Source organism: Leuresthes tenuis, unplaced genomic scaffold (genome assembly GCF_036924035.1).
Source record: "Leuresthes tenuis unplaced genomic scaffold, fLeuTen1.0.hap1 SCAF_13, whole genome shotgun sequence".
In the NCBI taxonomy this organism is placed as follows: domain Eukaryota; kingdom Metazoa; phylum Chordata; class Actinopteri; order Atheriniformes; family Atherinopsidae; genus Leuresthes; species Leuresthes tenuis.
Window position 1 is genome coordinate 12,490,703 of NW_027325367.1, and position 113,502 is coordinate 12,604,204.

A 113,502-nucleotide genomic window follows, 5' to 3' on the forward strand; every position below is an offset into this window, starting at 1 on the left:
TTGTGATCTTTATTTTTTTTTGTCATCAAAAGATTTTACAGCATATTGTACAGACCGTATGGTTTATGAGTATAAACAGTCCCCAAACAGAACAAGAGGCATATCTTTTTAATTATATTGGGAGTTTGTGTTCATGAACAAGCTTCTCCCAGAATTCTCATTGGATTTTTTTACTATTAACCTCAGTTAAATTAATTGGTTTCTCACTTTTAAGCACGGCAAAAAACGTCTTCAACTGTGCTGAGGTCATGATGGCCCTTTATCTATTACACAATCCGCCTTGATTTGAGTTTTTCGGTCGTTGTCCTGTCGGAGCAGCAAACTGTGTCAACGTCTCAGCTGTCCAGCTGATGGTTTTCGGGTCCTTAGGAAGAATTTCCATTCTTTAAAAGCTCGAGGGTATGATGCCACTTCTGCTACAATTAAGATGAGTTTCTGCAGACCTTAAAACCTTCCCCCAGAAAACCTTTTCTGGACTTTATTTCACGCTTGAACTTGTTCACTTTTGGTGTTTCAGCAGCTTCCAGTCCATAGTTCTTGTATTGTTCCTTTCCATTCAAACCAAATTTGCCATCTCCAACTGTAAGATATCTAAGAAGGAAGTGGTTGCACCAAAACTTGGGCTTAGATGCAGATGTTTGACCTGCTCACTTTGCAGTTGGTAGTTCTTTAGTAATTGCTCCAAGAAACATTCCCAGCTTGCGTCAGTCCATGATTCTCTTCTGAAATCTGCACTGAAACCCTTTGGACGCCACAGCTGTATTGTGTGTTGCAACAAGCGCTTTCAGGCGATCCCTTCGTTTGCGAGCACAGAAAAACCTACCAGCTCCAATCAGCCATCAACAGGTGAGTTAAATTTTGGAAAATTCAGCCAAGCTGAAATGATTATACCGGTGGATTTATTTATGTTTTAATAACAAAATAAGTTGTATATTAAGACATATGGACCTAGTCATTTTCATATTGAATATATAGATTGTACTGTATAAGTCACAAAAAGCCTAATCTTTTTCCAGCACATTCATCTCAACAATTTGCTGAATTTACACTTCAAACTGTAACTGAATTAGGACCAGAGTGTGCTTAACAATTTCGAATATATTTTAATTATCTTATAACCCAACTTAAACACCCACATTTACTTTTTTATACTCAGTTAAGTTACTGGATACGCTTCAAAAGAATTAAACTGATAAAAGAATAATAAAAATGCATAAACACATGAGCTGTGTGTTCACAAGAGTCTGCGGTGATGCAGTAACCTTCTCTGGGGCGCTCCCAGAAACTGGACTGCGTTACTCTGGCAACACTTGATGAAGGTGCCTGTTCTTGGCTGGGTTGTAAAAGGTGATAAATAGTATCAAACTAACGTACAAAAGTGGAGTATAAAATGAAGAATGAACTTCCCGTGATTGAGCGAGGGGAAAAAAAATTTCTTTGAAAACTACAACATAAAGTTTGTGTTTCAGAAAATCTTTGCTGATCATGAGTCATTTGCGTGTTCACATAGTTTGAAAAAAAACAAAAAAACTTCCATTTCCACTCGCTGAGAAAAGAACGATTGCTGTTGATCATCCGCTCTGTGACGCTCATGTTATCAGGTAGTGTCATCCTGTCTGCTGTGGGAGGTTCTGCTTCCTGTGTCTACACCGGTGACAATAGTTCAGGGTGACAAACGTGTTTGGAAGCTGCGTGGTCGGATCATCATGCTGACTTTGCGCAGGGAGTAATTGTCAGAGTCCTTCCAGGAGTACCAAACAATGCCATCAGGGCCCAGCGGGCCCCGCCCTTTTGGTGTGTAATGACCTCCCTGCGGAATAAAAAAAGAAGTAAACACCTATGTCTTTAAAAGTGTAATATGAGGGGTAATCTGTGTCCTTCCTTACCCTGTAGTAGACTCCATTAAGGTTGGCATAGAAACACTGGTTGTACCACCAGCCACCGTGAGAGATCTCAGCACAGATGTTGCCACTGTCTGGTGTACTGAAGCCTTGCTTGTCATGGTACCAGCTGAAGGAGTCCTGTACTGTGCCACTGAAGCCTGACACATGAAGACGGTACTGATGCTCCTCATCCTCCACACTGCACACACACATTAATGTTTGAAATAATGTAGGAGGGACAGGAGGTTTGCAGTAATCGGCTGTCTTTGTCAGCTGCATGAAACCAACCTAAAGCTCTGGTAGAGGGCATGTTTATGCTGGATGCTCCAGTCCTCCAGGTCGATGCGGAGGCTGTAGTCTCCCTGGGTGCTGAGGTCATGGATGTGGTTGTTGCCCAGCCAGAACTCTGAGTGCAGGTCACCGAATCCATCCCTGTAATCTCTCCAGCTGCGGTCAAAGCTCACAGAGCCGTCTACTCGCCGCTGGATCACGGTCCATCCTCCACCTAATGCAAAAAAAATGAAGGCTTTGTGTGGAGAAGCACATGCATACATAGAGGAATTGTGGCAAATTTGTTCTATTGCTTGGATCAACCCAAGTGTATCTCAAAGATCTGGCAAAGAGTGGTCACACCACACATTGATAACAGTTTATATAGAATTAACTGATTAATACAAACTATTCAGTGCATCCTTGCACTTGCTCGATAACTATGAATTACCATCTGTGTCCATGTCACAGTAAACTTCCACTGGCATGCCTGCCAGTGATGGCACCACCGTGTAGAGACCTGACCTCCTTATTCCATTGTAGTAGATAGAGGCACAGTCAATGGGACAGTTCCCCACATGCTGGATCTCTGAAGGAACAATATGGAAGAACAGACTCAGACAATCATCTGGGGGTGTTTGGCTCCCTCTGCTGACACATCCTGACAAGAGCACCTACCTGGGTGCAGAGCTTCTTGAGTATTTAGAAGAGGATTGGGACGGACGATATTGATTGAACAGCCAGGGCTTCTTTTCACTTTATCCACCAAAAGTGTCAGATTATGTAGTTGGTTCTGGATAGAAGGACAACTGGTTTAACAAATAGAAACTTTATGTTGCTCCCATGGAAAAAAAAAAAACATCAAGAAATTTTCCCCTAAAATAGTAGAAATAAGGAGGAGAGGCAGTGTACCTGCAGATCTAGAATCAGAGTCCCCTGTAGATGGAGCAAGGAGGTGGCTTCAGCATAGTGGATCTCCAACTCATGGAAACGCTGTTCCAAAGAGACGTTTAGGTGGATCTTCTCTTCACTCTGATGGGAAATGTGTAGACACACAAAGGCGCACACATACGAAAAAATGAGCAACAATGAAATGAGATGACGTAATGTAAGCAAAAATATCCCAAATCTCAACATTTTCTTGTGCTCGATTCAAATCAAAACATCTTTTTTCCTAGTGGGGGAATCTTGAATTGTCAAACTCGCTCACATTTGTATATCCAGTTATTTTAGGTTATCTGCATTAATACTTCAAACTCAGACATGAACCGTGCTGACGCTCTCAGGACAAAAATGATGGGTCACCTTCTTCTACAACTTAAATCCAGACACACCAACATCGGGTCTATTCCTTTCATGTACATAGAGGATGACGCTTACTGTCTTTAACACAAATCTAGAGCCCTCGCCCCTGCCCTGTGCTTATGTGCAACACACACGAGTCCCTTATACCATCCACCTGTGGCCACTTACTGGTCCAGCTGAGAGTCTCTTTCTGTATAAGCTCACAGCCTGAGAGGTATGAGGCGGCACGTGGAAGAGTAGAAGGCTAATCCTGTTAGTGACTAAGGTCAAGGACATGCTGGGACGGAAGCCAGCTTGATGACCAAGCACCACATTAGAGTGCAGAGCATTACATGGTATTGTTATGTCTTTCCTGTTCGGGTTAGTTGGAGAATATGATTGTCTTTCTTTCATGTGTATGGATCACGTTCACTTCAGGATTCCAACTAAAATCAAATATCTATTTGCAGTGTGATGCAACCAAAAGGTCCTGGACGGAAAATATATTTTAAAAACAATTAAGCAAATATTGAATAAAAAGTCTGCCTGTGCAAAGGCATATTTAAAGCCACATGAGGTAAGTTGTTCCCAAATTAGCAGAGAAGTGGATTCTGTTAGTCACGTTACCACAACATCCTGTGAGTCACCAGGTAGACTAAAGCAAATACTCAAAGCAGTTGAAAGGATTGCTGCTGATAGTTGATCCACGTCTGCTTAGTCACCTGCAGCTCGAGGACTTTGATACGGTGCCGGTGGTTCCTCAGATCCTCCTGCAACTCAGAGATGGTCTCTTTCAGTGTCACAATCTGGTCCTTCCTCTCCTCGTTCTCATGCAGCCAATAGGAAACCTCGTCCGTGCAGCGAAACATATCCGGGCATCTCCGCTCGTCCAGCTGAGGCAGAGTGGCAACAAGCCGGCACATCCCATTCTCCATCAGCTGTCAGGTAGAGAAGATTCGGTCAAGCCAAACCCTTAACTTCTGGTCAGCCAGAAGAAACAAGATGACAAGTGGTAGTAAAACAATCAATAGTCTCCAAAGAGATGTAAATTGAGTCAAAAGAGTTCAACTAAAGAAGCCTTTGTCCTGACAGTGGGTCATTCTGTGCCTTATTACCAAACCCTCCCCATTCAGGTCACAGAGTACCTTAAGAAAAAATGCATTTGACAAACAATATCAAATGTTTAGTTTTCAGAAATGAATATCCACCAGTTTTCTGTAACTTGCAGTCAAGTATAATGATACTTCTGTCATATCTTGTAATTACAGAAGCCATGAACAACAAAGTCTGCAATAATCAATTGTAATTATTTGATCTTGTATCAACTTTTCTAAAGTTGATTATTTTGTCATCTCAAGATAACAAAGTTTTCAGTCTTGCGGTGAAAGATTACAATCAACTTGAGAAATCAGTCTATTTTTGTTCAGACAAGAAAAGTTAGCCCATCATCTTGAGTAAACGGGCTTTGTTTTTTTGAGATCACATTGCTCCCAGCTCTCATATTCAGCCAGCAGCTGCTCTTTTAAAACAGATTTTCTGGAATGAAATTGAAAAAATAAATGAAGACTTTATTAATTTATTTTGATAAACAATTATCATAAGATTTTATGAAGAGTTATTGGTGCTTTCATGAAGGACCTACTTTTTTCTAATGTATATTTCATTGTTTCCTGGGCATTCAAGGGAAAATTAATCATAAAAGCAATCGTATTGGCTATCAGCCACCGGACTAACTTTTATTCCTAACATCATTATCGACTCAGAATTCCACAATTGACACAGCCCTAATTTTGAATTTATATTTTCCCAAGAAATCATTTGTTTTAAGGGTTTGTTTTCTAATGATAATTAACTCATTTATCTTGTTATTTAGAAATGTGTCATTTATTTACATTTAGAAAAAATGTAAAAAACTTCAGCCTTCTTATGTCATTCTTTTCTCTGGGTGCAATTTTACATTCTACATTTATGTAATTTTTGCACATTTTTGTGCACAGCTTCAAGTTCTCTCATCTCTGTGTGATATCTATACTCACCACCCAGTTTTTCAGGAGCATCTGTGAAACATAGGAGCCCTGTACAACATCAGCGCCATGGATTCTACTTTTATAAAGCCTCTTTTTCTTCTAGATTTTTATATTTCATGAGCCTGTTTATCATTAAGTTCATGAAATTTGCAAGTTACAGCTTGTAGTTTTTATTTTGTTGTCTTACACACATATGTATATATATATATATATCATATATATTATGAAACAGTAAACCGTTTTTTTTTTTAATTCTGTGCACTACAAAACAAAGCAAATCTGGGCTAATTGCACCGAAAAGAGGTTTGGGCGGACGATCGTTCGCCAAACAGAAAGTCAGCACAAGAGATGTAATATTGAACCTCAGGGGTTGAGATACCGCAGTTTACAACTATGGCTTCCTGTCCTGCACCACATTGTTTTGCTTGTTTTGTGGGCTTCTGATGACGTCTTTGAGATCTCTTCAACATGACAACAAATTAATGTGTGCAGGGTCGCATGGAGATTTGTGTTTAGTGTTGGATCCCATAACTGTAGGCAGAGCACAGAAACAAATATATAATGTGTACAAAAATAAAATAAAAAAAATCAGTGAGGAAGTGTGATGTCATGGTTACCTGAAACATCAGATGATTTGTTCACAGCATAACCAGTGAAGAAAAGTAGTCAAGTTTAAAAATAACTACTTAGTAGGCGATTGAACAATGTACCCGACAATCAAAATCCCAGGAAACATTAACCAATCAGATCCCTCAGCTAGACCACACCGAACCAGCTGGTGAACAGGATCTGTCTTTGTTGATTGTCATCACCAGTAAAACCTGCCCTTTACTACAAGTATAAGTCAACACTAACTCTATATGTGGATTTTTATTTTTTATTCTAGTGTTTTAACCACTTACATTATGTTGTACAGCTCTAGCTCTTACATTTTGAGCCTTTTTGTTATGACTTTTAAGATTATATTAAAGAATTTGGCAACAGCAAAAATGTGCTTGGAAGTGAAACTCGACATTACTCGGATGCCGATTACCTTCCAAAACATAAACAATGAGCAGTAATGGTCACCTGGTTGGTGTACTCCCCACACTGGGAACCCCCACCATTTTGTGGCGTGGAATCATCCAGGTTGGCTGCTTTAGCCTCCGGGAGCAACAGGATGAAGATATAGAGAGCAGAGCACACGTTCCAGCTGGTGGGGTTGGTTGAGGTCAGGAAAGCCATTGCTGTTAGTCTGTCCCTGCCTTGTCAGTGAGGGCGGGCATGGGACACAGGAGCATGTGCTTCACCATGTGAGGCTCTGCTGGCTCTCCCTGCCAGGAGCAAAGGGAAAACTGTTGAATAAAGTTCTTATGAGAGCTATTTCAAATCTCATAAAGCAATTAAGACACTCGCTAGTACACGGTCGTGTCCTCTCTCTGACACACAATCACACTTTTTGCTTTTGCTTCACGTCAGCTTATAAAACATTACTGTTGTTTATCATCAGCTGTGTTTAAAGCCAAGCTGTTAAATATTAAAAATCATATAATTTGTAACATTTTTCATCTTTCTTTACATTTTAAAAATCAGACATGGGCAACATAACATACACCTTTTTGAGTTGCAGGTATAAAACAAAACAATTTTCTGTTAACATGGCACACCTGTGGAAAATGTGCTTTACTCACCCCAGCAACACACCATCTTCTACCCCATTCCTGGCTCGCTGTGAGCCAAGGGGTTCCCTCCATTTTCTTCTTCTCCTTTTCTTTCTCCTCCTGTGGCTTCCTCTCACTCCGTCTCGCCCTGTTTCCTTCGCAGTGGGGACATCTTAGTCCAATAATCCACCTCTAAGAGGATTCACAGCGAGTGAGAAAAGGTAGGGAGCAAGACGAATAGGGAAGCAGTGATGATGTTGAGATGAGTAATAAGGAACATGTATAGGATAGAGGATAAAAAAAAAATACTCTTCTACATTCTACATGAAATACATAAAAACACGTGTTCAGTGATTGAACAAATAAATGATTGTGCTGTTTTGGATCACTACTGATTTCATGAAACAATCTGTTCTGAACTGTGTTTCTTGATCATTGCTTTTAATGGGTATTGAGAGGACAAAACTCATCATCTTATAGACACGTAACAAAAGAAGAAAGGGTGTCAGTTGTTAAAAGAATCAGACAACTAAGACAGAACAAGGAGAACGGTTATGGAGTCTTAGTATTGCTGGAGCACCTAATGCATGTAACAGGCAGCAGCAAAAGGCCTACATCAGCACATAGAGAGAATAAACATCACCTACAGACACAGTAATCCTGCTCTAAGCTAGTGGTAATGGTGGCTGATGTGAGTAGGACTATGAGGGAGTGCTGATCCTATTACTGTATTCAAGATGCACATTACATTTTTGTGCCCTTGACTATGTATATATACATATACATTGTCTGACCACATAGATTAAAGATCTCAAGCTCTACTGATCATGATGTGAAATAGTAGGACGGTGAGGTTTGAAAAATACTTTCAGGTCAAACTATATTGCTCATAACAAGAGTGAACACTAAACACACAATGTATGTTATTAAGAGTGTTACTGAATCGCTCTTTTTTTATTATTAATAGCATTAAAATGCATGATAACTATACAACTAACGATAACAAGATAGGATTAAATTTAGTTAAATTGAGTCCAATTAAAATACAATAAGAAAACTCAGTGCTTCCTCCCCCAATTCCAGTAGCTACTTGGTTCAGTCCACTGTAACGACACCTGGTTGAGCACAGGGGCATTTAAATGTCTGTCCTAACGAAGGAATCATCCTCAACCAGGAAGCAGATGTTGGAGAAAACAAAGATTAACAATCAAATGAAATAAAAAGTATAACTACATAACCGCACAGCACCAGAGCTCAAATCCTAAATTCAATCAAACTGTTCTGTAAAGGACTTTATCACTCAATACACTGATGTATCGTCCAAAAACATTCTGAATTACTGCCACTGTGCTGTGTCTCTTTCCAGCACTGGTTCCTCTGTTATGATGAGGAATAATGCAAAGAAACTAAATGCCACATATAAACACTCAGGAATTAATCCCGTCTATGCAGCATGCATGTGAGAGAAACTGTGAGTGTGAAACCACATGGTGGCACTCTGTGACAGTTTACTAATCTGCTGGCTTTGACAGTGATTCTGGACTTTCTCACCATAGTGTCACTGAGAAACAACACAAACAACAAATCGCTCAACAGAAACGCCGAATAAGACACAAACCAGTTTGCTGTTGGTTAAAAATAATATGCTACCAAGGCAGAGAAGAACTTGAACCTTAAATTTGCCAATACAGCATTTTTCATAGCAAACCCTGAGTAATGTTCAAGTTGTTTCATGAATACAATTTCAATTTGCTTCAGCTTTGTGGCATAAAATGTATGAAGTATGAACATGTTTCTGTGTTTTCACAGTTACTGGATTTTTATCTTTACCTCTGTCAGAAAACAAACAAAAAACACTTTGTTAACACAGCAGAAAAGGAGTAGTTGCCACTTTTTGTCCCAAATTTCAGTACGGTAATTTATCAAGAGGCACAGAATCAATATTCTCATCCTTATTCTGCAGTGAATTAGAATAATTTAATACTTTTAAGCTGGGATTGTTCCCGGAATAGATAGGTGCTGATGGTGTAAAAACAACGTTAACAACAGAATACATTGGATGTTTAAATAACTTAAAAAAGAAAAAAGATCTGCTTCAGCTGCATAATTTCAGAGCCATTTTGCCTTAAATTTTTATGTTTCTCTTGAGAAAGTTCAAATTAACATTAGACATTAGGCAAACAGCTTATTTACTCTTTCAGCAGATAATTAACTTTCATTAGGAGGGATATTTCTGATTACTTGTCCAATAAGTCGTATGTTAAGTCTCTGTGAGACTTTTCAATCCTTAACATTGAAAAGCATTGATGCTCGCAGCAAAAACAATGCTGTGAGGGTTTTGACCTGAAACTAAGAAAAACAAGTTGCAGGCAGATCAAAAATCAACAGCAAAGTGCTGCAGATACACCTTTGACCCCATTATTTCATGTATTATTAACGAGAGAGGCTGCTTTGAAGGCTGTGTGCACATTGCTGTCATAACTGCCGATACAGCCTTGTAAATTACTTCATATCACTGACAAAATAATGCAACACTGATTGCCACAGCCTGCTAGAGGATTTATCATAAGAAAAAGGTGGGTTATGATTTGTAATAAAGTAAAGTGGCTGCTTCCAGCGTGTTGACAAGCTGCAGAAAGGAGCTGAGGCTGAGTGATGTGGCAGTTTGACAGGATGCAGGGCAGGTGGTGATGGTTTGAGCGGGAGGTAGAAGGTGAGGGGATGATAGTGAGAAGTATGCCACTGGGTCTGCAGAGCAACGTGAATAAGCTTCAAAAGCAAAACACAACATGAAATCTCTTCCTCTGTCTATAAATACAAGGGCCCTTTGTTGACTTCCTGCAGTGTGCCCGGAGGCTGATATTGTATAACTAAGGATCAGGTTTCCATCTTTCTGCAAATGACAGTTACAATGGGAAAAGCAAACCAGAATCTCGTCAGTAATGGTCTGATGACTTAGACCCAGGTTTTACGACCAATGTTTTGGGGCTTTTTGTATATCTTGACAAGTGACATGCATGCCATGACTGTTTCATGTTTGGATGTACATATGTACCTCTTAGGTCTTAAAAAAACAAGTTTGCAAAGACACTTTTACACTCAAATCTGAGTAGATTGACTTATGCAAAGCCAAAGGTGATAGCTGTATGACATGTGTCTGCACAGTCTCTCCACAAAGCCAGATGTTTGTAGAACGCTGATATTCCAACCGCTTGTGCAGCTGCACAGTCAAAGATTATCCATTTGGTGTTCAGTTTTAATTTAGCTATGTGCTGGCTGGGATCAGACATACTGTTGCTGCAGATGATGCTTTGAATATTCATGATGATGAAATAACATAAATATTGTAGGATTGACGAGGCAGATGAGCATTTTGTAATGACCACCACTGAACATCTTTCAGTTTAATCGCCCCCCCCCACCACACAATCAAGTAGTTCTCAAGTAGTATATAACAATTAGATGAATTTCTTATAAAAACCTTATTTCTCCTTGTCTGACAGCACAGAAATCGTCTCTGGAAGGTACGATTATGGCCGCCACAGTTCCTCCCAGAATTCCTCTGCCAATTACATGTATTCAATAGTTTACATGACTGGGTGCGTTTTTTTAGGACGACCGCTAAAGTTTGGAGCAATTCAACCCTTTTGTGTCCTCATTGTAAGCAAACGAAAACATAAAAAGCAAAAAGAATCATGAACTTTGTGTTTTTCCTTTGGTCAACAGAGATTAGAATCTGTTTTTCTTCGACAAATGCTTAGGGGGGATGCTGTATGGTAGAGTATCAAAATAAATAAAAAAATAAGTTAAATAATGTGAACTTTCTTTTAACATATTTTAGGTGGCTCCAGGATGGCTCCAGGAATACTCCATATAGTCACTGAAAATTGTGCTCTAGCACACAGTGGAGCAGGACATTAAAGGGTTAAGAAATGAACGGAAGTCATAGGAGCTCACAGTGAACCCGTGCCAGTTGCTGCCATGACATCCTGTCTATTTTTGTGGTGCAGTGCAGCTGTCAGTGCTCCCCCATCCACTTTGATGCAGATCGGGTGCCATATCAAGCTAAGCTTTTGCAACATTTAGAGTATGATCTGAATTTCAGAACTCCACTCTAACACCCACCTGGTGGCTGTGAGTCAATCTTTCCCTTAATGGAAACTTACTATTACCTCTCGACCCCTGTTGTACTGAGCTTGAGGTTCACCCTGAAGGGAGTGATGAGGTCAGAGCTTACACACCAGTGCGTTGCATTTATTACTTTCACACACCTCAATATCCCCGTATTGTTTATGTCTCAGAAGATTACATCAGACCGTGTGTATATATACATAATGATGTGATTAATGCACCACACAAGAAAGCAACAAGCAAATAAAGATGGAAAAGCAAAAGACTGCAAATCTATTGATCAAATAGATAAACAACCACAAATTGTCACAGGATAGTTTTAATCCCTTTATGTCTCTTTCAGTCTGAGTGTCTTTGCCTTTGATAGCACAAGAGTGGAGCCACCTCATGTCTGTGCCCAGGGGCCCCTCTTGGTTCATAATCTACCCATCACTCTTTCTAAAATGCTATAATGTGCAGAAATTCAACAGTTAATGAAAATATGATAACTCACACAAAAACTAGCATGTGGACAATCACACCTAAAGAATGAAGATTGTGAATATTATAAATGAATCATGACTCTGCAGGACAGTTTTATTCCGGAAATAAACTGCTGGGTCTCTCCACACTGACGCAGGTGAAAAATGAAGTCTGCCATCAAAGTTGTGCTTTAGAGGCTGACATTTTAGTCATGGCAAGGTACTCATTAGTCACAGGCAGAAAATAAGCTTTTGACAATTAAACGCAATTGCTACTTAAATGTACTTTATACACAGGTCATACTTTTACTGAGCATTTTTGCTTTTAACCTTTGATAAGTGCTTGAGTGGCCTTGAATAAAAACTTTTTTATCTTCTTACATAAAAAGACAACAAGACTTTGTTTTAAAGAGCTGTCCATTTGTTGTGTGGTTTATTTCCTCAGTCCTTCCTCAACATAGATCAGGTTATGAAAGCCTTGAGAAGCACTGAGTATCAATACAAGTCAGTCAGTGCTCTATCAGTCATTAAGCATCACTTGCACCATTTTCAGGATTCATATGTATTTGCAAGTCCCCAGCACTGTAATAAAAGGAAGTCTTAATCTGCTCTATTCATCACTCTGCTCCCTTTGGTGTCATGTGAACCTCATTACCTCAATGCACAGCAGAGATGTGCTTGACTTGAGCATATAACTAAACAGCAGAAAGAGCTAGAAGAGGTGGATCAGGCTGATGCAGATGAGTCCTGTGCTCAACACTTTCCGAACAACACTGATGTGCGCAGATTTATTGTTCACTCTACTGTGGGTGACTTAATAGTTTCCCCAAAGAGTGATCTAATTTGTGTTTACTGTACTGTACTCACTGCTTCTGATCAGCAGACAACTAATTTTACTTTTCTGCCTACAGATGTCTATAATCCAGTGGGTAACACCTGTTGTGTTTTATGTCAAGCTGACATAAAATCCATGCTCTGCCTCATCTCCACCATAACTGTGCTGCATGTGTCTCCAAAGAACGCACCAGACTGACTTCACAGTAAAAAAATACATTTCACACATACAGTCGTGCAGCAGTGTGTGTGTTTGTGTGTGTTTATATGCCTATATGTGTGCGTACAGCACGGAACAGAAATGTGAAAAAAAGACTGGCTTGATAAAATGGGAAATGAGCTGGAAAATTCACAAAAAATATTCTATTTTTAGAATAGACTTCTATTTTTAGAATAGAGTCTATTCATAACATAAAAGTACCAGACAAGGCTAAACCATTCACCACATGACAAATCCTGAAATAAGAAATAGGGTCACAAGATTAATAGTCACCATTGGAATCTTTGTGATGAATTTGAAAATAACACAAGAAATTTGTGAGAGGCAAAGAAAGTAATCAACTCAGATTATGATAAGGGTCTCAAGTCAGACCCCTGATGAAATAGAATTCTCAACTATTCAAAAGTATCAGCTCTGATTGTGTGGATGAAAACTGTCATATGTGATAACAGAAGTTGCAAATTCTTGGGGTTAACAATTCAACAGCATCAATCGTGCAAACATGCAATCTGTCCAATTTCCAACTCAGGGTCACAGGTGGGACTGGAGTCGCCAGTCCATCACAGGGCCACATAGGGACAAACGAGACAAAGAACCATGCACACTCAATCTCATTCCGAGGGTCAATTTTGGTAGAGTTTTCAATTAACCTGACATGCATGTTTTTTGGGTGGTGGGTACCCAGAGATAACCCACACATACACAGGGAGAACATGCAAACTCCACACAGAAAGGCTGGGATTCGAACCAGGAACCCTCTAGCTGTGAGGCACCATGTCAAAGCAAGTGGAATTTATTCTAATTTACTCACAGAAAAGGCTTAATTTTCGTTGAAATACAGTACATAGTCCTCCTCCATCTATTTTTAAAAAATATGCCGGATGTCCATCTTCATATTGTCTCTCTACAGCCTCTTTGTTCTTAAATGTGCCAAAGCATACTGTACAAAGAAAGTAATCTTTAAAAGTGACATGTGATGTTTTGTTCGGTAGATGCGTCGGTGATGAAAACAGCCACAACATATTCTTTTTTGGGAGTCCTCCAGATAAGGCAACAGGAGGTATTACCAGTAAACCTGCAGATCTCAGAAGCAGAGGGAAGATAAGACTGGCATTTGGGCAGCAGGTGGTAATGCGGATGATAACGCTTGTTGGGGCAGAAGACAAAGTAAACATGGAGCTCAACATAGATTCATTTTTGAACAAATGACTGAGGAAGAGGAAAAATAGGTTGCTGAAATGAGCAAGGAGCTTATTTCAAGCAGTTCAGAGGATTCAGTAACCATGGCAAAAATTTGATCACGATGCTCTCAGCACCAAAAAAGTGTGCCCTGCCCCAGTGGTGAAACTACAGTTTTTTTTTAGGCAGTGCATTGATTGGCAAAGGTCACTTCATTCAAATACTGAACAACAGAAAAGAACAACTGCAGGAGACAGTTTGATCAAGCTGGGCTATAAATAAAGATTTACAATACATTTATGTCATATATATAAAATCTATTTCATATTGTATAATTCTAAATGCAGATTAGTTTCTATGAGTATTTAGCTAGGCATGGCTGTAATAACCATGAGCCAATAACCATAAGCCTGCATCCTCATTGACAATATGGCAGCTGTCGAGTAAAGCTGAGTGCTGAATAAATGTTTTATGAATGTGGAATCTGTTCGCTTTCCTCTTCTCTCCCAACTGAAAATGCAAATTAACCACACTGACTCTGTTGTGGCCTGCTCATATTGCTCCTGGTCAGTGGTGTGATCCCTGGCTTACCCAGACCGCATGATGAAGTCTTCTTGGGCAAGACACTGAACCTCACATTGCCTCTAATACATCAGTCAGTGTCTATATGTGTGAGATGGAGAAAAAAATAGTTCAAATTTATATATGAACTATCCAGTTATGTAATTCTTAATTGGCAACAAGAGTTTTAAGGACTTATATGTAATATGTTTATATCAGATATAAGTATGAAAACATGTTTTTACATTTACTGATGCTTGCTGTTTACCTTTGTTCATTTTTATGTACATGTGCTGATAAGAAAATTCAATTAGTTGTTTTAATAAAAAATTTATTTTTCTGGATTTTTGGCTCTATTTCTCATATTTTTCATCATTCTCTCTCATCCTACTAACCTTGTAGTGCTTTGATTACTTGAATTAAATCCTTTGACAGCACGTGGGGTGCTTTGCCCACTTCTCATCAAGTTCCTGGGCTATGCTTGGCCAAAGTAATGACACACACTTGAGAAGGTTTATGTAATCAAATGTCAAGTAATTGTATGCACTGTGGATGGAACAAATCAAGCACACACTGAACACGCATAATCGTACTTCAGTGTTTTTCACACTGAATTTCAGCTGCATAAGTGGCCGTAATTACCTGCAGGGTCTGAAAAACCAGTGAATATCCTGTAAATTAGCACAAAAATGTCAGGGCGAAAACTCATTGTGGTACAATAAGCAGCCTGGCAGATATGAAGACCTGAAAACCTACCCAGAAGTTTTCCAATACACCTTTTGCCAAACACAACATTTTATAAGCTGGAAGATAGAAGGAGCACCTATAGGGAAAACACTTGACCAGCTTAGTGTTAGAAAGAAGGACGCCCAGAGAATAAAATGCAGCAACTTCCCCTTCCTCCCTTCCATACTAGACATCCAAAGCATGTATGAAGAATAGGATATGATCAAAAAGTGAAAAGAATTTCCCTCCGGCTTCTTTTCTGAAACACTTTTCTTTGACCCGGGGAATCATCATCAGGTCAAAGAAAGATGGGAAGGAGAAATCAAAAGGACTTTTGAAAAGACAAGTGTGGTGAATCCAACAGCACCACAAAAGACAAGAGAAAACCTGAGGTGACAAACAGTTCATCAAATACCTTTTCTCCAGTTTTGTTATAATCCTATTATTTCATGCAGGCAACATAGAAGTGTAAAACCTGGTGAAAATATTACTTTATTTCCACGATTTGGACTTTAAAATGTAAATGAATGAAGGAAAAAGCCACAAAAGTAAAATATGTTTTCACAATGTGAACAATTGCTCACACTAAACCTCCAGGTCTCATTTATCTATGAAGATAATCAAGCATCATTTTCCCATGTTTCTGCTTTGCTTTAATACAGGATAGTCCGTGGTGTATTCTAGGAAAGTAAATTAAGGAAATGATTAGATTTAACTGAATTGAACTAAAATGAACATTACTTTATTATTCCCAAAATGGGAATTATTTTGCACAATAAAAAAAATTTAAAAAACAACCGTTATAAGTTTTTAGGCATTAAATGAAAAGTCATTGTGTAGAGATATTTATATAGAACAGATAAAGTGAATAAGTTAATAAAGGAAGCAATAAAATATACCTTCCTTAATATTTTAAAGAATTCAATCAGCTTTTGCCTGTTAGAAACTGAAGGGTCATTTCATTCAATCAGGAACCTTCTTAAGCTGAAAGATTTTAATGAAATGAAGGAATGGTCCCTCACTGGCTTTCACCAGCATACAGTTAGCTTTGTTCATTGCAGTGAGAAACTGAAAACACCGATCAATCTCTGCTACTCAACCCTGACTGGGGACCTGATGGGAATATGGTTCTTGCTGTGCAAGGCCTACATTTGTTGATTAGAAAGCAATTGCTGATTTTGTGCTTCTTGTCAATTCGTGCATCAATGAACTATAGTGCCTGGTAACATGTGGTGTTCGTGTCTGACGTTTTAATGTCACTCTGGGAGGGAATCTGCTTCTCTTGTTTTCACTCGCATTGCACTTCACTATATTCTTTACAACCCTGAACCTCACGTGCTTTAGTTGGATATAGTGAATATATCTTATGTCCCAAGATGAAATGTGTTAAGTGACACAGGAAATAAAAATGTTCAGCATTGGTGTTGTGTTATTTAAACAAAAAAACAGCATAAAGTTGTGGGGAGACAGGAGCTCTCAGGAAATTGGCTGCTGCTTTGTCTTATGAGGCACACCGGGGTCCAGGTGTGTGCAAGTGCTGATTAACCTCTGACAGGTCTGCCACCCGCAGAACTGAGCAACAGAAAGTGAGAGTGAGCCAATGTCCTGTGAGGAGAGAACTAATTCAGTGACAGTGTGTCCCGTTATTCTGTTTTTGCTCCAACGGGCTCTGTTGTAAATCGGTGGCTGTCAAACTGGCAGGGAATATTCATGGAATGAAAAAAAGGTTAATAATAAACAAGAACTATGTACAAAGAAATAAACGAGCAAAGACCTGCTGATGCCACCGTGCCGACATGAACCATTTTGTTTATTCAAAGAAATGGCTCCTATGTTATTTATCTTTGTCACATGAGGTAATGTATCACAACACTTCACATCCTCTCCTATCTTTGATGCTTCTTCTCCATTCATCTTTCCATTTCAAGAACAAGATAATGGACATTTCCCCTGAATGTAACAGTGCAGTTAAGGTAAGAAAGAGGAGACAGTAATGTAGCACCAGCTACTTAGTTTGCATTTATTTCTATAAAACATTTTTCACAGAAGTTTACAGTATGATTTGTTTCTTTTTCTTCATCTTGCAGTAAAGCCATTGGCATTGATATATTGGAGTACATGGGGGAGCTATCGATTGTTGCCATAATGTGGCAAGATTATTTGTAATGTCCATAGCGCACAAAGTGCGTAAAGAGTAAAAATAGACATAAGAACTGATACTACTGCAGGGGTGGTAAATGCATTTGAGGTGCAACCAGACATCAGAGCACTTTATCATTCAGTTTTATTCACTGTACTTTCGGACTCTGTCCCTTCATAAAATAAATTTTTTTTAATTCACACTCAATACACAAGTTGGCTTCTTCTGTTGAAGGCTGCAAAAGCAACATCCTATGACATGTCTTACATGTTATGCTGTTATTTGAAAATATGTTCTTTTGTAGATAAGAAGCAGTGGCCGACATTGTGACACATTGTGACAAGTCCACTAACATAAGAGGCTGTGAAACATTCGACTGAGGAAGATATGCAATGTAAATGCAACATGGAGAATATTACCTTCTGCCTGACATGTCATGGTAACCATGGCAACAACACATGCATTTGTAGAAGAGTTCCCTTCCTGCTCAGATGAAAGTGAGAGGATAAATCAAGAGATGGAATATAGTGGGAGACCAAGAATGGATGTTTCCATCAGGCTGCAGATTCATGGCGTTCTGCCTCTGTGACTGACAGTGAGTGATGTCTTCCTGTAATCCCTCAAGCTGTGTGTGAAAGCATGTCCTCCCACTCTGGCTCTTTAATTTGCTGTTCCCTCAGCCCACTGTCTGTGCTAATCACATCAATGTGCTTTCTTTTTTTATTTGTATAATGTTTCTGAAAGAAAGAATGTGTGCTTCCGTGTGTGTGGGAGTGTTTGTCCATTCAATAGCTTTGTACAGTAATAGCTTTGTACAGTAATAGCTTTGTACAGTAATGTGTAATTAAAGGATTCTGCTGCCTCAAACCATTAGGACTGTGCAGTTTGTACTGGATATCCTCATTCCTCACAGCAAGAGAAATATTGCTTAAAACACATAAATCCCATCAAAATCACATCAAATAAATCTTACTCACAAATATTCTGAGAATGCCCCCAGAGAGCTCAAGAGTTAGCTGACAAATTTCTTGCCTGGAGACTTGGAGTTGATTAAGAACATATCTCAAAACAACTCTGAGCGAGGATGCAGCAATGTTCACCACAAGGTACGGTGATAACAATAAAACTGACGTGACATTGGTATGTTCTATATATGATCTGTATTAATGAACACTATGTCACTGCATGTCCATAATCACCATTAACACCATTCCAGGGGGACACTTATTTAAAAAAAAAAAACAACTTCAATCTTCCATTAATTTATGTTTCAACTGAAATCAAATAAACCGTGCTCCTATATGGACAATTTTTGTGTAACCTAAAATGTTTTGGTGAACTTACTGATATGAGGTTAGTGACATCATGGAACAGCTGATATAAGTATTTTATAAATACTTATATCTTTGCAGTAGACAATGAAGTGACATTCCAGGGATACTATTACATCAATTTCAACAAAAAAGTCAAGCATCAATTTTAAGGCAACTGAACATACTGGTGATGATGTAATTTAGATGTAAAGAAAAATCCTTCATATTAAAAACTGAAAAATAACCAACCTTCTCAGCAGCTGCAGTACCGCCTGGCCTGCGGTCTAAATCTTTTATATCAAACATCATGAATAAGACAGTGATTCACATGGTTTGTTACATGTTAACATTCGGTTAAATTCATGCTCAGTTTGCTTTCCGCAAATGTTATGAGACAGTAAGTCTCCCCTCCTTGTCAGAAGCCCAAATCCTGTGTCACAAGCATGAAACAAAGCTAATAAGAATGGAATGAATTCAGTCAAGCATCTGCACTTAGGCAGATTAATAGTAAAATTTATTATCTCCATATGTGGGGGTCATCTGTGGTCGTGAACAAACAAATGATCGTGACAAATGCATCACAGTAAGTCAGTTATTTGTGGTATATATGAAAATGCAATATATACATCTAAAGGAAGGGCGGCAGATTTGAAGAAAGTTTTTTTTTCAGTATTGCAATGCTGCTCATAAAAACATCGCTTGTATATGGAGAGGATTATGTAACATGGGAAGCTGATTAACGTACTTGTGCATCATAGTATATATTGTAATTCTGGGCACTTAGACTCTTCAGATGATAAATATATTGTCAATATGAGCATCTAATCTTCCTTCAGACTCCATTCTTTTATCAAAGCCCTGTATTTGTTTCACCAAGGAGCTCATCTAATTATAGGCTGCTGCGCGCAAGAATATTACAAAAAGCACTTCCATTCTCAGTGGCTGACAAATTTATGGTGCTGGGAAAAGTAGGAGGGTGATTTGTTTTCCACTGCTTTAATTTTTGGGTATTTTTAAGGTCCACGGAAAATCTTGAGGGTGAGGCTCAATACATGGATGAATAATTGACAAAGTCGATTAATTTTTCATTGGAAAAGTCAAGGTTTTCAAGGTTGATCATCTCAAAATTCCCGTCCATACTATGGGGTGAGCCCTCCAGAGAAACCATAGATTCAGACAGCGGAATCATCGTGATTGAATTTTATATAAGATGACGTTCATAGCAGAATGAGGAACAACAGTAACCTCGAACAGGGATAAAATCCATCTTTCCTCATTAACTCTCTTCTTCCATCAAATTTCAAAATTGTATGGCTCACAGCTGCTGTCGAGTGACATTTTTATCAAATGGTTTTCTGTAAAAACCAAAGACACAAGACATACAGTAGAACATTATTCTTAGCTGCCGATGGCATTCACATCAAACCATAAGAACAATAAAACATTTGTATGCTTAGAATATAGATTAATATAGGGAAGATGTCATCCAAATCTTTCAGATTTTTTATATTAAGTAGAACAACGATCCTATATGTATATTGTTTGTTTGTCTGAAATGATTTCTAATGATTTAATTCTTTCACCATCAAAAGGTTGTTGCTGCAGATGGCTACCATTTGTACATGGATATACAGGTTGGCTATTTGTCTGTCCATTCGCTGTTGAACTGTCAGGTTTGTTTTAATTGTGTCAGGGACTGTGGTGAGGTAGGACCCAGCTGCAACTCTTTGGATTCAACAGGACTTTGATAACAAGACTATGGCTATGAATAACTACTGTGGCTATGAGGCAGGACACCAGACTTATCTTTCACTGGCTGTGGCATGAAGGGTTGGATTCTGCAGTGAATGAAAGGAAACCAGGAGACTAAATACTGTGGAGGGAGTGATTAGTGAACGAGGTGCAGCTGTGAACAATGAAGCAGGTGACGTGAGTGAAACTAGGTGGCAGGGGAAAAACTTGACCAGAACATAACCTGAAAACAAAACATAAACTTTGACATGAACATAAACTGTGACAGAGAAAACCTAGACTGTGACAAATTGTTGAGAGGGACATTTTTGTGATGACAACAGGAGGTGAGTAGACTGCAATATTAGATTACAACTCTGCTTAAAACACTTGATTGCAACCACAATTGCCTGGTAATGGGAACTGATAGCTCCTTATAGCTGCATCATTTGGGATGCAATTTGCATGAATAAATAAACAGATACAAATCAGCTATGATTAGAGGAAATGAATATAGGACTTTGATGTTGTCTGTAATGTCTATTTGTTGTCCTGTTTTACTATTGTACAATTTTAGTGTATTAGCAATCTATCCTATGCCCTCCATTTATCTTTATTTTTGGGTTTATTCTTGTATTCAGATGTACACTGTTCTCTGTGTATTATTAAACGTAATCATGTAAGCTGTCACAATGTATGCTTTTTCTTTGTTTATCCATTTTATGTCGACCGCAGGGATGATAACTCCTACAGTGTTGTTACTAACGCGGCTCCTAATAAACAACAGCAACTGCTGACAGGCAATGGCAAATATATGTAAATTAAAATAATTGTCTTATTAACTAGAGCCGGGAGCCTTTCCGCCGCCTCTCAGTATTGCACCCTGCTCACTTCAATTTATGCCCCCGCTCAGCTTGCTTGAGATGTCAACAGTGCCTGGGTGAGAAACATTTGCACTTCCAGTCCAAACCACTTCTCCAGAAAGTGACTTTGGAAATCAGAAAGACAGCAGTTGTACTCGCAATGCTGTAAGCAACAGCCGAGGCTCACAGTGGAAAAATGTCTTGTCCAACACGTCATTATGCAGCTCTTGAGGTATGCAAAATAGATACTTCTGAGATTTGCCAATTCATCTCTTCCAAAAATATCTGTTGCTGCAACCATATGTTTACAAGTTGCTCCCACACGTTGACAGCTACACAATCTATTCTTCCAAAGGATGAACAATCCACGGCACAGCAGTGTGAATAAATTGTGGGGAAAAACATGGCCCTAAGTACATTCTGCCTGTTTTAAACAACAGTGGCACGAGGAGGGAGGAAGTTGCTTCAGGAGAACATTTTTTCCAGCAGACTTCTTTGCTCAGAGCAGAGAGTGGGAGACAAGCTTTCTCTGGAACTGCCTGAAACTGGTCATCATGGATGAACAGAGTTACTGTGTGTGTAAACACTTGACTTCCTCAACATTTCTCATGCACCGAGAGTGTAAATGTGAAAAGCTTTTGTCACGTGACAGATCTTCTGAAACCTCATTTTGAAAAAAGCAGCAGGGCCAGTGCATGTCTCCTCTTGGGCAGATTGTTGTAAGTACCAAGTGTCAAGGAGAGGGCATCCCTTTTGAAAAGTGCATAGCAGATGAACTATGGAGAGCTCATCTACAATAAGTTTCAATTCCTGGTGTTTGTGTGCCATACAAGATCAAAGGGGATTTACAGCCCGGTTGCTCAGCAACACAGACTGCAGTTATCAAGGTCTTTTTGCCATAATGCTTGTGTCTCGGACATTTAAGGTGCAAACACAGGTCAGTGAATTCCATTCACTTTGAATCAGACTCAAACTTGAAAGCAATTAAGAAAATGATATGATACTGTTGAAGTCAAGCACACTCAGGATTGGAAAAAAAAAACTACAAAACAAATTGAAATGATTTTTTATGCAACTACAGCGTCACGCCTTTAATTAGGTTCTACACTTTACAATCTTATCTGTTCTCTCAGATAGCATGAGCTGACTGTTCTGACAGATGCAGCATCATGGCATCACAGGATATGATGCTGCTCAATACAGGCAGTAGGCTACTTTAAAATAGGCATGAAATCAAATGCGACATTTGTACAGATGGAGAGGGGTTGAATGAACATTTTCTTCATGACGTCAAGCACAACATCCAAATTGATAGAATAAAATTCATTTTGTTACAGCAACACTTACGTCTTTCACAGATGGTCTCAGTCATTTAGAGAAGGAAGGCTTTCAACACAGGGTAGATATCAGGAGAGGGTTTATTTGCAAGGGAATAAGATATTAAGCTACGGGAAAAAAGGGTTACGTTTTCATGTTGTTTGTAAAATTTGGGCAGTCGTTACTTTACAATATTTACAGTTTTAATTTTCTTTACTTAATTAATATATTTTTTGCTAATGCAGGATCTGTATAACTAAGCAAAGCTCTGGAAGTTTCAGGAAAGGTGAAGTTGGCATTATCACAAACAAGTAATGTCTATTTTCCTTTACAATTTTGAGGTGCTTAAAATAACTAAATAGTATGCTAAGATATATATGTGTTCATGAATAACTGCAAAGGTTACAGGTGTATTGTAACAAATAGTGTTAACCTTTGAGGATGACAATTTACCATGTGACTCTCCACCCGGCCCTTAACAAGAAATAAGGAAAAGCAAGAAAGAAGGAAAAGAAAATAGATGGGGACAAGGCTAGTTTTTTTCCCCTTCTGCTGTGTTACACTGTTTTGTAACAATAGTTGCCCGTAAGGAACTAACTAAACTCATATCAGCTTTGATTTCAAGTAGAAATGCAGTCAAAGTTAAAAGAGGTTTAAAAATGTCTGAGTTAACCTGTTTATGCACTGTTTGATTTTATCAATTGCAGGCCTAGTCTTTGCATCATGATGTACAAAGACAATGTGTTGTGAGTTATATTCAATCTAATATTTGTTTGTAATCTTAGAAACTTTATGAGGCTGAGGTGCTCTTGACTCATTATTTCAACAATGCTCTTTTGAATGCTGGCAGAGCTGCAATTTATGACATGCAATGTAAATTCATAATGTAAGCCTCCTGTGCTAATCCAAATGTGAGTATATTTTAGACGTCTATGATGTGTTTTCCAGTTCCATCACTAAAGCAGTTTCATTAGTAATTTCTAATTTATTGATGCCAAAAAAATTAATGAAATCACTTGACTTGCCACTTGACGTGATGGCTCCAAGCGAGATACTGTACCATCGCTGTGGCAACAGCATCAGAACAAATAATCGATTAACAGACTGTTGCGGCTGAACAGCATTTAAATTTGGTATGATATCTGTTTACTGCCAGTTTTATTTCCACATGTACTCCTTTTAGGTGTGGACGCTAGATAGTAGAGACACCTGGGAATGAACCATGAACAAATCTGTTCTCACGATTTCTAATCAGTGTTTGTGTTCCTGTGAGCAACAGAGTAAGCAATATATGCTCTGACCTACATGGCAGGAAACACTGTGAACACCCACGCTCTTCATCTAGCTGAGGTGCAGTCAAATGAGTGTTTGAAAATTAGCACCAGAAACGTCTGGTCTTTGTGGGAGCACAAGTTGAAAGTGAAAAAGCAGTCTCCACTCATTAGATAGTGGCAGACCAAAAAAACAATACACATTGTTCAACACATTAACAGTTTAAATGCATTCATATACATACAAAAGCCAACATCCAAGTACAGTATCCAGTACTGTATGCCTCACAGTCCAACAGATAATTAGTGGTTTGGCTGCTGTGGGTTTAAGCCTCTGAAGAGAAATTGGTAACTATGAAGTCAAGTGATTGGAAGAGAGTGGGGACTTCAGTGGCGGCTTTCTTGTCAGAGCTACACCACATGATAATATCCTTAGGCAACAGCTCATTATACAAAAGCCCAGTCATCCATGTTTCCGCAGACTCGCAATGAAAGGTGTCTCTGATGTCGAAAAACATGAGCATTTCCTAATCTTTGATATTTTTTGTAAGTATGAAGAAAAAAAGGCCGGGCTCAAAGGAGCTTTTGTGTTTTGATGATGTCATTGTTGTTGTTCAGAGGTTGTATCTGCGGGCAAGGATGAGGTGGGAGTTAACTATGTAACTAAGTGTCCAGTTCACTTGTATAGATTTTCTATTCCACTCTCAGGCGAGTATTGATTGGTCTGTTATTGTCTCTGACCACTATTTGTCATTGACATGTGAAGAAGAGGACTGAAAATCTAAGACCAGCAGTGAAATTCAACTGTTACTGACTGTCACTGAATGTCAGTGCTATTAATAGTTTACACAGTTTCACTACTCAGAATTAAATAATTCAAGAAAAGATTGCCTCATGCAGTGTGTGGGCATGTGGGTGGGTGGTTCACATATATATGCTTTGCAGTCTGAAAACTCATCCAGAGGAAAAGCCCCCCACTTTACTCCATGATCATCCCATGATAATCCCGACAGAGGCGTAAAAAAAGTCTGTACATTACTGTTCTGCCATAGGTATTTATTTGTGATGAACAAACAAACATTAATGAACTACTGAACTTGGCTACAACATCATGTTTGATGTATGAAGTCTGTACAATGGTGATACCAGCGAGGTTATAGCAGGGTGTGGTTTTGAAGAGTAACACAAATTCATATTAACAGTAGATTTTATAAACTGACAAACTGAATAATGACACAGTTTACTACGGTTTGCATACCATTATGTTGACTGGTTTGCCACCAGGCTTTCAGAGCTACCCTCCTGTCATTAAAATGGCCTTGTATAATCTATCTATGACACTATAGGGCTACATGTTATTGGCATTTATGTAATATAACCATCTCATCCCCACAATAACCTTTTATCGAGTGGAACTCAGTCATTTCACTGGACTCTCAAGACCTGCGAGAGTTACAGTAACTAACAGGAGTCCATGACAGAGAGCTGAAATTGCTCTCTGCACTAGACAGGATGCTGCATCACAAACAGGGCACATCTCACGTGAGTCTCATTACCAAAGAGAGCAAATTCACAACAATAGAAGAACCAGCCGATTTACTTATACAATTACCAAGCGATGAAAACCTCTGAAATACAAACTTTTGTGTGTTCAGAAACGATATTGGGTGTAATGTGCTAGCTACTTCACCCAGCTAACTGGCTGAAACTCTACACATCTTTTCTGTCACAGTTATGGTCTTGGTTGGAGAACATATCGTGCAGACAAGGCTCTTGCTGGCAAAACACAACCAGATTAGCTTTTCTTTGTTTGTTTGAATTCTATAGTTTGGGTTTTGCTCATATAGCCTTTATCTGCAATGTTCTGGTTAATTTAATCAACACGCCACTCCATTCTACATTCTTATTGGTTGGTACAGACACAGTTCATAGCAGCTCATAATGGTTCATAGTGGTTTTTATCACCACTTGCAGACTTACAACATAAAAAAACACCACTGAAGAAAATATGATAATACCTAATAACAAACATTCCCTTCAGAAGATGTGGATAAAGTGTCTGTTACACTCAAGAGGCTTCATGTGTACAGCATTAATATTTTAGTATTATAGAATAGAATAGAAAAATACTTTATTCATCCCCCAAGGGGGAAATAAAAAAGACTATAGACTTGTTTTCCTACCCTGAATTACACATGGATAAGTATCACTGCATCCTGCCAGGTTTAACAACTCAATGGTTATCTTTTCTCACCAGAATGCAAAGTAAAGTATGTTCCACCTCAGTCAGCAGCGGCCCTTGACAGGCCCCTCATTAATCTTAATTAATCTCCCCACTGCTGAGGTATACATGGTATTGTAGGATGAGTGGCAGTGATATTTTAATAGGCGGTGAGCAACACAGAGACAAAAAAACGACTTTTCTCTTAATCAAGAGCTGAAGTGATGATACAAAAGGAGTACAGAGAATATCTAAAGGTCACTACCAAGCAAGCTCTTAGACATAATTCAGACAAAAGAAAGCAGCTGCACAGATTGAGAATCGTAATATTGGCGGTATTAAGTCCAAGCAATTTTCAGCTGTCACATTGCCAGCTTTGCTTTTTAGCTTAAGAGCCATTTTTATATTCTTATTCTTACATCAGTTTTCCCAGCTGTTGCAAAGGTTTTACTCAGAAACTCGACACAAAACTCGTTGAGCCGACCCACATCCTTAACAAGCATTGTTATGAACCTATTAGGTTGTGAACATTGAAAAAATTTTCCACAGCATCACGGTATCGGGCACGCTTCATTCAATAACTCAGGTCCCCTCCCATGCATGTACTCTGGGACAAGAATGATGGTCCAATTAAACAGCCAGATCAAACTCTAGCTATAACTCGACTCAACAGCATATGTACCGTACTGAATGATGTCTGTCTGTGTGACATAAAGTCAGTGTGAGCATTTTACAAAATTTCAACTTATTGTATTTTCTTTGCATACTACCTGGATCTTTTTTATTTTTTTAAATCCCATTTGGGATGTAAATTATATTTGTTTTTACAGATCTAAACTAAACATTTCTAGTGCAAAAACAAACATGTCATTCAAAATGTACACCAGTAACAGTCTCAGTAGCACTTCTCTGTTGTTGCAGACGTACATGCAAGTAACGATGGACATTAATTCACCTGCTTACGTTTCTCCCGCTTAGATCAGCATCAAGCAAATATGTGGCTCTGCGCCACTGTGGCACAATCAGTTGACATTGTGTACAAATGTGAGAAATTTTATGTTCCTTATGTCATTCTGGACACAGTTAGTAACAGGCAAAGGGCTGAGTAGTAAGTAATGCTTAATTTTGGGCGAAATCATTATTGCTCTTTGTTGAATGCAGTGAAGCAGAATGACAGAAATCCCCATTCCATTTCACAGATTTTTGCTTCAGTGAGAAACTGGCAGCTGTTCACAAACACAAAAATAAAGTTGTGCTGTTTTTACAAAAAAAAAAACAACCCTTATTTCTATTTTGTGGTACTTTATGCTTCATCTTTTCCGCATTTCAAAGGAAAACATTTCGTTCAAAATTCTGCATGAAAAAGGAATCACAAAGTCTTTAAATATCATGGAAATCAAAGCAGTGACTGGAAGTCTTTTTAGTTTTGAGATCCATTAGAAATAAAAAACATCTTTATGGGATCATCAGTTTTCATGTATTTGGGAGGTGAGCCTTATCACATTTTAAGAGCCAAACATTGGCATGCATACTGTTCCTCCTGTTAGTGTGTTGCTTGCTCAATACTCAAGACTACACTCATAAATATCTCAGACTCATCCATGGGGGAAAATCATTTTTGGAAGTCATTTTGTATGTGTACGAATCTGATATCTTTTATATTTTGAGTTTTTGTTTTTCTCACATGCTTATGCTGTTTAAATGGGGTTCTTTTTAATATCTGCAAAAAAGCCCACTCAGGAGGAAAGTCTCATGCTTGTACCTACAGTCACTGACTGTAAATTCTCACTAACAGCAAATCCATCATATTTCAGCCAGACAACTCACATTTAAAATGCTTATAAATCTTTATTACAGAATATCATTAACATATAGCACCTTGTCTTTGATCACATCACATTATACAAACATGTATTTTCATTGAGAGAATTTCTGCCCCCATTTAGCAATGCCAATTAAAATCATAGTGGGACTGAACTTCCTCAAGTACTAATTCAGCCTCCCATTACATGAATCAACCATGTAAAGACAGATCTAACTGTATTCAAATTATAACAGTGTGTCAACTGTCATAGTTGAATTTGAGCAAAGAAATCAACCATAAAGCAGAAAAGCAATTACAGTCTTAGCTATTACTTTTGTTCTGTGCATGTGTTGTCAGGGGACAGTGGGCAAATGGTTCAATCATCTGAACTATGGCAAATACTGTTTATTTTATTCATTTAACTTAGATCACATAACAATGTGCACTTGGCTGCTTAATTTCAAGTTATTGTGACAGAACAAACCATTTGCAGACCACAGATTTTATTTCACTGCTCTCTGGACTTACCAATACCATAAAGTAAGTTCAGTTGTGTGTAAGGTCTAGTCTTTAGATTGAATATGATGTGCACAAACAGTACACGTTGCAAGTGTTCATTTTGAATAGCTGCTCTTGATTGCTATTTTTGTGCGTAGCTCTCTTCGATTTGCAGGAGCCGAACAATTTCTGTGCACTGCAATGGCAGAAAATCTGCTTTAATCTATCTAGAACCAGTGCCTAGATCAACCAGACCTGACAATGACCATCCAACATAGCGTTAACAAGGGAGACGCCTGAGACCAGCCTCTGGAAACTGTTTCCACATGAGTGCAACTTGTGCTTCCCCACAATCAGAGTCACTGATATGAAAACCCTCTGTGGGAAAAGACTGTTATTAGCTGGATTCACTGAAGCCTGACAGATAAGAATGTTTAAGCCTTGCTCAGTGCAACTTGCAAAACTCTCTTTTTCAAGTTGTTTTAGAGAAGCTTTCCAACATTTCACAGAGTACCCATGTACATTAAGCTATATTTAAGACATGTTTCAGGGGATGCACTTGAGTGACTGCATCTTTCATCACAGGTTCCTCAAAGAGATTTTTTTTACTTTTATGTTTCTTCGTAGCACAAAGCCTCATAAGCTGTGTAAACTGAACAACGCTGACCTAATTACAGATAAAACCATGATATAAAACCAGTTATTTTATACTCAGTAAAGGCCCTGCTACTGATAAACTGCTGATGATTTTCTGCAGGACTGAGAAAGTGCAACCTCGGTAGAAATGATTCACTTAGATTCAGCAGGACTGGGTGTAGAAGTGTAACTCATTTTTACACCACTGAATCCCCTGAGTCTTTACAATGCAAGCTTGCAGACAATGTATGATACACAGTAGCCATAATTAAGCATTTTTCTTTGCTGATGTTGTGGATAATCTGCTTCCTGAGTTGTACTGCTCTTGTCAGATTTTGACAAGACATTGTCCAGTGTTTTTGTATGGGTTGCAGAGGTTGAGAATATAAGGCTATCAAAATCCGCCTTGAACCAACTGTTCCTACATTTTACACATACTGTAAGAACTGGAAAATTGATTTACCACAAAATGGTCACTGCTGTAACAATGAGCTAAGCATATTTAAAACATGCCATATAATGCAAGGTAAGCAATAAGAAATATATTCATTCTATGATCAAAGTTAAAGCCATAAACACAAAAAAAAATAATCCAGTTAAGATCCAATCTCTGTGAGGAACCATTCTGTGAGCACCTTGAGTAAAACAGGTCAGGGGTGAACTCTAAATTGGCTCACTATGCCATTATCATTTTGCTGTGCCATTAGCAGAGACAACCACTATAATATGGCCCATTAACGTAACAATGTCACCCATAACAAGATTACGTTCTGATTAGTACCATGAAACAGAAAACCATATGTTCCCATCACAGGTGCTGCTGTGGTTGGGAGAAACAGTCAACAAATTAGAACAAGAGATGATTGTTCTTCATGAGGAGACTCTCGATTAAAGAAAAAATGAGCCAAATAAAACAGCTTTCTGTCTTTCTAACAAATAGGTATACTTTGTATATCTGGATGCTTTTCTTCAGTGAGAAATGTTACTTTGGCTCAAGGCTAAAGAAAAATCAATGTTTATGCATCATTTGGACGGAAAAAATATTAAGACAAAGACAGAGACTTGGGCAGCAGCAGGGCAGGTGGCCCAAGAAAGTCAGGTGAGCAACCTAAAGGCAAAAGAACCGCAGGCAAAGGCAGAACCCTAAATCTCCAGCAGGAGAAAGTTGGGAGGGTGTTTGGAAGAGTCAATACAGGGGCAGCCTAGCTAGCCATGGAGGGAGCTTGGGTTTGGTGTTGGCAGGCACTGGAGGAGGGTTATTCGGCCATCCAAAGGGCTTAGGCTTTGCACCAGCTGACCCTGGAATTGATCCACACTCTGTCTTTCTTTACCCTTAGCGTGTGGACTGCTTTAGTCATAGCAGGGCAACATTCTGATGTTTAAAAGAGTACACATGTCTACTAATTTAATGAATGAAGTAAGAAGTAGCGTAATTCTTCCAGAGACTACCTCTCTCGTTATTGCTATCAGAAGGGTGCTTGAATACTTGTTTCAAGCACTTCAGCATTGGCTTCACTTTTCAGATGTTTAGACTGTGCCTGTTTTTACATACAGTCTAAGATTAAACATAGTCTATGCAATTACAGCATAATCATGACATAGCCATGACAACAACTCTACTTAATCTCCTCAGGGCACCATAGAAATAGAATTTGTGAGACAGGAGCCATGATGTAAGTGGGGAAAACAAAGTAAAAAGACTGAGAATTCATTAAAGCTGCATGAAAAATCGAAATCTGTTATTTTCAACTATGTGTTCACAGAGAAAAGAGAGAATTTGGAAACATGCAAAACTAAGACTTGAAACTGACCTCAGAAATCATTTATTGGTATATAACTAATGCATCAAAATGCAGAACACCTCATCCCAAACATCATTGGATTTTAATGAGGAGCTGGTGGTCAATATCTTAAATAATAAACTGGACTCCTAATGTGCTTAAGCCTGTACATAAGGTTTAGGCTTCCTACAAAACTCACCTGCTATTCTTTGCACATACGACTGTTGACTGAATGCTTCAGATTCAAAGCCATTTGAAAAAATACGGAGACAGACAGCAAAAGAGAGGAAATAGAAAATAAGGAACACAGTTATTATTGTGGGTGAAAGCATTTTAAGAGGGGCAATACAAGCTGTCTTTGTATTCTTTCTTTTTGCTTTTTCATTTTCTCTTTCAAAGGAGGCATTTTTTCTCTCTCAGCAAACTCATGACATTTTGATGACTATTGTCATCAAAAACAGGCCTTAATATTTGTGCCATTTTTGTGGCTTTAGATAAATAATCCTTATTTTGTGCTGCTGTGAATTTGTGCTTGTGTGTTGTAAGCAGCCACGGATGTATAGAATATGAGAGTGACAAATGGAGGCCGAGCAGCAGAACCCAAGAAAAACAGGAAAAATATCCAACAGTTATCAAAGGCACCGGATTCTGACTCCAAAAAAACTCCTTGATAAATAAATTAATTGAATACAGCAGTGAAATCCGGTATGAGAGCAGCTACAGAGAGAGAGAGCATAGCTATACAAGTCCCACCATGTGATTAGTAGTAGTGCTTCATGTGAATGCAACAAGTGATAATTACATTGTGGTCACATGTATGCACACAGTTTCCTTCTGTCTGGTATACTGTACATCCTCAAGGACAGAAAATCTTCTTTTTATATTCATGCAGAAATCACATGGGTATGCCAAGCCAAATGACTGGTAAGATCGTTAACAGTACACACTGTCACATTAATTCAGCTATATTTAATTAACTGTGCTTCAGACTGTGCAGCTCTGTGCCCTGAGGTCTCCTTCCACCTACTGATAAGCTGGCCGTCACCTCAAGGTGAGACAAGTGTCTGTGTTAAGGGGACAAAGTTTAAGTTATTGTCTTAACAAGAACAAAACTCTCTATTTTCTCCCTCAAGAAACTGTCCTTGAGACAAGTGATAAAAGCACAGGAGTAAGCAGGCTTCTGACCAGTTAGGAAATTGTCAGTATGCTCTACAAGGCACTTTTGAGTAAAAAGGATGATATGAAAATGTATTCTTTAGTCTTTTTATGGCAGCATTTGTCAGTGTACATTTGAGCAAAGTGCTTTGTTCCTATATAGCCGCTCAGACCAAAAATGAATGGAAGGCTACAACAGTATGGTGAAGGATTTTCAGGCAATCTTCTCCACAGCATGATATTCTCAAGGAAGGAATGTAGGCCTGGAGGACTTAAGAAAACTTTCTATAAGATCATGTAGCAATGCTAGAACAGTCAATAAAATCTTTCAGGAAAATGGAACTGAATCTAAAGTGGTGCTCTTCCTCTGTGCAGAAACCCCTTCACAAAGAAGATGAAAACCTCCTCTGCATCCTCATCACAAGTTCAGTATCAGAAGTTTGCAAATAAATATCTAAAGAATGCATGGGTTTTTTTTTTTTAAATGAACCCTGCGGAGTGATAAGATTAAAACAGATTTTTTTTCATTGCACCCATAAAGGTCTGTGTTTATAGAAAAAAAATTATGCCACGTTTCATGAAAAGAACACCTCTCCAACCGTTAAAAACGGAGGTGGTTTAATCGTGCTTTGGGCTTGTGTTGAAGCCACCAACACAAGAAACATTTCACCAGCAGAGGGGAGAATGGATTCATTTGTATACCAGGAAATTGTGGAAATAAAAAATATATAGCACCTGCCATAAAGCTAAAGAAGAGGAGAGGATGGCTTCTACAGCAGGATACTCATTCAGTAATCACCTAAAAGATCCACAGTGGGCTGCAAGCTGAATGTTTTGTCACCCTGACCTAAAAGTAATCGAAAATCCGTGGGTAGACCTCAAAAGAGCAGGGCATTCAAGTCAGGCAAATAATCAAGACAATAAGAAGACGTGTAGCTGCTACAAAAAGAATGAACAAGCTCTCCTACTTGCCAGATAAGGTGTTATTATAACTAGGCAAGGTGCGCAAACTTTTACTTCAGACCCTTTTCCTGTTGTTTTTGTGAAACTCTAAAAGATGGGGGAAAGGAAAATATTACTCAGAACAAAGGGCCAAATGTTTCACCTTTAGCTTTATATTCATAATCAAATCATTTTGGGGCTAAAAAATGTTTGCCTCTATTCAACCAGATTTCTGTTCTGACAGTATAGCTGAAATGAGAAGCAATAGTTGTTTGTTTTTGCAATTCATAACCAGGTTGAACAAATACTGATTGTGACAATTTGCCACAATCCACATCTTACTTGCACTGGAAGTAAGCCCTCCAACTTGTATGTCTACATAATGTTCCGTGAAATATCGCTGCGTTAAAAGCCTCGAGAGTGTTGAGCTGCAGCTTCTCTCTCTCCTCCAACACGAGCGCGCTCAGTCCACATCGCCACAAGAGGAGCGCAGTGCCGCGCATCCAGAGCTGTCTCACACTGATGAAGTGCCTCTTCTGCCTCTGCGTCCTTCCGTAGCACCGCGCCGGACACAGTGTATCCAAACACCTGGATGGATTCCATGGATGCGACTTCTTATCCCTGTTCCGTTCACGCTCCGTCTTAGCGCATATTTTCTTTGGAACGCCATGTCCTGGATGTATTTTCTCCGGAGACTTTGAAGCGGAGGGAAGCCCAGCTCGCCGAAACCATGTGGACAGTGGACACGTCCTCTGGTGGGAGCCCAGGAGGCAGAGATTGACTCCAATATAACAGCATTAATGGCGCTTTCTTGTGAAAGAAGAGCCTTTTAGGAAACAGAGAGAGACGAGATGGTAGAGAAGTAAGTACGCAGACAATAAGTTGGTGGTTATATACGCTGCATGACTTGTATTAAACTGCTGTTAAGTTTCCTTTTAAGATTTTGCAGGGTTTAAAGCTACAAACCAGTAAATATTGATCATTCTAATTATAAATTTCAAGTGACATGTGAGTACAATGTTGCCTATTTTTATTACAGCTGCATTGGCTCATTTTTAAAAAAAATATTGTATATTTATTTGAAAAGGTGCAATAATTTAGCTGTCTGTGTGAGGCTTGATTTCAATTCAGTTTAGAAAATTGCATACAGACGTAAAAATAACGGAAAAGCTCAGCTCAGTTATGTAACTCTGCAATTGACATGGTCTCCCAGCCTTTAAAACATAAATTCGTTTTTGAGTGAGTGCTCTCCACAAGTTGTTTCTGTGAAATACTGGCCAGTAAGAGGTCTAACTAAGACCTCTTGGGGTGGTTATGTAATTGCATCATAAGGTAGGAGCAAGCTGTTGGGGGAACAGGGCTGTGACAAATAGAGTTGCATTTTTTATGAGTTTTATCCATTTAGTTTCTTTTGCTACACATTACTGTGGAATCCAAAGCAATGAAAAATCATTGGTTGCAGTCCTGCATGGATATTTTTGCATGTCTATTCACTGCTATCCAAAACAGAATCACACATGTACCTGACTGTGATGCCTTAATTCACCTACTTATTTTCATCATATCCACTGAACAAAGTTAATGCTCTATTTAAACAGCCTAACTGAGTTTAAACGGAGGAGTCTGTATCAGCTGAGAAGATACAGAATAGGGAGATAAAAGCTTGCTGATATTGGGAAATTGTTGCAGATCACTGGAGCTTGAAAGAGCGGTGCTGCTCGACTGGTTTATAAAACCTCATATTCATGTAAATTAAAAATAGTTTAGGCCATAATAAGGGCTGAGTTCATGTTCTCGAAACGCTTCACATTGTTTCCCTTCTTAATCTCACATTCAGTGTGCATCAGTGCAACCAAAACACCTCAAACCTCAGGATCAACTTGTTCCAGAACGCCAATAACATTTCTGCACCTCGTGAAATTCATCAACAGCGTGGTTGGAATACAATATGTATCAATGTTACCTCTGAGAAAAGTAGGATGGTTTAAGTGATGCAATTTAAAAAGAAGTAAGCCTGCAGTCCATTCATTCCTGTGGGAATCTTTGTGATCACCAACTTTTTGGTGGATTTCAAAGGGGACACACAGTGTGCCAGGAAGCTCAATTCAGTTTATTTATATATCGCCACATCACAACAAACATCATCTCAAGGTACTTCAGTGATACAGTCCAGGAAATTAGGAAACAACCTGGCAAAAAGGCTAACAAGGTATTCGCGTGGCTATTACTTACTGATCATAACTGTCTGAATTACATTCGTAAGTGAAAAGTTGCAACTGCATTGGATGCTGACACTGATATTGAACTGCTAGGTAGTTAGATGTGTAAGGCTGAGACTGCATGCGGTTCATAAGTTTTTTAACTCAGCCTGGTCTCAAAGAAAAAAGATGAAATAGTCATTCATTTATGCCCCACAACACGAGTTTCAAAGTTATGTACTTCAGTAGGACTTCTGGTTTGTGCAGCATGTGTGTTTGGCTAGGTAGACCGGACTTAGCAACCGGTAATCCAGTTAATGAATATTTTGAGGCAGTACTTTACATTTATTACAGTGTCTGTTTTAACACAGGCCAGGATATTCTCCAAACACTAACCAAGTACTTTTTGATGCCTAACTTCAACCGAGTAGTTTATAATGCATAAACAATGGTTGAATGCACAGCGAGGCAGAGATTGTCAATCAGAGTAAAATTCATTTGAAATATCTGTTGACTGGGAGAAAGTCAGACTCAGCTGTTTGGTTTGACAGTCATATGTGTGAAGCTCCATCCCCCAACCCCTCCAAATTTGTTACTTCTTAACTTGGATACTATAGTTGTTTTGTCTATTTCATGTGACAGTGTGCTCTACATGGATTTAATTTCTTGTGCATTAGCAGGAAAACACAGACCATCGTGTCAAATTTCATTACTATTTCACATTTAGTTGTGAGGCTCGCTGGTTTATAAAAACTGGCAACTCATTTGGTTCGCCAACCTCCTCATATTCTAGCCATCCATCAACTGTCCTTATTTAAAGTTGAGGTTCTTTGGTAATCTTTCATAAAAGTGGACAAAAGATTTGCTAAAGCTAGCCTCTCTCCCATAGCTGTGGTCAAGGTTTCATCCCTTTGTATGGAAAGACACTTTCTTATGTTAAACACTAGGGGTTTAGTCAGATAGCTTACAAAGATGAGTGGAAATGAAGCATAATTTCCTCTCTTCAAAGCAAACTTTTAGTAAGGTCACCAGAAAAAAATTGCCATGTTCTCTTTTCATTCATTTTTTTTTATTGTAACCCAAAGGGATGTGTGGGTTTGCTGTCTGGCAATGTTAAACTTTCCACCTCCAGAAGGAAATAAACTCCTCTCTGGAACGCAGAGGAAGGTGGTGGAAGCAGTGACTCCATCATGGGAAGGGCTGTAAACCATGTTGTAAATGAGAGATGTGGTGAAAGCTGTGATCACCTCTAAAAATCCTTTATCTAGACTTGCTTGTCCCAATTCCTCATTTGCCACAAGTACTTTAAGTATTGAAAATAACCTCTCAGTATGACATGTCTCAGTTCAACGTTTGGGGTATTTCTTTTAATGATGTTTTTTGGTTTAGAACATAAATCCAAGATCCACAGCAGCGTGTTAACAAGCAAAGTGTTTATGTAAGCACAACAAAAAAGGGACTGAAAGAATTTTGTGTCAAGTAGTGAAAAATGTGTCATTGTTTAGTTCAAGTTCAACTGTTGTGCCGACTGTGTGAGGAGTTTTTAAAAAGTTTTGCAATTATACAAAAACAATGGAAAAAGGGTATTCATTTGCAGCTTATAGATTTGAGATTAAAACATTCATTTTCAAAATTAAGTCTGCTCTGGAACACTTTATATTACTTAATGGCCAGACACTCAACAACATAAATTATTAGCAATAATCAGAAACTTTTATAGAAGTTGTTTGGCAATGTTTCTTATCTTACAAATGAATTCATTTGAATTCACTATCATAATAGAGAGTGTACACAAATGATTTAGTCAAGCAGCACAAAAACAGTTGACAGGTATTTTGTTATTAGTTCAAATAATTATTTCGATCCAGAAATGTCATTCATACATTGTCCACTCGTAGCTTTTTCAGTGTATAGATCTGCAGATGATGTGGTAGATTGATAAATATTAATTACTTCCATTCTTTCAGTGGCCGCACCTGACCTTCTGGACCCAAAGGCTGCCGTCCACAACTCCAAGCCTCGCCTGTCATTCTCAACAAAGCCAGTAGTGCTCAACACTCCAGAGGATGAATGCGACACCCGGACAACTGTCATGAGGTGGAAAACTGTGTCCGCCATCTTTTTCCTGGTGGTGCTGTACCTCATCATTGGGGCGACAGTGTTCAGAGCACTGGAGCAGCCTCATGAGAGCTCCCAGAAATTGGCCATTCTTGCAGAAAAACTGGAGTTCCTGGCCATTCACACTTGCGTTAACTCTTCTGAGCTGGAAGATCTGGTAAAGGTGGGTGGGAGCATTGGCTCATTTTTTCATTACTCAAATATTTTGTCTTGTGCAGTATTTTGATGACTGACTAAATGTACTTCATTTTGCCAGAAAAGGAGGGTATATTGTTTACATTTGTGCGGTTTTACATCTTGACAATAACCTTAAAGACAAAAGATTGTTGTCATTGTAGCGATGAAGCTATAGGTTTCCTAATCCTTATGGCGTTCTAATTTATTCTCAAGCCATTAACTTTCATTAAACTTAACCAAGTTTGTTACATCATTAAACAGATTTATCTTTCATTGTGGATTGTAATTGATTTAGAAAGCATACATAATGATGCTATCTTCACTAAAGGGATGCAAATAAGAAGTTTTCCTTCCATGTGTCAGTGTGAAGCTTAGTTACCATTAAAATAAGTAATTTTTTTGTATATTTTCATTTTGCTTGGGTTTTTTTTTTGTACATTTTGTGCAGTTAATTTTTCATTCTCATTTTATTTTGCGTTTTAATTTTTCATACTTAGATTGTTTTCTCTAAAGATTGTCCTCTGGATTTGTTCTTTCCCTTTATTGCTATGATACTACAGATTTCCCCACCAACAGACTAATAAAGGATTATTCCATCCTATTATCATTTTAAACCCATCCAGTATTGGATACATGGTCTTTTTTGGCCTGGCCCAGACAGGCTGGGCTAAATTCTGTTTCACTGGGAAGATGGCCAAGCACATTTTGTCAGCAAGTAAAACATGAGCTCTCATTTTCATCTGAACCCCTCACACTGTTAGAGGATGCTGGCTCTGCTGCAGATGTGGTGCTAATCACAAGCTGCAGTTTTAGGCTACCAACCAGGTTGTAGTTCAAAGTACTGGGAGCTCATTTTCCTAACCTACATATAGGTGCCACACAGATGTCCATCATAGTGTAATAAGTAGCAATTTTATTTGGCAAAGAAAAAAAAAACTTTAAAGATCAAGATAAAAGTTGTTTTTTTTTTCAATCTGCAACACAAAATATTACCAACAATCACATCACTCAAAGACTTGAATGTGGGGTCCCTCAAGACCGTGGATCCCGTGAGCATGTGCATTGCCGGTCCATTTGGCCTTTCATCCATGCTACATGATGCTGCAACAAAAATAAAGTTTGGGAATATTCAGCTGAATACAAGTAAAATGGAAATCATGCTGATTGAAAAAAGCTTTAGAAATATCAGTAAAGAGCAATAAAAGACTGAGGTTATCGCTGCGCTTTTATAGATTAGTTGATCTCACCACTGAACTTGTCAGTACTGATGAAAAATGTCCCCTCCTGGGAAATTTAGCTGGCATATTGCATGTGTGGACGATTATTACATCCCTCATGATCCAGAGCTGAAAGGTCCTTAAATTTTATGGATAACTTTTACAGCATCGTCACTGTAGGTACAGTTCTGTAACGCTGATAATGATCTTCAGACTTACTCATTAACTGTAAAACAAACTAAATATTACCACAGAATATGGCAAATAATCTATTATAGCATGGAAAGGAACTTCAAGTTGTATTTATTTCACATAGAACGGCACTTCAAGTTGGAAGATATGGTTAATGTCCCCCTCTGTGTAAGATTGAGGATATTAATGAACTCACGAGAACCATCAGCTTTAAAAACAGTTAATTTCCTGTTGTCTAGAAATTGTGCGTTTTAGATAACCCATATCAAGCTGCAATAAATGGTAGGATTATATAAACTCTTATAAATAATTTAATTTCCAGGAGAAATACTCTTATTGAAAGTATTGTATTATTCCTTATTGCAGGCATCAGTGTGCTTTCTGATGTGGATGGAGTCTACTTTCGGTAACACTTTCCCTTATTGTTGTTAAGGAAAGGATTTCCGTTGTATTGTAAGATTTTCTCCCTCAACCACCATGATTCCCACTTTGGGACTTCATAATTAATAATCTCAAAGTGTAGTTAATTCCTGTTCATCTTTATCAAACAGGCAAATATTGGAAGTGTAACTCTTCCCATTGATTTCATCAGTGCAGTCACACTGGAAGTATGCAATAATTATAAATGACTAGGTTTGAGTTATTCATCGACTGTCCTTTGTTTGGATTTGATAGAAATTATACGGCAGTTTGGGATGGTAAAATAATTAATATTTTATTTAGCATGGTGAAGGCTTTTTAAAATTAGGCAGTTTAAAATTTATAGTATATGTACATGTAGTATCTGACATTATTCAAATTAAAAATGGTATGTTTTATGCCTGACACCCCTGTGTAAATTAGATTATGTTTTTAATAAAAGGAGCTGGTTATGCATGGCAGTTACTTGGACTTCAAGACGCTGAGCTTGGATTGAAACATACTGATGATGGTTTCTGTCCTGTGAATATCAATCTCTCCAACTGACCATTAGATAATGACTTCTGAAGAGTGAAATTTTAGATTCTGGGCATGTGGAAAGCCTTTTAAGTCTCATAACCCTTTCATTAATCTTACATGAACGATAAATAATGACACATTTATGAAATTATGTTTGAAAGTATGTGGAAGCATTACTTAAACCAGCAAACAGAAGTAGCAGTTGATTATTTAGTTCATAAAGTGCTCCTTTTAAAAGCACCACGGAGGATTGGATGCAAGGCTATTAAGCTTAGGGCTGAAGTCTAATGACTTTAGTAACCTCTGAAGACATTGATTGAACTTAATGTTCAGTCATTAAATACTAAAACTGAAAACTGTAACCTAAAAAAAAGAGGAGCATTGCAGAGCCGTAGTTCCACAGGCTTCTGCTATAGCACAGTTTATATATCCCAAAGTAGAACTGAGGGAAATTCCAAAGTAAGGTATGAGAAATTTGAGGGAAAAAATGGTAAAATATCATATACTCATGATTGGCAAATGCTTTTGAACCTCTAGATTTAGTAGTTCCTCTGAAGATGAAATCAGAGTGAGATGTTTTCAGAGATGTGTGTGTATTTTGAAAAAAATAACAGAAATGGCAGACAACTTCTCAGAGGGGAGTCGACCAAACGCAAGTCATGTAATAGCCTACGAGGGCACACATGAACCTAGGGACATTTATTTATTTAACAACCGAAGACCTCTCTGTGATGGGTGACAGAATGAGAACCCAAACACTGGACAATAGGCAGGTAAAATCCAACAAGCAGGGGTCAAAATCAGGAAATTAGAACAACAGAAATCAGGGAGTGTACACACAGTGAGTGATTACAATCAGGTGTGAATGGGACAAAAATAGAGGGTTTATTAACTAAACTCAAAATAGGTGTGAAGAAAATACAGGGACCAGCAGTAACAGATATGAGCAGGGATGAAAAAAAACGACTAAAATCAGAGGAAACAGACCATTTAAAAACAACATTGGTGCGTCTGCCATTCTGAAGATCATGTGGACATCCCAGAGGGCTGTTAGCATTCTGAACACTGAAAGCAAAGGGTCACAGTACATATCACTCTTCACCAGCTGCTTACATTAGCTCAGAGACTCAGAATGGCACTCAGAGCTTGAGCTGGTGTGACAGCCTTGGAAACATGAGAAATGCTCTGCTACAGATTTCTTGCCATTTCAGTCTTTTTTATCTTTTGTGAACAATATGACTCCTGTGATTGATAATTCAATTAATCCTGGCTTACTTGTTGACATGGCTGTAATTGCGTTTTAGATTACCTGTCGTTTCAGTTTATTTATATTGATATCGTGTTTACATGTGTAAAGACTGAACACGGCTTACCTTAAGAGCATCTTAGTCCTCGAGCTCCAAAACAAACCATCAAAGAACCTCAATTACATATTAGATCAATAATTTACCTTTAGAAGTGGATATTTGCCACCGGGAGGCATTTAAAAGCAGTCAAAGTTTTTCTTAAAACAATCCTTATTTTGACCAACCACACTGACCAAACAGAAGTCTTGCTTTTTGTGTTTTGATGAGACCACAGTCCAATCAAACTGCTCTGAGTGTTTTTGCGAGTTGTGCAGCTTTACAAGTAACTAACTCTCCTCTGGTGATTTATTGATTAACAGCTTCAACACAGGTGTCAAGCACTCACTTTTACTTGATAATGTAGGAAAAAATACAAGCATAATTGCAGGCTCGTCAAAAGCCAGTCAGCAGAGGATTTAGGAGAAACGTGCTCGCGGAGGGATTAATTAAAATAGTGATATCAAGAAGCTCATACAGTTCAGTCTCTGCTGTTTATTTTAGCTCGCAGACAGTCAGTGTGGTCCTCACAATTACCCCATCTTCACTTAAGTCAGCTTGCATGTAACAGCCAAATCCATGAATTAATGATGAGCCCATTTGGCTGGGAAACAAAGTGGCTGTCTGAGCCAAGCTGGATTGATTGTGTGATTTGCAAAATAAAGTTTTTGGAGGCATAGTGGACACGGCTTTACCTTTGAGCGCTCTACTTGCAGCATAGAATAGTTAAAGAGCACTAAACTCTTCTTGGGTTTTCCACTGTGTATTATCATTTATTTTCTCTATGAATACATTTTAATCCTTTGTATTATGGTTGCCAGGTATGCTTAGGCTTGTTTTTCCATCAAGCTGCTTTCAGAAATTGATAGTCCAAGGTTGTGGTATTTAGTCTTACTCCCAATATGTCTCTTTTTTCTCTTCAATAAACCTGTTCTTCTGTTATTTAGTCCACTTTACTGACTGAAATAAAAACATATCAACTACAGTGCCTCAAAATCATGGTCAAATCATTTGAAAACAATGGGTACAGTAAATGAGAAGAGTTTAAATATTTTCCTTTCAATTAGAAATATTCAGTTTTCTGTACCAAAAGAAAAAGAAAAATGTCACAGTATCATCAATTTGTTAACATCCAGCTGATTATATGCCATACAGTTAAAATAAAGTTTAATCACCTGTTTTGAGGAATGTTTTGTGGCTTTGAGTTTGTTATGTTGTCTTTGAACTCCTGGGTTTTTGGAGTCAGAAATAACTTGATAGACATGAATCGGACTGAGGACCCGATGAGTCAGTTGGGTAGTGGCCAGGACAGCTAAACTCAAAAAGGGCCTTTACTGTGCACATCTGCATAGCATGTCAGTTTCCAATGTTACAAATTCAAGTCTAAGACCTTCCTTGGGCTGAGCAGATATTATGCAGTGCAGTCATAAAACATATTTTTTGGTATCAAGCTACAGATCGCTGGGCAGTTAAGTAAAATCTGATGCTTTGAAAGGATTATGTTTTTTTAACATATAATGCCACTGTTTTTTAACTTTCCCATTTGGGAATTTCTGGAAGTTACAACTTCCATTGGGAATTAAACTCCCAGCACTACTGCGCCATTCCTTGTGGCCGAGTATTCAGCAAACAGTTAACGCAAGCAGTAGATAGCAATGATAAACACCAGCCCTTAGCTCTCCAACCTGTCATATATTACTCGTGTGTTGTTGCTATACATCAGTGCCTGTTCGCTCAATTTCCAGCACACCAATTAGTCACTTAAGTTCTCACACACACTCTCCTTTACCCCCTCATCATACACCATAGTAGATTAATGAAAACTCTGTCACTAATGATGATAAAGTATAGCAGCACCCTGACATCACTGTGACCATGAACTGTGGATGTGTGTGTGTGCGTGTGCGTACGTGTGTGTGCACTTGTGCATGTGCTGCCTATGAAAATCATTATTGTTGTATAACTTCTCTGTTCCGTTCAGGTTCATTAAATTAAAATTATTACATCTGTTGCTCCCTGCTGATAAAAAAAAAAAAAATCACTGTGTTTATTATGTTTGAATTACGCACAAATTTGATGTTTTATTAAAACTGAAATCATAATAATTAGATAAAAAGATAAATAACTCATCCACAAGGGGATAAAGCCTTTAAAGTGTTCTCCTGTAATTTATTAGCATTGCTCTACAGCAGTGCCTGCGGCTCCCCTGGTGTCTCAGAGCCTTTCTCTTTCATTGGTTGCTGTAATGATTAAGTGGAGAACTTCAGATGCTCTTGTACCACAAACCTGCGGCAGTAAATTGCATTGTTGTACCCAGTTGTCCAAGATGAGATTAGGTCGGTCCAGCCTTCAAGGACCAACTGGTCAGATGTTTTATTTAAGCACAGTGCATTGCAGTGAAATGAAGCGAGATCAACCGAAAGGATGAAATTAAATGTATTGACATACAAAGAATCACTATACACATTTTTGGTGATTATGTGGCTATGATACAATGATATCATCATAGTGTAGCGTGGCATGATGAACGATAGGGATAGGACCAAAGTGAAGATTCTTGTGGTGGATTTAAGATGTGGTAGACTTGTGGTGAGACTGCTTATTGGGCATCAGGAAGATGTGGAGATAAACAGGAGGTGGGTTGTATGAGAGGCAGTCTAAAGGGAGAATGACAGAACAGAGGAAAATCTTACAAGGACGGGAAGCACACTGATTGGCTCAAAAAAATATTACAGAAGAAGAGCATTGGACCAGTGTAGATATGTTAAAATTAAGGCTGAGGAAAGTTGGACGGCATGAGGAAGTGACTAAAAGGAAGTGACTAAAAGGAATAGAAGAAAAGAGGATAAGAGCAGACGTGAGAGAACGGCTCTTCCTTACTGAACACATGCCAAAGCTTCATTTTATGATGATAATGGTGAGCATGTATATATTTAAGGGAAAACTTTTGTTTCTCCGCTATATAGTTGTTTAATGCTTTATTCATGTTCAAAATATTATATATTTTACCTGTAAAAGATTTAAAGCAAATTTGGAGCAATCTCAATCTTTTTTAAGTTTGATTTTCAGCATACTGTAAATCGATGTTATAGTTGCTGAAACTTTGATGTGCGAATTATTAGACCAAATGTACGAGTGACTCAGATGCTTACATACAAGCACTAAAGTCAACTTTGATAGTGTTAATTTTCCATATGTACGTGACACACAGAGGATTGAAATTGTGTTTCTCCCAGACCCACTTTAAGGTAACAATAATAAAAAAGAAAAAGAAAATGAAAAACTACTTAATGCAACAATATTTACCACTGAAGATTAGCAAAGCAGGTGATTGGTTATATTATGCCTACATTTTGCTCCCCTTTTTGATACCAGACTCGTGTGTTCCATCTGGCCATGTTTACTGAGTTTGTATTTTGCCACCAAGGTTAAGGCAGTCAGCCGTACTAGTTAAAATCAAGAACATATTTCAGTCAGTCAGTCATTGAAAACAAGGATTTACACGTGATTAAGCGCTGTGTATTTTTTATGCATGTTTAAGAGACTATATAGGTTGATAAGTTTCTTTGAAGAGAACTGAAATTTGAAATACACAGTGAAATACACTGAAATACACAGTGGTCACCTTAAAGCATTTCAGTAAGTTGGCAGATACTCTTCATCTTTTCTCAACTCTTAATTGGATTTGGTTGGATGTTCAACTCAGCTGTCATCTATTCCCCATGAAAGCTGATGTGCACCACCAATTTTACAAGGTTTCTCAGGCCGTATTGCACTAATATCCCTCTGAGCGACGCTGCTTTAATGTGCAAACTTCTCTTTTTGCTGCAGCAATTGGTTTCAGCAGTTCGAGCAGGAGTGAATCCATCAGGAAATGTATCCAATCAGACGAGCCTCTGGGACCTCAGTTCCTCCTTTTTCTTTGCTGGGACTGTTATCACAACAATCGGTAAGAAGTGCAATGATGACATTAAAAAGTGCATAAATACACATTTACCGATGTGCTGTGTGGGCAAACTGGGCAGTGGCAATCAGTGTAATCTCAAGACACAAAATTGCAAGATTGCACATAAAAATTACACCTCAACCAGCTTCTGTTTCAGATTGCACCTCATTGCACCAGGATTTAGTGACATTTTCTCATACCACAGGTGACCAAAGGATGAACCACCTCAATAACTAAAACCATTTTGAGTAGTGTATTAATTCTTGCTCTGGCCCTAGCTTGAAGAACAGCAGCCGTCTGTTTGTCATCTTTTGGAAAAATCATTCTCATTAAATATTTTTCGGCCATATTTGCAAGTTCTAAAATGTCACCAGGACCAGGTACCACTCTCTGCATCCAATCTGTGGTTCATTTACAAGAAAAGAAATTAAATACAGAACCTAATCATAATGAAAACATGTTGCTATATATCAGAAAGCTACAGCCTGAAACACCAACATGCTTCCCGTCTCCTTTGCATCATTTGCTCTCTTTCTCTGTGCGTGTGTGTGTGTCAGCTGCAGCTGTTAGGTCTTACTAATCAGTAAAAAATGGACAGCTCACACAAGCAACCCCCTACACACAAACACACACACGCACAAATTCTGACAGCTCATCTGGCTCTTCCAATTGGACCTTGACAGATCACTGTGTCTGTTCAGTGGGCTGTTGGGCTTCACTTCACATCTCTAGCACCGCATCAAAGCTTTCCCTCTAATTAGAAAATTAAATGCACTAAATAATGCTGAAGTGATTTCGAACTCTGGTTGGTAACTTAGTGTACTTGTTTTTCAGATGAATGGCTGCCATGTTTAGACAGAGCATGATCTTGTTAAATGTTTTAGTACCGTAGTGTTCATGTAGCGCAAGTCCATCACTTAGCATAATTTCAGATATTCCAGATTGCGTTGCACTGGATCAGCTTGTGCTTGTTCTTCTGCTCATTAGGCATTGCAGAAACTGGCAACAGCACCCATGTACACACCCAAGCACCTTAACATATCAGGTGTCTGTTTGGTGGGCTGTTGCGCTCCAATTCATGCGTCATGGATTCTGTCAGAGCTTATTATGGAGTCATGAAATCTTACAGTTATGTTGCAAAAAATGGAGTTGGACCTCCACAAGGAAATGTGTTTGCTTTCGTCTCAGTCGTTCATATCAGGTGGGTTTTCTCAGAGATTGAGCCGTTTCGTGTCTGTGGGCCGGTTATTGACATAAATTGAGCTTCTCTTTACAAATGATGGGCTCACTGTGGTTTGACTTGAGGGGATTGAGGTATTTTCTCATGACGTTAAACGCGGTGGTTCAGCTGCTAGTGCAGAGATATAGGAAAGCTCTCTTGCTTTAGTGTTAGAGTGCAGAGATTTCTTTTGTTTGCTGTATTTCAAAACTGAAATGTGCTGCAACGGCTAAATCTCCTCTGTTTTGGGTAAGCCTCGTTTTTGCTGCAGAAATCTCAACCTGGTGATCTGTGGGTTTTATCTTTGATGCCTGTTGGAGTAAACAGCATATAATTGCGGTGATGTCTGTGGGCAATCATAATGTTTCCTGATTGTTCTGTGGCCTTCATGTTGTTATGCAAAGAAGTCATGTTTAGAAAAGCTATTTTCTAAAGCCATTGAGTCATTTTATGTCAGATCTCAGCCTAACAAGGACGAAAAGGAAAACAGATCTGGAGGAATGTCAGATTTTGTATGTTTCTTTAGCAGGAGACCATTAACTGAACATTAATTTGTCTATGCAGATATCTTTAATCGGTTGTACTTGTAGAAAGCACATTCCCACCACCCTTTATTTTGATTTCTATTCTTAATGAAATAAACCAGAATAACTTTGTAGCATGTCTTTGTACCTTGCCTCCCTCACCTCCATCCTTCTATCTCCTGGCAACTCAATGATTGAGCTCACAGTATCCTTTCCCCTGGGATTTCTTTGTTAAGTCTCTGTAGCTGTTATACTTGTTAGACAAGATTCTTGTCTTCTACATTGTAGACAGTTATTATTCTTCCTTACAAACCTAACTGGACTCGTTTGATTCCGAAAAAAACATATATTTTTGAATATGAATCCTATTTGAGATACCAATCCTTATGGCTAATTATAGGTATTTACATTGGTGAATAATATAATGACCAAAAAAAAATCAGTGTTTTACTCATTATCTAACTTAGATATCACCAAACATGCTCCATGATAAAGTTTGACTGCAAATGAAAACACTACTCGGTATTTGTTTAATCAATGAAAGTTAAGTCACCACATTTTCCTGTATGGTTTCATCAGGTAAAACAAGTATTTTTTCTTATTGTCCACCACAGCTGCTTTCACGCTGCAGTTGTTCAACACATAGTGTCATCATAAGGGAGAAGACCTTGGGCCTTCACAGTGAAAATCAGATGTATTATTCAAGCAGCAGATGTAGAATTCAGGTATAAAGCTCGCTGAAGAACCTGGAGAGCAGCAGAACTGGAGTGTTTTTTATGTAAGTCCTGTCAGGGAAAAGTAAACAGAGAAATGTGAAACAGTCAGACTTTTTAGACAGAGATGTGTCTTATAAATGCTTGAATCTACACGGGCTACAGTCACTGATAAATACCACAGTTGTATGCACCTTGTGCCACTAACATTCTTTTACTGAGCCCAATAAAAGCTTCACCTACTTTATAATACTGAGATAAAATTCAAAGATGCGCTTTGAAAATAAACAAAAATTGATTTGTTTAATACTTAGAGAAATTATCTCAGTGCAACTTCAAATCAAAGAGCTCCTGTTTGTCGTCTGCCCGACAAGTTCAACCTAGAGGTGTTAAAAAACAGTTTAGCATTCAGTCTCCCGTTGAACCTATCATGAAATTACTGAGACTTGATTGATGATTTTCCACCCAGTTCCAGTCTGAAACTGGAACGTTTTTTGAAGGCACCCTGCAGCTCCTATGTAGAGACAGATGAAAGCATTAATGGAGGAAAGTGCATGTAGCTCATTAGGTAGTCATTAACTGATAGTGTGTGTTGTCTAATGTGTTAAGTCAGGTTTATGTGAGGCACAGATCTGAGGTTTATGTTTAACATATGAGAGTCAAGCTGCACGTGATGAAAGGCTGTCGAGATGGATTCAAATTTTTCATTAGTGTACAAAGTAAAAGAAAAAGTCTGTGATGAGCTTGCTTTAATATTTTTCATTTCTCATTCATGTCAGAGTTGCCTGAGAACAGAGATTCTGAATAATAAATTGTGGCGTGAGTCAGAGCCTATGCACGGCAACATCTCTCACTGTGGAAATTTCATCAAAACTACAAGTTTCTGCGTCTATCGGCACTGATAACAAGTTGAGCTTTGTGAAAAAGTTTTATTCTCTACTAAGGGATTATTCTTAATGCTGCCTGCAATGAAGTAAAGGACTGATTTCCTTTTCTTGCCTCACATAGACTTTTACATTCCCTCACAATATTTTGAGCCTGTGGTGACTTTATTGGATATGACAGAAGATGTTTCAGCAATTTGTTGCAGGGTTTCATAGCAACAGCATAGCTTTGATATGAGGCTCAGACAGCACCACTTCTCTGCACAAACACAGTCCTTGCATGCAGATACCGCTGCATCTGTATCCTCCCAGGGCCATAGAAATAAGCGAGAAATAAAACAATATCATAGCACAATGTGCACACTAATATTCATTAAAAATTCAGTTATGACTATTATATCTATTCATAAAAATAAAATGGCTTTAAGATGTTTTCAGCAAAAACAAAGCCTGAATATGAATGAATCTGAGTAACAAAAAGCTCTGTGCTGCCAACACTGTCTGAACAGCACATCCTGGCAATGTAAGCCACACAGAAGAACTGCAATACACATGCCACAGCAAACCTCCACGTAACAGACACAGCTCCAAAATGTCAAAATATTATCCTGTGATTCTCACTACATTCAGTATTCAACAGAAAAATGAGGGAAGAAAGTGTTTGCCTTCACAGAGAAAAGCTCAGAGAACAGACAACACTGAACTCCAGCACCTATAATTCAAAAGGACAATTTTCAGATCTTGTTGACGTGCTTCCTCACATTTTTGTTCGAACTAACTCAAGTCTCACCATGAGACATATTTACTCATTAATTCAACACTTAGCTGCCGGAGAATGTAGAACAATTTGAACTATGTCTGTAAAAGTGTCAGCTCAAATAATTTAAAATGATAGTCACTCCAGAATTTTTCTTTCAAGATGTTTCTTTTTATGAAAATCTGCCTGTTGAACAGTTTTATTGTCTGCTTGTGTCTTTCTCCTCTCAGGATTTGGGAACATCTCTCCTCACACAGAAGGAGGACGGATCTTCTGTATAATCTACGCTCTGCTTGGCATTCCTCTATTTGGATTCTTGTTGGCTGGTGTCGGGGACCAGTTGGGGACTATTTTTGGGAAGGGCATCGCCAAAGTGGAGAAGATGATTGTGGTGAGATACATTACTTAAGTGAGTTTGTATTTGTCTCTTTTAGTGACAAAAAAGGGAATCGCACACCTAAAGCGCAAGCAAGTTTGTTTTGCTGTGAATTCGTGATAAATTAAAAATGGATCTTTCAGTCATGACACGTGGTATATATCAGAGGCAATGGATGCAAACGAAAACCTCAGATCAAACTGGCTGCTGGATGCTTGAGAGGAATAAAATAGGTTAGAGATATATTCAAAAGAGTGCTATTCGCTGTCGTCCTCGCCTACTCTCTTTAACCAGGAAGCCAAACCGACAAGATGAGCAGCAGACAGAGAACAAGCAACATCACAGTGTGAATCATTTGCATCCCTCTGTATGTTTACCTGTGTTTTCTCGTTCTTTAAATTTCCCATCACATTATTTTTTATAACCTAATTAGCCAAAGCTGTGCAAAGGCAGCATTAAAGCTTTGCTGCTTTCACTATGACATTAGGAAAAACAGCAGAAGATTGACATTAACAAATAAAGGTTGGCTTTTGCCTCAGACTTCTGCCACCAGTAGGGCTGTCACACACACAGTCTCCTGAACAGTATTAAAAAGAACACTTTATTTCAGTACTCAAAGCTGATCTCGGCAAGTGGCAGAAGTTTTAGAGAAATATTTTTTCATCAAAGAGATTAGCTAGGGGGGCTGTCTTGTATTTTGCACTTAAGGCTGTTACCATTAAGTAAATGGATGTAGCAATGGGTGGTTCATCGTCAGGCATTAAAATGTGGAAATTGAAAGGCCGACTCATTCAACTAAAAATAACTACTCACTGAAAGTCAGTAAGAATTATATCTGAAAGGAACAAAGGCTGTCAAGGATTTTCCATCAGTGCCATAGGATGAAGTGAAAAGTTGCTCTTTGGGTAATTATGTTGTCTACTGTGTGGAGTTTATTTTTCAAACCGATTACATCTATGCAACAGTTTTATTAAAATAGGAAAAAATGAATATTTCCATTAATGTTGTAAGTTAAAGTCATACAAGTGCAAGTAGAACAGGAGGGGAAGACATTCAGCGGTCCTACAGGCTTTTTAAATGGAGATGCAGATAAATGCAGAGCTGTCTCTTTTCATCAATGAGTTTGTGCTCTTGTTAGTTTCAGTGCTTCCTTGTGCCAGGAAATGTGAGGTTTCAAATCTTATTTCAAGGGCTGCGCTCAATTTTACAGCAGAAATAAATGTTTTTCCTTCAGATGTCATCAATTCTGATCAGGAGACCGATGACGACTGCAGATCCATCCAACTGAAGTCCAATTTGACCTTTTTCCACTAAAGACGAGCAAGATTTTAACGGGTGTTTGTTTTGCAACAAATCATACATGGAATTTGCTTGTATATTCAATTAGTTTGATTAGACCACTTGTATCCATAGAAATACAAGTATTGGGAGGAATAACTGTTCTATTCAAACTGAATATTTCCAGTAAACAGAGTTACACAAATAAACTATTTGATTCAGATTCACTCAACTGAGAAATGATTAAAACGAAAGTAGCAAAAGAAAATAGAATGTTCTATTGGTAACGTTAAGAAAAAACTATGATAAACGTCTCTTAAATCATTCTCTGATGTCAGCGTAAGAGCATCAAGTTTAGTATGAGAGCAGTGACAGTATCTATTCTTCAAAATCCAGATGGCTGGCAACAACAGGATGATTATGATCTTGATTCATTGCTGGTTCTGTCGCTCCCTGGGGAGGAAGAGAGAGGTTGGAGGCTCCTTCAAACAATGAAAATAGATGGACTGCTGAAATTATTGCTGTGCAGTGAAGATTCTGAACAACCTCAGTTTCATAAGTCACTTTAAAATAAAAAAATAATTATTGTTAGTTGGTTAGAGTTCAGCTACGTTCTATGTAGATCTCTTTAAATTGAATTCTATAGCATATTCCATTTCTTTGTATGGGGCATGAGACATCACAGACTCGGGGATCTGAGGTCTGCCTGCTCTTTATACTTCCCCTCAGATGCACTGTGCTTTGGACTTACATAACTGGAGAGGAAAAGGGCATGGTACACAGGGAACAAGCTGCAAGCAGTCACCTCAAGTGGAAAGGCAGCACAGACATCAGCTGCAAGCAGAATATATTCTAATGCATTGTAAATGTAATGGAAAAGTGGGACTCCAAGGCTTAAATCAAACTGCAATTTGTACAGTTACAGCCGACTGCACATGTTGTAACAGTGCTGGATCCAATAGGATAGCTGGTAGTATGACTGTATGTGAAATATAATGTCATTGCTATTACAACAGGTGCCAGGCATGTCGGGTCATCTGAGGCTGTGTGGGTACAGAGTAAAAGCTATGGCTCATGAATTTTGCAGCTTTAACTGAGAAAAGTTCACAAATACTATAAACAACACAACTTATTGCTTTTTTTAGTCACATCTACCAATGAAAACAGGGCTCATTGTTTGAATTAATTGCTTTCACGCTTCTTCTGAGTGTTTTAATTCTCTCAAGCTTAATTAATGTAATTGAAAGTTTCACATCTGAGACCATGATTCATATCAACGATTCTTTTCTTAGAAGTGGAAAGTCAGCCAGACAAAGATCCGAGTCATCTCCACGCTGCTCTTCATCCTGTTCGGGTGCCTCATCTTTGTGGCCCTTCCAGCTGTCATCTTTAAGCACATCGAAGGCTGGAGCACACTCGAGTCTATCTACTTTGTCGTCATCACCCTCACCACCATCGGCTTTGGAGACTTTGTCGCCGGAGAGAAAGGTCACTTAACTGAGGGTATGTTTTTTTTTTTAGTAGTAGACTGTCTTTTATTTGCTTGTCTGACAGCCTGATTAGAATCATTGTATTCATATTTGCGTGATTTCTCAGGCAGCTGGACTTTCATGTTACTTGTCTTCTGACAAGTTTTCCTTTTCATTTTGAATCCCTACAGAATGTCCAGCTCTATAATCCGTCAAATGAAAAAACCTAAGCTCTTGTTTTGAGTTTTTCTTTTCCTCAAACTGGAATATCTTAAAATCTTCTTTATCAATATTAATAAGAACTTTCTGATGAATAGTGTAGTTTTTGATACAATGTTTGAAGTTGTCACTTTCAACATGATCATTCACTTAAAGAGAATTTTTCAATCACTTTGATATTAGCAGGATGATCTATATTGGTCTGCATTTGAAAGAAATTTGAACAGATTCTCACAAAGGGAAAAAAAATCATGATCTGTGTCATGATCCGTGTTGTTTTGATGTTTTTTTTGCTTGTTTTCATTCTGTTCTTGTTTGGGTTCTGTTGTTTCCTCACTCACTCCCTCAGTTTCTCTCCACTCCAGTCATCAGCTCCACTCCCTTCACCTGTGTCCATTTATCCTCAGCTGCAGTTACTCACTAATCACTCTCCCCACATTATTTAATCTCCCAGTTTGTTCTCAGCTTTTGAGAGCATTCATTAGATATTTTTTTATTGTTCTTTATTTAAAAACCTCACACACATAAAGGGTGACCAATGACATTTGCAAGCTGTAATGGCACAAAAAAGGAATTATAAGGCTTTGTTCTGACTGCAACAAAATGTTTTCTTATTGGTTTTGTACTGTGATGAAACATAGATGGTGTTAATATTGACGTTTTCACCAATTTATGGAAATCAGCATTTTATTGGTTGAATGTGGCCATGGCACCATCGATTAATTCAAATCAGTCTGAATGTTGCAAAGTCACTCAGAGTCATATACTCCAGATTAAAAAAGAAAGTTAAGGTCCTCTAATCAGAGGTGTGAGTCAAATATATACCGATTGAGACTCAACAATCACAAGAGTCTGCAGTTTCTTTGAAACTCTGTATTTAGGATTTTCATCTCTGTGCAACGTTTCAGGCCGGTGCTTTTCACAGCTATAAAAGCACCATGAGACTTTTATCCAGCTTCACATGAAAGCCTCTGCTCTTGCTTCAGTTCCACGATCTCCACCTACCTAGATTAAACAATTGAGATGCTATGTGTCATTTTAAGATCTAGTAGGTTTTTCTTATGTTAGATATCCTGGAACATAACGTAACTAATAACTGTTTCCTGTCATCTCCCAGTTGAAACTCTTTGCAGATTCACACCAACAAAGTTGAGTTTTGTTCCCAAAACTTCAGATATCCCTGCTATGTCTGATGGTTTAATGTGTAATATTGATAGAATTGACTTCAGTTAGGTAGTGTTTTATTCTTACATTTTATTTAAAAAATTATATTACTATACATAGTACATCATAAGATTTAACTGCACACCCTAGTAAGAACTCTATGTGAACATGAGCAACAAGAACTGATACACAAGCAACTAAATGCATTTATTCTGATGTATGTCTTTTCCTATTGGTGTGTGTGGGTGTGTGCGCGTTTGAGAGAGTGTTTAGCTTGTCATATTAGTTCTACTTGACCTGCTTGGCAGGTAAGAAGCGAGAGACAGATGGGAAAAATCACAAAGAATTAGCTGCTAGATTAAACATCTCTGAGCAGGGCTACTGATTATAGATTAGATAACTGCACCTGCGTCAACCCCCAGTAGTTACAGTAACTTAATCAGCCTGGACTCCTGTTAGTTAAACACGTGCTATAATGAGTCATTATTCAACAACATAACAAGTATTGCTTTGGTTGCACGATCACTTACAAACTCCAGAGACTGCCATGTCCTGTTGAAATCCCTTTAACTCCTGAAAAGGTTCAAAGGCAGATTTATACAAAGAGATCCATTTATTAAGTAAAAAAAAAAAAAAAGTCTGATCTCTTCTCTTCTTTACACACTTCATGTCTGTATTGCTTTGAAAGCTTATATTTGTTATTATTAATGGTTTTACATTGTCCTCCATTCATCTTTGATACCAGACACAAGCTCGGTGGTTGTCTGACATAAATAGCTTACTGTTAATTTCACCTTTAATGTACACAGAAAGTCACTCTTACTGTTCCTTTTCCATCATAGTGTAAGCAATACTTTATTATTAGGGCAGCAATGTCAACTACTTGGAATTACTGGAAAGGACAAAAGTTCCTCCATAGTCTGTTGTGAATGAGAAATTGGGCAAATCTATTCTTACTTGTTAGTCTCACTTTTTTTTTTTATATACTCTAACAAAGCATTTTTCAGAGAACTGCATCATGAGCACAGGGCCACTCAAAGGTCATGGCAAGTCAGTGAGACACTCCTGTCCAAAATAGAAACACAATGGCTTGTTATATGAAGTTTAAAAGCTTTTTTACTGTACTCATCTTGCTGCACCAGGTAATAACATACTAATTTCGGTTCAAATTACTTTTGCTCTTTCTCTCAGGTTGATTGTTTGGTAAATTAGGATGTGAACAGGTTTTACAGCCCTCTCTTTGTGTCATTTGTCCAGCAGGTGGAACAGAGAATCTTGAGTACATCGACTACTACAAACCTGTGGTGTGGTTCTGGATCCTGGTGGGCTTGGCGTACTTTGCTGCAGTGCTCAGTATGATCGGAGACTGGTTCAGGGTCATCTCCAAAAAAACTAAAGAGGAGGTAAGCGGTGATGTGAGTAATGGCTTGCTGAAGTGACATAAGTGGGAGACGGGAAACCTATCTTTGTTCAGATCCTGGCTTACTGTTGCACCTGTGCACATTATTTGCCACATAGAGTGGATGATGTGTTCCAAAGATTTTCAAAAAGGTGCTTTTTATGGAGTTTGGGGACGCTTATAGTGAGAGTTTAAAAGTAGCTCTGCAGCCTACAAATCAGTTTATAGCGTTCATCTTCGTGGGAAATAGAAACCCTCTCATTCACCTCTTATCCTCCAGCTGCGGCATCAAGGTGAACCTTAAGGACATCTTCACCAGTCTAATGAGCAATAAGCATAATATTGTCGCAGAGGAAAGACATTTTCTGTGATTCAGAGGTTGGTCACCAACTCATGGCAATAGACCCAATGTTTTTCAGTTCTCCCCTCAAGGCATGAATTGGAGGTGATGAATAAATCCTAGCTGTGCTCTGTGAAGTAAATACAATCTTGCAGTGGAAGTCTGGTAGAGCTGAGTAATAAGATACCTTGTTGCTTTCACAGGTTTATATTTTATATCTTAAAATGGTGGTGACAGCTACACATCCACATTTACTCTCCTGCTTAAACCAACAACATGCTTGTCTTATTTCTTTATTCTGCGTGACATAAATAAGTGCGATTGGTGGCTATATGGAAGTTTTGCACTCTTTCTAATCCTTCCACTGGCATAATTAAGTGTACAGCTGTGGAGGCTGTGGGTCTGCAGAGAATTAGATTACCAAGAGAAAAGGTTTTTCGGTTAGAGGTCGTGAAAGGGAGGAGGGGTGATGATGAACAGGCAGAGAAAGTGAGAAGACAGAGAGCAGTGTCTTTCTCCAATGTGCTCACACATGTGCCATAAATTTCAATTCAAGTGCCTCTTCACCCTCCTCTTCACCTCAAAGGGTAATAAATAAATAAACGGTCTCGAGAAGGGGGCCTAATGCATTACTAGGGTGGAACCTTTCCATAACTGTAAATGCACTTTGAATATCAGTTATAATATAGCTTCCTGAGGCCTGTGTCATTAGGTCAGACGTCTCCTATTTACTTTGCCTCAAAAGTCTTTCAACAGCAGCCATCAGTGCCTTATAACTGTGCAATTTAATGCAAATCACTAAACCCTGTAGTATTGAGTATTGAGTAGCCTTTATTTTCTGGCTCTTAAGTAAATGATCACCAGATACAAAATAATAATCACCAAATAAAAAATGTCCTGAATAGGAATCAGATGCCAAAACCCAGGAAAAATGTGTCATTACATCAAATCCATAAATCTCATCACAACAAAGCCATAAATTTCCACATCGGTTAGGTCATTCTTCGGTGTTCTTTGTTAACTGAGCACAGGCAAGATATGTGGAAAAAATCATGAGGGAGGAGCTGTTCAAGTTGTCCGAGTAGATTAATGGACGTGCCATTTAAGACGCCGAGTATGAACTCTTAACAATGGGTCAGCTGTTCACATATTATGGTAATTTTTTATCAAAATGCCCTGTCTGACCATTAATACCAAGCTTTTGTGCATTTGTATGCTAGCTCATGATTATTTTCCATCACTGAATGTGATTTAGATTGTGATTTTAATTACATTGCATACTCTTATGTTTGTCAGCTACAGTGGGTGGCTCTTGAACTATATCAGACTACTGAGTTTCTTGAGCACACGTGCAAACGAGAATAAATAGACATCACTAACAGACAGTAATCTTCACACTGTCTCTGCAGGTGGGGGAGTTCCGCGCACATGCAGCTGAGTGGACAGCAAACGTATCTGCAGAGTTCAAAGAGACCCGCAGACGTCTCAGTGTCGACATCTATGACAAGTTCCAGCGGGCTGCGTCCATCAAGCGCAAGCTGTCATCCGAGCTGGGAATTAACGCATCCGTCAACCAGGAAATGACCCCTGGCAAGAGGACGCTGTCAGCCAACCTGTGTGAGGACAGAGACGCTTACCCAAACTTGACACTGTCTCTCAGTCCCGTACCAGGGGCTCTGGTCAGAAACGGAAGCCTCTACCTGAACGGGCTCAGCCCAGACTATGCCGACCGGCGAGAGATCGCCATCATTGAAAACCTCAAATGAGGAGCAACATGAAGCTTCGATTCAGAGAACTGATAAAGACACATCGCAGATTGAAAATACCCACATGCTTCTGTGATTATTTATGGAGTATCAACGATGAGTACCCCTGCACATTCATGAAGTAGACTGTGTTCCTGTGATTTAAACACTTAAGCACAGATCAATCATCAGGCTGTGTACATTCACGTGTGTGTTTACCCTTACACACAAAAACCAAATGGTCGCATTCATTCTGTGAGCGAGTCAAACTTTAATTAGGGCCCTGCCAACATGACTTGCAGCTGTGTTAGTAATTGAGCCAAATGGAAAGTATGCTGCAGACTGAAACAAATGATTGTATCAGAGTTTCGTGAGTTTAACAAAGTTTTTTATGAGCTGGAAGGAAATGGAAGCGTGTGCTGAGATAGCAGCACACTGGACACCCTCTTCTCAAACACACAAATATATTCAAACCAAGGAAGCAATAGATGCATCTGTGCTCATCTCTGGTTGGAATTCCAGAGACCCTGAAGTCTGCATCAGATCAAGGATCCTCAATGCTAAAAACACTGCAACGTCAACAATGAACTGTGGTTCTCCAAAGGCAGCAGTCCTGTGCCAACATTAAAGGAATGTTGCTTTCTTATACTTTACTTGTCCTTCATTTTACATTTATATGCCTTGCATCTGCCAGCCAGTCCGCACTAACGAAAGAGACGAATGTTGACATTTTAGTTCCTTCATGATTGACATGCAGCTTTTCATCTTAAAGAATAATCCAATGGTGCCTTACTGAAAACCACACCGAAAATGTGAGGACGATGCCGCACGAAAGACTATCCACTCGTACTTGTTATATTTGAGCACAACAGCAGTAAGGCCGTCTCAACGATATGTCTTGGAAAACTAGACATTTTTTATTGATTTCTCAATAACCTTCTTGAATTTAAATAAAGGAATCTAGAGTATGCATGACAAATGAGTGAAAAATTGCGATAATAAGTGAAATTTCGCAGAGTGTTTTAGGACTCGATTGCCTATTTTAACTACACAGTGCAGCACTTGCTCATCGAGCCCGACTCTCCACTGTACCAAAGTAATGATCCTGCTTATTTTGAGACGAAGATCTTTAGGTCTCCAATCTGATCAAAGCACCAGGAGTGCTTTATGTCATTTTCTAAATCCTGTCCTGCAAGTTTTTTTTTTTTAGAGCTAATTGTTGTTTCATCCATTAAACTCAAACACGCAGCATGGTGTGTGAGCACTGTTTTTGTCTTCTTGATGAACTCCTGACATATACGGTGCTGTTGCAGTGAAATACCTGCAGATTTGAGGCATATCTCTACCTTACTGCTCATTATGAACGAACTAGTTGGGGAACATTTCCTTAGATGATGAAGGTAGGGCCTGTTAAGTTTTGCCATTAGTGAGTGTACACCATATAAAATCTTTCATTATTGCGTATTACTGCAGTGACTCAAAAACCAATGCTTTTGAAGGGAAAAGAAATAGATGGTAAAAGATTCCCTTCTGTGGATGGTTTATTGTGATTAAACATTGAGAAAAAAGATGGAATGTCTTTTAGGTACAGTCCATCTGTCTCTCATATCTCTCTCTGTTCTGATTCCCAAAGCATCAGATATTGCTTTACTGTCAAACCAAGTAGTGTCTTTCAGGACTATTACATGGTATGACCATGTGTGTGTGAAGCTGAGGCAACACAAATGATGTGTATATTTATTGCATTATATATGCAGACACTTTCATCCAAAGCGACTCAAAAGTGAGGAATATACATAGAGTAGTTATTGCATGAGTTTATGAAGGACCTTTAATTCAGAAAGGCTTGAATATCTTATGGGAGTTATCATAGACTGAGCTTTTCAGCTCCCAACCCTGGTCAGAGGAAAAAAATATTGATCAGTAAATCCTTACTCGCGGTTGATAAACATGCTCATATATTGATTAAGCATGCGCAGAATATGTGATCTGTGAGCATAAATGACATATCTGTGATTTGTGCTCTAAATCGTGTGCCAGGCGTTCACACAACTTCAGAGATCAAGGGAGTGCGTCGGCGTGTGTGTGTGCACACGACTGCAGACACGTTGTTTACACCAAAAAAAGAATCGGTATCAGTTACATAGTAATGCCTGTAATGGAGAAACACAAAGAAAAAGAAAGTGAGATGTATGGTACCGTGTAATGGAGAACTGCTATCAGACCTTTACCAGGCATGTTAAAGTCTGACATCAAACGCGACCTTCTGCACTGATAAGTGAACAGCAGTTTATTAAGCCATCTAAGTGAGACTGTTGGTGTCTTACTTTAACTGTTTTTTAACATGTATTTCTGCAAGGATTAACTGTGTTTCATGCCACTGTGCAGGGAATTTGTATTGTTTCCTCTGTTCTAGTTTTAGATTTTAGGGCATCTCCGCTTATTTATCCAGCTGACTATGTCATGGCATTCTTAATAAACTGGATAATGCTCGTAACAATTTGAAGCATCACGAAACACTTTCACAGTTCAGTGTGTTTTACATGGTTGTGTGTCAACTGCTGTGCCAAAATATTTTATGATAATGGCTTATCGTGTATACTGTTATGTCTGTAGTATGTTTTGTGTTACAGTACATTTCAGGGCCACAGTTTGTCCTCCATCAGAATCCATTTGCAGCTGCTCTTTGTAAAACCGAGTCAAGTACTTATTGAGTGGAGTTTTACATTGACAAAAGACCCCCACCATTCAAGCCTAGATGTTACTTAACACACAGTGGACATGTTATGTGGTCATCAAATAATAATGAATAATTCTGAACCCTGTTTCTCCGTATATACTTTGATAAATTAGCAAAGCAATTCAAGCATTTCAATGGTCCAACTCACGTGTTGAATTAGCAAGCAGTTACTAAAAATTAGGACTTTACATACAAACTCTATACTGGGTTTACGGTGATACAAGACCTATGACAGTAAGTTACAGACTTGTGTTCTTTTTAAACAGAAACCATAGATTTTCTTAGGTTGTCCTTAGCGAGAGCACTGATCCTAACAGTGTGCGTTGTAAGGGCATGAACTGTCATGTGTTGTCGAGTCATAGACTCAACAAGGCCTTGAGTAGGAAATAAGAAAAAATAAAAGGACAGAAGTTTTCAAAAAAGGAAAAAAAATAAACAACATGATACTGGTGTTGCATTTCTAAAAATATCAATAGGTTCCACTAAATGTATACTGACTCGCAATACGCTGAGGGAAAGATGACTTGCTCATTAATGCTGAGTTGCCTGAGAGAACCATCACAGCCTTAGTGTAGCTTCGCTAAGCAAATCCCTAAAAAGTCATCTTATAGCTTTTTGCCAGTCAGCTGTGCAACTGACAGCCTGTCTGTGCTGCAGAAAGTCAAGACGCGTTGTCAGTGGAGAGTTACATAACACGTCAGGCAATGTGAGGCCACATCTGAGGAGAAGTGTGGATGATTCTTGACAGTAAGTGTGTTTGTGCACGAGTGAGTGTTTGACTGCACGTGTGCATTCGGTTTGAGGGAACTCATTACATTTCCACCAACACAAGCATTTCATGCGATCTCTTCCCAAGGTGATGGTCTTTAATGAAGTCTGTGGCTCTCTTTAAAATCCCAGTCCAAGCATACTGAATGTATCTACACATTCATGATGGCAGAGAGAAGCCTTGTTATGAATGTAAGCACATTCATCTTCAAATCTTGCCATTGGTGTGTGCAAAGAAGTTCAAATCATATGCTGTGAATTTTATATATTTTTTTCTGGCACACGGGAACAAACAGTTCCAGAAAACATGAGTTTGTACCCGGTCATAATGATCATGGTAGATAAGTGCCATCACGAGATTTCAGAAAACTGGAATTAATACATCAGAGGCATCATGAACTGTTTAATCCTTTTTAATTAATATATAAACTACAGCATTGGTTTCAGTTAGTTTAGAATGTTTGCATGAGAATATTATAAACCCGAAAGCCTGTGAGGGTTCATGTACACACATGCACATTTTTTTCAAAACAACGTGATATCACTCATATAACGTGAGTGTTGCATGCTACTTTAAATGACAAAGTTATGATTTAAATAACTGTATGTTTTCAGTATGTTAATATGTTAATGTTGCTATGTCACCACAAATCTTGACACTTTTCTGACAGTTTAGAATAAAATATTTTATATGCAAAAAACACTGATGATGACTGTTTTTCTTTTCAAACCAAGACTTGAATAAGACATTAAAGTACAGTGTGGTGTACCTCTGTGCTGCTAACAGGAACCAATGTTACGTTGCTATTGCCCACCTCATTAAGATGATCATCACCACTGACGAAAACAGACAGTGTGTGCTTTCCAGTAGAATAGTGTGGCATGTCCTCCCCTTCTACTCACACGTGTCCGCCGCTGGCTAAAAGACGCCACTACAATGCCCTCTTCCATGCCATACACACAAAACAGCAAGGCTTTAACATGCTGAGGGCCATCGCAACATGGTCTCTACATTAATTTCCTATAAAAATCACTTCTGTGAGCAACGTGCAGACACAGGCACGTGCAGAGTTTTTCTGACAGGGCCTTCACCATTTCAGATCACAAATTATAGTCCATTAGTCCAATTTTTGACTTGGTTCTGCTTTTTTTTTTGCCTTTTTTAGGTACAAAAGTGTACAAACAGAAAAGTTGTTCTTAATTGAAAATTAAAAAGCAACTCAATCAACTGACACTGGAAATCCACAAGGCCTAACATCTGTCAACTACAACATTTCTGTGTACAGAAACACAGTGTTTTTCTCAAATGATATCAGGATTTCCCTTTTTTGAATATCAATATATTGATATCCTATACTTACAACATGAGACTGGCATTGTTTATTATCAATATATGTCAACTGGTGTATTGTTATCTGTGCAACATGACTCCAGATTCAACACAGCACCAGGAACATTTCTGCTCCTGAGGTTACTTCACTCTTTATACCTCTTTATACATTATGTGCAGCACAGACGTGGCAAGATTCATGTTGGGTCGACTGAAATCAGACACATTTTTTATTTTGACTAATACCATATCGTTAATGCTTTTCAAAGTTTCCAGTCTGCTCATTTCAAACCAATTAAACTGTGTTATAAAACACAAAATGGATTTTTTTTCTTCAAGATAAACACAAGTTACTGTACCAATTATTCCACCCCTCCACAGACAGTTAAAGTGGATGACTACCAGCTTTGCTCTTTAGGATGAGGCTGTACAGGCAAAAACAAAAAACATTCAGAAAACCTGCAGGAAAAGATTAATAAACTCTTAATCAACAGAGAATCTTTTATCATGAAATCAACTCATTTAATTTAGCTAATGCTGCTGCAGCCTCATTCTTAAAGAACGACCTACACACAAATCTGCACAGCTCAGCAAAAGAAAAAAAGGACACAATAGTGCTATATTTCAATAAAGACAATGACAGAAACTGCAACATAATAAATTTGTGCTTACATAAGCATCTGAGTCACAAGTTAGAAAATGTTCCTCATGGTTCACAAGTGCAGCATGGATGGAGATGGTTGCTACTGTTGAGTCATACCGTGACACCTTCATTTAATACATTTTGTATTAGAACTTAATGCTCTTATGTTCTTATGATAGAACTATAAAGACAGAGCCCACTCTGATTACTGCCTATGATAATACAAATTGAAAAGTGACTAAGAGTGACATACGTGTCACCTTCCAGCCTGTTATCAGATGGTAAATTACACCAAGAGGTCACGACTTCAGAGAAGGATGTGTATAATTCACAGCTGAATGTCAACTTGTCTTACATAGACAATAGAAAGCACTTTGAGTCCGTAAAAGATCACAATCAACAAAGTTTTCATTTTACTTGGTTTAGTCACTTGGGGGGGGGGGCACAGAGATAGCCTGGTTGGAAATTGGTTGGAAATTGGTTGTCTCATTAGCGATTCTGTCTGCAGTGACATCAGAGACAAACAGTGACTCAGCCACCAGCCACCACTGCCTCAGTTTGGAGAGGTACATGGTGAGAGCAGCAGGGAGAGTTACCTCACACAGACAGCAGGCTGGAACTTAAGTGTCTGTGATGAATTCATTTATGTGAAAGGTCCTGCAGATTGTCCAGTTCTACAGCTTTACTAAGCTTTTAATTGACATCATGATACCCTTTCTTAATTTTTTTCAGATTTTGATTCTTTGCACCTGTCAAGTGCTATCGAGCTGAGCGACTGTGATCACAAAATGCCACTGAATGAATTGTAGAGTATTGATTAGTGAAGATTGGTTTTAAAAAATCTTCCGCTGTAGCATCAATTCACCGTTTACTTTGCTGAAAGCTGAAAAGAATAGATGCAAAAATACAGATCATCCGAGCACAGATCAATGCTCAATATACCCAATAACAAATTTTTAACTAGATGACAGAATACTGAAGTAGTAGCAGTGCTTTTTCATTTTGTAAAATATTCATATGTATGTACTTGCAGACACATGTGTACATGTGGCACATGTGTAATCTCTTTCTATGGTATATTGCACTCAGCCCATAACCTATAACATCAATTTCGTGATCATAAAAAGGTATTTCACTATGCATTTCCATTAAATGTACATTGATCACTGCCTAAATTTAAGGGAAGAATCATAGATGTGAAAAATCAGATCCATGTTATATAAAGTCGAGAGATTATCAATGTATCTGTTTCTTTTAAAGGATTATGAATGGCTGCATGAAATGTAATTCTGTCCAGCAAAAAGCTTTCATAATCTTCCTATTTCCTCATTCTGTGCTATGGAATATATTGTCTGGTTGAGTACACACAAAAAAAACGTACATACTGATGATGTTTATATAGTATACTTAGCCACAATAGCTTAATATCAACACTTCTAAGCAGTTACTTAATGGGGAGATGGCAGTGATCTTCAGCTAAACTTGATAAGCTTCTGACATGTTCCGCTAGTCTCCATATTTATCTTCATTTAGCAAACACTTTTATCAATAATAATAAATGGATTTTTATTAATCTGGCTATTTAGCCATTAATAAGCAAGCAGATAATCACATTTTACAAAAGTGTTCAACTATGTCTGCAGTTTCCTTTGCAGGGTGCATGGCACTGCTATTGATAGTGTAACCTGCTGATCTGTGTATGTTTGGAAGATAACGTCTTTGAACCTAATTAAAATTCAATCTGGTAGTCAAAAGTAAAAGTAAAGCCGATGTCCATGTGGGCTTTTATCTTGTCTTACAGTTTTTTGGGGTTTTTTTTGCTTTAAATTTCCTTTTCAGATCAAGGCTCAGAATAGTTACCTGATTAATTTTCAGGTATTTTCTCAACACTGAGGCTGCCAAACAGAAAGCAAGGTCATTTTTGCAATGCTATTAAAATCAACCTTGGCACAAGGACTCAGGGCTCTCTTTTTCACAAAGCTTTAAAGATCGGATGACATTTCACCAATGGAAGGCAATACAGTAAGCAAAGCTATGTTTCCAATGGCCAATTCAAGCCCTTTCGAACATTTTAGTCACCTGATGCTATTTGCAGCTGTACTTAGCATTTTGAAGTCCTTCACTTACCTTTGGAATGACATCATCACAAAACCATTTCCAGAAAGGACCCTGACAGACAGCAACTTTGAGCCACAAAGTACCATTTAAACTTTGACCTTTCATTGAATCTCACTGCATTTTCCTGTCATGTCCAGGCTGTTGTGAATAGGATATCCTCTCTTGCTGGGAGGATAAATGACATCCTGACCTTTACCGCTCCAGCACTCCCTGTGGAGCATGAATGGATATATTTAGAGTGCGCATCCTTGAACCCAGTGATAAGGCTTTTAAGGAACACTGAAAATAGCTGACACCTATATTTACCATTGATCAACCAATAGTTATTGTTGCATTAAAGAATGGAAAATGCACGAATCTGAAATTCATAATTCTATCTATCTATCTTATATTGTACAAGCCAATGCTTTTTTATTCCATATTCTGTGATAGAATCTCAAGGTCCCGTCTGGAAAAATTTCAATTCCATCAGATACATTTGTGATTTGACAGCACTGCACAGATGTTGGTGTGCTTCTGTTCCCTTGGATTTCTTTTGAACTTGCTTCAAAGGTTGAACATTGTGGAATATGTGGTTCCAGTTCCTTCTTTCAAAAATTTATAAAAATACTCTTGAGACATTCTTCCAGAAATGTAGACAGTTTCTCACTAAGGGTAGTAATTTGACTGTCCTTATTAACTCCAAATAGACTGTTTAGCGTGAATGAAAAAAATATTGGACACTGATTCAGTTAATCAGAATTATGTCAGCTCAGTCTCCGCAGAAAATGTGACATAGGAACATTGGTACACGGTGTCATGTGACAGGAGAGTCTAATGACAATCTCTGGTTTTCTAACCCTAACCATGTATTTTAAAATCATAACTGTAACCGTAAACAAGTGGATGGGAAGTAGAACAATTAATTGCAGAAGTAGATCAAAAGTAGAAAAGTTAAGGCACTGTTCAGGCCAGGATTTGAACAAGTAATGTCACACTTGAAGGCACCAACCAATTACATGAAATTTTTGTCTCCTCTAATGGCATCATTACATCCTGAGCCCTGCAACAGGAATGAAAACGTCAGAAGTAGAGAATTGAGGAAGAAAAACATAGTTGTAGCACAATTTCTGAGCCTTTGCTGTGAGATTGCTTGTATTTGTCCATGGACCAAATCACATGTTTTATATTCTGTCATTAGATATCTTGTTTACAAGCAAAACTGTATGAGGAAGCATTAAGGGAACAAAACTGGCAGTGACCAGTGATGAGATTGTAATATACACATTAATTCCAGCTTCATCTTCTTAAAAGTAAAAAAATATATATATTATTAATACTTGTTACATTTTAAGCCTTGGAAGATAGCTTTTCATCAACTATATCAATACATTTCAGTCACTACACTATTCCATATATATCCACCTATAGATAATAGAAGTGTCCATGTAGCCAACACTTGCAACACAGCCTTGTGTTTTTTTTAAAAACGTTCAAATCCAAATACATATAATGATGGTCTTTACAGTCAATTACAAGAGAAAGCTTTAGACTCAAAGTGAGAGTTACAGAGACTTCGACTAAATTTAGGATCGTCAGAAGCCCAATCCACCCTTTATTAATGGCCTGGATCCACAGCCTCTGTTCATTAATTTTCTTGCATCCATCTTTTTGGCAGTTGATGTACTTTACTGCATGAAAGCTTCTTGTCTGTTAAGTAGCTTGGCTCTGCCAAACTTACCAAGAAGAGCACTGCTTTCTGCCCTCTAGTTACGAGTGCGCCTCTGTGATAACCTTGCACAGAAACCCATCTATACAGCCTGGGGCAAATCATGAAAAAGTTAAGGCTTTTTTTTTTTTACATAATAAAAGACAACTACTGCATTCAATACACTGGATTACTTTTGCCCTGCAAATTTTTCTATATTAAGGATTAATTAAAAAGTTGCAAGAAGATGCCGAAACTCAGACAGCAATCATAAATTTGCTGCTCTCTGCAGTTCTACAAAGTGCTTTTAAAGGTCGGAGCCAAAACTTTACTCTTGTGGTTCAGTAATGTTACGTATTGCTGTTGTTTGGTGCATACATCTTTTTTTCCCAGAGTATGCAAGACTTGCTTTTGGCCTCTGGTGGAGAAATAAACACGACTGGGAGGCTGGCAAATATTTCATTAATGACCAACAAATCAAAATAAATGGATTTAAACTTTACCCCATAAGTTAGTTGGAACATTTTGAAAAAAAGATCCACTATGTGCACGTAGCTATTATCTAAGATGGATATGTTTAGAGATGTAGCTTTTAGCTCAGTCTGCACTGTCCTTTGTGTCACAGAAGATGAGAGAGAGAAGGTTGATGAGGAGGTTGGTGTGGACCCAGAACACTTTAATGACTTTCATCCTCCTCACATAACTACTTTTGCAAGTCAAATGGATTTTTTTTTTGTCTGAACCTTGTTGCACTAACAACTGCATGCAGCTTTGGATGCTGTCTGAGAATGGACCTTTAACCCGTCACCTTTGCAGCTGTACTAGTCCTTGGTGTTGACAATGAGGTGAAAAGAAATAAAGATAAATAACATTTCCACTGAAATAATAGAATACACTGAAGCATAAAGGCTTTACACACAACCATTTTGAGTGGTATTGTTTCATTTTCCACCTCACCCCAAGGACGTGGAAACTCAAAATTATCAGCAGCCGAACATATGCTGGGATAGGCTCCAACTCCCCTCGAGTCTTAACTCGATAAACAAGAGGAGAAAATAGATGGAAATTGGTTCCTCTGGTTTTTGATTAAATTTAAGTTTGTGCTTGATTGGTTGCTTAGCAACCTCACCATGATGAGAGGCCATCGAGACACCACTTTACCTGGCTGCTGTTTGCCACAGACCAGTTCCTACACGCAATTCAATAAATAAGACACAATGTGCTTCCAGTCTTGATTTTTAGTGAAGCAAGACAATGCACAAACACACAAAGACACGAAGAGTTGGTGTAACTGTGAGATATATTCTAAAAATAAACATGCAAGTGTGGTCACAACAACAAACAACAACAGCAAAAACAATGCTGAGAAATTGTTGTTCTGCTGGCAAACTTCCTCCCTGAGAGGTCATTGTCTCTCTGTAACATCACCTGATTTCTATTTGCATCCACAATAATTACACTGGCAAATGTGCGGGATTCTTTTTACATGAATTTCTCTCCATTGGGGCATTTGCTTTAACAACTGATACGCTTTATGTTTCTCACTGTCCCGCTTTCAGTTACTTTCAAAGAGTGTGGTTTATTTAGTGTCAGAAAGCATGGCGGAGCATTAAAAATGCACTTCGGCCATGTCAGCTACAACAACACAAAATGCATAAGCATGGATTATGACACACACAGAAAGAGACCACACTCTCTGGTTTGAAATATCAAATATTGAACATTTAAGTGGATAGTCTCATTAAGTCTTAGTCCTATACTTAGAACATAAGACTGGCATTGTTTCTTTTTTTTCATGTCGCTCATGGAAAAAGCTGATCTGGTCATTAACTGTGTAATGTATGGATTATTTTTTTTGTACATTCAAACTCCAGTACATACAATACATATGATACAGTATAACCAACAGTTATGTGCTTTAAGCATGCTGAATTTCCAACCACATTTGTGTGTGACTGGAGATGGGAGGTGAAGGACATGTAAAAGGCCTGTTCCACAACTCAAGCTGTGAAGAACGGTTTTTTTTGTGGTTTTTTTCTTAACACGTAGAAAATCGTAGTGCTTATTGCAGGCTCTCAGACAAAAGGACAAAGACGGCGATGGAGAAGGTCAAGATAAATAGTAAGAGGAAACTCAATTATTATGATTGATGTCTGGGGTGCTTTGATAAGCCATTTGGTCAAAGGACAGATGTAAAATCAATTACAGAAATTTAAGATTGCACTTGATTAAAGGTTGATATCTTCATTTAAATATGTTATATAACTAAAGTTACTCAATCGTCGCTGGCAGGAAATCAATGCGTGTTGAGTGCATCGCCCTGCTCTTAACACAGATATGCCCTCATGTGTTATACTCACATGATAAAAGCTGCTATATAACTTGAAGACAGCCAATATTGTTCCATATTTCTGATGATCGCTCATCTGCAACTCTGCAACTCAGACAAGTGGTCAGGGTGCAATTACCAGTCATATAGCACTACAAACGAATGATTTGTACATACAAATACCCATCACAGTAAAGATACACAGCATACCAGACCCACAAGTGTTAGTTCTTTCAGGTGCGTCACTTTAAACATCCAGTGGAGAGGCCACTGGTATGTAAGGAAATATAAACAGAAGGAAGGAAATCTCACGTGAGCCGACATCAAATGAGTCCTAACTAAGTAGAAAAGAATATAAAAATAACGGAACATTTTGTGACCGGGCACAGTGAAACAAAGGAAAGAAGTAAACACTGAGGAAGAGCTTCTGTAGATGGCACATCACATTGAACATTAGCTTTCAAGTTCTATTTCAGTTTTATTACTTTCCTTCATGTGTCCACATGCTGAGAACAAAAACACGTTAGCTTGTAAGGGAAGTGGGGTTTGCTGTGTTCTCAATTATTTCCATATCCGCAGGGATTCAAAAGAAAATGTGCAACTTTTCTAAGCCAGTTTACAAGAGTATTGTGATTGTGAAACCAGTCAATTATGCAAAACACTTAAGGGACCCTTTTGCTAACATACTGTATTTAAAGCTGTTTGTTAATATGAACTGAATGCTGTGCAGCTGTGCAGACTGAATACAAAACAAACAAGATGTTACAAACAAGCAAAGGTTCAGAAGGTTTTATTCAGCTAGCTTTTACAATAGTCCGAGATTTAAAAATTTTTGTTTTGGAGATGTGGTGAAAGCTTGTGCGTGCCAAGTCAAAGATGGGCGTAGCCATTGTGACATCACACATGCATTTTTGGATTCGTGTTTTAAAACTGAGCTTTGCCTGTCAGCATCTTGTGATATAAAAAAATGGAAATTATGTAGAACAATGGTTCCCTATGCTCCTATAGACTTACACCGCCATCCCTTTTTGAGAAATCATTGTGTAAGTTGTGCAACGTCAGCTCCCTGCGTTCAGACTGCTGATTTAAGTGGTTACATAAGAACTCTTATGAGAGATACAGTATATAACAAACTCAACCTCCCTTCAGCCTCAGGTTATAAAATACCAGTCAGCTATGTCATCCAAACCTGAATAAAAACTAAATTGTACCTTCAAGTGAAATGACAACTTTCAGAAAAATGGAAAAAAAAATTAAAATAAAAACTAAATGGAAGTTGGTGCAAAGAACTGTGGCACAGAAACACTGAATGATTGGTAAGCATCACAGCCTTTCTGACAAAAACTGAGGCGATGGATGAAAACCCCAGCTGTAAATAATTTATTCAGTCAATCGTTTATCAGGACCAGCACACACAATAAAATGAAAGGGGAGAGAAAAAAATGTAAAAACCCACTCAGGCCCCTCAACAAAAGTGACCAGACAAAGCAAACAAAGCGTCGAGCAAGCAGAGGAGCTTAAGTAGCTCAAACACAGGTGCAAACAATAATTAATCAAGGTGTCAAGGTGCTAACACTGAGTCTGATCAATTCAACACTGCTCAGCAGAGAAAACACAGACAGGAAGAAGATCTAGCGTTAAAAATCCCTCCTGTCACACGAGTGATTACCTTTCCTTGATGTTTCATGCTAAACCCTAAGCTAAATCAATATTTCCAACTGAAAGAACAACTCAAATTAGAGTTAATCAAAGACCAAAGTCAGGATAAAACGGCACCAAGCCTTTGATTGAACTGACTCAATTTGCAAACATTTGCTTCAGTCTCTCTGTTAGCTCTGCCTAAATAATTGGCCCATTGTACCATTTGGTTGGTTTTATAACCAAGATAATTTAGACAAAAGCTAACATGATACATATGATTAAAATCAACTTGATAATATATGTGGAATAGAGTGCAAAACATTACACGGTATAAGTTGTGGGAGGACACAACAAGGATCAGGTCATAGAAAACCTACACAGCTTTCAATTGCCCATAAAGTTTATAGCAATGAATGAAATTATTGTAACAGATGCAGTAAGTTCTATGAATTACTATATGAATGATAATGACAAAAGAAAAAAATCTGATATTTTCTGACCCTACGAAAAGATCAAACCTAGTGACAGTTAAGTTTGGCTTGTTTATCCTGACATGTACGTATCTGCTACCCTTTAGTGTTGTCCAAAAAGGACAATAACCTGGCACAGGCTATCACAAGTTTTCCTGCTGTGAAGAACAATTACAGGAGCATCAAATGTGTCGTAACGTGTGGCTGAAAACAATTCCCGGAAAACTCTCTGAAACTCTAATGAGATCTCTATGTTTTAATGAAACTGTCTATCTGTGAACCTTTTCCTTTGAGCTGAAGTGCAGGAATGTCACATTAAAGCTCTTGTCAAGTGTGTATACACAGTACAGGTTAAATCATTGCAACAACAGAAATATCTTTCAGTGTTCTGAAATTTGCATCTGTGGCGCATTCCTGTGCTGGTGCTCTGGTAGCAATGCATATCTATCTCAACAGAGCTGAAGTGAAGAGCATCAGTAGCCACAGAGACAGAGTAATCGTTCCATCCCACGCTCACTCCTCAAGTCTGCTTGACATTGTAGGACCATCTCTGCGTGACATCATCGGCCAGTTCTCTCATCATGCTGCGGTCCTGATTTCTTCAAACTCGTTCCTATCCTTTATCCAAAAAAAACCCAAACATCTAGGTCCTGATGAATTATCAGCCCATATCCAAGCTACCTTTTTTCTGTTTGTTTTTCTGTGTGGGACGTCTGTTTTGATTTGATTCCATCCATTAATTTCTGTACCCACTTAATCCAATTCAGGTTCACAGGGAGGCTGGATTCTATCCCAGATGCCACTGAGCGAAAGATGGGATACAGCCTGGTTGCCATATATGAGTTGTTAACCCAAGGAGGTCCAATGCAGTGGGTGCTGTGGACTGTGAGAAAATGTTCAAGACATTCAGCTACTACTACCTTTTCTGTGGGAGATCACTTTATCATAAGTGTAGCTGAATTCACTGCACAGACGTTATCTTTATGTTACTTTTATAGTGATTTTGTCTGATGACGCCATGGTCAGAAGATCAGAATTTTATTAGAGCCGAACAAAAGTTTGGAAATGCTAGAATAAATAGAGAAATATGTGAACGATAGCAACTTTATTGGGGGATTCGACTGTCTCAATATTCACTTACAGTTTACTGTTTTAACAGAAAGAGTAAAAAAAAAAAAAGAAAATGGAACTTTGGAGCAAGTGCGGAGCAGTTTGGCCCGTTTGAGTCTAGCTGAGCGAATGCCGCTCTCATCCACATTATCTGGTTGTGCGAGCGCAGTCTTGTGCAGCTTGATGTTGTGCCATTTTGATTGGACAAACATATTTTGATGCCTTTTAAAAGTCATTCATTATGGGTCAGGTTAATCATTTGTTTTCTTTCGTGTGTCTTAAATCCCCACCAGAGCCCTCAGGTCTAATTTAAAAGCCATCTCTTTTCAAAGTGTTTCTGTGCTAGACCTTCCAGGTTAAGCATTCTCTTTAAAGGTTGCTTTCTTTCCTTCTGTGCAAAACCTTGTATAATTTAGATTTTAAAAAAGGGATTAAAATTTTATTGACTTAACTGCTTAATTACAGCTACTGGGAGGATGGTGGGACTGCATCAGTAAGTTATACAAGAAAAGCCTCCGATGCTCCAGATAAAAAAAATCAATACAGTATTCAGAAGAAGGATTAAAGCACAAGAGGCAGAAGGCAAACATTCATCCCTGCAGGGTTTAAGATATAAACCTTGAGTAGAAAAAAGCAGCTTTGGTCTGAATACCAACAATACATTATGGAAGTCAATGGGAAGTCCAGTATGAAGCCATAGATAAATGTGGTGTTGGTTTTTGGTTTGTTCGTGTTAACAACAAGGAAGATAAAAAACATATACAAGCTTATCTGAAATTATCCCTTAATCCAATTTCCTCTGTTACTTTCCTGTCATATGCTTCCCAGGTAAAACAAGGCTGTCAACAAACAAACCTCAATTCTACTTACAGTAGGGAAGAACGGGAAACCGAAGTTCACGGCACAGACAACATCTGTACCATACCGTGCATCCTCTGGGCCTCTTCTGTTGTCGCTCTTGATGTATTAAACTGTAGTCTTCAGTTTGTGTTTTCTGTTTTGTCTCTGTAGGAAGGAAACATCTGGTAGTGTGACTTTTCCCACTGGAAGATATGTTTACTTTAATGTGAAGCTGTGCTCTCTAATGTGGAAAACTGCTCTCAACAAGCACACAACATGCATTAACAGGAGGGAACAGGATGACGCTTTCCTACTACCTTAAAACCTACTGCCATGCCAGACAGCTGTACACCTCCAGAGCCAAACAATCAGCTGCAGCCATTGTCAAGTACATGAGGTAAACCCCTTGTTTGGTCACAGGACATTTTCCTCCCTGATAACATCTGATAGCATCAGGCTTTTTTGCCCCCTGATAACAACCACATTATTCCCCCTAATGTGCTGTTCACTATCACACATCTATTCTCCACAAACTTTCACTGCTTGCAGTGGGTAGTGTGGGGGATTTGGCCACAGCTAAACAAAAAAAAAAATGTGCACAGTTTCACACTTTGGATTTGATGGTGGGTAAATAGAGAAAATAAACGCAACCGATTCAAGTATAAACAGAAAAAAACACTTTTGTCTACTACATCACAAAGAATGTTTTCATCCAGGTTTTTATCAAAAAATGAAAGAATATCTCCACAAAAAAAGAAAGTGTCGGTTTATAGTAAACAACTTCATGAATATCAAAGCATCAGAAATAGTAATACGATAATACGCAGAAAAGCATGTTTTATCTAAAACTACATCGATCCAAAGAACAACAAACATTAAAGTACTCTACTGGTATGAAATCGGTAGGGATTTTATTATTTTTAATAATGATTTGTAAAAAGCTGGCTTTTTGTACTAATTGTACTGCAGTCTGCTCTCAGCTATATGCGACGAGTCTGCACTCAGCCAGACACAAGGATGAGTGTTCTTGTCATAATAAATGAAGGGTGTTATATGGATGACGTTATTAACACTTGTTCATCGGGCAATAAATCTCCTTGCACTAAATATGGAAACAGAATCTTTGAACATCTTGTGTTCACACTTTCAGATGATCTTGTCTCTTGTCCACCTCGGTAAATGTTTCAGTACAACAACAGAGGAACTTCAGAACATATTCTTGTTGTGATGCCCTGCAGTTTCACACTGACTTGTGTGAAATATTGTTATGAAATGTGTGTTGTTGTTTTTATTTTTTCAGTAAGAAATCTATGGTTGCATTGGAGGGTGGACAAAGTAAAGCCAGCTACTCTGGGCTAATTTGTTGGCCTTTGATCCTATACATGAGAATCAGAAGTCACGGTCCCAATCAGAGAACTCCTCCTCTGCCTTCGTCTCATCCAGAGGGAATCGATCAAAGTTGATGTAGCAGGGACCCTGAAGTAGCAAAAAGTTTTATTAGTTTAAGAACTGCAGATTCATTTTAAGAATGTGATTAAACAATTTATGTCTAACATAAATACAGTTGTATTATGCCTATATTATCCCAGTAAAGCACAAAAACAAAGGCTTTATATTTTCAACATACTTATTATCAGGTATCATTGGAACAAAACATTACTGTGACCCAAAATCCCTTATAATTTGAAGAGGAAATGTCATGGATGTTGGGCAGGAGCAAGGCAGAGAAATAGATGGAGGAAGTTTAAATCATCTCTTCCCTTAATCCTCATAGAAAATGTGAGATCACAAACTAATAAAATAGACAAGCTTGAATCACTCATGAGAACACAGAAGGAATAGTGAGTACGCAGTATCATGTGCTTCCGTGAGACATGGCTTCAGGAGCACATAATGGACTCAAACACCTCTCTACCCGGCTTTTGTACATGCTGTCAGAGACAATAAAAGCAGTGGCAAAGGCGGAGGTTTTGCTTGTTTACAACAGATCGTGTAATCCTGGACGTCACTGTGAAGGAAAGGATCTGTACCCGGGACACATAACTGTTAGCTGTGAGTTTATGTCCAGATAATCTACCAAGAATATAACTGTTTTATTTTGGTAACAGTTCATATCATACCCTCAATCACTGCCTATGCTGCCTGTGATGTCATCAGCTCAGTTGTCGCCAGCTTACAAACACCATATTCAACACATTTATGGGGAATTCAGAAGATTTCAACAAAACCCCCCTCTGTGCTACACTTTCAACAGTTTGTCAAGTGCTCCACCAGAAACAGTAAAATAAGGGATTTATTCCATGCAAATGTAAAACATGCATACAGATCCACTGCTCATCCCAAGGAAAATCAGACCACAATCTGGTTCTCTTCACCTCCACATATATACATATTGTTCAACATCAATCTGTAATCAAGAAACGTTTGAAGAGTTGTTCAAGGATTCAAGTATGAAACAGATCACAATCTTTAAGGAGTAGCCTGTAATGATGCTGTAATATCAGACTTCCAATACAACTCAGAGTCCTATATTTCCCAGAAATACTCAGATGATTCTGCAGTTGTGGGATGTATCAGTGATGGTCAAGAGTACAGAGAACTGGTCGATCCCTTTGTGGCATGGTTTTGGAACAATCACCTCATTGTGAATGTCAATGAGAGAAAGCAGATGATTGTGGACTTTGGGAGGACCAGGAATAGGTCAAACACTATTTCTATCCTAGGAGAGGAGGTGGCGGTAGTGGACAGATACCTGGGTGTTCACCAAGACAGAAGACTGAACTGGAAATGCAACACTGAGGCTGTCTACAAGAAGGGACAGAGCAGACTCTACTGGTAGAGAAAGCATGTGTTCTTTAAAGTTTGCACCAAGATGTTGTATGTCTTCTTTAAGTCTCAGATGTCGAGGGCAATCGTCTTTGCAGCCATCTGGTGAGGCAGCAGCATCAGAGACAGTGACTCAATGACAACTGAACAAACTGATAAAGAAAAGTGGCTCTATGCCAGAGGCTGCTCTGGAGTCCTTGGAGCTGATCATGCAAAGAGGAATGTTGCAGAAGCTTCTCAACAGAATGGATTTGCGCACACCTTCTACAAACTATGAAGCCTGTTAAGTTAGTTTTTCTGCTCGTCTGCAACTAAGAACTGCACAATAACTTTTCTTTTTTTTTTTAATCACTAACGGCCAGTGACTAATACCTTCCTGCTTTAAGATGATGCTCTGGTCATTTCAGTTGAAATTCATAAACACACCTATTTGCACACTTTGAGTTCATGTGTGGGCTTCATGTTGCTTGCATCAATATAATTGATAGGGAAATGCTGTGGTCAGTCCAGTAGGGAGCTGTACATTGCTCTGTCTGTATGTAGAGGTATCCAATCCACAGAGTGAATGTTTATCCAGCTTCGCATATAAAAGACCTTCTGCTTTGGTAGGCTCTTGTGGCACTAGTGAGGATCTTCACTTTATCATTCTGCATTTGTAGGGCTGGCCCCGGTTTTGACGTCCAAAAAACAACGGATTTTCAAGAATAACAGCAATGTCAGAAGGTACGTCATTTTCTACCGGTTGGAAGTAGAGGAACTGCAACAACACACATTGATGACTCATTCTTGATATCAGTGATTCTGCTCAAAACAGGGGACAGTGTTGACTGGTTTACAAGAAAGCACCAAGGTTCCAAGAATCCTGAACAGAACTGGTTCAAGAGATCAAATTTGATCAAAAAGCAGTCTAAGCCTCAGCATTTACCCAAAACAATCCTCTCTACCGGTAAACCTATTGTCTTCTTTTAGCATTCTAAAAAAAGGGCTGCACTTCTCACGTGAACATGGAAACGATCGAAAACCTGTGGGGTGGACTTGCCTTGCGAACGAGTCGTATTGTCGGAGCATCGAGCTGACACATACGTAGCTTGTGCCAGTTCATACTGCTGAACCACCTGAAGAGGGAATAAGAGAGAAAAATAAGTTAAATAAGAGAATAGGGCAGTAAACAATAGCTTTTACTTTCAAGAGCAGAAGAAAACGTGTCAGCTAGGTACTGGCTCATTTGCCTTCTCATTCAAAAAGACCAAATGGAATATTGTAAATCCTTAAAATTCTGAAGCTGTATTTAACAAGATATATCTAATACATATTATATACATTTATTGTACGCATTCCAAGTGCGTAAATATAACTATTGTACATGTATAGTGGTGAGAACACCATTCATAAACACTATGGCATGTACAGTGCACTCACAGTCAACATGTGCAAAAACTGTAACACGTTTGAATTCTCAGCCTGGTGTCCATTACAAAGTGTAGGCTGTGCTGAATGATTTAACAACAGAGTCATTTTGGACTGGACCTCATATGGATGGCATGTTGCCATGGTTACCTGTGGTGCCTGACATCTTTGATTCCATTCTTAGTGTTTCCTAACCTCTGACCCGGCCGAGGTCTGCAAACAAAGATAACTGTGAGAGACGAAATTCATCCAAATTCTCCCTGAGCTTCATTTTTCAAGATGTTCATTAAAAAATAATTATGTGGGTGTATCGTCAAGTGCAGCGTTTTGATTTGAAGATGTTCCATAATTCATGCTCTACCCTCAGACAACTGAAAGAATGTCTAAATCTCAACTTTATTCACAATCCACCTCTAGTCTTATGGAATATGTCTTATGAATATGTCTGGCAAGACACTGAGTTCATTTTGAAAGCATGTTGCAATATTGTTCTTATCTCTTTATTGAGTTGTGTTCTCACCTGCACAGTTTGCTGATGATAGACTTGGACGCTTCACTCATGTAAGGTGGGTACTTCAGCACCCCGTCCAAAATTTTGGCATAAATCTTCTGGGGTTCTGAGCTTGAAAAGGGAGGGCTGGCAATTTGAAAAAGGAGAGGAGCATTATTAAATCTCCTGTTGAGTGACATCAAGAAAGGTTCACAAATCAACAGCCATGCTCTTAGGTAGCCCAGTTGTGTGACTGCAGGCTCTGAGCTCTGCAGATATCAGCGATGCTTCCCTGCTGCCATCTGCTGGCAACCATTAGAGCTGTTTGTATGTTACAAAATCCTGTATGGTACATGAAATAAATTCTAAGCCTTTGTCATATATTACTATAAGGCTTTGATAAGTAGTGAGTTGTAATGGGTTTGTTAGACATGAATCTTTCAAGACATTGCTACCTTCCCACCAGCAGTTCAAAGATCAAGACGCCAAGGGACCAAAAATCCACCGCAAAGTCGTGTCCCTGGTTCTTAATGATCTCTGGGGCCATATACTCAGGAGTGCCCACAAAAGAGTAGGTTTTCTCACCACGCACCAACTCCTTTGCAAAACCAAAATCAACCTGTAGAAATACAGACACCCATGCACAAATAATACGGTGAGAAACAACTGCTAACATCTGTAATAAATACATTAAAATGCTAGTTTTTTTTTCTATTTGAAGTTCAGGAAAAAAAAAGTTTTTCACTTATAAGGACCCACCAGTTTAATGTAGCCCTTTATGTCCAGCATCAGGTTCTCAGGCTTCAGGTCTCTGTACATGATGCTCTTTTTGTGGAGGTAGGCATAGGCCTCCACCACACAGGCAGTGCAGAACACAGCAATGGGCTCATCAAAACGCCCCCTAGAAGACACAGAGATTGGGAGGTTGTTCTTCAAAAACTTCCATCTCTGCAACTTTGATATTTTCTCATACAAAAGTATCATGCTGCATCTGATTATTGCTGTTTTTCTTTTTCTTTGTCTCTGGCCACACTGTGAAACAGTTATACTTTCTCCGTGACTTACAGTGCCAGTGACTGTTTGAGATAACATGAAGTGGATTTATACTAATTTCCCCTGGTTCACCACATCACTATATCCTGCTTGAACAAAATAAAAATGGAAAAGTGGACATATATCACTCTATTTTGTCAGCATTTTTCTCCTCACACTTCTTTGAGTTTGGTCCAGATCTCTCCACCACCACAGAACTCCATCACCATGTAGATATATCGTGTGTCTTTGAAGGCAGCATAAAGTCTAGAAACAGTGAGATAAGAAAAGATTTTCAGGTTTCGTGTGCATTAAACTGCTGTACGCAGTTATTAAGAGATTGGGGGCCAGTGTCTTTGATGCTGGATACCTGACAATGAAGTCACACTGGATCGCTTTTAGGATCTTTTTCTCAAACATCATGTGCTCCTCTTGTCTCTTGGCAACAATTTGTTTCTTGCTGACTCGTTTCATGGCATAATATTTCCCATGATTCACTGTGGTCATCTGAGAATAACAGAAACAACTGTCACTGTTTGAGCTCATTTAGTTGTTTTCTTTTTTTAAAGTATTCATTCATTTGTTGTTGTTTTTCTAAAATGTGTTTTCTTTTTTTTTTTTCGATTCTTTGGCAGTGTTTTGCTTTGTTGTGTTTTGTATTGTGTGTGCTTGTTTTTTATTGTTTTGTTGTCTTTCCTGACTTGTGTTTGTGCTCTCTGTTGCTGTGTTTTCTAATAACTTGCTCACATTTTCTGTTTAGCGTTTGGTTTTCTTGTGTTCTTTCTTTATTTTTCATTTCAGAACTATTACCAGAACATCTCCAGAGCAGCAAAACCAAACTGGAACAACTTTTGGCCCAATTACAGTACGTCATCCACCTTGCCACTGGTCCAGAGAGTGATCGCAACAAAAATGGCCCTTTTATTACTTTTTCCTCAGTAAAAGCTGTAAATTAGACAGTAACTACTGGTCTCTACATACTTTTTAGACATAGCCTAACTTCATTGAAAGAAATCCGTGAAAAATGGTGTTGTTTATGCTACAATAACAAATAGAGCCGCTCCAAGAAGGGTGGAGATATTTTGTATTTTAACCAGGAAAAATTTAATTTCACTTTAGAAAAGTGAAATGTTTATATAAAAATATAAATACCAAATACCAAAGCAGTAAAGACAAACAAAGCACACAACTCACAAGCTCTACACGACCAAATCCTCCAACTCCAAGTGTGACAGGATCTCCTTGATGACGGCCCTCCTGATACAGCACATGAACCAGATCCTTGAACTTCAGAGTGGAGCTGGGGCTGAGAAAGGCATACATATTCAAAGGGGTTTGTTTATGTTATGTGCAATCGATTGTGTTACATTTTCAGCAGATTTTGATTATCTTCAACAACCACTCACCTTGGCTTTTCTGGAGCTTTAGCCTCCTGCATCACTTTGGAGCTGAAAGTTAAAAACAAACAAAGCAGGATGTGCACAAGAAGCTAACTGAGACAGTGGAATGGAAATGTGAAGAACAGTATTTATGGTTTTGGGATGAGCTGTGTTCAGTATTGCATACTCATCAAACAGCTCCAGGTGCTCAACAGGAATAGTCTCCTCAAAGACCCTTAAAAAAACAGCATTGTTATTCAACCTGTGCAGCAGTGCAGCAGAGAGCAAACACAGTGACAAGCAACAGCGACTGAAAGCAAAACCTTGACCGGACTGGAGGATATCCTTTATTTAAATTAAAAATTCAGTGATTGGTGAAACTCACTCTTTGTCAATGGAGAAGCAAGTAACAGGGCCGTCAGCAGTGCAGGTGGCTGTTCTCAAGATCTCGCTGAAAGAGAAAAAATAAAATGCTAAATTTAATTTCCAACTCTGTTTGTCATTTTATATATTTAATACAAAGCTGCCTCGTCTCCAATTATTTAGAAGCAGAACACACAAGTTAGAGATGATGGCAGCTGAGGAAAGCGTACAGAGCTGTGGATGTTACGCTCTCAGAAATGTCTGCAAGCGTTAGTTGTGTTTCCATGGTTACCGTATGAGGGCCTGCTCCCCGAAGTGCTCCCCTTTTGCCATCCTGCGAATCTGCTTCTGAGTTCCATTCACGTTCTTGGTCACCAAGACCTAAGAGGGAAACGTGTGAGGAAGAGGAGAGTAAAGAGATAAATAAACAGAGGAAACTCATAGTCACATTCATATGTAGGTTTGCAGGCACATTTTGGCCCAAAATTACCTCTCCTTTGAGGATGATGTAGAATGTGTCTCCTTCTGTTCCTTCACGCACTATAACATCTTTGTCTTGGTACTTCACCTGGAAGAGACAAAATAAAAAAGACAAAGAAGAGAATATTAGGGGTCAATTCCAAAATGTATTTGTCTTGATTTTAGCTATATCTTTGTTTCTAAAAATATAAATAAATGAATAAAATAGCAAATACATCTTTGAAAGAGCCTTTTATCCTTGCTCATTTGGCAAAATGCTACAAAAGACTTTCTTATGTTTGAGATCACACTAAGAAGTTATGAGGTACACACCTCTTCCATAGAGTCGATAATTTTGGATAACTGCACATCACTGAGATCCTTCAGAGTACGAGACCTTGAACAGTAAATTGAAAGAGCAGAGAAAGTTGGAAAAAAAAGGGCCATGTGGTTTGTTGAAGCAAGAAAAAACATAATCATGATGGCCAAGATCCAGGAATACATCAACAGTTCAAGATAACAGCTTTCAAAATGATTGGACTCTTCCCCTTGATTCTAGCAAACATTTCCTATGAGCTGGAGAATCTATAAACTCACGTCTTCAGGAAGCCCATGAGCTGCTCCCGTTTCTTCTTGGACTTGTTGGTTATGATGGTTCTGTAGGTCTGTCGCTCCATGCACCACAGATGCACAGGTGTCTTTGCTGCAATGTGAGTGTAACACGCAGCGTCATTAGCAATATACTGAATATTTTTAACGTTCTTGATTATTAAGATGCATTGCTGCTCACAACTGTTGAACTTCTTTACCTTTTCAATGAAAACTTATTTACTACGAAAACAGGATCGTCCCATATTTAGACACAAAAGCTGTTTCTAAATACGGGACGATTCCGTTTTTCAAGGAACGGTTGGCAACCCTATCTGTATAAGCCCATAGTTATACAAGGTTAGTGTGAGTTGTGAAATTCAGTAAATTGGGTGGAGCCTACTTATCCCTGCTACCATGTAGCAAAGGGCATTGTGCATCCTGGACAGGTTGCCTGTCCATAACAGGGCCAACACAGACCAAAACAAAGACAAATAACCATACACGCTCACACTCATACAAAGGTAAATTTCAAATGACCTAACAATGTAACATGCATGTTTTTAGAGTGTGGGAGGACATCGGAGTACCCAGAGCAAACCCACACATGCAGGAGAAGTACATGCATCCCAGCTTAGATTTATACCATGAACCTAGCTGTAAAACAACAGTTCCAACCACCACACAAGTATGCAGCCTGATGGATGGATGAAAAAAATCTGGCACAGTTGATCCGAGGCCAGACAAAAACAGTTTTAGATTGCCAAAACTGTCTGTCACAGCATAATGGAGTCAACAACAAAGCTGGCAAAAAGCGAAGTGAGGTCAATGCTATGATGTTACAAAACCAAAATTTGTCACATAGATTAAGAAGAAACAAAAACGGAAAAACAACAACTACAAAAAAATGTCAGGCTGCACGGTGGTGTGGTGGTTAGCACCGTCACATCACACCAAGAGGGTTCCTGGTTTGAATCCTGGTTTGGGCTTTTCTGTGTGGAGTTAGCATGTTCTACACGTGCATGTGTGGGTTACAATATCTCTCTGGGTACTCCAGCTTCCTCCCACCATCCAAAAACATGCCTGCTTGGTTAATTGGTGACTAAATTGTCCCTATGAGTGAGTATGAGTGTCCATGATTGTTTGTCACATTTGTCTCTGTGTGGCTCTGAGATGGACTGGTAACCTGTCCAGAGCCTGCCTCTCGCCCAACGACCCCCCTGCCTGACCCTGAATAGGATTAATTGGATATCGAAAATGAATGAATGACAAAAAAGAACATCACTGCTTGAAGTTGAGAGTAAAAAAAAATGGTTGTTGAGATTTAAGTTCACTTTCTGTTTATCAGATTTGCTGTGGATTAAGATAAAAAAAAGTATATGTTAAAAATCATGTGTAATATATGATTTTTTTTTTTTTATCTTAATCCACAGCAAAGCTGATAAACAGAAAGTGAACTTAAATCTCAACAACTGTTTCAAGTACTGACATAAGTTTGTGCTTGAAGCTGGATGTCCCACTTGAGGTTTAAAAATGACCTAACCAATAGGAAGGAACTACAACAGGCAAAAATAGATTTAGTGCTTACAGCCAGCTTTCAGTGGGATCAGATCAAGTTGCCATGGCAACTGTGTCCTGGTGAACTTTTTGGCCCTCTCTTTGCTGCTTGCAGCTGCATTTACTTATTGAATATTTTTAGTTTCTTGGACAGACAGAAACAAAAGAGACCAATATGATGTATTTGTATGTGAATACATGTTTGGTGAAGACAGAAGCCCTGAAGTTACCATATGAATGTCACATTAAAGAGCTATTCATATGCATAGAGTGGGTAAAATGAATAACTTTCTATTCATGTACCTCCAAAAGGCATTTTATAGATTATAAAGCCTGACCTTTGACTGTTGCTGTCCTTTTGCAGTTATACAGGATGGCCAACTCTCCGAAAACATCCCCAGTAGTTAGAGATCGGAGTTCACGGCCTGCCTGGGTTACAATGAGCTCACCAGCTAAAAGAGGAAGCAAAACTCTTTTTAAAAAAAAAACAACAAAAGGAACAACTTTCCAAATTAACATATTGTGACATATATGTTTAACATCAATGTTCATTACCAATCCACATACTCTGTCCCCACCTGCCACTATGTACATGCTGTCTCCTTCACTGCCCTCTTTAATGACGTCTTCCCCAGGTTTGAAGTTAGAAGCCATTAAAAGGTCGACCATCATGGCTATTTGCTCATCATCGAGGCGACTAAGGAAGTCATTCTTTTGGATGGCTTTGACAATCAGATTCGTCTCGCTGGTGAAGAAAGATTAAAAAAGAGAAAATAATAACTTTGATCAGAGGTCATTGAAATTCTAAGGAGCTACCATTATCCAATATACAAACTCACCATGCCTGTTTTTGGGATTAGTTCAGGCAGTTTGTCAAATTTGCCACTCTGGTAAATAGGAAATACAGAGATTCTCTTGTCAGCAGTACTATTTACAAACCTGACAGTTTTCTTGACCCTGGTGCTTGAAATCTCCAGGGTCTCAGGAATTGGTTCGGGGGCTATAACTGCCGTACGACTCTTCCTAAACTCGGGTTCAGTGTCATTACCACTTTGGGAAGGAAACTCTGCAAAGGTCAAACAGAGAAACACAATCTTAAGGCTAAAAATCCACATGAAATATCACTTTAACCATGTGTTTACACGCAGGAGATGTGTGTGAGTCCCTGTCCATGGCGCCCATGTTGGCCTCATACCAAGATCGTGATATTGACTGTGCAGGTCTTGCAAAAGTTTTTCTTTCTCCTGTAGTCGTTTCTCTGCGAAGGTGAACACATAAAAAACATATTCAATGTATAAAGTATTGCAAACAAAATATGGTAATGTGTGGCTGTATGATTTAGTATGTCCTACCAGTGTTATGAACCTAATAAAGCCCTCAAAAGTTTAGTTCTAAGAGGTGTTCCCCAGTCCCCAAAAACACCTAATGTTACAAAAAAAAACATAATTTTTTTCATTTTGTTTGTTGCTCATGTCTGAAATGGGTCATATTAGATCTTATCTCTTTCCGGACCTCCTTCTCAAAGGAAGTATTGATTAATCTCCACACATATAGTCAAACAGAGCCACTCTCACTGACACATTAATCTGTTTTGTATTGAGCAGATTATTTTAAATGTTTGTCTACTGAGTTTAGCTCTCTACTACTTACTATTTTAAATTAAGTATAATGTGTCACCTGATGCTTCTTTAACTATTTGCTCATAAAATATTATTTTAGTAGTACACATAGGACTTAATATGGTGCTGATTATTTCACTTCAAGTGTAATTTCTATTTTATCGAATTAGCTGAGCTACCACATTCACTTGTGTTGGCAGGGATCCTTACGGATGTGAGGATCCAACAGACTCTATTACTGGATTGAGCCAATGATATAGTCGACCTGGACTTGTTGTAAAATCATTTTTGTACTCACCTAAGTCCTTATTGTGCCTCTGCAGCTCTTGGTTGATCTGACATTGCTTTTCCAGCTGCTGCTTCAGCTTCTCTAGCTGCTTCTCCATAGCTGCAAGGAAAAGAGATTTCATTAAAAAAAACACAGGGAATGATCTGATAGAATAAGAGAATACATTGAAGTTCAGTATCTGAGGACAGAGATTATGAATACCGACAGTACCATATTTCTTGTTATCTATGCTCCCAGAAAGCCTTTCATAAGATATTTGAACATGATGTGTTTCTACCTTTTTCACAAAGGACAGAACTCGACGCCACTGCCTGTGCACAGCACGATTGCCGCTGAATAATGCAGACTAATGATGGACAGTCAACAGGGTGCTCTCTGAATGCTGGCACACCCTGCTGGCTTTTGCTAAAGATCTATTACAGTTTATATTACTGATAATGGTACAAAACCCTATCAGAGTTGTATAAAAACCTTTCATTAGGAGCTTCCTGTTTGCTGTGTACTAGTGTCCATTTCTTTTATTCCTACTACTTGTGTGCAGCTGCAGTAATGTAAGAGCTTGTCAACCTCTGCAATATAAGTTCAGAACTAACTGAACAACGTGTGCATCCGAGCAAACCGGCTGGCATATTCATCAGCTCTGCTGGATGTATTTGCGTGGTTTATGTGGTTAACCATAGTAACCACAGTAGATCCAATATCTCTCTGAATTGAAGTGATCTGTTCACACAGCCTCTGTAAACAAGGCTTCTTTGGGTTTTCAATATGCTGTTATTGGGAAAATTTTGACACGCTCAACATGAGGAGTACTACAAGATTCTGCTATTGGCTACCTGATCATAATACTAAACACATATCCGCCTCAGTAAAACCCAAGCAGACGAGCTGTTTGCTCATGATCATTGTGCACTTTACATGACCCCAAATTACTGCTGCCTCACCCTGAACATTGGACAGCTCTGAGATTAGAAAGGATGTTAAAGCCAATCATAAAGTCACAGAGCAATAGAGTGTCAAACTGACAGAGATAGAAAGTGTTGATTTGATGCAGGTCTCTACTGAAAGCAACAAAGAGGTGGATAAGAAGCTTTACAGCATTCTAAGCCACCGAAATTTTGCACTGATTCACCATTTAAAGAGGCTCTGCTGAGAAAGCAAAGCATTGAATGCCATGCAACTGCCAAGTCAAACAAATATGTCCCTTCATGTTCCAGATTACTTGGATTTGCCTCAGGTCTGTTATTAACTTGTTACCAAAGCACAGACAATAATAGCTTTGCATAATTTGTGAGCTTTCTAGGAACTTGCTGCTATAAAAAAAAAACGACCTGTAAAGATCGGGGTGATAACCTTTACTCCACGCTGGTCAAGTTTTAATAAAGGGAAAACATATCAGCCTGGGGCAACAGCATCTGAAACAGAGATCCCATGAACAGGTGCATTGTGCTGCTTGTGCATTCAAAGATTTATTCATTCAGTGTATGATGCAGTGTCAACACTGACTGAGGTAATCTGTTTTAGATGAATTTAAGAAAATGCTAAAACTCAGAGAGACTATATCAGCAACATTCATATAAGCAATGATCCATGCAGCAAATGATTCTGGGAGAGTCAGAAATGGGGAAATTAGCAGAGAAACCTGTCAGCTTTTCACCTGCACAGCAGGAACATGATGCAATCTACCATTATACTGATACAGCCGGCATACTGTACGCTTCCTGCTGATTTATTAATAATTCATGGCAATGTGTAACTACAGCCGAATTCTCATAAGACATACAATAATAGAACCCATTCAGAATGGTCTGTTTAAGAGGCTCTGCCTCCATGGACTATGTCGCTTTCTTGGCATAAGCGAATCCTCATCTTTACACTTACCGTGACGGTGTTTTAATGTGATAGTTACGGTATAACGTTATTAATCAAAGTAAATCAAAAATGACAAAGGTAAAATAACTCAAGTTGTACATTAAACACAGTAGACCACGTCATGAAATATGCATACTGAGCACAGATATTTTACAATAAAAACATTTTAGAAACATATAGAAACATATAGAGACAATCTCACCTGCAGGCAATGTGTGATCAGAAGAGAAGATGAGTCCAGCCTATACAGGCCACATGGAGCAAAGAAGCTAAACAATCACCCAGAACTGCTGACAATATCCACTTTCATTCACTGAGACGTGTTTGCCTCTCTGACCTGCTTGACCCCTGGACAGTTTACAGACAGGACACACCTGAGCGAAACGTTCAGTCCGCAGACCCTCTAGCAACGAACAACTCCCTCTTCTTCTTTTTGTACCACTGCTCACTTTCTCAGCTTACACCGAGGGGGTCTGATTTTTGCTTTCCTATGTTTTGTTTCTCTCCAGCTCTCGGAGTTTTTCCTTTTCCCTTCTTTCTCTATCAGTCAATCTCGGTAGCTCTGGGGTTGAATCATTAACTATACCGTGAGGCTCCACCCATCACACCAGGTAGGTACAGCAAGGAGGAGAAGGAGGAGGATGGAGTCAAGATAAACTGAAGTAGGGGTTTAAAAGTCATGCCGGCAACTGACAAAATGCACAGTTTTATTGTGATGAAATACTATGAGAGTTGTTCATTCAAACTTTTTTTTGTTGCCGTCATGCTTAAAGACACAACACTGATATATGATTTCTGGGACATTTAGTCATGGTATATAATTTCATAATGATGTAGATAGCAAATCCATTACGTTGATATATTAGAAAAGAGGCCAACAAGCAATGAGAAAATGGCTATAAAAGTTGAAATAAAGGGCAAGTAAAGTGAGGACAATATGAGGGTGCATGCATGCAACACATAAACATTTGTTCATATATTGTGCTTTCCCACATCAACTTTGACTTTCAAACTTTCAGACTGTGTGCACACACATCCTCTGAGAGAAACATTCACATACAGTGACAACTGGAGCTCTGGGAAATTATTTAATGCGAGGTCGAGCAGGACAGCTCCCTCATTACATCAACCGGTGACGGAAAGAGCCCGTTTGTTTCTATTTTTCCACGAATCAAATGTTACTGTTTTCCAGACCATAAATTAAGCTAAACGAGGTTGGGGGGGTTCGAATTCTGACAGAGGGTGTGGGCCTTTATTGTTCTTGGTTAATTATTGATATCGTTCTGGTTAATCAGCAACAGTAATGACTCCACGCTCAGAGATAAAAGGCCTCGGATTTAAGAGGTGAAACCAGAGGGGACTCGCTGGCAGGTGGTGCATGCGTTATCAAGTTTTTCCATTAGAACCAACCTGGTGATATTCATTAATCAAAACAAGCCTAAAACTAAATTATACATTGCCTCTAATCACAGGCAGTGAGGAGAAGATCTTATTTATGAATTAAGCTTTCAGCAACTTTATCTTATCCAAGATGTACAATTACAAGCTGGAATTAAAATCAGGTTAATGTCATTCTTTAATTCCAGAGTTGGTGGTGGGTGTCTATAGAAGCAGACAACAGTTAACATCCAGGGAAGAAACACAGACTGAACTCTCGCATGTACTTGGAAAATAACTTCTACTACTTCTACTTCTACTAAAATAACTACTTGGAAAGTACTTCATCTGAAAAATAAACTGCACTGAACATCCAACACTGATGCCCAGAGCAGACTCCACCTACTGAGACCCAGGTCAACACCCTTTGTTGTTACATGAGCCATTTCCCATGCAGTGGTCCGCTGTGGCAGCAGCATCTCGACTGCGAGACCCGATAAGATGTTCAGGAAGATCAGCTCTGTCCTGCGATGCTCCCCGAGACAGGATAGAAGCCAAAATGTCATCACTTTCTGACAGTGTTTCTCAACCCAGGAAAATCACCATGAGGGCACAAGAAAGCACCTTCCATGAGAGTGTGCTGCTGCCTGAATGTGCAATGTTGCAGCTGTCAGATTTTAGAACCAATAATAGACCATAAAAACAGTTTAAGAGGACTTCAACTGCTCTAAAAGCCCCCCAAAAAAAGTATTTTGCTAAATTACACTTTACATTTTGTCGCACTCTTCTTGCATATTACTATATTCATTATTCTCAATCTTGTTTTATATCTAAATGTAACTTTTATGTTGCCATTTTGTTTTTACAGCTGTGAAAAGGTCTTTTCCACAATCTTATTTTCATGAAACAACACACAAACCAGAACACAATGCATAGCATCATAATATTGCAACTTTAATAGATAAGACTGTGCTTGCATTTACAGCTCATACACAAGTAAAAATGAAGGCTTAAATGTCAATTAAAAGTAGATTTTACAATGCGTAATGTCACAAATTAAATTTGTGACAAGACACATTTCCTCTGGAAAAAAATCATCCTCATTCTGCACGCTAAAGGCCAACAATGAGCAACATTTGCTGCTACGATACCTTCATGATCACGAGTCACAGCTGAAATCCAACTGTGGCTTCTGGTTAAAATGGCACGAATCATAAATCAATACAAGTGGTATTAACACGATAAAGTGTGGTGCAAATTTAGTAAGTGCTCTTTCAATACAAACATTAGATTCACCTGTATTGCCACTGTAATTACATTCAAGACACATTCAAGAATTATCAAGTCGACTCAAAGTCGCTACAACTTTGGCATGTTAAACATTCCTTCATCTGTGACAGTTTTCTTGAAACAATGTGCGCAAATGACAAACAAAAGGCAGATTTTATCACAAAATTTTAGAACCAGCGATCACAAATCTGACAGCAGATGCAAATATCTTTGTTTTTTTTTCATTTTTGTCTTTGTTTACACACCATTAACTCATCATTCTCCGATGCGCTGCATCTTTTTTTTTCATTTGCACACAAGCACACTGCAAAGACATTCAGGGCCAATCCTTAAAGGCATGTCACACACCTCAGAAAATGAACGAGTGGAATCAGAGGAAAAGGAAGAACTCGTCCACCTGAATTCTCTTTTTTCCTACACACAATACTTTAGTCAGGAGCTGGGATGGTGCTTCGTGGCAAAAACAAAACAAAGCAAAGGAATCATTTAAAAAATATACTGTTCACCTCCTATGCAAAGCAGAAACTTTTTACATGCTCAGAGTTTCATCACTACCTGAAAAATGAGTTCAGCTGCTTAATACTTCTGTGTTTTTGATCCTACTATGACTGATTATTGTGATATAACCTGAGATGGTGAGGAGGTAGATTAACAGAGCTGCAAGTGAGGTAAAATAATCGCACAATACAGTCATCTTTCAACCAATATGTACCAATAAGAGCATTTGTGTAGTTGGGAATAGCATGCAGCATTAGGAAATGCTTTCCCAAGATATCAGCGGCTTCATCACATATGCCAAGGACGTTATGTTATGGGTTTGTTTGCCCAGTGGATTATTTCTATAAAGTTAAGGTTGGATATGCAGGGTACTATGCAGAGCACAGATGGGACATAGCCCATCTTAGAATTCATTATCTTTTGTCATTGATCTAGAGCTGGATCCAAGACTTTTTTTTATTCTGACCTGGCAAAGGTATACAGCCTTGGACTCTCACTCATCTAGTCCCCTTTGATACCACAGGCTTTCTTGACGTCCCTCGGGTGTTCAAAGACTGCTCGGACAAACTGGCCGAACAGGCGCTCCATGTAGCTCTCACCTCGTGGAAACAAACCCTGCAAGAAGGCGATGTGTCCGCCATGAGCTGTCAGCAGCAGAGCAACGTTGGGCAGGGACTGGACCACGGACACTGGGAAGGCTACGATGAAAAACAGTCAAATTTAGGGTGAAAAGATGTCGCATCAGTAAAAAGATTCCACTCGACAGCCAAGATAAACAAAACATAAAGATGATAAATCTGCATCCACATCTAAAGGATAAGACTGTTGCTACACCTCCTTCTTTTCAATATCAGGAGTCACCGACCTCTAATAGAACTTCAGATCTAAATCTATGTCAAATCAACTTAATTTAGCTCTCAGCAAACCTAAATGGCGCCCAGTAAGGGTTGTTGCTTGTCATATATCACACCCTGTTAGTTAAAACATGGTACATACACAGTATGCAAAAAGAATAAAGTGGATGGGCTATCTGATGTCAGTCTATTACGACATCGGTTCTCGTCATTTAGTGTGAATGAATGCGTCTAGTTGATTTTGTGCATACTGTTCCGCGACCATCCTGTCATCTACTCACCGGTCTCGGGAGAAAAGGGGTCATCAGCTGCATTGAGACACATGATAGGTACTGCGGTGTCAGGGAGTTTTTTGTCAGGGCTGGCGTCACGGTAATAATCCGTACAGGACTTATAGCCAAACAGCAGCGACGTGAAGCGTTCGTCAAACTCACGGATTGTTCGCGCCTAGAGGTGAGGGTAACACGGATTCTCAGTGGAGGAAACACAATGACACATGTAGGGAAATGATGAGCTGTGGGTCACATTGTGCCAAACCTTCAGGACGTTGTCGACATCCACCACTTTCTCCAGAATACCCCTGTGTCTGTGAGAAACATGAATTCAAAACTTAAACAAAGTCTACAAACTTAATTTGGTCAACTAACATCAAGGCAGAACAATCTGTCTGACCTGGTGACAGCGCGACAAAGACCGCGCGTCAGGTATTTGTTGAAGAGCAGCCAGTTGAGAGGTTCCTCCATTGAGTTAGCGGACTTCAGTGCATCCCAGGCGACGGAGATGGTGATACCTGCAACCATCCCTGACTCTGTGCGCTTACGGGCCAGATAGTTTAACAATATCATGCTGCAGTGGAGGAGAGATGGCAAAACAACAAAGATGTCAAAGAGGGAGGATAGTTAAAAGGAAAGAGAAATAGAGGTCAAATCGACATGTGGATCACAGGCAAGTAAATTTCACTAAATCGGTAAAACCTCACCCTCCTAAAGACACACCAGCACCAAGCACAGGGGCATTAGGGTAGAGTCCTTTGACATGTTGCATCACACGCTCCAGATCTGAGGTATTGGCAGCACAGTAAGTGATCGGTGTCTGAAAGAAGCAGAGACAGATGGGAAGCATTATAATCCCTTCTAGAAGGCAAGGGACAAAGCTAAAGACCAGCATGGCTGTGATCTTCAGGCCTTCAGGTGTCACGGCACTGAAAACAGATACAATTCTGTTCACTCTACAGGTAAATACTGAGTTTAAATTAGTTGACTTTCACTGGGTTCTCTATTGATTTGCATTCTGCACAAAATCCCGACTTTTTGGGTTTATACTTCCCCAGCAGGATCCCTTTTTCATTGTTTTGGCATTTTAATGGGATTTTTTTGACGATAAGAAAAATATACCAAACTGCGGTTTGAAATTACTTCTTTTTAGTCTAAAAAACTAGCTTTCACCACATTTCTTTCATCAGAATTTTATTTTCTCCATCCCTGCCTGTTTGAATAGGCATCAGAAACGAGTGAAAACTGAGAAAGAAAAAAACATGGCGGTATCAACGAGGAGAGCCTTTATTTTTAATAAAAGTTACAATCCAATGCCACCTTTTCCTTTCTATCAGGAGATTTTTTAAAAATGGTCTAATCTGCAGTAATAGACTAAAGTGTGAGCTTACGACACCGAGTCTGTTGTAATAAGCAATGCAAAGAAAGCTGTTGTACTCACCAACAGTTCTTCCCCTCCAAACCCTCTGTTGTTGAACACCACACATCTGGAATACAAAGCATCAGAGAAATCACAAGTTAAAGTGCTCCTGTGAGTGCCTAAAGATACATTCAGATTGGATCGCTCAAGAGGAGGAAATTGTGTTTGTGCTTTCTGACTCTGGCAACTATTTTTCTTCTGAAGGCAAGGAGCACCGCTGACCTGTAACCGTGGCGTGAGGCCTGTCTCACGGCATGAAGCACATAGGACTGCTGGCTGTTCCCTGTCAGGCCTGGGAGGATCAGGACTGTAGGGCGGGTGGAGGATTCTGGGTAGGTCCCACTGGCCTGATTGTCCACCCAGTCCAGAGAGATCTGGCCCCCGTCAACGGTACGGATCAGCTCACTGAGAGATGACACATTAGTAAATTAACAAAGCTAAAACGGTCCTTTTATTACAGGTTTAAAGTAACAGCTATATACACCAAAACAAGAGCAAGGGTTTCCTCGTACTTGCGATACGTGACATGCGGTCTGGATTTTAAGAGGGCGCAGACTAGGGTTTGAAGCCGGCCTCCCCAGCACCAGGGAGTGGGACTGAAGCGCTCTGCTACCACTGGACAGTGTTTGCGGAGAAATACCCTGAAAGCCTCGCTACATACCAGGGCAGGTGGCTGAGAGAGAGAAAAAAGATCCCAAATAAAAACCTTGGAAAGCACAGGAACTTTCAGATTCACCAGGCTGGGTGACAGTACGAAGTATTAATCAGTTACGGTAAAAAGCTGTTTGTGCCGCAGTTGCACGAGTGAGCAAAGTCTCTGGCAAGTGAGATATTTCTTGATTTAGATAATTTTTGCACTTTGTTCAACGTTGAAAATAAAAGCCAGGAGTAACTTTACAGTAATCCAAAAGTTGATTGTTCAGATTCAGTTTATAAATGAGGGAGCAATTATGCATCAATTGAATTAGTTGCAGTCCTTAATAATCTTACAAAAATGTGGGTATTAGTGAGGCTTTAAATTGCATAAGCGCATAAAGCACTGCAACACCTCATATGCAGGCCAAACTTTATTTGTACAGACTTAATGTAAGGATTGTTCTTCTATTTAGAATAAAGAAAGTAGAAATTATTCAGTATCTTACGGTCAGGGAACTTTTATTCAGTATAAACTCACTCCAATGCAAATAACAATGAGTTAACAGCCTAAATAAATTTGAGAAATTTAATAATAAAAAAAATTAATAAATAAATGTAAAATAAAGCGTTCTATCAAGTATAATAAAAATTATGTATTTTAATAGAAAGAAAACCAGTTTAAATAAAGCAACAACAATTAGGATAAGAAGAAAAATAAAAAGTCAAATGAGGGGAGGGGGAGAAGAGAATAAAGCGGATATTGTGCGGTAACTACGGCTAACCTTGACCACCGTCACTGACCTGAGACTTGCGCCCCCACAGATAGTACAGCGCGGCTGTGAGGGAGCAGATGAACACCGTGTACGGCTTGGAAGCACACTCCCAGTACGTTCTCCACAGCTCCACATTGGCTAAATACATGGCAACAATCAGTCTATCCTCCAACACAGAGATAACTTGGCCATCGATGGCAACCGACACAGTGGAACAGAGAACTGACAGACAGAATTTAAAGTAATGCCCGACAACCTGCCCTCATCCCCACCAGCTAACTTTTACCCCGACACGTCCCATCAGCGTTCGCGGTGACGGTCAGAAGCCGGCGTCCGCAGGCGGCCTTTTATTGACCGCTGTTTGTCTCCAGGAGCCGCCGCTTCCTGGGTTTCAAGTAAGCAGAGCGAAGGTCCTATTCGAAGATCGTGCCTGCGCAGAGGATGTCACTCCAAAGTCCGCCTCCACGGCGTGTAGTCCGCCTTCTCCCTTCCGGCCTTTTGTTTCTTATCAACCAGCGCTCCAGTGTGCGTTATCGCCACCTTCTGTTGAGTGGGTCCCATCTGACACTGCAGGTACTGCATGAAGGCGGTCACTCTGCAGGGTGGGACGCGCTCGAAGCTTACCACGCATGCGTTATTTAATACAGTATAGTAGCACTTTGAATTGCAGGCCATATTTGCGTCTATGTGTGCGTGTATGTAGTTGAATGACAGTTTAAAGCATAGTCAAGCACCGAAATGCCTGAAGCATTAAAGTGTGACAGCAAGCGGTGCTGTTGCATGGGTGTTGTGGATGTTACTACTTTGTAATTGTTCTTAAGTGTTCTTAAGTGAGTCCTAATAACATGCGTAAGACGGGTAAAGTACCTGGAGATCAGATAGACTGCCTGGAGCAGTGAGCTTAAATCTGCGATTAACTTGGCGCATATAGTCAGTTAAGGCACCTGGAAAATTTCACCCAAACTTCGTAAAGATTAAAAGGGCACATTTTTTGTTACAATTTTAATGATAATTGTGCCAAGTTTGGGTATGGGTATCTGATTTTCTTCTCTTTTTTTAATAGGCACTGAAAAAATAATATCAATTATTACATTTTAAGGCAAATCACAGGACAGATATAGGTTATTGGTAGAGTTTATTCATCAAACATGGATTACTCATTGCTAAAGAAAATGTGAAGAAAAAAAGCTTAAACAGTCATTTTCATCATGTCCTGCACAGCATGTAAACTGTAGAGCAAACTGGCCCAACAATTACACAAAAGTCATCTTGTCATGGTCTCTGAGCATTTTTAATTTCCTAGACAATCATTTAAGAATATGTCCGACTCATCCTAGTTTCAGCTATCTGGGATTTCCATGAGGGAGAGCAGCCTCCCTTCTTTCATGCAAATGTGCACCGTGTGTTCTCAGTCAATTTTCACATGAGCCTGATGTGTCACAGGGCTTAGTAGTTTAGGCACAATAAGTACACAAAAGTACTTTAGACACTTGAAGGTGGTGCACCAACACACTGGCATTTGATTTATTATCCAAGTATTAATATTGCTCCCCCACTAACCCAGAACAAATGTGGCTAAACTGAAGGCTGAAAATGCTCCAACTCACATTTGTCAGTGACTGTTTGTTTTTTGGGTGACAAAATTACACATTATGGTTTGTGGAAATGGAGGATGAGTGAGCGCTCTTCCCAAACTTAACTCAGGCTCTTTATTGCAGGAAGTGCTGCCTACATGTATGATCAATGCTGTTCCGCTAATCCCCCTATAAAATTGAAGTCCTTCACACATATTATTAAAAAACACAGACATTTTCATATTATGAAGTTTCACATAAAGCCTCCTGGACTCTAATTACCTCACGAAGATGTAAGATTATTGTGTAGCTCATTGGAAAAAAAACATGATAAAGATTTATTAATAACTAATGACCATTGTCTGCACCCAGGACTCTTTTCATTTAGTTGAGAGGGATTCCTGCAACCACCTCGGACTCAATTCCACATTCATCGTTACCACGCTTGATCTTGAAGAAACCTGCAACGGGAGACAAAATAGGAGGGAGTGTTTTAAGGATCTTCTCTGTACAGAGAAGACAGGATATGACCAGGAGACATTCCTTCTCAGTCTTTACCCTGGTTATATCATACCTTTGTCTCCCCAGTCACTGTTCCAGGAGTTTGCAGCCAGCCAGTAGGGGGTCCCGTTGTCCTCCCCCCAGCCCAGGATCTTAATGGCATGACCTCCCAGCATGTCCCCTGTCAGATGCTGATACACACCTGGTGCAGCAAGAAAGGCCATGATAACTTAGAAGAACACAGTCACACTTTTTCATATCAAGCTGATTTAAAGCAGCCAATCTAAAGCATAAAGCAGGCTGGTATTATTATATCTATCTATGTAGGAGAAGCTGTCAATAACTTCATATTTGCATCTTGTTGGGCATTGGATCTGAAACTTGGGCTCCAAAATCTATTTTTAGAGGAATAAAGATGACTTCCAAGACTCGGTTGGACAGCTTTATGTTCACTGACTTTCATGACTGAACACCTATCTTTTTCAGGCCTGACAAAATACTTCAAACTGAATAAGTACTAAGGCAAGGCAAGGGGTCACATATCTCTGCATTGCAAAGGGTCACAGGAATCACTTATAGAAGGCAAACATGAATGGCATGAGAACAATGTAATTCTGTCCAGAAATAAACGCTCCAAATAAAAGTTAGAAGCTTCGAAGGTGAGATGTAATGAAACAACCTAAAGACATTATCTAAAAGTAGGTCTGCAGTAATGCGTGTATAGTTAGAATAAGCAGTTTGTAGTTTATTGACTTATGAAGACTGAGCATTATTAAACAGTGTAGCTTCTTGTATTTGTAGGGGGGAGTTTGGCAAAGTCAAATTCTCACCGGTCTTATACAGCAGAAAATCCTCATACACAGAAAAAGCTGCCTCCACAGGTCCGTTCTTATACAGCTCAGTCATGATCTGTTCCTGCTGGGACGGAACGCTGTAAGAGCGTCGCCCTGAAGGAGGAGACAAAGGAAATGTCAAGGACAGATACAAGAAGAGTCATGACATGTCTGCTGTTTTAGATCTGTCTGTACCAAAGCGTTTGTCCTTCGGATATGACAGCGAGTATCCACCCATACACTGCTCCACACACTTAGGAGTGTCCTGTTCACCCTGACACGGAGGTCGGGTTCCATTTACATGGTGTTCACAGGGAGCGATGGTGTAGGGTCTGCAACCTGCAACGCACAGTCACCGTCTAACACTGTCGATGCTCGAAAAAACAGCTGGAACTGCATCCGACTCGCGTGTGATATACTTACCAACTTTGGAGTCGTACAAGCCTCCTGTTACAAGTCCTGTCTTTGTCCAGAATTCCCAAGCAGCAGAAGGGTAACCACCAAAACAGCTACAACCACACGGACACTATTACTGCAGCATGATGTCATTTCATATTGCAACTCAATACTCTTTTCTCAGCGACAATTTACCATTTATCCCAAGCAGAGATGACGGCATCATCAGTATTCATTTTTGTAATCTTTGGACCATACAAAGTACAGTGGAAATGTTTGATTTGTGTTAAAAAAAGTCACAGATTGAAGGATAAAACTTTTTTCTTAACATTTTAAGCTATTCTTAAGTCATGAGCATCACTCCAGACCTCGATTAGTCAGTTAAGAGTATTGCTTGTTCTTTGCTTTTGGCCATTTTCCTTCATTGTTGTTTTAAAAAAGCCAAGAATAAAATGATAATGTATCCTTGCTTTTTGGAATTGTACATTGTTACACCGATGCTCACCCCATGCCACACTCATCACAGCAGGTGAGCAGATCCTCAGCTGAGATCTCCAAAGAGATCTTACCGCCGCTTTGGATACATAATCTGTCAGATATCGCTTCAGCTGCCCCAAAGGCCTGTGGGAAATCAGAAAGAGCTCAGTAACTGGTTTGAAAAAGGAGTTGACTCATAAGTAGTTAAATCTGGTTCACCTTTGGTCGCTTTTACATAGTGAAAACCCTGTTACGCTACAACCTGTATGCTCACTGTGGCTCTTTACTGTCTGCCTTACCCAGCAGGATCCACAGGAGCCCTGATCTCTGATCTGTTGGAGTGTGGGGCAGTTAGGCCACTGCTGACGTGGGTCAAAGCTGTCTGGAAGCTTTATGCCTTCAACGTTATGAACTCTAAACAAGAGAGGATGGTCAATAAAACACTGCAGATAAGATGAACCTGCTGACGATCACCTGATCGGACATGTGATGATCTGATCTGTGCACACATAAACACAAACCGTTAACACTTACACCTCTGGCAACTTGGGGCCATTCAGTATGGTCCCACACAGTCCTTTCACATAGCTGATATCAACATTATGGAAGTTCTGGCCGGCCTGCAGCAAAATGTATTGAATTAGACCAGAGGAATCGCTGCCGTCATGACTACAGTCTGTAGCAGAAAGATTTCTGTTAACAGTTGCCAGTGATGTAGATATGCCTTGAAAAACATACTGAATGGTCTCACCGTCCAGGTGGTGTTGACTTTGTTGATGAAGTCGACCATCTCTGAGGAGAGGGAAGAGATGTGAGGGTGCGCCCAGGCGACAGAGAGCGTCACCGTGACGCAGAGGAGAAGCAAAGGATGCATCCTGCAAAACAGAATAGGGCTGTGGTGGAAAATCACAGCATTACAAGGCATCAAAAATGGGAGATGTGTGACAGTAAACAGATATATATTGTTATATATATTATATATTATTATTAACTATATTATTTTAGTCTGGTTTCATATTGTAATGACTGACATAATACTCCCCAAACCAAAGAAAAGAAACGCTTAGTTCTCATGATTTTTCAAAACTGGCTTTTAGAAATAGAAGGTAATAACAAGTACCTATTAAACATTCTGAAAATTCCACTGGATTTCACTATATTAAGTGAGAAAAAAAGACTGAGAACAAAAGTATCTAAATTTCAGATGAACATTATTTGTTGATGTATTAATCTGCACCAGTAAAGCACGAACAGCTTCTCTCCTAATCATCAGTGCAAACATGTAACCATTAAACTAACAAGAACAAAACACTGTCCTAAATGTCAACTCTTACCTGTGTTGCTGTTTTCACGAACCACTCCTTCAGAGATTTTTCTCTAACTGAGCAATAACTTCTCACCGCTCTTTATGAGACAAGTCATGGAGTCACAGGTTTGCGTAATAAATTAAACTTCTCTGCAAGTCTTAAGTGACCAGAATAAAACCAAAGGGTGACCGTTGCTCCGAGACTTATGACAATAATAAAGGAAAGTACTTTTAACAGTGCTGTTACCTTTATAAAAAAAAATTAAATTAAAAAAATACTGTTCTTTTTGCTTTATTCTGTTTGACAGGATGGAACTTTAAACACATCACATGCTCTTAAAAACCAAAGCACAGCACATTATATGACCCTTGAACTTCCGTTGTTAAAAGATGTTGAATATGTGAAACCATACTCACAGAAACATGACTTATATGTTGATCTGCACACAAAAGTTTCAGACGTATTACATCCTTTAACCTTTTTATTTGTTCATATATGTACAATTCAAAAAAGTCACATTACATAGCAATGTTTGTAGCTCTCCTTTGGTTCTGTACAAGGTTACTCTGTGCTAGCCTTTCTACTCACCAAAGCTGTGATAAGGACACTTCGCTAGCATCTTTCGTGAGGTCAATATATCTTTATATACTCTCATACCCATTTAAACAGTTCAGCTTTGTTAAAACTAGAATGATATTGCACATGTAGTTTTTTCCCCACGTTTTAAAAAGACAGTTGAAATTGAGCTGGATAAGGAAATGTATTGATACAAACATCTACAGTGAGTGGAATTAGTCCACATGATCTATGCCAACAGTGCAAATACTGTAAAGTGCACTGATGTAGCTTTCAAGTGTTTCGCCTAACAGAAACAAAAGAATATGGAACTAGAGATGATTTGACTTGAGAAATAAGAAAACTAAAGATTGAGACTAAATTAAACAAAACCTTAATGGATATTTGTGACCGTGTTCCCAAAATGTTATTTATTTTTTTTAAAAACGCCATCATCGTGTTTTCGGGCCTGACACAAAATGGACTACAGCAATTTACTATTAAACAACATGATGAGACCAGGCTGTTAGAAGAACCCAATCACAGTTCAGTGTGTCCATGGTCCGGAAACAGCCACAATGAAAACCCAAAGAGGAAAGAAACGCCTCCGATTCCACAAGTCAGTGGAGGATTAAATATCCAAAGAGGGCGATGGGTCTTCTGCAGTCTCTGAGCTCCAAGGAGGGTGAGCTTAAGCGTGTTCACTGTCCCTGCATGTCACCAGTTCCCTGCGCCTGTGCTGCAGTAGTACTGAGGTATTGCCAGCTGAGGGCGGCGAGCAGCATGGCAGCAGACAGATACATGGGAGACAGGTGGTGGGTCCTGGAGGGGAGGCTGGACTGTGACAAGGCGGACTTCTCTTGGATTACAGCCAGGATGTGCAGCGTCTTGTCCCGTGACGGGTCTGTGAGGGACACCTTCTGTAAAATCTGCAGAGAAAGACCACTTAGCAAACCAGTTTTATGGCAGCAGGGGGGAGGGAGGGAGAGAGCGACAGAAAATAGACCCACCTCCTGGCTGTACTGGGTGATGATGGTCTGCACGGCTCTCATGTTGGTGGCTTCCATCATGAGGGTGACGGCCTGTCCCTTTCTGATCTTCACCACCCCCTGAAACACCATGGGGTTGTTGTAGCATGTCGAAAGAGTAGCTATTGCCATCACCTGGTCAACAGAGGAATGGCATGTTGTGGAGCAAAAGAAAATTAAAGCAGCTGCTCAAACAGTTTCGGAAAGAAATTAATAATAAATCAAGTTTATTCATGTATATGCAGCTATACAAAAACGAACTCTTTAGGTATTGAATGCAAGTTTAACAAAGAATTAATTCAACGATGGCTGTTTTGGTGCAGAATATCAGTGCTTTTCCACACATGTTGGTATGCACCGAAGGTCTTAAACAAATGAGGTGGCTGGAGGCGCATTGGCACCAACAGTTTTGATCAGAGGGCGCAACAGGCAGCCTGCATGTTACATTTGCTCTTTCTAACTGTGGTATGTTGCATTTGTCAAGACTCCCCAAACCTTACTGAGTTCTATCAAAATCAAGGACCTTCTTGATAACACGGTACAATTTAGACAAAATATTTTTAATCCAACTATATAGAAGATACGTGAATTTTCAGCTCAGTCGCTGCTAACCAGCAAGCTTTCTCCCAATCAGTATGCTGGCCACGTCTCAGTACAATCTGCAGTGTCATTCAGCAGCCTCATTAGTGGCTCTATCCTCCTGTGACAAGACTCCAAATCCACTGTTTTTCCCCATATTCATAAATTATTGCTGGCAACTGGTCTTTACCTGTGGAATGGCACAGAAATTGAAGACGCTCTGATTGCGCAGGCGAGACAGGTAGGCAATGACATCAGGGACGTGCCTCAGGGCATCTGTGACCAGCAGGTTGAGACAGGACAGGGCCGACTCAAGCTTCTCAGGCTGGGCCAAATCCTCCAGACGAACTGCGAACTGACTCCAAGCCTGCACAGCAACGCAGAGGACATGCAGTTAAACGTTAGTTATCAAATATTATGCAGACCTCTGCTTATTTGACATGGGCTCATAGTAGCACCTTTCATCATAGACAAAGTTTACAATGTACACTGAAAGTTGAGTTCAACTATTGTGCCGCATAACTATAACCTCGGGTCAGGCACACAGACTGTGTTTGTACCTCTTGTGGCCAGAAGGCACGACCCTCTTTCGTGTCCTCTAGATAGTCTCGGATGATGTTGGTCTTCTGGAGGAACAGGCCCATGGAGTTTGCCAACTCAGTGTCCTGCCCCACTTCAGGGTCCTCCAGCTGGGAGGCAGAGAAGAGCTGAGAGAGACCGATGCCAACCAGACCGGCAACGTAGTGGCAGTACTACACAGGGGAAGGACAAACGGCACGGCTTTTGTGGCATGAAATAAATGATAAAACACTGGCTGATAACTGAACACTGTCTGGTATCCAAAGAGATGTCACGACACACAGTGCTGAGAGATTATTAAGTAGATTTTCACTGATTAAATATTTACACAATATTATCAGAGACGTGCGTAATCTATGTGTGTGAGACTTAAAGGATTTTTTGTCCAAGTGCGTGGTTAGACTTGATAAACAGCAAGATATGTAGAAATAAAAAAGATAAGGTGGTAGGTTCAGACTACGAGCAGCTGTTCCAACGCTTCAAACATAACTGTAGCATTTACCTGGTCCCACTCCTTCATGGATCCCACTTTCTTCTCCAGGAATTCAGCCATACCGACTCCCATACGGTGGCAGATATCTGAGATGACGTCTCTGTATTCCTGAGCAAGGTTTCTGAATTCAAGGGATATCTGGATTCAAGAGAAAGCATGGAGATCATAGTTATGCAAATATCACAGCCTAATTTATGGAAAAAAATAATAAATAAATCACGCCGTAAGAGCCCACCCAGCATCCCTCTGTGTACACGCATGCAGTGCTACTGACCGTAGGAAAATCCTGCAGAACCTGACGATCCTTCTCCTGACTCTCTGTAAAGCACCACTCCTCCTGGTACAGGTAGGTGTGGAAATCGTTCAGCATAGGCACCTTCTTATCCAGGGGGATAGTCATGTCATCCTCCACCGTGTCCAGCGCACGCAGCACCAGGTAAAAGATGCAAACCGCATGTCTGGACAAAGAGTGAGGAGGAAATCAACAGCTGCAGGTTGTTCTGATGTAAGGGACTAAAACAGCAGCCTCTGTTTGCCCAAAATGGAAACTGCCAGATTACAGCAGACTAGTTTAAACGAAAAACACTTGCTCTCTTTTGCAGGCACATTCCTCTTTAGTTACAATTTTCTCTCATTTATCTATTTTTAAAAATATATATCATTAAGGTTGCAGAGGGCTTTAAAGAGGCTGGAGTATATATTAGTGCCATATTGTGTTAAATAATTGTCCCTGAGGACTCATTTGGGGCACGTGACCCACCTGCACACGTGGTATTTATTTTTCCAAGCATGGCTGGGAGCTGCTCTTTGCAGCAGTTGTGGCTGCTTTTCTGGAGGCCTTAGACTACTACTACACCAAAAACACAATATGGATCCAGTGCATAGAAATTTATACCCGTAGTGGATCCAGTCTACTATTTTTTTTCTCCCCCCCAACTTCTCTTTTGCATCGTATAAATGCTTCTCGACTGATAAATACAAGTGATGGCATGGGAGTACTCCTGCCACCGCCCCCTGTTCTCTGACAAAACAAACCTGGGGGCACACCTCTCATCACCTGCAGCCACCTCAGCCTTCTGCCGAGCTCTGACTCACCTTAACTCCCCGTCCAGCGCCTGGATCACGGCTGCAAAGCTCCGGCTGGTCTGGTTCAGATAGACGTAACAGGTCCGCAGACTCTCGCTCATGGACTCCTGACAGGAGAGACAAAGGAAGGCTGTTTGTCGGTAGAAGCCCGCGGGTCTGAGGGCGCTACATGGTCGGGCGGCCTCTACCAGGCCGCGCTCCCCGAGCCTCCAGCCCTGCAGGAGGGACCGAGGAGCGGCCCCGCAGCCCCGCGGCGCCACCGACAGAGAGCGTTTAAAGACGGACAGCGAAACTGGACACCTGCAGCAAGCACTGGCCATACGAAAAACCCGACAGGAAGACCGAGACCGCGGTTATGAGACGACACGGTCCATGTGGACGCCGAGCTTGGTGGGGGAGTTTCAAACACTAAGTCCATGTAGAGGACAAGTGAGCAGAGGGGGTCGAGCGCGTTGAAAAATCTTGCCGAGGAGCTTCGGGAGGGTTAAATCAGTCGCTTCGCTGATCTGTAAACAACCGAGCGTTGAAATTCAGCAAACCGCGTCAGTGCAGAGCGTTTATAGATCTGCTGTTCTGACGACGCACTCCTCCCACCTCAACCAAAACAATGGCAGCTGCAACTGTTTCCTAATCAAAGTAATAAATGGAGCTCTTTAACCCCATTTCAGCCTGTAGCTATCAAGTAAACATTGCTGCACAGGAGGATTATCTTTAGACAGTTTTTTTGTGTTAGCACACGCTAACAGTGCTATACTTTTATCTAAGTTATGCAACCAGGTAATATGTACGCATGTAAAACGTGCCAAAAAATAGTTTAGTTGTGGGAATTTCGCCCGTCACGACTGAGAGACTTGCAGTCAAAGACGAAAACATTGCATTTGAAACCCGTGTGTACCCTTTTTCTCTCTTTGGCGACAAATCTTAGCAAAAAAGCAGAAGTAAATTAAGTTGCGTCTTGCTGACGTCTGCTGGCAGACGGGAAGAATTACAATAGACTGGTATTTCCTGGAGGTGAAGTTGAAAACTATGCCAGACCCCATTTAAACCATTTGTTCGCAATACCTTCAGTGGTGATAAGATAAAACTCAACAAAGGCCCACTTTGTCCAGAGCGGTGAAGGTGGAATTTTGTCCGTAGTGCTCAGACATCTATAATTATGCAGGTGTCGGCCCATAGTGGTGTAGCTTAAAAATATATATATATAATTTTTTTTAAAAATCTGACAGGCAACAGAAAAAAGATGCAAGGCTTCTTTAATTTTTTTTAAAGAACTTCTGCAATGACAGCTGCACCTTTTTCATTGTATTATTTTCTTTAAGGTAATAGCCTGTGTAAGACTCTGAAACCATATTGCAGCCCGTGCACGCACCGTGTCGCTTCGGGTCACATTGGTGCTAAAACGAAGGGATTAGCCGTCAAACGCGAGCACAGCATCTTTCCTCGCCCGTGAACCCTCCAAGCTCATTACGCAACGCAAATCCCACGTCAATGGTCATCTCTGCCTGTCTGTAGTAAGCCAACGGGAGTGAGGCCACAGATCTAATTTGACAAAGTCCAATTAGCTGACTGCGTCCACTGTGGACACCATGCAGATTGATAACGGTAAGTATGCAGAAATCTCGTCGGAAAACGGTGTGTGCGGTTTTCACGGCAACTTGACAGTGTTGATGTTCTGAAAAGCGGAACTTGATGTGCTGAATGATGTGCGTGAGAAATTCGGTAACGCATCTCAGAAACATGGTTTCTAACTTACAACCGCTCATCTCAGTGTGTGTTTTTGGAAATGTACTCACATAATCCAACTTTGGCATGACGGTGGTGCATCCTCCCATTTTAAACTTAAACAGGTTAAATATCTCCTCCGGATGTCCCAGCGACTTCAGGATGTCCATATTGCCTCTGATCTCCCGCTGCTATTCTGACAAACGTGTGATGTGTGAACCTGACGGGATGCTCTCCATCGAAGCTGTGGGATGCAGCGGCATACCGACCACCATTAACTGAACACCGCTTTCCGTGAGAAACTCGTCATATCGAATGATGTGTCTGATTGGCTAGGGCGTCATGGCTTTAGAGCTCCACGTCCAATAAGAGACTAGAGCGTCTGGCGTGATGCTCCGCCCCAATAAACCGTTCCCCAAGCGCGCCTTGTGATTGGTCCTTTGTTATCCTGAATAAAAAGCATACCTGTTCAATGATAATAATAAAGTCTCCAAGATGCGTACTTATGTCTGTTGGCCGTGATCACTTGACTGTATCCACCCACTAAAACACTCTCCTCTGACAGTTTTTGCTTTATACGATAGAGACAAATATGGAGAGGAATCTGAGCAATGATACTATGACTTGAAACAAAAACAAAGTTCAAACGGGAGGACAATCAAGTTTCCAAAAGTTAGACAGTAAATGACATATTATTCCAAAATGTATTCATGACTAGTTAAATGACGCTGTGGTAGGTGTCTTAACTCACACACGGCTATGTGTGAGGTCAAGCTTGTTGAGTCTCCACTAAGCTGAGCTGCCTCATTGCCAAGTAACATGTAAACAAGTCAACAGGGTACAGCCAGTTCCATAGTCTAAAGCACACTTAAATTCAGTTTTCTTATTCCCATCATTTTGACTTTCTGTTTAATACACAGACACACACAATGAAAGAAACAAACAGGCTTTATGGTAATCAAATACACTTTTAGCCACTGTATTAAGACTACAAGACTGCAAGGTCTGCAAGAATAGGTTAAACTAAGAGATAAGAGAAACCCTGACAGTTACATTTAGTTATTTAGAAGAAACATTTAGTTGAAGCAGCTGGCACAAGTAACACAAATAACATAAGCCTCAGGACAGTAAGAAGCAATAAATGCTGAATCAATACAAGAAGAGCAAGTACAAAAGTGCAAGAGACTTCATATTTGGTGAGTTAAAGGTGTAAGGAGAGGAGGTGTTCTCAGAAGAGGAGAGTCTGAAAAAAATGACTGAAGGTAGAAAGAGATGCTTCACTCTACCACAGCAGTTTCTCACTTGTGGAACAACTTTTTTTTTTTTTTAATTGAAATCAGTTCAGTTCGATTGTAGATGTGAGATTGTCATATACACTCCAAGGAAGAGTTCAAGTTTTAGAGGAGTTGATTTATTTCAAGACTTTTCTGGAGTTAAAACTGAACCCTTCTTAATGTTATAATACATCTCCTCTGCAGAGTGAAAAGTAACATCATCTTGAATTTACCTCTTTTCAAGTGTTAAGAGTTGAGTCTTTTTTTTATTTCAAATTGTAGCAAACGATTATACACTTTTTACTGAAATCCACAGTCCTTTGTGACACCTAATCTATACGTCATAATCATTCCACATTTAACACCAAGAAGTGCCAAAAAAATGGATGGTCATCATTTCAGAAACCTGCTTCACTCAAATTGAATTGGACTGAATAATATCTAACAAAATGGAAAATTATTTTTCAGTATAAAGAATCCAAACAGTCATGTAAAGTAATCAAGTAGAGTTATTGCTGTGGGCAGGAATGACCTCTTGTAACGTTCTTTGTTGCAGCAGAGCTGAAGAAGCCTCTAATGAAAGAAGTCTGTTATTTACAGATTACTAGCTCTTACTAAACAAGTCCACACAGGTGTAAAAGAGCAGTCAGGTGCATCCTGGGAATAACCAAGGAGAAGTTAGCTCATCATCATCATCTCCAGAAAGTGAAAACGTGCTCTTTAACACACACACACACACAGAGTGTACTCAAAGATATAGATCCTAAAAAGATCCTAAACACAACCTGTTGTCAGGACTCAGTGACACTTTATGTTTTGAATCATGTTTTGTTTCGTCATTTCCTGATTTATTTTGAAATATTAACTTCCATCTAGTTTCAGGTATCTTGCCTTTCCTCTCGTGTCAAGTGTCTGATTGTCTTCCGTGATCCCAAAGTGTTTCCACCTGTTCCCCATGGTCCCTCGTGTGTTCAAATAGTCTGCGTCTCGCTCTGTCCCGCGCCAGTGTGTTGTAACTACCTCCTTGAGCGTTCCTCACTCGAGCCTTACCATAGTAACCATAACCTTGTGAATTCCACGATCTTGTATGGCTGCGGTCCCTCCTTCAGTGGTTTTTTGTTGTAAATTTAATCGTAGCCATAGTTTAGCTTTCGCGATCCTTTTCATAGTCTCTTTTTCTTCCGTCTGTTTGGAGTGATCTTTGTTTCATGATAACTTTCATAGGTCCTCCGTTAGTGGAGCGTCCTGCGTTCTTAGAATAAAGTTTTATAGCGCCTCCATCAGGAGTGTTTTTGTTTCTTGTAAAGTTTTCATAGTGCCTCCGTTAAAGGAGAGCCTCATAGTGCCGTGTCTGTTTTTCATAGCGCCTCCGTGTGTGGAGTGATTTTTGAGTTTGTCCTTATTATCCGTGCCTCCGATTATTAGGAGAGCGTCTTTGTTTTCGTTCCGCCTCTTGATAGAGAGCATAGAGTTAATTTGTAAATTTTTATAGCTTTTGGTTTTCCTCCTGGCGTGGAGAGAGTTTTTGTTTGATAAGTTTTATAGTCACACTCACCTCTATATAATTATCGAGGTAAGTGTGGTAGGATTTCCACAGCCTCTTGCTTTCCTCTGTCAAGGAGAACTTATAGTGGTTTATTATAATAAACTATATTATTGTGAAGATCCTGCATCTGTGTCCTGCCGGTTCCTGACACCTGTTTGGAAAAAACTCCAAAAATCTAACCCTTTTACCATTTGTCCTTCTACATGAAATTTTGAGTAGAAATCCTAAGTGAGGTCAAATTTAAAACAAGAATGTGCTATGACTGAGATCCCCATCTCAGATAGTAGGATGGCATGATCTTCCATGTCAAAAGCTATATATAGGTTTAGCTAAATTGGTACCAAGGACTGCACAGCAGCTCTCACTGCCTATCTTGCCCTTGTCGCAAGAAGCCGAGCCATCTCAGTGGAGTCACCTAAAGTCAGTCTGATTTTCATCGAGAAAATAGTTCTCTGAGAGAATGACGGAGACTCGAAAACATCTCTTTTCATCCCTTGGATAGGAGCAGAAGTAGCGAAACCGGTCAAAAGTTTTAGACTTGACCAATACTTATATTGATATTAATTATTAATGATTGTTCAGTTTTATTCAGGGGCACCTGTAAGCCAGGAAAGGGACCAAAAATCTTTCATATAGCTGAAATGGTGTTCAGCCACGATTCCTGTTGGATCATCCGGTTTTCCTGCTGTGACATGTAAAGCTGCCAAAAAGTCTCATGCCTGCAGCTCTTCAGTGTCACCCATAAATCTTATTAATTGTTATAAAGGTCTGTCATTTTCAAATACAAAATTTCACCACAGTAGTATGAGAGCCAAAATCTAACTACCAATGGTTGCATTATGATTATGTTTCAATAAGAACTGTTTTTTTTTTTTTTTAGCTTGGTGACACAATCTCAGCTCAGCTCGGCTAACCCTGCAGTGGAGAGATAAGCTTAGACTGTGTTATTTTACAAAAACCGTGTACCGATACAAATGACAAGAATGTCAGTTGCTCTAACGTGACAACTTCAAAGCAACCATGTGATTATGGTAAATGAAAGTCATAATGCATTCAAATTGTTCAGAATAGTGTTTCAGTCAAGCAGTAAATGTGAAATGTTGTTGCTCTTGCTACTAAATGTGCACAGAGAAGAATCAGACAATTGCATCTGCAGCCATTACAGGCCGAGTAATCGGTGAGATATTCTTAAATGAGACTGCATCAGAAATTTCTAGTCTGTTTAATTATGAATGCCTAATAGATTCTAATTTCCATACAATTCTAAACACAATATTCTGCTTTTTCTCTGACAGCTCCTGTAATCAATAAAAACTGCGTCAAATGCTTGGGGGAAAACCACACCTGGTCCAACCTGTTTCTCATCATATTTCTTTGCAACAAAAGTTGATTGTTCAAGCCTTTGCACCTACTCATTTTACAGAGACAACAAACAAGATGAATAACAGGTCAAATTAATGGCTGCAATTAATTTTCTGACCCCTATGCAGATTTTAACACACATGAAAGAGCTTTGACTTTTCAACAGATGAACTGATATGAAGCATAAATTGTGTTTGAACACAGCTTAGATTTTTGCACTCATACAGAACAGCTGCTTTTGCCCATTAAATGGTACCTTTGTAAAAGAAGAAAAAACACACACACAAGAAAAGCTATACGTACATGTTATTAGGGAACATTCATGGATTTTTTCCCCTGTGAAATATTGCTAGGCCTACTTGTACAGTCTTGAACCAATGCATTTTGCTCAAGGGCTCACAGCTGAACTGCAGCCAAATACTATAAGCACTGTGATACGTCAACGAAAAGCAACGCTTTGATGTTTGTCTTATATGTAAATTTGAACTTCATCTTTATCCCTGCCCTTTATGAGGCACTGTCAAATCTTAAGAAGAGGGGACACATTGATTTATTTCTTCTGCATACTTTTAAGGACTTTCCAGTCCTGAAAAACAGGGGCAGTAAGATTACAACTGATAACACACAGATGTAAACCTCACTAAAAAAAGAAAAAAGAAAAGCAGTGCAGCAACAGCACTGGAGGTTGGGTATCTACAGGGGCCAGGAGAGCAATTTGGAGGTGGAGCTTAGTTACAAAGAATTTTTTGTGTAAGAGTGGGATAATTCCACTGACACTTAGTTTGTCAGAAGTGTTGGAAGTCACTCAGCTGAAAGCAGGACTCGCAATTTTGCATTTCTTGAGATAACAGTGGTTACGAGACCTGACGGATTTTCCCATGTGAGTATGCTCAATGTATATATTGCCAGAAACTATCAGAGACTTGCAAACAAAGGAAAGCTGTGTCACGGAAATGTCCAACTTAGTTAGTCTTTGTCATTTTAGACAGAAATAATCCCTACTCAGGCTCAGAACTAGATTATTACCCATGTCAGCCCTTCAGGCCTGTTGCTGTGATGCCTGCACTAAATTTGAACATATCTGTACATATCCTGGTACATATTCTGGTATGTATAACTGGTTCCATGTATAAATAAAGTCTGTTTGTTTTCATGCAGGTTTAGCCGTAAGCGCCCTTTGCTTGATGAACACGGAGATCAGCCTCTGATCTATGGGAAGAAATGGATACTGTAGGTACACTGTATGGTGTTTAATGGTTTATTTATGTTGCAACAAGGTCACATATACCTTGTACCTAGGTCACTTGTACCTAGTACATATATATATTATATACACACATATATATACATATGAAAACAAATTTAAGTTACAGCTGTATTAATGAACGTGGACTCAAAGTCAGAACAAGTCAGGTTCATGCAGAAGCGATATATTTTAGGGTCCTCTATGTAATTATAGACAAATCAACATAAATGTAGATAAAATGTATTATTTTAATCTAGTTCTTGGAGGATCCTTTGCAGGCAGCAACTGCGTAACATCTGAACTTATGAACAAATCAACAAAGAAACTAAAAGTTTCCTGTTTGGAGACATTTTGCCAGATGTTTACTGCCCCCTGCTTTAGGTGTTGGTTGTTTGTGGGTCTTTCTGGCTTTTGTTTTGTCTTCAGGAAGTGAAGAGAAATCTATCTGAAATGACTTGGCCACCACAGACAATTCCAGTTGTTTACATTTAAACAATCCTCCAAAGTGAAAGTTCCTATTAGCTTCGTTTTGTCTATGGTTTGAGTTCAGCTTTGACCTTCACTGGGTCACTGAATATTAAAGGTGTTATGAGTGATCAGCTTAGTCTTATTATGGAATTTTTCTATCCTGATGTGGGTGGTCTCTTTCAGAACGGCAGTGGCACCGTTTATGGGGCACAAAGGGTCAGTGAAAGTTTTAATGTGTATGAAAATTATGAAAATAATATGACATACGGCCTAAAAGAAAATTTATGGGAGATTTAGGACCATCATGCCAGTCAGGGCTCTGTGGCATCGTCGTCATGTGAAATGTGAATAAAATGTGATTAAATGTGATTGCACAAACAAATTGTAGCCAATCGATAAGCTTAAGCCTTTTCTGCTTAAACTACTAAAATACTTGCTTATGATAATCAATTCTTTTTGTATGTCAGGCCGAGCTGTGGTCAAACCTGCTTTTGTGAAGCTTGTGTGAACAGGAGGACCAACCAACCAACCAACGCCTCAAGGCTGTCTGCGCAGACGGCATCCTGGGCTGACACACAAAACTCTGTGAAAAAAGTGTTAGAACGTCTCAGATCCAAACAAGCCACCGACAACATTTTCCTCGACAACTCAGTGAACAGTAAGTTTTTAGCATTTCACCGTGACATCAGTGATGAATGCGGTGCAGAGGAGAAACAGCATTCATGGGCGGTTATTGAGAAAAAAGAGGAGATCATCATGTATGGACCTTATTTTCCCAACTACAACAAAGGAGAGCACAGCGAGGACATCATTATTAAACAAACCCAGGAACTTCTGGAGTCAGGGGATGTCTCTGAAGACTGGAAGGTGTATGTTTTCACGGTGAACAGTCCCTGTTTGGCGAGAAACACAGAACCCTGCATGCTAAAACTGATTGACAAGGCTTTCGAATGGTGGAGCGTGTATGGAGTGAAGAGTCACATTGGCTTCATGAGATGCTGGGGCTTTAAAGGAACCAAAGAAAACCTATTTAGGAATATCAACTACAGGGAGGTGGAATGTATAAATCAATGTGTGGACTATGAGAGCTATATTAAAGCAACTGAAAAGAGCACCGAGCTCAATCCTTTATATGAAACTGTGTTCTGTGTTGCTAAACAGCTACTGAAATCTGGACAAGAAAACTTCCCCTTAGTAACAACTACTCAGAGGCAGGACTGGAAGAGTTATTTCAAAAGTATGAGCGCCATTAACGAGTCCAAACTGGAGGAAGAGAAAAAAGTCCTGACACAGGAGTTCAACACAATGCTTGAGGCTGCAGAGGTTCTGCTTTCAGAAGAAACTAGAAGTTTCGAGGCACATTTACAAAAAGGAAGGGCATTTACACTCAGTTACGCTTTCAGCTCACAGGTTTGTGAAGCTCTCCAGGATGACCTGAGACTTGGATTTGAACAGTGCTGGAGGGAGATGGTACAGTGCAAGTATGCAGAGTTTGTCAGGGAGAAGCTGACTGATGACTTCAATCAATGTACCGTCCAACTTTTTATCGAAGATATTCGGAAGTTCACTGAAGTGTTTTTACAAATCGGAAAATTACAGCTCAGTGGCCAAAAAGTGTGAAGATGATGAGGAGGTCAATGCTGAAATACATTTTTGTGAGTCTTTGTCATGCATGGCAGAAGGTTGAGTAATACCACCGTTTTATCTCATATACCATTTGCATTATGTCAAAATGCTTTGTCTTTATTACTCTCAGTCTTTACCTTCAATATATCACAGATGACATAGTACATAATTATACTGGAGTGGCGTTTTTTTTTTTTTTTTTTGCATATAAGCTCATACATTTGTTATTTCTGTAATTACATGTGGCTGTATCCCACATCTACATTGGACGCCTCCATGCTTGTCACAAGCAAATCAAAAGCATTGCTAACGTACTGCACAGTTTGAATCCTTTATTCGGTGTATTAACAGATGAAAATTAGATGATCATGTGATTTAGGGTTGAGCCTATAATAATAAATACTGGTTGGATTGTTTGGAAAGGCCCCATTATTATCAAAAATGTGCCTTGTAGATGCACATTGCAGCTAAAGCCAGCAGAGGGAGCTATGTGTACGCTAATCACATCACATTCCTCATGCACAGCATTCAAACTGCATAGGTAGTTTATCATGTGTTGCACTTTGTAAGTGTTGTCAGTAGTGGAAAGACTTAAATATGAAAGCATAAATCTGCCGGTTGATGAGAAATGATAAGCCACGACAGAGTCATTCTTATTGCACTGAGTTGTAGATCTGCTTTACTGAGGTATTAGAGGTGGTGAGGAGTGATGGGTGTCTTTATCTAGATGGGGAAAGGCCTCAAGTTCATGGTTCTCAAACTGTTTTGTACATGTACTTCTGGTGGTACACTGGAGAAATTTCGATACCATCCAGTTAAACTGTTAACAGTTTACTGTTAAAGATAAAGCCGTAAAATATGTGTTTTTGTGGAGATGTTGCTGGTATGCAGTTGTTATTCTTGATACCCTTATCTGATTGTGTGTGTATGTCTGCAGACTTTATAAGAAGTTTGGTATAGAAACCGTTTTTTTTCATAATGACGGTACCTGGAGGGCTTAACATTTTCTGAGGCGGTACATGGTGTTAAAAAGTTTGTGAACTACTGACTTAAGTGATTATGAATTAGCCT

At 39.3% G+C, this 113,502-nt stretch overlaps 6 protein-coding genes across 8 annotated transcripts; 1 reads left to right on the top strand and 5 right to left on the bottom strand.

The window, feature by feature from the left end:
* Positions 1–1,584: 1,584 nt before the first annotated feature.
* LOC140267186 (angiopoietin-related protein 1) lies at positions 1,585–6,688 on the bottom strand. Its single transcript, XM_072362393.1, has 8 exons — positions 6,533–6,688; positions 4,160–4,375; positions 3,066–3,185; positions 2,832–2,946; positions 2,605–2,742; positions 2,172–2,388; positions 1,887–2,082; positions 1,585–1,810 (listed from the first exon to the last, which is right to left on the bottom strand). Exons 1-8 carry the CDS (start codon positions 6,686–6,688, stop codon positions 1,664–1,666), a joined length of 1,305 nt encoding a protein of 434 aa, XP_072218494.1. The 3' UTR covers positions 1,585–1,663.
* Positions 6,689–33,384: 26,696 nt separating this feature from the next.
* On the top strand, positions 33,385–61,219 carry LOC140267410 (potassium channel subfamily K member 2-like). Its single transcript, XM_072362678.1, has 7 exons — positions 33,385–33,750; positions 37,054–37,367; positions 44,904–45,021; positions 49,346–49,506; positions 52,062–52,272; positions 54,879–55,024; positions 56,770–61,219. Coding segments are annotated over exons 1-7 (1,308 nt in total). The 5' UTR covers positions 33,385–33,749; the 3' UTR covers positions 57,127–61,219.
* A 12,448-nt stretch (positions 61,220–73,667) lies between these two features.
* Positions 73,668–87,111, bottom strand: prkg3 (protein kinase cGMP-dependent 3). The gene is made up of 22 exons (XM_072361825.1): positions 86,862–87,111; positions 84,800–84,889; positions 84,078–84,140; positions 83,822–83,948; positions 83,461–83,627; positions 83,221–83,334; positions 81,335–81,440; positions 81,071–81,134; positions 80,769–80,846; positions 80,571–80,659; positions 80,301–80,366; positions 80,103–80,150; positions 79,943–79,984; positions 79,731–79,842; positions 78,907–79,043; positions 78,714–78,803; positions 78,264–78,405; positions 77,960–78,123; positions 77,535–77,651; positions 77,165–77,227; positions 76,647–76,722; positions 73,668–74,257 (listed from the first exon to the last, which is right to left on the bottom strand). The coding sequence occupies exons 2-22, from the start codon at positions 84,885–84,887 to the stop codon at positions 74,171–74,173; spliced, it is 2,040 nt and encodes a 679-aa protein (XP_072217926.1). The 5' UTR covers positions 84,888–84,889; positions 86,862–87,111; the 3' UTR covers positions 73,668–74,170.
* A 2,462-nt stretch (positions 87,112–89,573) lies between these two features.
* LOC140266733 (phospholipase ABHD3-like) lies at positions 89,574–94,296 on the bottom strand. 2 transcript variants are annotated; one of them, XM_072361823.1, is made up of 9 exons: positions 93,808–94,296; positions 92,883–93,043; positions 92,593–92,775; positions 92,392–92,437; positions 91,658–91,770; positions 91,351–91,524; positions 91,216–91,264; positions 90,960–91,125; positions 89,574–90,522 (listed from the first exon to the last, which is right to left on the bottom strand). In XM_072361823.1, exons 1-9 carry the CDS (start codon positions 93,925–93,927, stop codon positions 90,326–90,328), a joined length of 1,209 nt encoding a protein of 402 aa, XP_072217924.1. In that variant the 5' UTR covers positions 93,928–94,296; the 3' UTR covers positions 89,574–90,325. The 2 variants fall into 2 exon arrangements, with proteins under 2 accessions (XP_072217924.1, XP_072217925.1); XM_072361824.1 differs by having other exon boundaries at positions 94,066–94,294.
* Positions 94,297–94,981: 685 nt separating this feature from the next.
* LOC140267599 (cathepsin B-like) lies at positions 94,982–98,434 on the bottom strand. The gene is made up of 9 exons (XM_072362911.1): positions 98,312–98,434; positions 98,095–98,180; positions 97,860–97,974; positions 97,589–97,704; positions 97,111–97,196; positions 96,883–97,026; positions 96,685–96,801; positions 95,928–96,056; positions 94,982–95,814 (listed from the first exon to the last, which is right to left on the bottom strand). Exons 1-9 carry the CDS (start codon positions 98,432–98,434, stop codon positions 95,738–95,740), a joined length of 993 nt encoding a protein of 330 aa, XP_072219012.1. The 3' UTR covers positions 94,982–95,737.
* Positions 98,435–99,330: 896 nt separating this feature from the next.
* Positions 99,331–105,179, bottom strand: fdft1 (farnesyl-diphosphate farnesyltransferase 1). Of its 2 annotated transcripts, XM_072361822.1 has the most exons (8): positions 104,981–105,179; positions 103,197–103,294; positions 102,376–102,559; positions 102,111–102,239; positions 101,590–101,781; positions 101,220–101,396; positions 100,433–100,585; positions 99,331–100,351 (listed from the first exon to the last, which is right to left on the bottom strand). In XM_072361822.1, exons 1-8 carry the CDS (start codon positions 105,077–105,079, stop codon positions 100,124–100,126), a joined length of 1,260 nt encoding a protein of 419 aa, XP_072217923.1. In that variant the 5' UTR covers positions 105,080–105,179; the 3' UTR covers positions 99,331–100,123. The 2 variants fall into 2 exon arrangements, with proteins under 2 accessions (XP_072217923.1, XP_072217922.1); XM_072361821.1 differs by lacking the exon at positions 104,981–105,179 and having other exon boundaries at positions 103,197–104,290.
* Positions 105,180–113,502: the final 8,323 nt, after the last annotated feature.

Bases quoted from the DNA above. Each gene is read 5' to 3' on its own strand.
- LOC140267186 (XM_072362393.1), bottom strand. From the start codon at position 6,688: ATGGCTTTCCTGACCTCAACCAACCCCACCAGCTGGAACGTGTGCTCT. The intron at 2,947-3,065 runs GTACACTGCCTC...CCTTCTATCCAG, and splicing joins CTCTGATTCTAGATCTGCAG to AACCAACTACATAATCTGAC. The intron at 2,389-2,604 runs GTAATTCATAGT...TTTTTGCATTAG, and splicing joins CTGTGACATGGACACAGATG to GTGGAGGATGGACCGTGATC.
- fdft1 (XM_072361821.1), bottom strand. From the start codon at position 103,507: ATGGCCAGTGCTTGCTGCAGGTGTCCAGTTTCGCTGTCCGTCTTTAAA. The intron at 102,560-103,196 runs GTGAGTCAGAGC...CTCTTTGTCCAG, and splicing joins GCGCTGGACGGGGAGTTAAG to ACATGCGGTTTGCATCTTTT. The intron at 101,397-101,589 runs GTACAAACACAG...GTTGCTGTGCAG, and splicing joins GTGCCTTCTGGCCACAAGAG to GCTTGGAGTCAGTTCGCAGT.
- LOC140267410 (XM_072362678.1), top strand. The intron at 45,022-49,345 runs GTAAGAAGTGCA...TTCTCCTCTCAG, and splicing joins GACTGTTATCACAACAATCG to GATTTGGGAACATCTCTCCT. The intron at 52,273-54,878 runs GTATGTTTTTTT...TCATTTGTCCAG, and splicing joins GAAAGGTCACTTAACTGAGG to CAGGTGGAACAGAGAATCTT.
- LOC140267599 (XM_072362911.1), bottom strand. From the start codon at position 98,434: ATGCATCCTTTGCTTCTCCTCTGCGTCACGGTGACGCTCTCTGTCGCC. The intron at 97,197-97,588 runs GTGAGCATCGGT...GTGTGGTTGTAG, and splicing joins TGTGATGAGTGTGGCATGGG to CTGTTTTGGTGGTTACCCTT. The intron at 95,815-95,927 runs GTATGATATAAC...CTCCCGTTGCAG, and splicing joins CAGTGACTGGGGAGACAAAG to GTTTCTTCAAGATCAAGCGT.
- LOC140266733 (XM_072361823.1), bottom strand. From the start codon at position 93,927: ATGTATTTAGCCAATGTGGAGCTGTGGAGAACGTACTGGGAGTGTGCT. The intron at 93,044-93,807 runs GTCAGTGACGGT...TCTCTCTCTCAG, and splicing joins TGTGGGGGCGCAAGTCTCAG to CCACCTGCCCTGGTATGTAG. The intron at 90,523-90,959 runs GTGAGTAGATGA...TTTTCATCGTAG, and splicing joins CCCCTTTTCTCCCGAGACCG to CCTTCCCAGTGTCCGTGGTC.
- prkg3 (XM_072361825.1), bottom strand. From the start codon at position 84,887: ATGGAGAAGCAGCTAGAGAAGCTGAAGCAGCAGCTGGAAAAGCAATGT. The intron at 84,141-84,799 runs GTGAGTACAAAA...TCACCTTCGCAG, and splicing joins GAGGCACAATAAGGACTTAG to AGAAACGACTACAGGAGAAA. The intron at 78,804-78,906 runs GTATCCAGCATC...CACTGTTTCTAG, and splicing joins CAGTGTGACTTCATTGTCAG to ACTTTATGCTGCCTTCAAAG.